Here is a 144,179-nt window from a genome sequence, read left to right on the forward strand (position 1 = left end):
CCATCGCTGTACTTGGCAGTTTGCTGAAGGCCTAGAGATTTACCAGTAAATCTTTGCAATGCAGCCTATAAATCCACCATACAAAATGTTGTTGCCCTTTATTGCTAAATGTCAGTTTCTGATGTTTCTTACTTTCATATTGCTAAGATCTTAATTAACAGTAACGGTCAGAATTCACCAAGTTTCTAAACAACTGTCATAGCACGCACAGTCATTTTGTGCTCATCTCAGCCCATCCCAAATGTGTTCTGCCTTAATGTGCATAATTGCCTGGGATCACTTTGCACATTTTAGGTCTGCATTTGCTTTGTTAACATTTATTTTAAATACTGCATCAGAACAGGAAAAACATGTGCTGTGGTTTCCAGTAAGTGGTCAGAAAAAGTCATTTTAGGAGGATGCCCCCTCCCCATTCTCTGCCCTTTATGTTCCCCTTAAAAACAAAACAACACACACCAGTATTAACACAAGCAGTTAGTGGGGGTGGGAAATAAAATATTTTAGAAATAAAGGTGGGAAATAAAATATTTTAGGTTTGATAGTATAGTGATGAAAATGTTATCTATTACACTTAAAATTTTTATTCTTATTATAATCATGTTTCAATTTGCATCACCACAGGGTGTTGATAGGATGCTTGGAGAGGAGGGACTTCGCACTGTGTGCTTGTTCCTTGCCATTCTGTTGCGGCGGTGGTGGTGGTGGTGGTGAAACCCACTTTACAGCAGGATATGTTTCCACAGTGCTTAAAAAAAGGCAGTAGTTAAAACACACACCCTGAACCCAACCATATTAGAAAATTTTGACTAGACTCCAATATTCCATTTTTGACAAGGTAGTAGAACACATGGTGTCTTAGCTCCAGGTCCTTCTGGATAAGGTACTTTATCTTGAACCATTTCCATCTGGATGTAGGCCTGGTCATGGGGCAGAGACAGCTTTGAAACCTATGGTGAGGACAGGAGAAATGTGATTCTGTTAGTTCTGCTGGGCAGTACCAAAAAGATCTACATGAAACTGCTGGGGGTTTGGACTGAGGAGTCACCAGAATGCTGATGACACCCAGCTGTACCTCTCTTTTATATCTAATCCAGGTGAGGTAGTCCTTAACCCTTGTCTGACTGGTGTGATGGGCTGGATGAGGGCCAATAAATTGAGGCTTAACCCAGACAAGATGGAGGTCTTGTTGGTAGGTGGTTCAGCTTTCTGGGTAAGTGATCTGTTCTGGATGGGGTTGCACTCCCTCTAAAGGACAGGGTGCATAGTTTGGGAGTGCTCTTCGACCCAGAGCTGTCCTTGGAGCTTCAGGTGGCTGTGGTGGCAAGAAGTGCTTTCCTTCAGCTTTGGCTGATTTACCAACTGCGCCCTTACCCAGATGAGCAGAGCCTAGCGATGGTGACCCATGCTCTGGTAACCTCCTGGTTGGACTATTGTAATGTGCTTTACATGGGGCTGCCCTTGAAGATGGCCCAAATACTTCAGTTGGTTCAAAATAGAGCAGCCAAGATGTTAACAGGGACCAGCAGATACGCACATATAACGTTGGTCCTTTACCATCTACACTGGCTACCAATGGAAGTCTGGGACCAGTTTAAGGTATTGGTGATGACCTATAAAACCCTAAACAATTTAGGACCTGGATATCTGAAGAAGCGTTTCCTTCCCTATGTGCCTGCCCTCCGTTTAAGGTCGGGGTTGGAGGACCTTCTTCGAGAGCCCTCTTTGAAGGAGATTAGGAGAGTGGCTGCCTGGAGAAGGGCCTTCTCTGTGGTGGTGCCCTGGAGGCTCCCAAGAGTGGTGTGCCTGGTGCTGACACTTTATTCTTTTCGGCTCCAGGCCAAAACCTTTTTATTTTCCCAACATTTTAAGGTTTAATTGCTATTTTAATTGGGGTTTTATGGAGGATGTGATGCTGTGCTTTCTACTGTAGGACCACCCTGAGACTTTCTGTAATAGGATGGGATAGAAAAGCGTTAAATAAATAAAGCGTTCAATGGCAATACTTGGCTTCCAGAACAGTTTACAAAAAAGCAACAGTTTATAGTATCATCATTAAAAACACAATCATGAGGCCATAGTAAAATAAATCTATAAATCTATCAACTGTGAACCTACCCACCTCTTATTCTTGCTCCACCCCATATTAATGGTGGCTGCATGATCGCAACTCTGCTTAACACAACAATAAAATTAAGTAGTTAAATGAATTCAAATAATTAAATAAACAGAACAGAAATAAATACGTAATAAAATGCCTAAAGCACAAGAATAGAACTTTCATCTTAAAAGTTCTTAGTGGCAGGAACTAAGCATTAGAAGAGCCATTTCAGTCTTTCAGAATGGGACAAAACCTGAACAAAAGCCAGGAAAAAATCAACAGTAATCGGGAAAGCAGGTAGGGCCGAGGAAAGAGTGTAGCACTCTGTGCAATCCCAGGAGCCCAGCTGGATTCCCTGGAGGGCCAGACTGGGCACCTGGGGCTCTGCATCCATGGCCTAGCTAATGCATGTTCCATAGAACATGTGAAGGGAATGCTCACATGCACTTTCTCTACTCATTTTAATTAGCATTCTCTTACAAGGAACTGTAAGAGGCACTGTTCAGGTTTTTCCTTGTTCATCTATGCTCCAGAATGTTGGGGACTTGCAGCTGCTAAGGGCCCATATTTAGGCAATATCCAACTTGGAACCAATACCATGTATAAGCTAAAGCCATAGGCCAGGCTTGGCCAAAAATAGTATTTATATAATAAAATGACAAGCATGTTACACTACTACTAGGGCAAACGACAGCTCTCGCGCCCTCCCCCACGCCTCTCTCATATATACTTTTCTGTCTCTAAAATCCCTTTCCCTATCTTTGCATCTAACTTACTGTTTCTATTCTGTTTCTGTCTGGGAAGACACACAAAAGGGAAACTACAACTGAATCACTCAGTTACTCACAGAAGAAGAGTGACTCAAATGGTATCCAGAGTCCTGAGAAAACAAGGCATAGCTGGGTGGGAAGAACATTTGAAAACAGTTTTAGTAGTAATGCTCAGGCACACAGTACATGCTCTGATGAGCTCCCCTCTTTCAGTAGTTCACTTAATTGTGCTTCTCTTCCAGATAGTTTCAAAATTGGCCTTTCTTTTGTATGCCTACACATTTCTTTTACATTCATTTAAAAAAAATCAGTTTTGTTGGGCTGTTTGGAGCTCATACCTATCACCATGGTGTTATTAGCATCCCATTTTAAAATGGGGATAGCAACTTTGGGCCATCCAGATATTCTAAACTACTCTCTAAATAGCTCTTGCCATCATGGCCTAATGGTAAGGGATGATGGGAACTGCCACCCTCCAAATATTTTCTGTCCAGGTTGCCAACCCCTGCTCTAACCCGACTGAGCTACAAATGATGCAGTCTTATGACTGGACGGAGTGTAGCCAGCTATGAGGCAGCTGGAAACACATTCAGAAAGCCGAGTTGGGATTCCAGCCTCAGAGCACCCTCCTTCTGCCCTCAGAGACAAAGTCATTGTTTCTGTACAGGCTAGAGCTCTGAGGTTGGAAGACCGACCAGGTTTCTGGATGTTCTGACGGATAGAGCAGAGATGAGTGAGGCTTTGCAGCAATCTCAGCAATCTTTGCTGGCCCCTCAGTCCCTTCTTGAACATGAGGCAGAAGATTTAGACAGCTGAAAGCAACCACCTAAGGCTTTTGCTGCACAGGAGGAGTGCAAAGGTCACTTTCGCCTCCATGTTCCCTGCACCTTTCATTGAATGTCTGTAGTTCTCCTAGTCTGGTTACAAGCAGCAACACTGGAATACACCAAAAATAAACTTAGGCCTGTCGTCCCCCTCACATGGGCCCTCATTCTACCACTCCTGCTGGACACCTTCTATAGCTAAAGCTACTACTGGATATACACAGGGTCATGCTGCTTGTGTGCCACATGAAGCTTTATCACCCAGTGTAAGCTAAAGTTCTCGGCAGGGAAAGGGAAGGCATTAGAAGAAGCAGAAAAGAAGCAGAAGAAGAAGCAAAAGAGCAACAACTCCAAACACATTAAACCAGCTAGTAAGCATTTTCTTTAACCTAACACAAGAAGTGTTTCCCTTCTAAGGGAAACTAAGATATGACAAATGAAAACCATCTGACAGTTTAAGTCTTAAGCAGAGTTTGTGGGAGTAAACCTGACCAAAAAAAATATTGCTGGTTCTGTTGTTGTTTTTATTGTGTTCTTACTGTTTGCATTTTATTGCTCTTAATATCATGATGTTTTTTCTGTATTTTATTGGTGTTACACTGGCTTGGGAGGGCTTCTGCCCGGAAAGGAGCCAAGAAATATTTTAAGACAAACACATCCTGTCAAACTGCTTGAGTTAACTTGTCACATATTAACTCTGATCAAAATAAGTTATTCCTTATCCTATCTACCTAAAAAATAAACAAATATCCTCAAATCAACCTCTCCCATAATGCCATTTTTTTCACAATAATCTGTTTAGCCATTTTATACGTTTAAGGTATAGCATCAACTGTCTTGTCCTACTGATCACATTATAATGGTGTATGTGATTTGCCTTGCCCGTGATAGGGCAGACCTATAAACACATGGCTTTACTCTTTCCTTTTTCTTATTTGTAAAGGAATAGACTGGAGAAAGACACTGTGTTCAAATGCTTCCATTAATTAAAAGAGACAAGTGAAAATAAGTATCTCAAGGTACTTGTTAAAGAGTGAGATTTTACAAATAGCTAGGGGCAAAGAGTTCCAGAGATTAGGTGCTGCCAAAGAAAACGAATGGAACATCAGATTTAATTTTCAGTGAGAACTAAGTGCTCTAGAAGGGGTGTACAGAGAAGGAAGATATTCGCTAGAGCAGAGCCAGGCAGAAGTTAGATCTCCATATGTTCTGGGCCAACTCATAACATTTCTGACTATTCAATATCCTGACAGACACTTCTGGAAGTTAAAGTCCAAAATACCTTCTGCCTACTACTACTCTACAACAACATATAAAAGCAAAAGGTAAAATTTTAAAATGCATACAATAAGAGAGGGAACCAAATGTGAAAATAGAAATGGACATGAAGCACAATTCTATGCCCATTATGCATTTAGAAATAAAGCCATATGTGTTCAAGGACACTTAAAAGTCTATGTGCACAAGACTGCAGCTGAACATCTACATGGAAGATGAGACTACTACACAGTGGATTTTTTTTTTCAATTTCACATAAGACATGCTTTTGCCTCTTACCCAGTGCAAGCTATTATCTCTAGTGACACCCTGTGGTAGTGATTTTTGTCCACAGGCACAATATACTAATATCCCTTGATATATAACATAGTGTTGGATGGTGGTAGTTGTTTCAAAAAAGACCATCAATCTGCAGAGAGTTCTGCAGTGTAAATTAGCCCCCCCCCAAAAGGCAGGGAGGTGGGGAGTCCTCTGCTCCAGGAAGTTTGCAAGGTTACATTTACAGAGTAAATGTCAACAGCAAACATTTTAGAAGTACATAGCAAAAATGGGTCAATATATCTGAATACTCAGAAATAGGTTCCACTGAGTTCAGAATGGCTTAACTCCCATGTAAACATGCAAAGAACCACTTTTCCTGATGGGCTGCAGTCCTGGGTGGGTTCATGTGACATGACAGACTGCACTGGTTTTCGAATCTTTGTCTATCACATTGTTCTAACCCCATTGTGGTATTTCAGTGTGGTATTTTAGTTTTTAGTAACCAAAACAGAAGGATCTGTTCCATATGGTTACTCAGTATCACAATATTGTGTTGTGTCACTTGACCCCAGAAAATACAGATCATTGTGGTGCCAAGGCCAAAACTAGACAGCTGCTTTACAAGAGTGGCACATTGCCACCCTTACGAAGCAGCTAGCCAGAGAACACCACTGACAGCTGTTTTGTGCATTGTTCAGAGGCATCCTTGTTTTACCCATCCCTAGACCAAAAGATCTTCTTTCCAGTAGGCACAGGTGATTCGCTGGCCAGGCCCGGGCAAGGAGAAGCACTGCACAGCTGATTTCCCCACTGCTGTCCTGGATAAGTCAGATGGAAGTTCCTCATGTGTGGATAAGCAGGAGGGATAAACATCAGCTGGGCAGTGGTGCCAGCTGGTGGAAGGGCTTCTTAGTTGATTCCTTTGCTCATTCCCCTTTTTTGGTTCTGCCTGCAAGAGGTGTCCCCAACTCAGTGCTCTCCTGAGCACCTTTCCTGCAAGTAGCAGCGATTAAGGGGCAGGCGCCTTCTCACCCCCACTTTTCAATGAGGCATCACCAGCCTAGCATCCACCCAAGCACCTCTCTGGCAAGTGGGAACAAGAATGAGTGGTGGTGGTAGAATCAGCTGACGTCGGCACAGCACCCAGCTGAGCCTAGTTGCCCAGTTGCTGTTTGCTCCTTCTCCTCCTGCCTCCCTCAGGTCCTTTCACCACTGCTGACCAGCTGCGGGGCAGAAATTTGCACGCCATGGCAGCACTGTGGGGTTGCTTGCTGTGCCATGTGAACGCAGCCATCAGGTTTTTAGCACGTACCTAAAATGGTTGCTGAGTTCAATTGGTGCCAATGGTTACCTGAAATAGATTTGAATGTTAAGAAATGACACAACCATAGAATATTTTGCACTTCCAAGTGGCTCCAGATTATAGATGTAATTTCTTAACATAATTAAGTGTAAACTCCTTGCATCAATACCACCGGTTATCTAAATAATTTGTGTAATTGCCAACCCAAAGTATCTATGGGTTGAATGCTCCTTAATCAAATCTGTACTCTATACTCTAAATTATCTCTACTGTGTTAAAATAAAGTACATCTCAAGTACAACTGCCACCTATTTTAAAAAGGTATGTCTTTGTAACTGTTGGAAAGTTAGGCATCTGATATGCATGCTTCCCCACTGATGTCAGTGATTGATCATGCACTGTATTCAGACTGCAGTTTAATTTTCTTCCCATAAAGTGGAAAAAGAATTGTAGGAATGAGAAAATATCATAGGACAAAAGGCATGTTATCATCAGGACAGAGGCTGGGTCCTGTGCCAGGTAACGTACCTGTCACATTTATTTTCATTCAGAACTCCACTGCAATCTATGTTTTAGCAAATGTTCCTACAACAAAATCAAGGCCATTACCATCTTTTTTATTTAGAACAAAAAATAAGACTGAAAAATGTTCAGTATTTAACAGATTGTACGACTTTCTAAAATGCAGAACAATTCTGCTGTACCATTTTGAGGCATCTGATCCATACACACTAAATATAAATGTAGTTCTTTTTACCATTTTGGTCATGGCTTGCATTATGTAATTATGTGTGTTGCTTTTGCATGAATAGAAATTAAACTAAGTTAGCTAAGATCAATGCAAAATGGAAGTCTATTGGAAGTGCGACGTATTATTTTTTAAACTCTTAGGAGAGTTTTGCCAGGCAAATTGTGGTTAAATGATAGTTCTTAGTGGGTGCGACTTCTGGGAGTTATTCGATAGTCATAAATGACTGTCCACACTATTAAAAGGCTTCACTCACCCAGCTAAATTAAGAGAATGCCTTTCTTAGCTGAAAAAAGGCGAACATTGCTTTGCTTTAGAGGCAGGGGTTGGCTTGTGGCCCTTGAAATGCTTTGATCTTGCACTGGCTCGTTGGCTATACTGTGTACTAGGACCCAGGGGAGTTACAGGCCCAAATATTTGGATGGCCACACACTGCCCACCTCTGGTATAGGTTTTCTTTTGAAATTGGTTTAAAATCTTTTTACCAATCTTGGCACTGCTTCTGTCAAGGTGTTTTGCAACCCTCCATTCCATGATTATTGCTATACAGGTATCTAAAGGTGTTGATTCCTTCCTCTAAATCAAGCCAGTTTTGACAAAATAGGATACAGACAGTACAATTACACTTCCTTTTAATTCTCTAGTTACTTTAGGAAACAGCATTTTATTGAACTTTAACATGTTTATATTTCTGAGACAACCCACTAATTTTTTTTTACTTGCAGAAAAAATATCCCATGGCAAACCACTGGAAAATCCATTTGCACCTGAATAAACATAACAGCAGCTTTATTTCAATTTATGGAGAAATCAATGGAAACACTAGTGGGCTACATTTAGAACTACTGAAACCCTAAATACATGTTTCTGTTCATCCAGTGATACTGCCAAAATATGCTACCAAGTTTTCCTTTTGTGTTCTCCATACACCTATCCAGTGTCTCCTTTACTATGTTAAGTTATATAATTAAAGATGAAAGTTAAGTTCCACCTAATTCCTGCAAAGGATAGAGTTTGCACAGCAGGGATGGCTGGCTAGTCATGTTGTGCACCAAACAGCAACGCTATGCATAGTTCAATTCTGCATTATGCAAGGGATCTTGAGCTCCACTTACAGCATTCTACATGGATTATAAATAAAGAGGCAAAGGAGTCAAGTTGGTACCCGTGTCAGTTGCTACATTTCTCAAGTCAGAAAAAGACTAAAACTAAGCTAATTAAACAGTGTGCATGATTTATTGAATCTCATGTGAACATTAACAGTCAAACATAAATATTTAATAAGTTACATTCCTGAATGAGTTTCACTGAAATGATAGTCAGGCTTCTGATATTACTATTCTGTACATTGTAAACTTCTTTAAAAAAGATTTGTGTCTGCAAACACCTGATGCAGTCAGCTCCTGAGTTTTCTATATATTTAAATGATATCTTTAGCTGATCCTAAGTTCAAAAATACACAAATTATGCCAGTTGAAATCACACTGTGACACTTACTTTTTAAGATGCCAACTGTTGATGGTAAGAGTTCCGGCCAGAGTGCATCTAACAGTTCATGTAGCCAATTTCAGAAGCAAAGTATCACATAAGTGTTAAGCCAACCAAACATCAGTAATGGGGCTACTGAAAGGTCCATCCACCATTTATTGTTTTATAGAACCTAGCCCAGCACACTGTCCTCAACCAAGATCAAGATGAAAGGTTACAACTCAAAGAAGCACTCAGTTGTACTTAAGAGAACCTGTCCACCAACACACACACTTTTAGTTGTAACTGCAACATTATTTTGCTCATACTGTGATTCTGTTTGAAATCCATGGGAGTTCAAAGCAAGCAGGGGGGCTAGCACTATGTTAAATGTGTACAATTGTACAGAAGTTCAAGAGTGAACATGTCAGTCCTATGGGGGACACCTGGGTAAAAATAAATGGAGAAACATTATGGTTGGGGTATTAGAGGCTGCTACACCAAGATGCTGATGTGGTTGATACTTTCCTGGAACAAATTACAGATTTCTATGGAAGCAAGAAGTGATCATTTCTATACTCTCTGGGAACCCTTGGAGAATGAGTAAGTCACAGGACTGGAGATAAAGAAGTAGTCTAATGCTGGGGGGAAAGAACATCCAAAAAGTCGGAGCTTAGTAACCTCAATTTCACCTGGAAAAACATTATTAAGGAGTCAATTTGTAAACACCTAGATAATGCAGTTAATAGCAGAAACCAGAATGGATTTCTAAGATAAATCTTGCCAGGTTAATTTGATTTACTTCTCTCATCAGGTTACTTAGTGGACTGTAGGAATGTTGCACATGTACTTATCTTAAATTAAGCAAAAAACTTTAAGTTCCATCTGACTGTGATAATTCCATCAGATGGAGTCATACCTGTTTGGAAAACCATAACGAACTCATCACGTTTAGTTCCACTGTATTCCACATTTCATTTCCTATATTATGTCCTATAGGAGCTGCATTTCAAGAAGGATTTAGACAAGCAGGAATAAAGTAAATAGGAGAGCACCAAAGAGCATGTTCTATGAATAAATGGTCAAGAGACTGGTCACATGAAGATTTTTGAGGGGGACATGAAGGTTCTCAACATGCTGAAATACTGTCTTATACGATGTGCAAGAGGGTAGATTGCAGTTGCACACTATAGAAACTTAAAATGGCAATGATGGGAATAATTTACCTCCCTCAATGAAGTCCTAAAGCAGAAGCTGGGCAGCTATTAGAAACACTCTAGCTATGGATTTTACACACTGAGAAGGGGATGGCCTACAAGACTATCTCCAAACATGAGTTTAGGTGTGTGGAAGACTGCAGATCATTTTGTTTGACACACATATCCTGAAGATCATTTTTCAGCATGCTTGAAGGGGATGAAGAATCTTTTAATCCAATTTGTAGGTGAACATTTTTATATAACTACTTCTACTATATTTTTAAGTATGTTTTGTATTTTGTAAAAAGTTAAAGTTAGGAAATGGGACATACATTTTTTACATGCATCTACTAGCTACCAGGTATATTTAGGAGTGGATTAAATTTACAGTCAATGCACAAAATTACCACATGCATAATGCCAAAATCTAAATTGAATGGTGAATTAAAATCTTAACCCAAGCACCGTTTGTCATCTAAGATGTGAGGTGAATCTTTAACTTAAAAATATCCACACCATAAATATATTCTAAAGTGGCTTAAATGCTTTAGCAAGGCCTAGAAGCATTTTGCTTAGCCATTTCTATTCACGAGCAAACTTAAGACACACAAGTATCTCTGAACTTTGAAACACAATTGTGTAAGAAAGCTAATAGCTTAGCCGTCATGCCATTTTAAAAAATTGTATTCATGTACAGATAGAAGTCCTAACTACATTGACTTGGAGAAAAGTTCCCATTGAAATCAACATAGATTATGTCCAAGTAAGTACATTTAGGATTTGGCTGCAGCAATGTTATCAAAATTATCCTGAAAATATTATATTTTTATTGCTCTTCATGGTCTCCTATATTTACTCTAGCAGTAGTAGATTATTTGATCTGGCTCTTTCATCTTTTTTACCAAGGAGTTAGATAATTTCCATAATTCTACATATATTTCCATTACCAAATCAGAGTATCTGCAATAGATATTAATCCTACTGTCCTAGTCATAAAAAAAAAATATCTTTGCAGATCTGCAACCTAGACACAAGAGACTGATACCTAGTTCAGAGTTAAAATGGTATCAATGCTAGCTACTGCTGCTAGCTTTCATGCTTTCAGTGTGAAAACCTTAAGCTTTTCACAGGAATCTTTAGTGTGAAAAGTAAAAATCTTTTGTGAGCATAGACACGATACAGGGGATCTGCTTTTTTCCATGGAAGCCTGGCTGGTTCGAATATGAACTGAATTCTGCAACCTTGCGATTCACACGTGTGAGGATCTGCATAAGTTCAAGTTTTTTAGCATGTTGTTTCAGCATTATGCAAAGTGACTGTATAAACCAAGATCCATCTGATGAGTTTCTCCAAGAATAATAGCCTATAAAAGAAAAAGAAATGCATCACACGTTTTTTAAAATCATATTATAAAAGTCAATGCTTTGCTCTCTGAAAGTATTCAGAAATTAACAAACCAAGTGTTAAATGAAGGTTTTAAAACAGGATATTAATGTAGTTAATAATGAACAGCCAAAGGATTATTCCGAGCACTCAGTAAAAACCTCCAAAACTCAGTCTGAGCTTAGAGTATTCCCCCTTCCACTTGCAGCTGGCACAGAAAAAAACCATGCCAGCTGCTTTGCTGCAGTTGCAAAGATGGCCTTAAAGAAAGGGTTGAATGGACTTTCTGGGGAACAGGGACTGGAAGAATTAGTCCTGCTATTAATGGAAGCATTCGGGCAGCATCTCAGCCTCCTTTCCTCCTGCTCTGAGGAACAACATCTAAGACATTGAAATTAGTCCTTAAGTGTTTTGCAGGATGGAAGGGGCATGAAGACAACCTTTACTCCTTTATTCCCTCCAGCTTGCATGGGATGCTGTAATCCTTTATGTTAGGAGTGTTCTGGCCATCCAGAATAGACTGCACCCTTAATCACCCTCTGCCCTCCATAACTAGTACAGAGCGCCAGTGTGATACAGTGGCAAAGAGTGCAGGACTGGGACTCAGATAATTTGGGTTCTAGTCCCCACTCAGCCATGGACTTCACTGGGTAATTTTAGACCAGTCATAGACTTTCAGCCCAAACTAGCTCACAGGGCTATTGTTGTGAGGAGAATTATGTAAGTCACCTTGAGTTTTTTGGAAAGAAAAAAAAGTAAGGTAAAAAAAAAAACCACCAACCAAATGAACTAAAGAAGCATGATCTGAAATGAAGTTTTCATTCAATACTCAAAGGTCCTTAATTAACCTCATTCTGCCTTCATTTGATCTGTCCTTAGGTCTATTATAATCTACTCAGTGATGTCCAGATTTGGGTCAAGTTGTAGTTGAATACTACTTGTATATTGATCTGGAGTAATTAGAAGTAGAATTTTTCCATGCAGTAAGTTCCATGCAGTAATAAGCCCATATATGTGGATAATCTATTAGTAACATTTTCGTACTTCTATTAAAGCCATTTTAAAAGAACTTGTCTGAACAATTTAGTTCTTGGGACAACCCTGACTTATTTTTAAAAAAGACAAATTGTAGGCTTATGCTTTACATCTGTTTAGAAAACAAGAATTTAAGAAATTGCTTTACAGAAAAAAGGGGGGAAATCCAAATTATTAAGGACCTCTGTTGGCTAGGACATACAGTGCTAAGTTAAAAAATCTATGGGCTGGATATAGATAATGTCATGACTAGCTTGAGTACTCTTTGATGGGTCTATTCTAAGAATGTTAAGCACAGATCCAATACTGTGTATTTTGACACCTTCATTCATCTTACCAGGGGCAGCAGAATTTATCTTACCAGGAGCCGTAGAATAAGCATACAAGAAATCTGCTTCTACAGGTATTTTCTGACACATGTTTTCATCTGGGCTGCTGTCTGTTTCAATACCAGAGTCAAGTTCTGTTCCTCTGCAAGCCTACACAAAGTTAACAGAAAAGTAAATAGTAACTATAAATATTATCATTAATCTCTGCTCACTCATGACAACAACTGTATACAAATAAATACACAGGAAATAAAAAGCCATTTTAATTTGTTATATGTTTATAGCAATGGGAAGTTTATGGCAACTTGAAAGCTTTGACATGGTTTTAGTTTCAACTGGAACCTTGCAGTTTTGCGACACCCAGAAGTTGCTCTGGGTCAGATCTAAAGTTCACTGCACAAAACACACTCTGTTGGAAAGGTGGTCACAGATAAAAGTACATCTTAAATTCCATTTTACCACTGGAAACAATAATGAGGAATTTGTTTTGTAAATTGTTTATTGCTTGGTATTTGGTCCTTTTACATTAATGACAATCCTGGCTAATAATTCAGAAAAATTTCAGGTATGCAAGTTTTTTTCTAATTAGCACAAAGACAAATATTTGCACCATTACTTAAATATTTATATAACTACACAAGAATGATTCTGCTAGCTCCTGGTAGAAATGTCAGAAGACAATGATGCATAATTATTTCTCCAAGTCTTTACCTATATACTCCAGAAGAGTTCTGCCTTGTCACCACTTTCCCATTCCATGTATTTATGAAATAACTGGATGAGATCATTCAACTCATCAAGAGGAGAGAAGGGGCAGCCAGTAAAGACCACTGCACTTTCTTTGCATATTATAATAAAATGACTATAATCACATGCTGGGGAAATGAGCATGACTTGGAGTATCATGTAATATTTACCAATAAAATAAACATTACATCAATTATTTTAATAAGGAATAGAAGACATAGCTATGCTCAGAGCTGTTAAAAAAAATTGTCCCCATGGCTCCACATTTTTCAGACAATTACATCTCAGTCTTATTGTGTACTTTTTAGAAACTAGTTTGGTGAAGACCAGGTAGTAATATATTAACACTTTGCTTTAAATATTTTATTCATAATTCCAAAAGAAAGTATTTCATAATCCAAACTTGAATTTTTCAGGAAAACAAAAAAGGTCAGGGGGACAGAATACCTTGCCTCTCTCACTTACACCCCCCCTCCAATCTCTCCAGGCCTTTACATCTGTGCATGGATCAAGTTCAAAGAGATTCTTAGCAGATGCCCCATAATTGTGATCTCTTCTGTTGGAGGTCTACTTTGTGCAATTACCTGAATAAAAAAGAGCTTCGGCTTTCCTGCCAAGGTCTTGCATCTGTCTCCTCTGAAGATACTTGTTAACATTTTCAGTTCTAGAGGACCATCTGTACCATAGATCAGTCCATCCTCTCCATGGCTTAACAAGACGCAAGCAAAACTGCTTCTCTTGCTGTGGTCATCCCTGGCGACTATAGGAGAAAATGAAGAATACTGAAGTGTTCGGAAGTTCTGGATATTCATTTGACATTTCTTCTCGGACAGTGCATGGTAACAACTTTCTTCAAAACAGCCAGGCCAAGCATTATTTTTGCTTTTAAAATGATGTGGGCAACTTGTGACCCCTTAAAGTTTAAGGGGTCCATACAGGCTTAAACTGTTTAGGCCTAAAACTCCCATGATTCTTCAATATTGGCTACATAAGCCAGGAGGTATGGGAGTTGTAGGCCAAAGTTGCCTGGCCATACTCTACAATGAGGGTTTTAAATGTAAGGTAAATATAATTATTTTGAAGAACCATTAAGCCAAGTTTTCAGTAATTATTTTTTTAAATAAGGGCTTGTACTAAAATTGTCATTAGGAGTTTAGAGAATATAAAACACAAATTAATAAATTTAAGCTGTACAATTCACAGCTTAAGGATTGTTAAGGAACAATTCACATCAATCTTTGACCTCAGTAAGGATCCTGGATGAGCAGGCCAGTTTACTGATATAATCATGGTTCTATTTGTGGGTCTTACATTTAATGCTACTTCTCCCAGAGAACCTCACTGCCTCAAAGTCTTAAAGTGCTTTTAGAAATAACCTAAGAACTTATGCAACACCCTGTGTGCCCCATATTATAAAGGGCAAACACTAAATGAAACATTTGGAAGTAATTTTACTTCCAGATTTTCCCAGTATTTTTGTGATAGTTTCTGCATTAAAGAAAGTGAAATTCGACTTTCTGTGGCTGGGCCAAGGAACAAAAGCTGCAAATGGTGCAGAATTCATCTTCTGGTTTTCTGCTGGGAACAGTTTAAAGAAATCATGAGAACTGCACTGGCTGCCAATACACTTCCAGTTGGGAGTTCAAACCTTGCTAATGATATCTAATTCCTCTCTCTTTGTACTTTTGCCCAAATATTAAGATCTGCTGAATGGGCTTTCCGTTCTGTCCTACCATTGGAAGCTTTGTATTATGGAGAGATGCGAGAGAAGAGGGCCTTCTTGACTGGGTCACCCAGCTGTGGCGCACTCTCTGCTTGAGGCCTGGCTGGTGCTCATATTAGCCACATTTTGGCACCATGCTAAGACCTGGCTATTTACTCAGACTTTTGGCTGTTATTGACTGAAGTTTGTTTTTGCTTTGTTGCTTGGGTTTTAATGATTTTATACTGGATTTTGCATTTCACACTGTATTGTTTGTATGACTATATCCCATCCTAAGATCTATGTACTGATACAGAGTGGGTTAGAAATATTGTTATAATTGAATCTAACAAAACTTGCCAAATTTCCCCAAACATCAGGCTATTCTTGAAATACTAATCAAGAACAACTCTTGATGCAATGCTGTACATTCCCTTGGATAGGCAAAGGGTAGTGTCAGCAGTTATAGCAACCCAACTATTTAAATACTCAAACTGATATTTACTGAAACAACTACTATTAAAACAGATCTCAGAAGACTTAGGTGAAAGGAGAAACATGTAGAGACCTGACTTTTATAAAAGCCAGGATAACAGAGTAGGACTCAAAGTAATGTGAGATATTCTATCATGAATTTTAATTCTACAATTAAATGTTTTCTAAATGGAAGAAACATATCTTGCCATCTTTCCTAATCATAAAAGAATACTATCATTTTTTAATTTAGGCTCTGGGAAAGATGTCCAATCTTAAATTATTTTATTAACTAACTTAATCATAGTATCCAATGCACATCAATGCAAATCAATAACGAAAAAGAGAGAGCGAGGGAGAGAACTTGCAATACAAATACATTGAATCATATAAATCAAACAATCCAATCTAAAAATACTGAGACTGCCTTAGTAAAGAAAAATCCTCCCAAGCTAGTGATGGAGATCTGCATGTAGAAACAGACTTGTACATCTCAGCTGAATTCCGTATTTGCAATTCTGTGTTACACAAGGTAAAAGCCTTCATATCTTGTGGTTAGTTACATGGTGGTTAGTTACAAACACATGGTGAGTTTTTAATCCTCCTATTTTGGCAAATGGTGCACTAGACCAAATGATCTGTAACAGTTTTGTGGTTGTGAGCTGCCCAGAGGAGCTGTGGCAGCATACAAATGTTTCTAAATAAATAATTTTCAAGTCTGTGGGTAAATGGATTTTCTTTAAAGTGCCATGGGTGTAAGCAGTCATGGATGCCAGGAGCTCCACCCCTTCCACACACACACAGAGTAAACCCTCCAGTGCAAACAACTGAGACAGTTTCTTCATGGTTATGCAGCACAGCAGAGGCCGTAGGGTCAAAAACAACTGGGGATTGGAGAGAAATCCATTTCTTGCTGAGGACCCTGTTACCCCAGGGGTTTTCAGTGAAAAGTGGGCTTTGGAAGGCAGCTAGCCCCTTAAAAATAAACGGAAAAATGGGATGGAGAAAATCAGCAGGAGAAACTTAGTGCATGACAGACACTTCAGCATAGCCTCATAGGTGCAGTGATACCTGCTGGTGCTCCACCAGTGATACCAGCTCCAGAAATGGATTCTGCATTCCCAACAAGTGACTGACATTGTCAAAGCATACCATCAGTTTGGTAGACGTACATGCTTTCACAGCCCCATTTGCAGCAGTATTCATATAGGCTGATGCGATACATAAAGATCTTTAGATAGGGACTTTACAACATTTCTGCTATGCTAAGTATTCTATGAGTAATTTAATGTCCATAATTTCCAATTTCCTAAAAACAGTGAACACAAAACCTCAGTATTTAACTCATTACGTTTTACAATGCAGCACAACTGGTAAAGCAATGATCAAGTCGCTACTCACCATTTTGCATAACATCAATAATCTGTTTACATGAAAGATCGTTATAAGGCTTGACAGTATATCCCAAGGTCCTGAAAGTGTCTATGATGCGTGCAGCATCTGCATCTGTGCCAGATCGATGTGCCATCCCTTTGGATTTAAAAAGAAAAAGTCTGTCTTGACTACATTTTGAAAACTATGTCACAAGGAAATTTTGCTCAGAGTTATGCTAATACAGAAATGTTAGTTGTACAGTTGATGTAATACACAGTTGATGCCAGTCTTTGTTCTCATATATATAAGATACAGGAACATATATCTAATATATGTGAGAACATCTTTATGATACAGGAATGCATATCTTGGAAAAACATAGCAAGAACTGAAGGACTGGATGCCTTATAGTATACCTTACACCTTTAAAGAGAATGCATGATTATATTGCAGCCAATTCAAAGAAATTATTTTGTAAATTTTGAATGCAAAAAAGCATGATAACTATAGCCTGTCTAGAAAAGGATAACTGAAAAAGCTTACAAAAGAGGAAAGTAATCAGTATTGTGGAATTTTAAGTACCATATAATGCATATGCTAATTTGATAATATTGAAGTGAAAAGTGTTGTTTTCCTGACTGCAAATCTGAAGCCATCCTTTTCTCATGCCTTTTTTTAAACAACTAAAAATGCTTATGAAAATATTTTCCTTTACACCAAGGGTAATGATCAGAATAATTCCTGTCCTGGGGCTGAATAAGCATGGCCAGAAATTATACCATTCATTAAAGTCTGCCATAGCGTCAACTCCACAAATTAGAGCAGCAAAATAAGTTACACTGCTAACATACAATGTAATTGCTGGTGATAGTGTTCTAACTCCTGTCTTTGACTATACCAGGGTGAATAAGTAGTATTAAATGATTCATCTTTATGGTACTTATAACGATCAGTCAAAGAACAATTACAGCTCCCTTTGAATGATCTGAATGACTCATTACCTTTAATGCTGCTGCAGACATAACTGTTTCCTGAGGCTAAACCGGGATGTTGAAATCCTGTCGCAAGCCATTCCCATACTTCTGGCCATGCTTACTATGGTATGGAGCTGCCAGCAGAGACCAACTGCATGTGTACCTTTTACTCACCGTCAATATGCATGGAACCAGAAGGAACCATCATAGTAAGAAACCAATGTTGCATTCGCTGTTTGGCAGACAGAAGTATTCATGAATGGATTGTAGAAAATGCATATACAATGTACTACATTGAAAGGATAGGTTAGTGGCTGAGGTTACAAAGGAAACAGAGCTGGAAATGAGGCTGCAGAGGAAGCAGTCTCAGGCAGAGTTCTGTGTTGGCAATGGAAGTTAAGCCATTCATGGATGCCTTTTCTCACCAAACTGACAGCACATGCTTCTTTAAACAAGGCAAGATACAACTTTATAAGTCAACAGCAGTTAACTGGATGCTTCAGGCATAACATGTTTATTAAGAATATCATCAAAGCTATGCAGATTTAGGTATGAACAAACCTACTGATCTAAGTGAACTTAGGCCATCTAACTTTGCAAAGGTCTAAGCTGTAAATATACATCACTTTCCCAGAACTCTGTTCAAAACTTCCGCAACTGACAGTTTGATGTTCTTATGTTATAAATTTTTATGTTTTAAACTTAATGAAGGGAAGCTTTAACAAAAAGAATAAAGCACAAGAGAAAGATTATCTTTACCAGTAGCTGGATGGAAGTTTTTATTGTTCACCAAAACACAAACCCCCCTTTCTGGAAAGTCCATTCTGTAACTCTCATCTGCCTGTATCACAGAATCCACAGATTTGCTAACAGGTATGTTCTTCCTGTAAAGAACCGGGCAATGTAAAGATTAAACAAGATGTTCAACTTGAAAGAGAAAACTATATTTTCTTACTTTATATTTATGAGGCTTAATACAAGTTCTTTTTAATGTTAACATCAAATGAGAAATAGCTAGCAAAAAAACTGATTAAGCAGCTCCTTCAATGCACAGTATCTTCTGCTAAATGCATCAAATTTTAGTAACTGTCTCATATTTATATTATTTTCAAGGGCAGGTGTGAGGACATGATAGATCTGATGAAAAAATAACCACTAATCTCATTGAGTACCTGAAAAAATAACAAATTCACATGATGTAATTTCCCCATAGTCCCCTATACAACAGAATAGTATTCAAGATGCTTTGTAAAAAGTAAATATGATAGACCCATATGAAAATGAATAATCATGGATAACATTAAAAGGCTTTTTTCAAACAAGAAATGTAACTGGTATAAGGAATGCAAAACCTACATCGACTAGAACATACAACCAACAACCACCTTTTATGTAGCCCTAACATAAGAAGAGCCATGTTGGATCTTTGGAAAACCCCCTAGTTGGACATGAGTGTCACAGCATCCTTCCAGTCACGCTCCCCAGCAACTCATTCACCTAGGCATACTGCGGACATAGATATGTGGAACATATCAAACCTGAGGAGCTCTGTTATTTGTAATCTCATTTGTAAATTGCCAAAGGACCTTGAAAAGTACCCAATAAGCATTTTTCAAGTGCTTTATAAAGGAGGAACTAATATCCATTAAATTGGGATTCTACAGCAAAATTAGAAATGTTTTAACTTGAGTCATTCACCTCTTACCTCTACAGAACTATGAGGAAATCTGAACCAAGTGGTCTACAACAGGCAGGTGACATCTCTCAAAACAAATGCCTTATAAGAGGACTAGGAGGGTACATCCTCAGTTGATAAGGTGACATCTGTGCACTCTCACTGGAGCAAAATTGTTTATCTTCAGAAAAGTTAGGACCGCTTGTGGTCCTAACACCACAACATGCTGAAGTTAGCTATGGAATATTTGTGAGTACTCTAATGGCTTTACTGCATTTTATCAAATTATTCTAACAAATCTACCACCATGTGCAGGGAGACAGAATATAGCTTTAACAAATAAATAAAAATATATATGAAGATTAACTACCTTTCATATTTATTTACATGATTATAAATTAGTAGTCTCCACATTTTCTCCACCTTAATTTTTGCATTAAATGAAATGTACTCCTCATCACAGTTTGCTTGTCTATTTCACTGTAGGATAATGAAGATTCTACAGTGTACCAAGGAGAAGTGGCCACCCCTGCTACATGCTTGCTCAGCCACCCTTATTTTATACCAGGCCCATGGGAGGGAGTGAGGGTATTGTGAAGTGGACACTCCCCATATGTTCAGGAGGCTCACTGAGGGCTCTGTGACTCCTATACTGGCTAGAGAAATACAAACAAAAATAACAAGTCATTAACTATAAAAAGCATCACTTACCCTTCAGAAGTAGACAGGGTTTTTGCATCAGGCACAGTTTGTGGCGATTTCGGAATATGCTTTGTATCTGCCATAGTTATTTCTTTTGGTAAAGAAAATTGAAGGTGTTGTTTCTGAGAGTGCTTTCTGCAAAGTTGAACTGCATGGACAAAACATTTTTGATTGATAAGCAATGTCAGGATCTTTGTCAGAGGCTGACTAAGATAACTGACTATGGGTTACAAAAGCAACAAACAAACAAACACTTTTAAATTATTTTGCAGACATAGTCTTCCAAGTATCAAATGAATGGTTTAAAATAGGCACTGACCCCAGTCCGCTCAGACAAGAGAGTATCTTCCTATCATGCATCATCTTAATCTTTATTAGAGACTGCCTTGAAAAACTGACCAAAAAGTGATATAAAAAACTTTTATTTAGCAACTAAATAGATATTCTAAAGGAGTATAACTTTATGCTTCAATTGAAATATCGAAGGCAAGAATATTTTGTAAACCCCAGAAGAAAACATACAAAGATAGCTTGTATATAGCCTTATTAGATTTCACCATTTTAGTGACTCATTTCAAGACACTCCTAAGAAAATAAAATTCCAAGAATTCTCTATCTTCAGAACACTAGCTGCTTGGACAGTTTTAAAATGAAATATAGAAAAAACAACCTTGCTTTAAAATAACTATACTTCAAAGTTGGCCACATGTGTTTCAAGAACAAAGGCACATGAAAAGATCTATACATAAGCAGACATCCATATGTGCAGTCAGACACATGCTCTGTCAACAATTATTTAATTCTGTTCCACAGCACTGATGCTAACATAGAGAAGCATCAAAGCTCTGGGGAGGACAATGCTGTTACCAGCCAACTTTACTCAAGTATTAAAGCATTACTTCATCTTGGTTAGCTAATGCACTGATGTCATATTCTGTCAAGCAGAATATACATTTCCCCAGGGAGGATGATCTCATTCTATGAAGGATGAAAAAAAAGCTTTCTAGGAACAGACATAAATATTGCTAGAGGGGATTTGCAGGGGATGCTCACTTTGAAAGATTCTCAATGTCACAGAAAGTTAGGAGGCTTCACCAAAAAGTTAACACCAAGACAGTTGATATGACTCATAGGAAGGTGCAGGCCTTTTTATCACCTAGGGCAATATACTGGGCTGACTATGGATTCTTTTCCATGGAATGAGCCATGGCATGTCCTGGGTGACATTTTGAACATGCAACCCCTGACTGGGATGATACTGTTTTATGAGAACCCAGCCACTGTGGATTCTCTGCAGGTTAAACCTTGCATAACCTGTGATGTTGATTTTCTAGAAAAGGTAGAAATTGATTTTTTTCTGGTTATTTGACTCTTTTTTTTACTTCCCAACATACCTTCTCACTCAACAAACACATATAATATCTCTTATTAAGAAATAGAACTAAAAATGTAATCAATGTCAATTCTGTATGCAGTATATAAAATATAACAAGTTTTCCTAATAATCTCAACTGAAATATTTGCTTAGAGGGAATCTAAATTAACCATGCAATATAGCTTAAATAATAAAATCAAACACTTTCAAAGCTTTATGAAGAAATGATTTTATTGGAATATTTGTAAAAATGTAAAGACAATAGCATATATTTCCTTATGTTCTTTGTTTATATTTAACAAAACATGACTGCACCTGAAAGAACACAGCAAAACTTAGTATCTTTTGTGTTTTTTAAAATGGTCAATATCTAATTCTAAGTGTCAACTAGATGAAATGTGCAAGATGTACTACGGGAGATTGCAGCTGAACTCTAACCCCAGATCATACTGCTCCCCAGGAGAAAAGCAACTAGGAAGAGCAATTATGAGAAAGGGGTTAGGCATCCCTTTGCCTATATTGGCTGACATTTGTGCTGCCAAGTTTAATTCAGTCTTTAAAAGCATGGAGACTACATAGGCTTTCTCCAGTTTGAATGCAAGATCTACCATTGGTAGCAAGGGCTGTAGCTCAATGATAGAGCATTTGCTTTCTTTGCATAAGGTCTCAGGATGAATCCCTGGCACCTCCAGGGAAAGCTAGGAGAGGTTCTTGCCTAAAAATTCCCGGAGTGCCACTGCCAATCTATAATACTGAACTAGTGGGCCCGATGATTTGACTCAATAGAAGATAACTAATGAATGAGAACTGTTGAATTCTGTTATAACAGAAGGATTAAAGAAAACTTCACAGGCTAGTATAGAAACACAGATAATTGAAATAAGAAGCAAAAATGTCTACCCTATTGTTTTGCATATCAAGACACTTTCTCTTTGCTATACAAGGGCAAACCACATACTTTTATTTTCACTTTGGACATGTATAAAGCATTAATGACACAAGGGTGCAAGCACTCAGGTGTCTATTAACTATGACAAAGCAGGCCTGGAAACAGGCACAGATTGCTTTTGAGGTTAGAAAGTAAACCTCTTCTGAACTCTACCCAGCTCATACATTTTGCAAACATATACTTGCATTGTTGTACCCAATGTCTTTTTTCAGTTCCACCACTCTGTATCAGCAATATTAAAAGTAGTTAGATATCATGTTTCCTTTGATAATGGACAAATTCATTCTCAAAGTCTTCAGTTTTTCAGCAGAGCACTGTAAATGTGAGAATGATACAGAGCTGAAACCAATGTCTTGTCCCACCAGCAGAAGGGAACAGCTGACAGAACAAATCCCGCTCACTGCAGCCCCTGGAACATTGGGAGGCCAGAAGTGTTTCTGTGAAACCAGCAAAATGTCTTTCGTCTCAGGATGTAGCTTCATCTATTAAGATGGCAATCCTAAGCAAGTTTAGACAGAAAAAAAAGTACCTAACATGCCCAAGCCAGGAGTGCATCCTTAGCCGCCTTTACATGTTTTGGTAGACACAAAGACAACTAGATTCTGTCACTCTTGCAAAATGCTACTAAGTGTTATTTCCTCCAGAAGCTTGCACAGTAATGGGTATCTAATGGGTATCTGCAATGTATGTTTTTTAAACCACTACCTCACCAATAACTTCCTGTATCCAGTTACAGCAAGATCTTGAATGTTTTGTTAAGCAGAAAGACAGTACAGGATAACAGTTAAGAGTGCAACCAGGCGATCTTGTTCTAGTCCCCGCTCAGCCATGGAGCCAACTGGCTGACATTGGGCCAGTCACAGACTTTCAGCCCAACCTACCTTACAGGATTGTTGTAGAGGGAATAAGACTGAGCAGAAAGAGAATTGTGTAAGCTGCTTTGAGTTCCTTAAAAAAGAAAAAAAAAGTTGGGATATAGATCTAATAAATAAAATAAGCAGAAAAGAAAACTAAGCAATAGACAAAGTGAAAGGAAAACCTGCTCACGCCACCACCAACTCACTTTCTTTTTGACAAAGGGAGCTCGCTCTGTGATGCTGAATGTAGCTAGTACATTTGTTCCTCACCGGGAAAAGAGTAATTTGTTCCTAACTAAGGCTCACTTTTTTTTTTGTTAACAGCCCAGGTACTGCTGTACAGCCGCCAGGAAGTCTTTTTTCCTCTCGCCTTCCCCTTCCCGAGCTCGACTGGGGCGTGTGGTTGTCAGATGCGCCCAAGCAGAATTACTTCAGAACAATAACAACTATGGCGCCCAGCGACAGCCGGGGGGCAGCGGAGCGAGAGAAAGCGAGCGGGGACAGGGGCCATCCAGGAGCGCCTCCCGCACCCCCGCGCCGCCGTCCAAGCCTGCGCTGGCGACACGCGCGGTGCTCGGAGGAACCTGTTGCCGCCAGCGCGGCTGCTCCCGCACGGCTCTTTCGAAGCGGGGCGCCACGCGGCGCTGGGAAGGAGGGCGACTGCTGCAGACTTGCCCCGCGCAGACACACCCAAAATGGAAGGAGCGCCCAGCATCCGCCCGGTGGGAAACTCCGGGCGCTGCTCAGGCGGGCAAGCCCCCGCCTCCGGAGACTCACTGACCTCTCGCGTCTTGCTCCGCGGCTGCCGTCGGAAGCGTCCCTCACCCTCGACCCGGCCGCGCACGGGGGCTCGCTCCTTCCTCCCTTCCACACGCCTTTCCTCTGTTCCGTCTCCGTTTCGGCTCCGCCCCCGGGAGGGGAAGGGAGCAAAGGCTGCCGCTGCTGTGGCAACGGCGACGGCCCCAGCAACAAGACGGGCGCTTCCTCCAATGAGATGCGCGGGAAAGCGCGGGCCGTGCGCCTTCTCCCCGCTTTCTTCCTGCTGAGAAGGGTTGCTACGGTGGGACCGCCGTTCGCACGCTTAGTCTTCAGAGGTACGTGGCTGTCCACTGCTGGGTTGCAGTTGCTAGCCTGTCCTTAACATTACATCCCTCCTGGACCGTCCTGAGACTTTTGATAATGAGGACGGTATGGAAAAGCTTTAGATAAACAAATATATACATAACTATTATATTAAGCGTGCCTGTGCGGATGCTTTAAGGCCAGGCTTCTTTGTTTTCAGATTGGAACGGTATTTGGGGATGCCATGCTGCAGAGAAAACGTTCTATTTTGAAGTAACTTTTTAAAAGTGTTTTCCAGTTTCTAAAATGACAAGATACTGTCATTGTAATGCAAATACCTTACAACTTTTAAACTGGACTGATATAAACAGATAAAAAATCCGCTTAGACAGTCCTTGGACTAATTTAATGTAGAATATAAATTGAATCAATGAATGTGTAAATAAATAGACAAAGATTTCAGAGAAAGGTTTAAAGTTAAGGTTGTGAGGTGGGTATGATGGCCATTAGATCCCACTTTCACTCAAAAGGGCTCCTATATTTGCTCAGTAATTCTGACAAACGTTGGAGGATGTGAGTAGGAATCCAAGGGCTAAATAAATACTTGAGATTCTAAGAAGGAAGGCAAGTTTACCAACTGCTTAACTCAGGATTCAATTTAGCCTTCCCCTACCTGGTGGCTTTTAAATGTTGGGCTATAACTGCCAGCATTCCTCAACGTTGTCCATGCTAACTGGGACTGATAAGGGCTCATCCCAGAAATCCCAGGGGCATTAGGCTGGGGTTGCAGCCCCGCAGGAGTTGATATAACACACCTTTCCCTTCTCTTCCATGTACCACCTGTTGGTACTTCTCCCACTCTTAGTGGTGCACTTGTGCAATATGGAGGAAGCTGGTAAAGTGCACATCTTTAGTCATATAGAATATCCAAAACTTGCTGTGTTAACATTAACTACACAGTCTGCCATGTTGTTTGTGTGCAAGCACAGTCCAAAAGCAACAGTTCAATCTTATGCTTGCTTACTAGGACCTACTCCTAGATAAGTGCATAGGATTGCAGAGTTAAGCATGTGAACCCATCTTTCCTGTATAAGTTATATAGACATGGATTCAGCAATAATTTTAAGAGCCAATTGCTTTTTCTGACATTAGTGTATATTTATGAATAAGTGTGATAAGCACTTCCTGGTGCATTCCAACAAGGCTTTAGCAGCATCCAATATTTATTTCATCCTTCTTCACTATACATCTTTTAGAATTCTGTAACATGTGCTGCATTCATTTGAATGTAAGTTGGTATGTTGTTATTTCTACTTTGTTAAAGAACATCATTGATGAATATCCTTGATGAATTGATTTTTAAGAAAGATCTTGGACTGCGCAGAAATGGATAGATTGACTTTATCATTGAAGGAGAAAGAAGACACTGACTTGTATCAAACTTGGGATTTTTTTTATAATTGGCTGGAGAAACGGGACTTGGCGTAAATTTAGAGATGTTTTCAAGTTATTATAACTCACTTAAATATGACTATGGAGTGTTAAAAAGTATGTAGTAGGGGGTTGACCCAGTAAATCCGATGTATGTAATGATTAATGTTTTTAGTATTAGTTTAAAAAATGTAAAAAAAAAAATAGAATTCTGTAACATGTGCTGCATTCATTTGAATATAAGTTGGTATGCTGTTATTTCTACTTTGTTAAAGAACATCATTGATGAATATCCTTGATACTGTGTTTGAAGAAAAGGCAATTTTAATATTTCCTCATTTATTCATGTGACATATGAGAACAACAGATCGTCCATCTGTATCTCATTTCTGTTTTTATGGTCTTAGTCATGATGCACTATTATTAATTTGAAAAAAGTACAGTCTGTGCAGGGAATTTTTATTGATAACAATGAAACAGATTGTTTCTAGCTGTGCCATATTAATACAGCTGTTTATATTTTTTACAGATATTTTCCTCTTTGTAGAAATCTAAAAATTAAACAATAGTGATTACATCTCTGAGAGAAAGCTACCATGAGCACCAGTAAGTCCCTTATTCCAAGTCCTAAAAATGTTTACAATAAACGTGTTGATGCCACACATGGTAAATTACTGTAAATCAAATAATCCTTTTGCAGTTCACATAACTGGTTGGATCCAGGGTTCTATCAACAGAGTTCTGCTCACAGAATGGGGCATTCTTGGGTTTCTGCTCCCCTTCCCCTGTGGCCCTTATAATTCTCTTCCAGGTTGGAGGACTTTCTGGCACAGCATGTGAGGTGGCATGGGACATTGGGTTTATCAAAGAAAGTAAGCATTGTCTCCATGGTCATGTTTACAGGCGCTTTGCATTCTCAGATACCGGAGAAATATGTAGATTGAGAACCAATGTACTGACCAGTGGAATATAAATGCTTGCAATGATATACTTGCAACTACATCATTATGATGGCCAAAGCTGCATTTAGTGCTTCAAACTTTAGAACTGATTTGCTGTTCTCTGAAGGGTTAACAGCTTGATATTTCAGCGAATATCAATATTTCACCAAATGGTGTTAAGAGTGATACACCAAATACAGCACAATCATTTACTGTTCGTACATATGAACAGCAGCAAGGAAAGTTTTGAATCTCTGTTAATGTGTGGTTTAAAGTGGAGAAACTGATTTATATACATGTTCCATTCAGAAGGTGGTTGATTTTTGTAATCTTAATCAGTAGTCAAGCATAAAATGTATTGTAGGATGTGACCATAAAGTGTATGTTGTCTGTTAAATGTACTGCTCAGGCTAGACATATCCGATGCATGTTCAGCAATCTGGTTAGTTTGTGAAATACCTATCTGCATGCATCTTAACTGTCTGCTGTGATACTGGCTAAGTGTCAGCATCTAAATAAACAATATCCTGCCTGATTGTTGGTGCCAGCTGATCTTGGAAGTCTTTGGGTTTGTATTTCTATGTCCCATGCATCTGTTTTTAAGAGTTGGACCACCCAATAAGCTAATGTCTTAACTCCCATCTAGCAGTCAAGAAGACAACTCCTCCCACAAGTCCTGGGCTACATTGGGTAATATATTACTGTACGTTAACATGAACTTCCCTTCATGTTAAGGTTTAAGTTTCATTTTGATTACTTTAGAACAAAGAAAAAGAACATGGGAAGAAAAAATGAAAGATGTCAAAGAACTAGCATCTAGTTATAAAAGAAGACCTCTTTGTCCACATTACAGACCACAGCTGTCCAAACCATGGCAGCCATCTTCAGTTTGGAAGCTATTTCCTCGGCTAACTCAAGCAATTCACTTTGCCAAGACTTGTAAAGAGGTATGATAGTAAATTATTAGGAATATTTCTTTGCCAATAAGATCCCTTTCTAATTTATATGTTGTTGTGTTTTGATTATTTTCATATTTATTACTATTTTATTAATATCTGTGAGATGCTTTACTATTAAAAATAACCAAAGCATTGTTCAATTAAGATAAACAATAGAAACAGTTTATCAGGAAAGCCAGTTACCAACCTCAGAAAGTTTTCTGAATTGCCCACATCTTAACAATATGGAGAATTGATAAAGATATAATAGTGTTAAAACCCACCCAGGGCAAGAAATTTGAGAAGGCAGTGTAACTATTGAGAAGGTCTGATTCCAAGTTCCTATCAGTCTCACCATGTGCAGTGGGTAAAACACCCTTGCCTATCCAAGCTTCTCATCAGATGTTGCTTGCGACCATGCCACCTTTGGTAAAAGGTAGAATGTAGCCAACAAGGCTATTCGGAAGCCATCCAAATTAGTGGCCATGACCACTTCTCACGGCAGAAAATTTCATAATATAACTATGCATTGTGTGAAGAAATACTTTTATCTTTCCTAAATCTCCTACCAATCAGTTCACGGGATGATCCTGGGTTCTAGAATTATGGGAAAGTGAGGAAATTATTTCTTCTCTCTTTCAATAATGAAAGGAGGAAAACAGGAGTAAAAGTGAGCAAAAGAGGGACTATTAACACTTAGTAAATCAATATTCTTAAGGATATTGCATTTGAGCAGAAATTGTAAAAAAATGCTGCTTTTGATTTTACAATCCAAGGAAGGCGATATGTGGCACGATTTAAGTTCCAGTTACAGAAAATGCTTCCCCAAGGAACTGTGCTCTTTCTGTGTACTTCTGTTATATTATGAACAAACCAAAGAAGTACCAAGGGACTAACCTCGATCTTGCTTTAAATACTTGCACTGAATATCCATTAGTTGGAGTCGCATTAGAATTCTGTCTACCCTTTCTTGTACAGCCCTCTTTTCTGTGATAAAGCAAAGAAAAAGTTATAAAATGAACCAGTTTTCTTAGAAGGCATAATGTTGTGGAACTTAATATTGTTAAGAAATTTCTATATTGACTGCACCTTGTTTATTTAAAACTTTTGTCTGCCGTCCCCCATCTAAGGCATCTTGGGATGGCTCACAATCAATACATTAAAACAATCAATAAAATCACATACATAAACCAGATAGCACTTGGTCTGCCAGAATGTTTCCCAAATCAGTTGCAGAATCCATAACATCAGTTTTATCAGCAAAGCCATCTGAAACAGGTGACATGTTATTGTCAAGTTCATACAGATGCATCTCTTCCATGTTCAGCCAGTTAAATCTGTTTGACATTGGTATTGCAAACTCACTGAAGCTTGAACAGTTGGAGGAAAAAAATCATTAATTTTAAGTAGCTTGGAACCAGGAGGCTGAAACAAAGTTGAGGGGCTTCTGGTTTGCTTTCTGATACCCATTATATGACATTGTAGGCTCCTAAGTTCCTGACACCTCTGTGCATTACGATTGCATGCCTTCCCATCAATCACTTCCCTTCTTTCTTCATGCTGCCCCAGAATACTGCCAATATCCTTCTTACTACACTCAATCTTCTTGTCACACTCCCTTTTTAAATATTTTGTTTGAAAATTTATCTTTTTAGTCCCATCTTTATCTTCCTTTCAGAATGATTACAGCAACTGTGCTTATGTGCTGAGAAATCAAACAGATCACACTGAATTCAAGCAGATAACTCACTGAAACCTACTCTTCAAGTTTTAAAAAAGACCACATTTAAGGCCTTTTACTGCTGTAATTATGCTTGTCTCATTTAAAAAAAAATCTCAGTGAATGAAATTTCACTCTTCCAAAAAAAAAAATGACTTCCAGAAGCAAGCAAAGCAGGGCAGAAAACTTTAACAATTTAAAACAGATTAAAACAATGTTGTTTATTGTTGATACCAAAATGGTGTGAACATTGTTAGTAACTGTCTTCCTGATAATATTCTTATTATTTTAACTAAATTTTAAAACGAAAACTAAACCTTCTCCCTCAAATTGCCCTAGTCAAAAGTGCAATAGGCAGATTAGTAAAGTAAAGGTAAAGGTTTCCCCTTGACTCTAGGGGGCGGTGCTCATCTCCATTTCCTAGCTGAGAGAGCCAGCATTTGTCCACAAACAGTCTTGTGGTCATGTGGCCGGCATGACTAAACACTGAAGTGCATGGAACACTGTTACCTGCCCACCGAAGTGGTACCTTTTTATCTACTTGCATTTGCATGCTTTCGAACTGCAAGGTTGGCAGGAGCTGGGATGGAGCAATGGGAACTCATCCCATTGTGCAGATTCGAACCTGCGACCTTTTGATCAACCAGCCCAGCAACACAGCAGATTAAACCACTGGCAGATTAGAAATTGTTAAATACTTTGATAAAATGCCAAAACAAATATTAATATGAAGCTTCTTGGTGTCTTCCTTTCACTCTCAGCTTCCAGTCTCATTTAATAAGAATAAATGAGACCATCACATCATTTAGGTGTATTCACATTTGGTTTAATACACATATTACTTTTGTTTCACATTGTATTTTTATTAAACATATAGGTAGTAATTAATGCAACTTGCATTTATAATACAGTATACTTACACAATTATTATTTTTGCTTTTCCCCTTTCACCTTATTTATTTGTTTACAAAGCTTGTGTTCTTGCTTCTTTTTGTTTAAAAAGTAACATCAAACCACAGAGTGCTTCTTTGTTTGTGTGACATTTCAGCACTCTAAATTATCTTTCCTGCCTGACCTACATCCATATATTATAATAATGGTGAGGTACCTTTCACTGATTTTCTGTGAAAATATCTGACGGATTCTGAATAATTTGACAGGCTTTATTCTGAATTCATGTTGCTTTGCAAAACAACTGTCATCTGTTTGCCTTTGTAAATAGAGGAATAAATTGCTAAAATAGATCACATGTAGTTTCTTTAGTATGCCTTGGATGAAATGGAGTGGAAGATCCTTGCAGTGGCAGGTCATCATTCTGCGACAAATGCCTGACCTAACTCCTTGCTTTTTACACAGACAGTCATTATTGGCGCTATCCCTTCGCCACACTTGGTATTCTTGTGTATGCTACCATTAGAGTGCAGGAGGAACACATTAGAAGTCAGTTGTACAATTGACAAGCTTTGGGCTCACCGGTTTGTTGAATGGGAGAAGTTGAACTAATGCTTAAAATTCTTACTGTTTTAAAAGGAAGTTCATGTATTTGCTCTGGAAAAGCATCCTGAAAAGAAACAAAGGATTTATCTTGTGACAACATATATAGAGCTTTGGTTTTATTACAGGTAAGTATCTGAAAGGCACAAGAGTATACACATAATGATGGATATTCGTATATAGATACAGCTATACATTCGTATATAGATCTGTAAGCTACATGCTTACTTAAAATCAAGTCCCATTGTTTTCTGTGTGATTTAACCTTAAGTAAGTGTGGGTAGAATTGTAACCTTTATGATTTACATGTTTTTTGGTTTTTCTCCAGTGCAATGAATCATTATCACTTTCATAATTCAACTTTTTATTAGACTCAGATTCATTCTAGCTGCTAGAACGGGTATGCACAAACTCTGATCTTCTGAACTGTGAGGAAAAGGCCACTCTTAGGCTGGAATGCTGAATGCAGTTCAGATCATGGCAGTGAGAGGAAGCCAGGGTTGCTGCTTTACTGGCACTGATGCTGGGTCACCAGGGGAATTGAAGAAGCATTTACTGCTTCCCTCACTGACGCTAAAGTAGCTTATGTGTCTGTGTGTTTACAGCCTTTGGCCTCTCTAGTCAATTCTGTGTGCAGCTTTTGAGCATGAAAAGGTTGTGGACTCCCAGTGTTGGAGCACCACCTTTTTGTGAATGCTGCAGTGATGCTCCCTGTGTGTGGCATTCAGTGCAGAAGCTGGTACTTTGGAAAGTCTCTGCTTTGTCTTGACTTCCCCAAATATTTTTGTTTGCTTGTTTTAAGAAGAAGCTCATGTAGCAAATTGTTAGTGTTTTAATCTATCAATCAATGTAATTATTATGCTTGAAATTCAAACACTAGAATGACAAATTTATCACAATTATATAGATTCAGGGATTCAACAGATAAATATTTATTTATTTATTTAGAACTTTTATATGCCATCACCACATGCCTCAGCATCTCAAGACAGCTTACAAATGTAGAATTAAAAATAATAAAACAATAACAAATTCAATAAGAGTATATAAAAACAAAAAAGTGACTGTAAACGATAAAATTATTTTTTAAAATAGCCTTTAAATAAAAAGGTTTTAACCCGGCGCCGAAAAGAATATAGACTCAGCGCCAGGCGCACCTGTCCAGGGAGCACATTCCATAATCTGGGCATCACCACAGAGAAGGCCCTGTTCCCAGTAGTTGTTCCTTTTATCTCCTTTAAAGAGGGCTCCCAGAGCAAAGCCTCTCCTGCAGATCATAAGGGGTGTGAGGGCATGTAAGGGAAGAGGCACTCCTTCAGGTATCCTGGTCCCAAGCTGTTCAGGGCTTTATAGGTTAAAACCAGCACCTTGAATTGGGCCCGGACTTCAACTGGGAAGCAGTGGAGCTGATAGAGGACTGGTGTTATGTGAGAGTAACTCATTATTGAATTGAGCATTTTACCCAAATAGTTTATATCTCTGTATAGCAGTGTTGATTTCTCAGGATTAAAATTGAACTGGAAAATTTTCTGGAATGCACATGAAATGTGTCAGTTTGCATTGGAAAGTAGTCAGATCCCTTAGGGTTGCCTTTCCCAAACTGGTGTCCTTGAGTTGTTTTTGACTATATTTGTCAGAATTCTTGACTGTTGGCCATGCTAGCTAAGGCTGGTCAAGAGTTCATATCGAAAACATCTGGACAGCAGTGGGATGGGGTTGAATGTCCCAGAGAGTGATGCAATTGATCATGTTTATTTTACTTTTATTTAAGTAAATAACGAAGCTCACAAAAATTCTGTGGTATTTTCTCGTCCCCATACATGAGTATTTGAATTGAATTGCTCGAGGGGGAAAATAGAATCATGCTTAGTGTGATTTATTTGCAGTATTGGCAAAAGTTTAAAGGCAATAACATGTAGTTCCTAGGCAGTGTGATCCAGTATGGTTGCCTATAAACCTCTGAATTTGGAGGGTTATGGGCGTTTCAGTAGAGAGTGGAAGGCACATGGAGATTACCTCTGCTTTTCTGCTGCCCTGCAAAGAACTTAGACAGCTAATTTTGGCTGCCTAAGTTCTTTGTCTTAGCCCACAAAAAGGAGAAGCTGAGAATCTAGATATGCAGAATTATGGTAGAGCCTCATTCTTCCCCTTCTCCCCATCCTGTTATTCACAGACTTCTAGCTCTGAGGTTAGGCTTGTGACCTCAGTGGTACAGGTTCTTTCTGCGTTGGCTGTTGGGGCACTCCAAGGCCAGAGAGTGCTTCTTAGGTCAGAGCTAGGTTTCTGATTTCTCCTATGACTGGCTAGATTCTGTCATTGCTCTAATTTAGGGGAGGGGGGAAATCAAAGGTATTAAAAATGGTTGACACACCGTAACTGTTAGCAATCCAAAGAATGGAACATGATATACTGGCAATTACTCTTGTTTTAAGAGTTGGACTCTTACTGAGTTTGTTGGGCCACTTTCACTGTTAGCACTTAAAAGTTTCATTCCACACTGAGGAATATTTCATTAACAATATGTCTCTCTTATACTAGCTAAGGATAATCACATTAAAATCTTAATTGAACTTTGAAATGTTCAAGTTTGCCTAATATACATATTTTCAGTTGGCTTCCACTCATTTTTACTAATAAACTTATGGAATAGAAAATCATATCACACTGTCTGTCCTGTGTGGAAAATAGTTCAGCAATGTTAGTAAAATCAAACTCATTTTCAGGCATTTTTTCAGAAGAATCCATAACCAAATAAACTTAATGCTTGGGGATTTATCAGGGTGATAACTTGGCAGTGATCAGGTAGGTTTGAGCACTTGCAGTTTCTGTGTTTCTTTCTGAGAAGTGCATCCATGAAACCAAAACTCTATTTTAAAGCAGCACTTTTGGAACCTGACACAGAAGTTTTTCATGAAGGAAGTGCACCCTGCGTTCTTTAAACAGTCTATAGACAAATATCAAAACATCTTCTTGAACTAGGATGATTTAAAGATGGTGATTTAAAGATCACCATCAAGATTTTATTGTGGCACGGCATTCTGAAAAGGAAACCAAGAAAAAAATGTGAGTGCATGTCATGATATTCTGGTATATGCACTGGTACTGTATTAGTGAAGTTTTTAATGCAAGTTTGCTAAGCAAAAGTAGGAATATTTATTTTAATTGAGGAATTATAATTTCAATAATTGCTATGATATTTTTCTTCATCTAGCAAACATTATAAAACAAGTCTGATGCATTGCTACGAAGTTATTCCAGAAACAGCTGTTTGCAAACTCTATTTTGATTTGGAATTCTACATTCCAACAAATCCAGAAGCAGATGGGAAGCAGATGGTGACAGACTTAATAGAGGTAATGAAAAACAACAGCAACAGGAAAGTAGATTTAGGTTTAACATTAAGGAGAATGTCCTAACTTTAATAGCAATTAAGCAATGCATTCTGTTTCCAAGAAAGTCTGTAGAATCTCTTTCTTGGGAGTTTTTTTAAAAAAAGCTACACAAGGAATCTACTATTTTAAGTCTAGGGCCCTAAGTTTGCAGGGTATTGAGCAAGATCTCCTTTTGCCTTTTCAGTTTATTCAACTGGGATGCAGTATTGTGTGGAGGATATATAATTCAAGCAGTGTTTTGACTTTGTATTAGATACTTGAAATATTCAAGTACCAAATTCTAGTGTTGCATGTGGTGGGTTATTTTGTTTTTAAACAAAAGTGGTGGTCTATTGTGTATTACCAGGACTTTTTAACTTCCCCATCTTCATTTCCTATATCCTTTTGTACCCTGTGCAAACCTACTCTCAAAGCTGAGGCTCAAAAGCAGGATTCCTTGAATCCCAAGGTGCTGTTGCATGAAGGCTATACTGGTGGTATCTCCTTTGCCTTATGCATGTGTCAATAATATGTCAGACACCATTGAAATGCTGGGTGGAGCCTATACTGTGTTACTTGTCTGGCTTTTCAGCCTTTCTTAGCTTTATACACTTAAACATTATAATTAATGAATACGTTAAATGTACTAATATGTAACTATGTATCAACTGTGAAAGTAATGTCATTGTGCCTTTCTCAGTTTGTTTGTAAGAAGTTAGATGAATACTATGAAGTAAAATGTTCAGCTGAAGATATTTTGAATTTGGACTCCAGCACTGAAGAAAAATTTAGCTCCCACTTAATATTTCAGCTCCACAATGCTGCATTTAAGAATAATATTGAATTAGGTAAGCAAAATATATTGCAAATGTATACAGAAATGTAATTTTACTCTTTAAGATCATGACTAGTATATTTATTTGTAATCATTCTATGTTCTGATACTTTTTATCACTCATAGCAGATTGAAGACATTGAAAGATAGCAGAGAAAGGGACATAGGCTAGCAAGAGTAAAAAGAGGAGGTCTGCAGTGGTGCTCTGGTTCTCTTGGCTGGCAGGTTCTGTGTTAAGATGTCTTTGAACCCTTTATGTTTGATACTGTGCTGTACTACTGCCTTGGGAGTATGAAAAGGTGCCACCTGGATGTTCCTAGTAGAATGAGTTTTATGAAGGAATTTGTACTGTGCATATTTTCAGTTTTGTTCACTTTTCTAGAGTCAATATTTCTCATTGTGTAGGGAATGCCTTCCTATTTCTTAGATTTGAAACATTCTGTAGCAGAATCACCAGAAGTTCTTTTTAAAATGTTCCTAATTTTCAGACTGTGAATCTATTTTTCCTTTCTTGTTTCTTTAAGGTAACTTTTTAAAAATCATTTTCCAACCTGCTATTCTTTTAACTAAGAATGAAGATGTGGTGGTTCAAGAAAAACAGGTGGCATCTGTTTCTCAATGTTACAGAGCTACCACAGATGATGGAAATCAGATGATGGCAAAAGATGAATCTCAAAGCTGGCAAGTGAATGCACACAAAGAAGTGGGAAAGGAGACCTCACATTCCAAGAAAAATTCTGATATTTCATTTTTAATAGTAAATGGGAAACAGAGAGGAAAGCAACTGTTTGTGGATCTTGGTAAATATAGATGCATTTCATGCACAACTTTGTTCATACTGTTCTCAAATATGTGTAGAAGTTTAATTCCAATTTTTCATCTAGTTTTTTCACTTTATTATATGAAATTGCCCTGTGTGGAACCAGTAAATCATTTGCTAGGTACTGTCTGACTGCCAGTAGCATGAGGAAGCCTGTAGCAGTCCAAAGTCTCTTGCAGAGGTCCAAGGTTTCATGAGGAAGCCTGTGGTGCTTACTAGCATTTTTGTTCCAAACTCTATGTGCACCTCCATGTACAGAAATGTTATGGATAACTATGTTTATATTGTAAGTTTATTTTGTGCATGTTTGTTGCAAATTGGTATGGAGATGAAGGCTCATTCCCTGTGAATTTATTTACTGTTACAACACATTTTTTTTTAAAAAACTGCGCTTCTTGCAGCTCTTAGCCTCTTGCTCCTAGAAGTTCTCTCCAGGCTTCTCTCAGCCACTTTTGAGACTTTTAAAAGTTCCTCACTCTTTTTCTTCAGTCCATCTAGGACTCTCTGACTGATCTTTTAACCAGTGCTGAACCTGTCCCTTCCCTCTAGCTAGAACCTGCAGGCAATCAACTGAATTTTACTGGAATTGCTGCACCTTTATTGTTTTCAAACAATTAATATAAATAAAATGGCTACAAACTGACTGATTGTAACCTGATCAGTAGTATGCCGCTGTTGTTCCATGTTGTCATATTATCTCATTCTGACTTATAGTAATCCTATGGATGAAAGCCCTCCAAAATATTCTGTCTGTACCAACCCTACTCAGCTCTTATAAACTTAAGGCAGGGACTTCCTTTATGGAATTGAGCCCCCTCATATTTACTTTTGCCCTTCTCCTAGCACAGGCCACATCTTGCCTGATGAAACTAATGAGTTCAGCAACAGTTTGTGGAATGCCATGTGCAACACTTTATGGAATGACTTGCAGAACAGATTATGAAACACTGCAGTGCTTTGTGAAACTTGTTCAAGGACTAAAACAAGGTTTCTGCAAGATTGGTACTTGTGAAATAACTCAGACTAAAATTTGAATTCTGAAATTTTGCTGAATTGATGTTTCTGTCAGACGGGTTACATTCTTCTCAGTCAAGGCCTACTCGCTTCTTTTATAAATACACAAGGGAAAAAAAATCCCTCTTCCATGAGCACCCAATATGCAGCTTTGTCATATGAGCATGGATCTTTAGGTCCTGTGGATAGGATGTTAAAACAAAATGAAGCAATACTGCTTCACTATTTGATATATTGAATATGTGTGCTTATTCTGGTTTACATCTATTTTTATAGAATTATTTATAGAGAGCTATAAATCAGGACAGTTTAAGCCTGCTTTGGCAGACTGAGACCAGTGGCCTTTAAACACACTTAATTGTTGATGTATAGCCCTCGGTTCCAAAATCCATAGACAATTGTAAATATAGCCAATACCTCTTTCTTACTGTAGGAGTTTATTCAAAGAACAGAAACTTCCGGTTATACAAGTCATCCAAAGCCGGAAACTGTGTCATTTTAGATATTGCTGAAGATAACAAGTTTGTTCCTAAACCTGCAAAGAATTCTTGCATAGAAGAACAGTATTTTTTTTCCTCTTTGATCTGTAATGTAAGGTAACTAAGTTACACTTCATTGGAATTCAGAATTATTTTCCTAATTCTTCTTAATGTTACTGAATTGTGTTCATTGTTCAACCTGCAACAGCAGTGAATGATACATGCTTGGCTATCACCTTGTCACTGTTTGGAATCCTGGGAGATTTAAGGGAAATTTGCCCAGTAAAGTGTTAAATTGCTAAAAGTGTGCATTTCTGGTAGCTTGCCAGACCTCCCTTTATCTGCCACCACTGGTGCACTGTTGAGAGTTTTCCCTCTTAGCAAGGGAATCCCTTATCAGGGATTCCTGAGATAAAGAAGGCTTCTCCTCACTGGTGCTCAGAAGAGGATCCTCAGACTTGTAGATTTTGCGCATGTGCAGCCCCCTAGTACTGCTTGATGTGGCTCTCAGCCAGAAACTGTGGTCATTCCCCTTGGTTGTCCTTACCTAAGGAATGGGTTATTTCCAGATCTCTCTCTGAAGCTAGAAAGATGGCTGGGTGGCAAGACAATGATTTCTCCTTGCTCTGCCTCTTCTCTTGCAATCTTTTGCTTTGAATACACACATGAATAAACGTGTGTTTATTGTATCAGTGATTTATGCATTTGCTTCTCAAATCACTTAGGGGAAACTATGCAAGTTGAATTAATAGATTATTTTAATGTATGTCTGTACTGCATGACCACAGAATACAAAAGGGAACAGAGGCAAAATATGTTTGTGGCTTGTTAGTTTGAGATTTTGTTCTTCAATCCTTTGTTTCTTCTGTTTTTCATCAGATTTTCAGACGGTTTCAAAATTTTGACTTGTGAGAACCCAAAAGAGGAAAGAGAAAAATCTAGGCATGTCGATGGCAACATTTTAAATTGCTATTTAGGTAATTCTGTTAAATCTTATTTAAATTTCATTGATTTAAATCAATAGAAATTGATATAAATAATGCTATGGCAAAATTCAAAATACCCCAGTTGACTGTGAATCTTACCACATCCAAATATTTCTGTGAAAATTCTATCTCTTAAATACAAACTTGAAAAAATACATATTCAAGAAACTTTATTAGTGTGCTGTAACTTATCTGTCAATTTAACATTTTGGAAGCTTGTGATAATTAACCATGATGCACATAAGAGGAATTTATTAATTTGAGTAAGTTTAATGTTTATTAATTTGAACGAGAGATATGATAAGCTAGTTAGATTTGACTTTTTCCTGTGCAGACTTAAGAAGGCCCAGAAGTCAGTTTTCTTTGAAGAATGCATATAACTACTTATGGTGTGATGTGCCTGGAACCTGTTCACAATAGGATAAACTCAGACAAGCTAGAACGATTTTGGTAGAATAAAAAGACTCTTCTTGTATCAATACAATGAGGCCCTAGCTAGATTTTTGAAAGTATTCATGTCCTTTCTGATTGTGTAGATGCTATAGAAGAATAAGTTCAAAATCTTTTGTACCTTTTATAGACCCCATAGGAGGATATGAATGGTCACCTTATCCAGAAATTGATAACTTCGTTCTCTCTTTAGTTAATAAAGATAACATCTGTGGAGGTAAGGACTTTTTTTGGTATCCAGCAGAAACAGGTGATTTTTCAAAGTATTGAAGTCATTTTGAAAACTCTTATTTTGCAGGGATAAGACGATGGAATTACTTTTCTCTTGAACAGCTTCTTGTATATGATATCTCCAACTATCGCTGGTGTGAAAATATTGGCAGAGCTCACAAAAGTAACAATATATTGTATGTAAACTTTCATGTCACTCTTAAAATAGTTTGAGGGGTTTGTAAATTTTAATTGAGTATTTTTTTGGATTCAAGTCATTACAATATATTATAACGTATTATAATGTAATGCAAGAATTTCACAAAAATGACAAGGTGAGAATTTATGTAACATTAAGAATTTTCCTTTGCAATGAATCCAAGCAAGATATACCAGCATCTAGTGAATGAGAACATTCTAACTGAGAGCAGTCCTTTCTATTTTTATATACAGATTTCCAAGTGTGACAGTAAATTGTATATGTGCTTTGTGCATTTTTCAAATTCTAAAGAGCCATGTACACATTAAAATTTTGTGCTGTCCTGTGCTGTGCACTAGTGAACTGCAGTGTGCTGCACCTGTCTACTCAACATAAACTAGACTGAGTTCAATTAATTGTACTCCTAGTTAAGAGTGTATAGGGGTATAAGCAGAATTAATCCCCCGTTCCTAGTGAAATCTGGATTCTTGATTTAAAATAACTGAATTATCTAATTATTCATGCATGCCAGTCAATAAATTATTGGAACTTTGGGCAGTATCCAGAATGGTACTTATGCCTTTGCCAATATCATGTTGATTCTTTTATGAAAATGGTGCCCACTGTTTGCAGGATGGAGATCTAATGCTTCTGCAGGCAACCAGAAATGAAGAGAAACTCCTTTCTGGAACGGGGCAAGTCAGTGGAGCTCACATAATGGTTCTCTGCTGACTTTCTGATCTAGAAATGAATGCTTCTCTAGGAACCATTACATTGCCATTGCACAAGCAAAGCATCCCGCTTGAGCAGAGGTATCAGCAGGACTACTGTATGCACAATAGCATAAGCATCATATTAAATATTGCCCTTTAAGCATGCCTAACTTGGTGCAGTACTTCAGTCATGTGTAATCATGACTGAAGACTTTTTTATTGACTGCTTTTCATTTTCAATTTTTAAAAACATTTCCTGTTGAATTTAACCAGTTCTTATAAGGTATTTGTAAGGTACTTCCACCTTGGAATCAAAGGAATTTGCCCACAGTAGGAAACTCTGCACTCTGATATGTTCACTGAGAGAGCTGATCAGCTGATCATTTGAACTAATAGTACAGATCATGATCTGCTTACATATTACATGGACTTTCTGCCTACCTTGTAACACTGTATTTCATGTGTAGTCAGGAAGTCTGTATGTAACTCTCTTGACAGAGTAGGCTAAAGATCATTGGACTTTCATTTTACACATATGGATAGTTCAAGTCAGTGTATTATACAATTGGTAACAAACTAGAAATGTTTAGCATTAATAATTTGGAGTAGAGCTAGAAACCATAGCAGTTAAGAGTGTTTCCACTGAGTGCCAAACTGAATCTAACATCTCTCTATTTGAAGGATTGTAGTAGATTTGAAAAATGAGCATTGGTATCAAAAATGCCATGACCCTATTTGCAGAGCAGAAAACTTCAAGTCAGAATGTAAGTACTTGTGTATAACCTAAAATATTAGTTACAGATTTTAAATATTATAACTAACATACTGACTTGTATATGTGATATAGGTTATCCGTTACCAGCTGAAGTATGCCTCCCATTCCTTTTTGAAGAGGTATGTTTTTCTCACTAAATAAGAAAGTTAGAAAATGATGAAAAGTGAGGAAGCTTAAGATAAAATTGTGACTGTATTTCTAAGCCTACTTTAAATATAACTAAGATTTCCTAGGCCTTTAATATTGCACTAGACTTTGCACCAACTCACACTTTTGTATTTTGCATGAATATGCATAAAACTGAAAATGGAGACACAGTCAAAGGGGAGTTCATGCAACATGACAACCCACCCTGGGAATAAATGATGCAGTGTGGGTTGTTTACCCTGTTTGTGCTCCCCCACATTCCTCAGTCCTTCAGCCACTCTCTTACTGTTCCTACTGACACAACCATCTTGTATATCCTGTCCCCACTTTACTCCCAAGACCATCCAAAATGAGTGGGCTGTAGATATTTCCCTTGGTAATCCTTTGGCTTTAATGTGTCAAACTGGCATTTCTCAGTGTCTTTCACCTTTGGAAAATTTCTTGTTTTTCCAACTAGATGGAGACATTCAAGGGTTTTATAGGTCTCCTTCTCTGGACAGTTAGTGTGTTTCCTGTATGACTGTCAAAAGCATGTCAAGGTGGCAGGGTGGGATGCAGTGAATGGTGCTGCGTTTGAGGAAAGCCCCCCTCCCCCCGCAATTCCATCTTCTCAAGCTTAATTCAATGTCTGGGCAATTTGGACATCCTGACTTAAAGGTTCATTTTGCAGTGCTGAGGATACCACATCTGAATCACTTTTCCTATCTCTGCAACCCACTTAAGCAACTTGCATATGGTTCGTCTGCTTTTAACACCAACATTGGCAGCTGCTCTGTGTATAACAATACTCTTGCAGTTTATGTATTGAATTTACATCAAAAGTGGTGCTCAAGATGTGTTACAGAGAAGCAGCAACCACCTCTCAGTCATGAGAGTGCAAAATTCCAAGTTAAAGAACATGCCACTGTCGCAGCAGATGAAGCAAGCCCATAGGAGCTGGTGTATGTGTGTGAGTACAGTCACTTGATCTGATCTGTGTCAACTAAAAAGTATTCTGTTACAGAAATTATTGGATAATGTTCAAATTTCACCTGCAGATATCTGTGACAGCTCATTCACCCATACACATAATATAACCAGTGAATGATGGACATGCATATGTGAGCTACTTTTGTACTTTTAGTTTACTGAAAGACCCTAACTGATTAGAAAGTGTCCTCTTGAGACTTCGTGACCTGCTGAAACATTCAGTAGCCATTGCATATTCTTTATTTGATAGGTTGCAGAGGGATTATAGCTTTCATGCATGTCATCAAGCCCCAACGCAATAGGGCTTTTCCTAACTACTACATATGAATGACCTATGGGGTATAAGCTTATTTATAATACAAGGTTATTTAACATTCAGACGCTTCTGAAATTCAAATTGTAACAGGATAGGACAAAGAGTGGCTTATGTTATTAACTAGGAAATCCCAGCATGATCTCTCCAAACGTGTTAATGTTTGCTTTAAAGGATGAAGAATGTGTCTATATAATGGATGACAATGGGAACATTGAAGAAAAATCAGCAACCCATTCTGATCATACAAGCTTCTCAACTGTCACATATTTAACTCCAGTACAAGAAAGCAGAGAGACAAATGCTGAGAAAACTTTGAGCATCAAATGGGAGGAAGAGGAGGCTGGCATTTATTTTTTCAAAACTTCTGAAGATGTAGAACTAGCTGAAGCTGTTGATACTTTCCAGCTGCAGAAGAACTGGATTGATGAAATACCTGATGAGATCTTAGTAGATGCTTTAATAAAACATGAAATTAAAGAAATCAAAGAGTAACTATATGCAGTAAATTAGACTTAGCTGAATTAAACCAAATTAGTCATGGATCCTGTTGGTGGTAGTTAGATAAGCTAGTCCAACAGTATTTTCTTGAGAGCTCCCTGTAATATTAGTTATTCACTACAAGCAACCAACCTCTTACTATGGTGGATAAAGATTGATGAGACAGCTTGTAGAAGTATTCACAGATTGCAGCAGTGATTTCTATGCCCAAAAGTACGGGTTTCATTAAATATCAAGATACCCATTATGGAAACGGGATTGTTTTTAATTTGGAAGAAGCTTAGCACAATGAGGGATTCAAATGAATAAATTACCACAGTGTAGAAGACATACTTAATGAATTCTGTTCAGAGAACTACATGTATTTTTAAAATGGAAGAAATAGTTCCAATACTGCAGTAATCCAGTAGTATTTATAGCCATGGTTCAAGTCTTATTCAAAAAACCTATGTTTACTGTTTTGCATAAAATGTAGGATTGCAGAATTAAGCAGTGTCTTCATTTTAGCTTTTTTAAAAACTTTGTCATAATTAGCATCAGAATTAAAACATAATTGATGTAGATCCAGTTTGCACAATTGTAGAGTAACTAATTAGCCATTGTGGCTTGTTAGACACTCTGACCATTCCAGGAGTATTAGCATAATTACTTGTAGCAGCGCTGCTTGCAATTCTGTTACTGTTTATTATTATTACTGTTACTCTACTTGGCATATGCTTGGGGGGCAATAGCTATTACGGTTCATTTTGCCTGCAGTGAGTGCTCAAACGGAACCCTAATCCTAATATAGCAAATAAATTACTACTACTATAATGTTCAGAGGCTATTTCTTTCTTTTGCATCCATTTCATAACAAGGAAGAGACTAGAAAGTCAGTATTGTGGGAAAGCCATAAATGCCACTTTTTCCTGTGCACCAAAGTAAAGTAACTGAGCAAATGCATTCTGAGATTCCGTGACTTACTATTCCTTTGCCTCAAACCTTGTGCTATTTGACAAAGCAGTCATTGGTCTTTATGCCAGTTTAGTAGAGCAAGACTAAAATCAACAAAGTTATGCTACAGTATCGTAACAGAGGCAAATCTCAATGAAAACCACTTAATACTTGGGTTTCCTGCTTCAATTATTACTATATGTCAATACATTTAAAGGGTGGCAGTGTAAAACATGTTTATTTTATATTACTAGCTTTTCTTCTGCAGATCCAAAGACTGTTGTATTTTTGCACTGATATTTCTGAAGTGACCTTCTGCTCCTAAAATTCTTCGTGATTCCACCAGAAGAGCAGGAAGGCTGGAAACACCATACTGCATAAAAGAAGACAACAAGGGCAATTTTACTGTGAAAAGTCATTGATGTTATCCCTAGTTTTCTCACCAGGTCTGTCCCTTTCTATTATCATTTCAAACATCATTGTTACTTAAAGAAATGTTGCACAAATGAGATGAAATGGCAGAAGAATTTTTTAAATGGCCCACAATATGTATCATCATTAGTGTGCATAGGTTCATATGGCATGACAACTCATGTTGGTTTGTGTTGTCTGTAGCTGGTGCTCTGTGTGTGTGTGTGTGTGAAGGAGGGAGGGAACAAGCCATGCCAAGAGTCCATGGCTTGTGTGTGTCCACACTGTACTGTCATGTCATCTGAACACAGGAGACTGATTTTATTGTGGATTGTTTCAATTGGCTACAGATCCATTGGCAAGAGTGGCAAAGAGCCACAGTTGCTGAAGTGACACTTATGCATAACCCCAGGCTGGCATATATGCCATGGCCTTTTCCTCCTTCCTTCCAGCTCTATATCCCAGAGGACGCTGCAGCAAAATCTACCTTGTTTCTTCCTCCCCAGTCCATAATCCTTTCTATTCCCCAACTTTTAATTTTTTGGTACCTCAAAAATGAGCAGTTAGGGTCAAAAAGTTTTTGGATTTGTCTTTTGCCAGGTACATATTTATGGCTGGATGGTCATGTTGTATGCCAAAGGGGAGTAAGATAGTGCAGGAAGTAACATACAGGGGAAATGATGAGGCAGAGTTGCCTATAGGTTAATTTGTCCCCTGGGACTGGGGGAGAAAAACCGTTTAAGATAGGAGGGACCAGGTTGAACAATTCAGAAGCATCAAAATGGCAGGGAGGGGCCAGGCAAAGTGAATGGAGGCAAAATTGGAGCAGATTTCAGGACAGGAAAGTAAAAGGAAGTGACATTTGCAGACCTGCAGTAACATTCCATTTACTTTTTAGCCATTATATCTGCATAATTTTCCTTTCCATTTAGTTACTGGTCCAAAAATTGCACAAATATTGACTAGTTTTTTTTTAACTTAATGTTGGACCCAATTCCAGCAGTAATTAGCCTTTGCTCACAGGAACCCTTTCACTCTGTTACATGCAGACAATCTTAAGGATTAAAAACAACCAAAACTGCCAGGGAGCTCCGATAGCCAAAGCAGCAAGTGTTCCATTCAATAAGCTGGGCAGCAACACTTGCATATTTGAGGCAGCAAAATATTTTTAATAAAATTTGGAGAATAAAAAGGGATAGTCGTGGCAGCAGTGAGAGTAAGACAAGTTAGATTTTGCTGCAGAATCCCTTGGGATATGTGCCAGAGCCAGATGGCAGAAGAAAAAGGAAGAATAAGCCATGGCAAGGCTTATTGTTTGTTGGGAATACTATGAATTGTTCCACAAACGACCCATCATGACTTAGTTGCAAGGTGTTGGAGTGTAATCTGCCCAGTCTCTGTCCCCATTAAAGGTTTTCACAAGTGCACAATATACAGGGTCTCCCACAAAAATTGACATCATTTCGTAGTCTAATAACATAGCCAATTCTCGCTCAAATGATCTCAAATTTTAACAAAATGGGTAAAAACTAATGTTAGTTATGCAATGTTATGCAATACATGCTACAGCATGTTCGGCAGGAGGTGGACTACCAACTTGACATGTGTTGTGTCACAGGTGGTGCGCATATTGAACATTTGTGAAACTTTGTGAAATTGGTTATAAAATCTACATCCCTTTGAATTTCTTGTTGGAATTTTGATAAATAAATCTGTTATTGTTCAAATGAAGCTTATTTAATTTTGTTTGCCTAGGAAATGGAGTTACTCAGATATTCATATTTCAAATAATGTCAATTTTTTTGGGACACCTTGTATAACCACACCCACTCCAAATGGGCAGTTGTATGATAAGGCCATACCATAGATGGTCCCTTTGACGGCCCTTTTAGGTGGAAAAGCAGAACATACATTTTGGTTGAAATGTATAAAATATTGTCTCAGAGGTGGTCTCCTGTAATATTCATGATATCTATTGCAGATAGTCAGCATGACAGCTATTTTTAGGGGTGTAAAGGTCTTAAGCCTCGCATACATAGTGTAGCAGAACCACCCTGCTCTGGAGGCAGTACATACAAGACACCTATTGCTTGTGCTGCGGATAAGGCTAGGTTAGGGCTCCCCATGTTAATTTTCCCAGGGACTACTGAAGGAAAATTTTAGCTGAGTTTGAATGTTAACATTGTTTCAACTCTAAAAATAAATGTAAAATAAAGTGTATTGAAACATTAAAATGTACATACTTCTATTTTTTGTGATTTTTCCTTTCTGTCACTACCATATTTTTGTTGAAGTTCTTTTAAATCGGTGACTAATTGAACTGCATTCTCAAGAGCAGATATTTTTCCTTTTAGTTCTTCATATTCTTTCTCCAGTTTCTTCAGCTGTGGTTCAGTTCTACAAAACAAGAGGGTTACCATTATGTTTTGATAAAGGTTTTTTTTTGTGGGGTGGGGGAGTCACAAGTGCTGTGTAGTGGTTCTATAGAAGATTGCTTAAAGCTGTGTTCTAGTTTGCATAATCACATGATAGTTAATAAACCACCATGCTTAGTTTATGTGATTTGAATTTTTGTTCATCATCCAGACAGCTTTAGCTACTGGACATTACAGGGGTGTAAAAAATAATGATCAAACTATGCAAAGCACTAGAGGAAAGGCAGGAAACGTTTTTATTTATTCCCCCTGTACAGACAGCTGAAAAAATGTTTGGATTAGACATTTTAAACTCCTTCAGCTAGACACTATGTGCCCTTAAGTTGCTTATGAGGTTCCCTGAATCCCGCTTCACTGCCAGGGGAACTTTTCCTCAAACTCTAGAAACAGCTGCCATAGGATCTATGAGTATAAGAAAGTAAGTCTGGAGTCTGAGAAGAAACACATTTATGTGGGAATGAAGTTTCTCATGACAGCATGAGCAGTGAGGGAATGTATGGGCCTCAGCAAGCTGGTGGTAGCCTTATCTAGCTCACAAAAGGAGGGTTAGATATTTTTGCCTACACAAAATTGGGGGTGGCCAATTATCTGAGCTCCTGTCAAGGTGAGTGGAGTGGAATTTGAAGAAATCTCTTGAAGTGAATGTCAGGATGCAATAAAATATATCGCAACTGATTATAATGATCCATAAAGATGAACATACCACATGGCATAAGAAGATACTTGAGTAATACAGGAAGTTTCCTCCAACTGAGATTTAATTAAACCTAAAACTTATTCCCAGGTTGTTTTATTTAGCATGTTACCAATTAAAGCTTACCTTATCAGTTCTTCCTTAACTTCTATTAAACGTTGCCTTTTCTTATTTGTTGCTCTGATCATCTGCAATGCCAGTAAAAGTGTAGTTTAAAACAAAAACAAAATCTCATTGTCTTACTAGTTGTACTCCTAAACCTGCTGCACTCTAAACAATAAAATGGACAGACTTAATATTACACTTTTTAATAGATTTTCCACTTCTATCAAAGCTTATAGTCATATGAGGAAGCAAGAAATATTTGGAACTCCAAAATTGTTAATGCTGTAGTCTGGGAAGACGCTCCATTGAATTCAGTGTGGCTTCCTTCTGAATTGACATGCACAGGATGGCACTTTAAAATAGTTTTCCTGCATCATATTCATGTTCAGCTGCAGGTAAACTTTTTTTTACTGTGGTTATCTTCTAGTTATCCTAACAAAGCTGGAATTTATCTGGGTAACAATATTTGGTACAATCCAATGTGGCTACTCATAACCTTGCAAACTAAGAAAAGGCAACCATTAGAGGGTGGGAGGAGGGTGGGGGCATGGGTTACTTCCTTACTTCTCGCACCCTGTAAAAAAACAAAGATGATTCTTGGCTATTTATGTCTTCTACCCCAGCTTGTGAGAAGGAGGGGCTGAGGCACTACCAGGATACATCATATCCTGGCAGAGGCTTATTCCTTCCCTCCCCTGGAACACCCCCTCCCAAGGCCAGATCTGAAGTCACACTTGTGATCTGCGGTCAAGACCAGCACAGAAAGAACCATGTTAGCTTTGTTGGCATGGGGAAGGGGCTTTGAGGGCAGGGAGAGGGGACTTCACAATCAGAATCCCAAGTCCAACCTTAAAATGCATTTCTAAGACCAGAACTGGGACTTTGATCTATCCCATGGCTGTCTAAATAGTGCATAGTAACTACAGCCATTATGCATTTATTTATATTTGTATCCCACCTTTACAAATAAACTAAAAGTAGACATAAAATATTAACTCTTCATTACTTTAAAAGTAATGAAGCTGCAAACTCAGAGCATAAATAAAACCCCAATATTCATTAAATATATTTTTTAAAAAAATCAAAATTCTTCCTAATAAGGCAAGGTCACACTTTGGCAGAAAACCATTAGGTAAGACCAGGTGGATCTTTTTGTGTAGGCAATTCTACAGTGTTTGGGTACAGACACCAAAAAAGTCCCTTCTCTCATCTCAGTGAACTATAATTTTAGGAAATGGAAGATGATCTCTGCTGATCTCTGTTGGATAGGTTCATTTTGGAAAAGGTAATCCTTCAATTACCAAGACTAAACTGTAAAAAGCAGTGGGCAACTTGTGGCTCCCCAGATTTGATCTATAATTCTCAACAACTCCAAAATGTTTACCTTTGTGTTCTTCAGTTTTGTCTTTTTTAATTCCTCAGCATTTGTAGCCTAATAATAATAATACACAAATTAGTCATATTGTAGAATCTCTTGATTTCATACAACAATTAAAAAAAGAATACAGTTTTTAAATGTCACTGTGAGGGCCAGCATTGACATAATTCACATTTTTATGGTTGTCAAGGTCCCAAGAAAAGGCTAGTCAACTATAGTTAAGCTTACACTTCTTTTAAAGTTATTTTTTCCAGGTGAATGGCTTCCCCTTTCTAGGCGTTTCTTTCACAACTGTGGGATCAATTTCACTAAGTGGAATACTGGAGATAGCTGCCTGTAATGAGCAGGAGAGGCAGCCCATAATAAGCTGCCCACCCATAATAAAGACATCCGATACTACAATACTGCAACTCTTTCCTTGACTCACAACCCAGCATCTCCTCCTACTGGGACCTTTCCAAGGTTGCAGCTGCACTAACTGGCACCTGGCCAAGTAGAATGCAGCCCTGGTGAGTCTATATACAGGTGTGTAGCCTTGGAGTCTCAAGCTGAGATCTCAAATGCTTACACACTATCTAGACTCCTCAGTCCATCACTGAGATTCAAATAGGTAAGTAGGGTGGTGAATCAGCATACATTTACATAATTTGTGGAAAGTTACTCAGTTTTTATCATTCTCTCCCTATTTCAGGGAAGGAATAAATCTTAAAATGTAGTATTTATTTCCTGTCAAGAATCTAAAAGTATCAATGCTCATGAAATCCTCAGGAAATAGGATTCAGTTTCATTTACTGAAAAGCTTCATATAGCATCTTTCAGCAATGCTCCCAGAGCAGTTTTTCATTAACTTGTCAACTGAGGATAAACAAGTGTCCTCACAAAACGTTCAATCGTTACACAGATGTATCTTTCATGTATAACTATTATTTTAATTTTGTAGTAACCAATCTAAAGTTTTCTGTAAACCTCAGGACTTCCCAAGTCTGCCAAGGCCTGCATCTTGTGTGTGGATAGGGACTGGCATTCAGAGAACAGAGAGTGCAATTAGTATATACTTGTACTTAACAGTATTGGTGAGTTGATTTCTGAACCCAGTATAAAAGCTATCAATAGCTTTCCTACAGATCTTTGGTTGTACTCCATGTCTGAAAAAAGGAAGAATATATACACATTGAACAAATCTCTCTGCTTAAACAAGTGTGATTTTCATTAGAAGATAAAAATTCTAGGTACTAGAATTCTAAATCCTTTGGATGGACAAAAATACCAGATAGTGTTTCCAACAATTTAAATTTCTTCTGAAAAAATATATCAATAGTTGTAACTTCTAATGGTGAAAAGTAGTGTCATTCAACTATCATTTAAAGCATGTATTATTGCTGTTAATCAGCTGAATTCCTACTATAAGCCTATTATCACACAGCTGTTTGAAATGGTAATTTACTTAGTTCTGTTCTCATACCAAGTTAGATTTAAATGTAATGCCTTCCTTCAGCTTCGACTGATTAATCAGCTGCGCCCCTACCTGGAGTACGACTGCCTGGCGACGGTGACACACGCGCTGGTGACTTCCCGCCTAGACTTCTGTAACGCGCTTTACGTGGGGCTTCCCCTGAAGACAGTCCGAACACTTCAATTGGTGCAAAACAGAGCTGCCAGGTTGCTGACGGGGATGGGGCGTTATGCTCACATGACTCCAGTCCTCCGTCAGCTTCACTGGCTTCCCATTGAAGTCCGGGCCCAATTCAAGGTGTTGGTGATGACCTATAAAGCCCTAAACGGCTTGAGTCCTGGCTACCTGAACGAGCGCTTACATCCGTATATGCCTGACCGCCCTTTGAGATCTGCGGGAGAGTCCCTTCTCCGGGAACCCTCCATGAAAGAAATTAGGAGAGTAAGTACCCGGAGGAGGGCTTTCTCTGCGGTGGCGCCCAACCTATGGAATTCACTCCCCAGAGAGGTCCGCCTGGCACTGTCGTTGCTGGTTTTTCGGCGCCAGGTAAAGACCTTTTTATTTAAACATCATTTCAATTGTTAAAACATATGATCTGGCCAGGGCAACTTCTTCTTCCTTCTCTTTCTCCTCCTATATTTTTATTTTATACTGATAATTTTAATTTTATATTTGTAAATCAATGTATTTTTTGTATTTTTGTATTTAATGGTAATTTATTATGTACTATTGTATTTCAATGTATTTTATCATGTTGTAAGCCGCCCCGAGGTTTCGGCAAGGGGCGGCATAGAAATGTAATAATAATAATAATAATAATAATAATAATAATAATAATAATAATAATAAATGTGGGGTTTAGGAGATAATTTTTAGCTAAACACTGTTGGTTATCTTTTCATATAATGTCTTCCTGCTGGCTTTAAATAACATACCAGATACCATGTAATAGTCTACAAAAGTTAGCTATTTGTAAACCTTTACAAACACTTTCTTGTGCTGATGTAGTAAAATATCTAAACACAGCTGCAATGAGAGATAAAAAGCAATAATAAATTACATCTTAGGTTGTCTATCACAACACAGTTTTCAGCTTACTTGTATTTTGCTGTTATTTTCTCAAACTCATCCAGAATAACATCCAGTTCTGTGACATGGCTGGCAACTTTTTTCCGCCCTTTAGGGTCCCAAACTTTTATCAAATTTGGATCATCATCTGAATCTAAATAAAATTGCAAATAGTGTTTGAAGCAGACTTTGGTATTACAGTTTCCATCCCTTCCACCTCCCAAGATGTCTAAAAATTATTCCCAGTTATAAACAAGGAGTTTTAAAAGATAAACGGCATATATTACAGCATATCATTTTTATGTGCTGTGAAGCTGAAAAAGTATCATCTGTCATCATATAGTGCTCACTCTTCTAGCTTTATCATCACAGAGATTAAGTGCTAAGAAAAGTTCAGCATCAACCTCAAAAGAAGTAATACATGGTCTTTTCCTTACCTAGGTAGTCTGTCTCCATCTCTGGTGAAGATCCCATCTGCTTCACAAAGGCTTTAGCTCTCTTTCTAGGCAACTGTTAGGATAGGAGGCAGACATATTTAAATATATGGAAATTGGAATTTTAATCACATTTGGCAGGAACTAATCTGCACCATTTAAAGCTGGCTCTCTAATAATATTGTTATTACACTATTTATTATTATTACACTGTACTTATTTGCCACATTCGTACAGGAAGTACCAAGAATACCATGTCAGAGGCACTATCTGCTTATTTGCAACAGCACCCCACAAACTTGAATGCATCTGTTCCACCAGTGAAAAGTACAATGAAAATAACTAAATTAGGGTTTGTTCTCTTTTCTTGACTCCACATGTCTGAGTAGTCTAATGAATAAAACAGACATTTTCCCCAAAACCAACCAACCAACCAACCAGGTAAGTGGCTGAGTCCTTCATTTGCAAAGTACATCTGGGGCATACTGATCATTTCTAACCTTATCAGTATGCAAATACTTCATAAGATCTATGACTCTATCCAATATAGTGCTTTCTAGAAAGTTTATCCTTTATGACAATGCAGATGATGGTTTACCACACTAGGTGTACATTCTGTTGATTTCTAAATGTTAATAATCAAGAGATTTTTCTTACATTAAAGAGAAAGGGAATGCAATGCAATCCCTTTATTTTACATGCATCCTTACATGCAAGTAGCACTGCATCCTTTCAGCAAGTACAAATAGGTAAACCACAAAATATAAGTATGTTATATGGACAATAAATACACTTGTACTACATAAATTCACATGATGAGCAGTCCTGTTACATTTCTGTACAATGTTACAGAAACCTCAAATTTATGGCCATTTATGTTTACAGTAACCACAATTGGACCTGTTCAAACTTCAACCCCTCTCCCCATAAAAAGGGGAAATATTCATAAAATAATAAGTACCATATTTTCTTTCACAGGTTCCTCTTCAGAATCTTCTAATTCCATTCTTGATTTCAAGGCAGGCTGATTTTTGCTAGGAAAATTCCAAATAATACAATGTATGTTGGAATGCAGTTTTCAACATTAAAATATAAATAACTCTTTACCTTTCCCAAGGCTCTATTTGCTAAGGAATTTCAATACTGTCACGAAAGAGTTGTGTGCCATTGCCAGGAAGGTGTTCAGACAAACAAGGAGTTGGCATTACAATACAGTAATGACCAACTGAACATATGAACCAAAGGGTGAGTGCACATGTACGGCAAAAAAGGAAAATGTGGATGAGAAATGCAAATGACTGCATGACTAAAGCTGCAATTTCATGCACACTTCAGTGAGACTTATTTCTGAGTTTATTGGCATAAGACTGCTCTGTAATGGTTAAAGGAACATACACTGCACGGATACAGTTTCCACTAATAGGCACTGAAGCTTGATTTAGTTGTACAGCTTACAAAAACTGAATAAATGCATCTCCTGGCAAAACTGGCCAAAACTACTGTGAGTATTGCAAGACCCAAACATTCACTCTTAATAACTCAGGGAAAGTACAAAAATCTAAACCAAAATTATTAAATATTTTAACCCTTTAGCTATATAAAGGTTTGGTTGCACTGAATTATCCTGTAATTTAAGAATATTCCTGCAGTCATTCTCTAAGATTGATTTTGCTATTCCTCAAGTAAGAGACATCTCAAAGAAATTATGTTGGATTGCAGAGATATGTGTAGAAAACAGAGGAGGATGGGCATCATTACTCACTTATCTGCATTCTTCGCTTGTGCTTTGGCAATAAATGTTTTCCAAATACTATTGTCAGAAAGTGACACTTATTTGCATAAAGGAGTACCAGAGTATTAAGATGTAGTTCTATACTGTCATTAAATGGATGACCTGGATTAGCATGGCTAGCATATTATATAACTAGCTAAAGTTGTGTGAGTGAATGCAGTGTTCATGAGTGAGTGGAGAATGATTACACAGAAAGTATTTGAAAGATAAATATGTCCTCAAATCTATTTCAGAGATACCTTTCCAGTGTATTTTTTTTTGCTGGCTCTGATTCACATGAATGACTGGTTGTCCCATCAGGCTCTGAACATGGATCTTTGTCCACTTCCTCTTCCTCATAAGAAGACACAGCAGTGCTATGTAAAGGATGATCTAAACAAAGCAGAAAAATCTAGTAACAATGACCAGTACTATTTTGTTTGCAATACTGCTGTTACTGCTTTCCCACAGCTAAGAGTAAAAAAAAAAAAAAAAAAAGTAACCACAGGAGAAGTCTGGATATTTCACCAGTACTGTTTCTTCCAAATAATCCTTTAATTTCCCTTTCTCACAAGTGCTTACGTCAAAAAAAAGGGTTCAGTTTTTAAAACCTATCCGCCAAATTTGAGCATTTTTGAGGGGGCAATGAAATACGCATGCATAAGCGCTCGTGAAAAGGGATGGAATGCAGTTTTCCCCTTTCTGGAGTACCTAGACGCTTGAGGAAAAGATGAAGGGCACCAAGAGCTGTGAGGGCAGTACTTAAGACTAGGGGATCACACTGTTAAGTGGGAGATGTACTCTCTATCCTCTCCCAGGTAAAAACCTGTTTAAAGTTTTACTATTCAATTGACAGCTGTCAAGGTTATGCTAATTAACCTATATGCAGCCTTGCTTTGTCAATATCCATGGATATTACCTATTGCATTTGAATTTCAGATGCTTGCCAGGACACTGGCCAAGCAAGATTCTAGATTTCAGGAAAATCTAAGCACACAACTGTGCAAGTCTGGATTTTTTTAAATTTTTTTAAAAATACTTCTATAGCTCCTATTGTGCACATTTCTGCTACCTAAATTGGTTTATTTCTTTTTAAAAGAGCAACCATCACTGCTGCTGGTACAGGGTTCCAGAAAAACAACAAACAGCAAATGAAAACAGGGTTAAGAGGAGAGCAGAGAGAAAATGAGCTAAAACGCTTAGTCACAATTCTAGGGACTAACACCCATTGACAACCCTAGTAAGCACTATATCCAATCAAATTCAAAGATGTGAGTGTCACCACTAACCAAACAAATCATCAGGCTCCTCTGATTGCCCAGTTTCAGGAATTTTCAAAATATAGGATACATCCGGCTCCTGCAAGAGAAGCAATTTAGCATGAAGGTGAAAGTCGACTTTGTTCTAAAGAGTGAGGGGAAGTAAAGTAAAATCCAATGGCAGAGATATATACCAGTATAAAATACAAAAAAACTGAAATACTGGTTTAGAATAAGGAAAATGCAGCAAAAACCCGTATGTGTGATGCACAGAGACAATGATGAAGGAATTACTTTAATAAAACACACCTCATAATTTAAAAATCTGCATGAGGCAAATAAAGGGAATATATAATTAAGAGTATGCATTCATGGGTGTACACATGTATGCAGGCAGGCTTACTCCACCATGGAAGGCTCTGGCTGCAAAAGGGGCACTATCTAGAAAATGATCTTTCTACATACAATATGCACAGTGGGAATTAATGTATCCATGTGATATGACATTTACAATTTAACTATAGAAGTCCTTAGCAACTGACTATAAACATGAAAAGAGGGCCCAAAGAACACAGTCCAAGAAGAAATAGGACAAAACATTACTAAGCAAGAATTGCATGAGATGGTGCTGAAATACTAAATATGACTGGAGTCTCTGAACATGCCAAACTGGAATTCATCTATTCTTCCTCTAAACTTAGTACATGGATTTGCTGAAATCACTACACTGAGAGTAAATAAACTGGGGTAGTCAACAGAGAAGTGAGCAGGCAAGAACAATCAAGCACAATTATAGCTCCAATACTGTTGATTTAAAAATTTTGAAAAATGTTTTAGTCCAATGACCCAGAATGATGCGCTTCTTTCATCATCAAAACCCTGCCCAAAACTGACCAGAAAAAATTTGGGATTCACTTCCACCAAAGACTGGCCATAGCCCTTTGCTCAAGTTCTCAAGTTCAAATCACCCACTATGATCTGTTGCAGATGGAGCCTTGTGGGAAATTGAGCGGTATTGCATGGCATCCTTTGGAAAAAAATTATTATAGTGTAGATTTATGTACCATTGCATTACACTTGTAACCAATAAAATTCGACCTATATTTTTTCTTTTTTTGTTCTTTGGATTTCTGCTCCCAAGTCCTTGATATGTTTAACACCAGAAAATCAATATACTTACCAGTGTTATTGCTTACATATTTGAATGTGCATGTGTGTGCTTACAAATATGTAATAGGCTTGAATCGCACGTGAACACAACTGCAAAGAAATAAAATTATCTGCACTGACAACCAATTCTTCCGGGGGGTGGGACGGGGGCCGGACACTTCTGGCTCTGTGCTAGGAGTGTGTCACCTAAATATCTGTGTCAGTGTCAATATAGGTGTCACTGTCACCTAACTCCCAGTGTCAACTCAGATATAGATTGGTTCAAGGCTCTGTATTACATATGACTGATAAATACCTCATTTGCTTCTTGAAAAAGAAAAGAAATGTGCCACTTACTCGAAGGTTCTTTCTGGAATCTCCTCTTGCTTTTCTCTTTGGCATCACCTTAACACTGAAATAGGTAAAAGTGGGACATTACCTGACAGTGATAACCCTTCTTTTTAGATTCATGTACCTTAGAGCAGGAACAGTAACAGATCTTTATTACAGTGGTACACCTTCATCTAAGGAACACTGTCTTATAAAGAGCAGCATACCAGAGGTCCTTAAAATTCCTAGGCATTTCATGCATTGAATGAACTGAACAATGTTTCTGCAAGCTTATGCCAGAATAAAATCTTCAAGGTAGAACAAAATTTGGGGGTTTTTTTGCTGCAACACGCTCACACAGCTACTTCTCTGTAAAACGTCCTAAACAGTCTTTCATTCAAGTACTTAGCAAGCAAAGTATATTGTGCTTTCAGAACATCCCTGGGGACATCAGTGGGTAAGTGCAAAACTGCTATTTCTAACTGCACAAACTGTTAAATAATATGCTTAGAGAGCTGTTTGGGCTAATGATGCAGAATATAAGTTTAATAATAAATACTAATAAAATCCCCATACTCACATACACAGGCCTTCATTGTGTTGGTGTTGTATAGAGATACATGAGTATCTTTTAGCTGTATACAATCTAGAGTGTGATTGTGTTGATATTTGAAATGTCATCATAGTAATATTTAGAAACTTACCTCTATTCTTTCCTAGGATTCTATGTCCCTCCTATCCTTTGATCTACATTCCATGTCATTAGAGAAGGAATGACACACATATAGTGGGCATAACCTGCATAGCAGTAATCATCCTGTCCCTTACATCCAGCTTGTCACAAGAAAAATACAGACAGCAATTATACCTGTGAGTCTAGCATACTACATGAAGCTGTAGACCAGCTATTTATCAATGACTTCAGAAAAAAAGAAGCCCAATGTTAGCAATAAACAACAAGTTATTAAATGTTCAGTTTTTAAACTAAGTGCCACAGTTCAAGTATATCCATGAATACTGGTCGAGAGCACATTTTCCTAATCTTAGATATATGGAAATCAAATACTAGTTTACGAAGGAATCAGCTGAGAGGCTACACACCAATAGCCTTACCTCCCCTCTTGAAACCCCTGCTGCTGACTTCTGCTGCTTCTGCTGTGGAAAATATCTTTAGCAACAGAGGAGCAGAAAAAGAAAAACCAAACTTTTCAGCAGCTTTTGATACCAACAACCACTGGGCAGAGTAATATTCCCTAACCATCACCCTCTGGAGCCTGAGCGGAACCACTGTTCCACTCAGCAGTACCCTTCATTTCCAACTCAGATGGTCACTCCAGAAGAATATCGTGCTTGATGGTACCCACTGAAGGACCATGTCATCTGACAAGGGACCTTGTCATCGTGACAAAGGGACCTTTTCAAAGCTCTCTACCTTCAGATCACTATCCTCATGCCCAGCTGAAAAACAAAAACAAATCTGGAGTGTGCACAGCTACATGTTATGGGCTGATAATATGTAGGGGTGGTCCCTTGATTACCATGGAGTCCATGAAATCCTGACCTGCCCCAGATAGGACATCCTCAGCATGCATGTTAACATCTCTCAGGATTAGCAGCCTTGGGGAATCTCAACATCACAGCTGAGACAAAAGGTAGGGAGACTGTTGAGCTGCAGAGTAGACAGTACACCAACAGAATCCCTTACTGGTTCACCTAGCTCAGCACAAACGGGGCTGCAATTTTCACATAAAATCTGGCCTTCGACTTCAGTTTAAATATACTAGAAAATACCCTGCTGAACCACACCACTCTTTGTGGGGAGTGATACAGGACAACTTCTAGAACTGAAAAGGGGAGGAGGGTCAAAGAAAAGGAGGCTGACCATCTTTATTGTGCTTTCACAGGGTTTGCTGCCTTTAAGAGAACTCCAGCTTCATGATTTGGAAAATCCAAAGGGTGTGCAGCAAGAAATTTTATGCCTTCCAAATTACAGGTGAGAATAGTCTCTGGGGTGCTTTACTACTGGCTTAGGGATGTCAGAGAAATCTGCAAGGGACTCAGATGAGATTAGATATCTAGGAACTTGACCTGCAGAAGCCACAGCATAGCTGCTCCTGAATCTTGCATTTTCCATGGATTTGTGGGTTGATTGCTTTACTTTCCATCCTTTCACACAAATATAGTCATAGGGAGCAGAGAAAAACAGTGCTGACCCAAAATACAATTTTCTGCCTTGAGCTAAAAGCAAGAAAATATGCATTTGGGGGAGATGTGCACATTTTTGGACGTGCAATTGTGCAAGTCCAAAATTGCATGAATAAATTGACTGGAGGATGGAACAAGAAGCACCTGAAGATCTGCAACACAAACCAACCAACCAACCAGCCAGGTGGAATGGATTTAGCAAAGTCTGTACGTCTCCACTCTGGGCTGGATCAGAGATGCCTCACTATCTAGCCCATGTGCCTGGATAAGGGGAGCTCCCCAGCCTCTTCCATGCCGGCCCTTCCTCTGACACCACAGCAAAAGGCTGCAGCATGAGGAGATAAAAAGCCCAGTGCATAAAGGCTGTTTTCACATGAATCCCGCCTGTAACATCCAGTAAACGCTGGCCCATTTCAAGCTTGGGCGCGTTGGCGGACCGAACGCCCTCTGAGGGCTCAGGACAAGAGCCTCTGGAGGTTTTCCTCTTTCTCTTTACTTTCCGTTGCTCCACCCACCTCTCGCTCTGCTCTCAAGTCCCCTGCCCCCCCTCCATCTGACTTCATTTTTATGCCACCAATAGCCAAAGATGGGTCGCAAAGCTCCAGAATGCAACATACTATAACACGTATCACATGCATGTGTGCACCGCGAACAGGTGTCATCGGGGCAACGCTCGCACTTAGCAACCGTTGCCAAGCCACGCCAACGTTCCACAGCTCTTCCGCCTTCTCTCCCCCCCCCCCCCCACTTCAGCGTTCGGCCCTCCCCGCCCCCGTTCGGCACAACTCCCCTTCCGGCTCTTTTCCACTAATGCAGATACTCACCCGTTGCCCTAATCCCGACAGGGGCAACAATTTCGGTCCGTCAGGGCAGGAGGAGCAAACAGGAAAAAAAGGAAAAGAAAACGCGCACAAGCTCACCGACGCGTTCCCAAACTGCTCCTTCCCGCCGTCATAACTCAAACCAGCGCGCCGGAGCCGTCCCACTTGATATACGAAACCGGTGGGAGGAGGAAAGAACGTAATGGCTGGATTCAACTCAGCTTGCTTAGGACCTCTCTGTGTTACACTAATTTTCCTTCTGTGTGATTCCTCATGATCTTGACCGGTCGGCAAGGAGGAAAAAATGGATAAAGATAGTAATTCCCCCTTTTGTGTCGCCTCCCTTCCCTTTCTGTCTCGGCAGATGGTTTAGTCTTAGATAGAGTTTTGGGAAGTTAGTTGCATTAACTTGTTAGAGGAGCAGCACCATCTAGTGGCAGGAGGCCAAACTATACTGATAGAGTCATAGAGCGGCATTGTTTATTCCATAACTAGTATTGATTTTTTTTCTACCGTGCGACACCGAAATGAGGATTAAGTAGGTAGTATCTAGTTTCTGCTGGTTAGTTGCCCGTTAGATGCAAATGTATGCAAATAATCAAAAATTGATTCATCTTCAAAATATATCTGCTATTTATATGTAGTATATTAAATATTATTACAATATTTTTCTTCTTAAAACAAGAGATGGAAACACATAGTAAATATTTTAAATATACCATGCCTTTATTAATTTATTTCAGAAATCTATAACTTGTCTTTTCATTGATAAAAACCCTCATGCTGGCCTACAAAGCAAGAAGGTTTAATCAATGATGTATGAAAAAAGGAGAATTAAGGAAGTTTATTAAAATGCTGTTGATGATTTATAATTGATTTAAAGTTATTGAAAAATTTGTTGATATAGAGAATTATAGTTATTCTTTTTTCAAGCTTCAATGGATTATTGATCCTCAAAAAGCTAGAAATTTTTAGTCTCTTTGGAAATTTGCCGATTATGGATGTATTGATATTGCTTTAAAATCCCTTGGCAATTTCTTCATGTCTTTTCTTATACCCTTTTTCTTTCTGCATCTCATTTAAGAAAACAATAAAATATTAGATTAAAACAAAGAAAAAGTAGAATTATACAATGTAACAATACTTTAAGTACTAGCTTTAAAATATTTATCCAGAAGTAAATCCCACTAAAATCCTCCTTAATGTATTTATTACTTTAAAAAAAGAATGACATAGCTAGCCACAATACACAAAATTAAAGATATACAAAGACAGTGACAACTTCAGCCTGACATCTGAACAACAAGCAACTGCACTTTTAGCTTTCTTATGAAATAATTCCAAAGCTACAACTTCAGAAAAGACCATCTTCAGTGACCACCTCTCTGGAAATAGAAGAAATTGGTGATGAGCTGAGGTTATCTCAATAGGCAGAGATGAATGAGGAAGAAGAGTAAGAATCTGTATGTCGAATTGGACCAGAGAAAAATCCAGACAAAGTAATAAATGTTCTTTCAGTTATATTTTGTAACTCACACCAAGAGTCATTCTGACTAAGGGTGGGATAGAAATTTAATAAATATGTATTGGTGAGATATTATTACTACTATAGCTTAAGTTGACCATCTGAATCTTGCCACTATTTTGAAACAGAGTAATCCAATTCTGGATATTGCTCAAGTATGATTAACTGTGGCCAGACCATCTCTTTCCAGAAGGGGGCGAACTTAGTTTACCAGCTTTTGGTTCATGGTTCTTTTAGCTACTACTCAAGATTTCATAAAAACAGCTGGATGTAGAAGAACCATGTAAGTTGCAAACCTGCTATCTGCAGAGGAGTGCAATCCCATCCAGCTACTGACACTGGTCTGATCAGCCGTCTGTCCAAAGTACTTTATTTATCAATTTATTACTTTCCATTACTGATTCCAGAATAAAGGTCAGATAAGTAGCATTAGTTGTCATCTCCATGTAGATGACACAATCCTACCTCCAGATGAATTGGGAAAAGAGTGGTTCTAATAACTTTCCATACTTTTTTCAGTACCTAAATTATCCAAAAGAGAAACTTGCCATTACTTCAAATTTTACCTGATTTCTCCGCTCTTGTTTCATGTAATAATTTTTGTGATCTTCAACAAGCTCACCCGCACTTCAGAGGTTTCATTTGGAAAAATCACTCCACTCATCATCCCCGGAAAGATTGTAATCCAGCAAAAATGCATTCCATCAATTTAAGCATTTTAATGAATGGATTCAGGATAGGAAAGGAGTAGAAATAAAGCACTGAAGGAACCCTCAAGGCAAATGGAGATGAAGAAAAACTATGGTAACCTGTGGCCCACAGGAAACATTAGAAGACTGTAGGACTTTTGGAATCCCAGCTCTGAAATCAGAAAACAGCTCTCCCTTCAGGGCTAGAACTCTGTTCCCTGAGCACCTCTCATCCCCTGCAGCCAGCTCAGAAAATCACCCAGCTGCTTCTCCAAAGTTGCTTTTGCAATCTTGGAGAAAGGTGTTTAGGGGGAATTCCAGTGGAGAGAAGGGAAGGGAAAGGGAGGAGATGGGTACCCGAAGATTCAAGATATCGTGGCAACACTTCAGCCTCCTTCCCGCACACTGCAACACATTGCAGTTATACAGCCAGCACTTCAGGGCTGGAAGAGCATAGAGGAAACCTCTTTCCACCCTTCGTAAGATACTTGTAATCTTCATGTTTGGAGGGTATAGATATCCTCATAGGATCATGCCCTTACTCCATTTTTGTCAGGTTCAATGTAGGCACATGGATGACAATGCGTAACCAATGGGAGTAATTTGACAGCAAAACCTACATGTATTTGGGCAATACAGGACTTTTCTGCCAACACTGTAGCACATCTATAGAAATATTACTGCCACAGACTTCCAGGCCTGAACTATGTTGGATAAACTTGAGTTAGGAGCAAGGACCTACCATCCTACAGTAGCCAGTGTGAGATATCAATAAATGGTGAATAATGAATACTGGAATTCTTGCAGTAAAAAGGTCAGGCATAAGACATTTACCCTTAAAGAGATTAGACAGCATGGCCTAATTTGGAGTATACAGTATGAAACATGGTGCTTCCTGCACTCAACCCAGACAGGTGATCCAGAAAGATACCATGTCAAGAGCACTGGAAAAAGCAGAACCAGCAAGGATGCATTCCTGTCTTTTCAAGAGCTTATAGGAAACTAAGGCAACCTGCTCAGGTACCTGACCTCCAAAAAGTGGATTAGATGCAGCCCAGCCTAATAGTGAAGCAAAGCAGGGATATTTCTTCAAAGCAGTCTCATCTTCAAGGTGGCAAGGACTATCTCTTGCTCCAAGTAAGTATTTGCCCCTTCCTGGATGGAATCAGTCATTCCCCCTCTAGTTAATGTTATCAACCATACTAGGCAAATATACATTATGCTGGTGGCAGGCCACACTTCTAGTAAACTGTCTGTAGCTCCACTACTGAGAGTCATCCAAATGAAAGTGATCAGGTGGCAGTAAAAAACACTCAGAATCTGCAGTGGATCCAACATGGAGTCCAAGTCAGAGCAGTTGTGAATGATTTAATCCAGAAAGGACCTAGTAGAAGTGTCAGCAAAAAACCAAGGTTTTTACTTGCTCTATTCCTTTCTTACTCTGCAGAGCTCTGACAGACAAACTTGCTGCATAGATGCAAGGCTGTAAAAAGATGTGCTTTGTGGGGACATGCTCCCCTATGTTCCATTAATAGAATGCACTCTGAACCAGTAGAGGTTTCTACAAACAGCAAAGGGAAGGATGTGATCTACATTTGCCATTTCTCCTGCAGCCCCCTGTGGTGCCTCCATGTCACTGCATAGGGCTGGGGGATTTTGGACATTGTGGTTCAACCGATCTGGTGGACACCAGGTTGGTAAAGGCTACCAGGAGGTACATCCAGCTGCTGAAGCAGATGAGAAGGGGGCAATAGAGAGCTGGGGGGGGGAGTCCCCTTTCCCTTTTTACAGAACCTACCCTAGATTCAAGAGCCTTCCACAAATATTTGACATATTTGGATGTTGCTCTCTACAAGAGGCTCCCAGAATGGTTTACCAGTTAAACAAGAGAGTGCCTGCCTGCAACATTTCTGCCGCTTGCTAAAATTGGCATGTTAAATTTTTAACAATGACACAGGCCCACTCCAGCCATTCGTGGGGTCACCAGTCTCCTCCCCAACATTGTGCACTAAAACCAAAAACTACTGCTAAAAATATTCACCCTAAAGGCTATATACATGCAGCAAGCTTGAGGCCTTCTCCCAATGGCCTGCTCCATTTATGTGTATGTCCAAGCTGTATGTGTAACACCCCGTATGTTCTCAGTGTTTATTTATTATGTAAGATTATTTCTATGCTATTCAATTAGATGAACTCTCAGAATGGTTAACAGAATATATGCCAACTTTAGAAACCCAATTGCTTTTATGATGTTCATATTACTGATGTGGTGGCATCACAGCCTTTCTACTCAAGTCTTTTATTGTGTACTTGTGATTCCTCAGTGACAGCAACTTGATATGATTTTCATAACATTCTCCTCCTCCAGAGCCTCTCCCATTCTTCCCAACAGTTTCCTGTGGCTTAAAAAAAGATCAAGGAAAGTCCAGTCTTATATGTGAATAGGGGCATGAAACCCTCTATTTGCACAATTCTGCTACATTCTGCACCACGTAGTGGATGTATAAGAAGGCAGAGAAAGAAAATCCTCCAAAGAATCCAGAAGCAGAAACTTCAGTCTTGTGTAGAAAAGCTCTTTAAATGATTTGCATGAGGCCAAAGTGAGATATGTGAACCCAGGGCTGGCTGACATGCAGGTCTGGGTTACAAGCCACAGCAATATTTAAGATGTTACAACAAGGAAGGGCTATATGTTGATGAATGTGGCCAAGCTAGGTTCAAGGGTAGTGGAAGAAATGTTATCGTGGGGAGAAATCGAGAACTTGGCATAGGTTTGTATCATAACCCACATCAACTGCCTGCTGTTGCAAGGACACCAATTTATACCATCCCACTCAGATGGCTGTCCAGTTTCCTTTTGAATGTCTCTAGTGTGGGAGAGCCCACGATCTCTCTAGGCAATTGGTTCCACTGTTGTATTGCTCTGACAGTGAGGAAGTTTTTCCTGATATCTAGCCTGAATCTGGGTTATTGCAACTTGATAATACATGTCCTACACCCTGGTATCAGCAAGAAGAGATCTTGACCTTCCTCTTTGTGATAGCCTTTGAAGTACTTATAGAAGGGTATCATGGCTTTCCTTAGTCTTCTCAAGACTGAACATGCCCAGTTCTTTCAGCCAGTACTCACAGGGCAGTGTTTCCAAACCCTGGATCATTTCTGTTGCCCTCTTCTGGACCCTTCCTATTTTTTCTGCATATTTCTTACATCTTGGTGTCCAGAATTGGACATAGTATTCCAGATGAGGTCTGACTAGTGCGGAGTATAGAGGAACAACTACTTCTTGTGATTTGGAAGTAATACTTCTATTAATGCATCCCAAAACAGCATTTGTCCTTTTTGCAGCTGCATCACATTGTTGACTCATATTTAGCTTGCTGTCCAAAATAACTCCAAGGTCTTTTTCAGTTCTGTTGAGCCACGTATTCACTATCTTGTATTGATGCATTTGGTTTCTTTTTCCTAGGTGGAGGTCTTGGCACTTGCCCCCACTGAATCTCATTCTGTTGCTTTCAGCCCAGCATTCAACTTTATCAAGATCACCCTGGATTTTCATTCTGCCTTCTAGGGTGTTTGCTATTCCGCCCAGTTTTGTCTCATCTGCAAACTGGATTATCTTTCCTTGTATTTCCTCATTTAAATCATTAAGCTGTTGAAGAGCATTGGTCCCAGTGTCACTTATCAAAACCCTACTAATAGAAGGCTGGGAAATTTTATTTTGCCAACATGTAAGAACTACTCCTGCCTAACAAAAGAAAACAAAATCCAGCAGGGCTGTCTAAACTGGAGATCACCTGTTTCTTGCATTAGCCTCCTGTATGAGTTGGACACACAGTAATAATTAAAGGCCTCAAAAATGAGGTAAGAATATTTGATTTCTTGTGAAATACATTTGCAAACTGATGCTTAAGACACAGTGGTTCATTTCTTTTACAGGATGAGTGAACAATACTGTAAGAAGCATTTCAAGTTCATTTTACAAAAGGTTTACTCAAATTAAATGCAGAAATATTTATTTTGGTTTCCTTCATTGGTTTTTGGAAATTTTGGTTATAAAATATAGAAATAGCCAACACTAAGCAAACATTTCAACTCCAATGTAACAAGTGACTTAATACTCTGGGAGTATTGGCTTGGATACTGGTGTGCAATTATGGTACACATGTATGAAATTATGCAACTGGGTAGTGCATTACAATCACACAATCTTTAGTGCAAACTTTGTTGTGCTTGTTTACATATATTTAACAGGAATTAATGACTGCTATATGGAAAAAACCTCAAGCATGAGTTACAAGGCATCTTAATTCCACCTCCCCCCGACCCCCAAGAAATACAGCCATAGATACGTGGTAACTCAAGTCTCCTTCCCCACCCACAATGAAAGATATCCATATTAAAACTACATCCCAATTCCCTGCCTCTTTTGTACACCTAACCAACTTTTTCACTCTTTGATCCTATCAATTTCATACAGGATACTTACTTTTATTTCCTCAATAGTCTGTGTTCAGTGGAAAAGAAGCAGCAGTTAACTTTGTACAGAGACCAGTAAGTTAAGCGATCAATGGTTACGTCTGCACTGCTATGGCAATCTAGTGGCTAGCAATAAATGAGCATGACCATTAGCCCCAGTACTGGAATTCTATCAACACCCATGTGCACTCTACAACATGATGCTACTATGGTCCAACCATCTGTGGATCTCATGAAGCTGCCACCTTGCATTGCATGGCTAGTTCCATCTAAGCTCCAAGACACCCTCAACTACTTCTAAAGATACAATATCTGATCACCCATCATGTGGTTGGCTGCATTCACATCCAGAAATTAAATAAAACTTCCAAATAGCAAGGAACCAAGACAGCTAAGATTCCACCTAGGTCCTAGACCCAACAAAAATGAAGGACACTCTGTTATCAGCATTCCTGTTATGATGCATTAAAAACCTCTACATACCATACCTTTTAAAATTCACTGGCTGTACAATATACTAAAAACAATAAAATGTGCTAGCAACACATCCCTTTACATGCCTTGGAGAGAGAGTCACATTTTTGGCTGAGGAAGTCTTAAATAACTTACAAATCACACAGATACCATTTACAGTTTAAGGCGCATTGAGGAAGTTGTATGTCGCTATTAAAAATGGTCTGCAACACAAGTGGACTGTAAGGCAGTGTTCCATTTTCCTTCCTTTTTCCTATGTCAAGTACCAATTTGAACACAAGTTAATGATTGCACTGTTTTCATCCCTATGTTTGGTGTAGTCAGTTTATAGATATGACGGTCAATAGCAAATGCCATTCTCTCCAGCAGTTTTTTCCTCAGTTACATATGGATATTAGCATAGAGTTCTTCTATCTGGGGCTTGAAGTGTTTGCGTAGGTCAGATCTCTTTGCCTTTAATGTTGGTGTTAGCAGGCCATTCTCGACCGAGAACATTTCAGAGTGAAGGGCAATACCTTTGACCTGGAAAAATGAACGTTAGTTTAGGATAGTACATTGCCACTTTAGAAGAACAGAGAAAGTGCTGTGCACAGTTTATCCCGTATGGTTCCTCTTAAAGATGCTTGGTAATTTACAGTGTAGTCCAATGTGTCTGCCATAACTTTGAACCCAACGGATTATGGGCATCTGACTGAGGAAGGAGAATGGAGGTGAAGGTTGCCTCTGTACTCCTCCTGCCCTCCAAAAGACTTGGATGGCTGATTTCAGCTTTCTAATTCTTCTCTTCTGGAGGAAAAGGAGGACAGGCTGAGTTGCCACAAGGATACTACATATTATGAAGTCCTTCTCCTCCCCTCAGATTGGTCACAAACCTTTGGCTCCAAGGTCCATCTTCTGACCTTGGAGCTGCAGCCAGTGCAGTTTCCATGACACTGGAATGCACACAGAGAGAGAGTATTTCACAATATCTGAGGCCCAACTCCAACCATAGAGATTCCCAATTCCAACCAAGGTTGGAGCTGGGATTCTAATCTTTCCTATGGCCATCCAGATTTTGACTAGCGCTATAGGATTGCATAAAATATATTTGCATGTTACTAACCTTGGATCTGAGATAAGTACAGTTTCACAAAGCCTACAAATCATTGTTACAAGGAAAAAGCCATCTTTTCCACTCATTATTACAGTAACACGGGAGCAAAATAAAACAAGCTTTCCTAAAGACAGCCTCACAGATTAATTTTTCCTAAAAATAAAGCTTTTATTGATAAATCCATGATTAAAGGTTGCAACCTTGAGTGTCATGTTACACAGATTAAGCAGATTAAGTGGAAATTGTTGTACAAAGCTAGTTGCAGGCACATTTCAGAGATCGTCTTACCTGTTCAAAGGACTTCAAGCCAAAGTCTTTTCCAACTTTCAACATGTCTTCCAGAATATATTTTTTGAGATCCTATCAAGATTGATAAAATAGTGTTACAGAACAATACGGACAGAAGGTATTTTTGAACTATTTTGGCACTATGTAGCAGTATTTATTAGAGTTCTTTATATGCTGCCCTTTAATGAAGCTCAGGGCAGGTTATGTAGAAACAGAATACTAGAGTCTTACACATTGGGGCAGTATGCATACCATGGAAGCAAATCATAGCTTTAATAACCCACAATATGCTGGAATGCTCATTAAAATTAAGTGCTAGGTTGCTTAGCCACTAGACAACTCAATCATCCAGGTTTTCATGTCATGCTCTCAACCTCTGATAGAGCCATCTAGAGGTTGTTTTCAGCATCTCAAAGTTGCTCACAGACACTGTGCATCCCTGCACATCACAATGTGTAAACCAGGTCATTTAGAAGTTGGACAGAGGGGAGAACCACAGCTCCTGACCTCACCCAGCTGGGTAGATGTGCAGTCCAGCAAGGCCAGAAAGGCAAGGCCGGAAGCTGCAAGAAGACTTCTCTCTGTGTTAACCTGTCCATGATTTAAGATTTTAGGATTAGTACCTCAGGTACACTCTGTGAACAAGAGGAGACCTTTCTAGCTTGTGGTGCTCCTTTCTGTAGTACCATACCCATAAAGGTGAAACTGGCAAAATTGTTTTGATGTCAGCTGAAAGTACAAGCCATGACCTAGGCAGGTTGTAGGCGGCTCTACCACAGCAGAGGCATTCAAGATGCACTGAGGCAGAGGGTCTAAGCTGGAGTCCTGCACTGAGTAGGAGGTTAGATCTGATGGTCCTCTGGCCCCTCTCAACTCTACTATTCTATAGTTCTTTGAAAATAATCTAATTCACCCAGAGTATTTTGATCAGCTGATGTTATCTGTCATCAACTTCTTGGTCTTATAATAACATGAATTCAGTTTTTGTTGCTGTAGTTCATTTTATTATACATTACATTTTTAATAGTAATGAATAGCTGAGGTTGTCTGGCCAGTACACAAAACAGAAGTTACAACCTCAAAATATACAAGTGTAATGCAATAAAATATAATAAACCCAGCTACCAACCCGGAATAAAACTAAAGTGAAACCAGATGCTTGGGAAATGAATGGAACCAAAACTATTTTGTTAAACACAAAAACGTTTAAAAACCTGGAAGGAAAAGGTGTTTTCAGCTGGTGCTTCAACTGAAAAGGCTTTCTCCTTACTAGCCAAACTTACCTGTTTGTATACCAGCACCTCAACAGGTTTTAACATGTTTTAATAAATTAGCTAATCCCTAATGCATTAGCCCTATTGTACTGACCCAGAGCAGGGAACCTCTTTTAGCTCAAAACCCAAATTCCATTTTTGGAAAATATCTTAGAAGCCACATTCCAAATATAGGCAAAATCAAAAACAGTGGAAATGGAGCAAGAGGGATGGGCATAAAAATACCAGCATGTTGTAGCTCAAAGCAGGAGCTGTAGTTATTGCTTGTAACTAAACCTTCAGAGAGACAGGTTAAGCTTTTTAAATGGGGGCAAAACTCACAAAATGCTGTGGAATCACTGAACAAGCCATGACTGGAGAGAAAACAGGTGGGGCCAGAAAATGGGGACATGGCATCTGCAGAACACCAGGAGACTGTATGGGCAGGGCAAGCCCAAGACATGTGCTGCCTGAGGTAAACAACAAGATGGCATTCACTCCTATTCCATGTACAAAACCAACAGGGCAAATGAATCTCTTCAACACTGATGATGAGCCCTTATCCTGATGTACACCTGTAGAGAGTGGCCTAATTTTGGGAACAGACAACATGCCACATGGCACACAGGTCTCCCCTATCACCTTGCTTCCACTTCAAGAATCCGCCACCAGAGGCACTGTTTCACTCTGACCAATGAGGAGGCTGGCCCAGTGGACTGGAATTCTAGGAGGCTCTTTATCCCAGCATCCCCTAAAAGGCATAGGAGTGTAGAAAAAGAGGCCTGTAGGATAAGACCTACTTTGTCTTTGCATAGTTCTTCATAAGAGCCGCTCAGTCCTTTTCTCTTAGCCCAGCTGGATAAAACCTCTGGATCTGGTACCACAATTGCTATTAGGAAAGCCTATAATCAAGCAAAGAAGCAGATTTTAGCTGAATCAATCATTTTACAATCAAGAGTCCACTTGAGAAAGTCTCATTGCAAGTTAGAAAAGCAGGTAAACATTTAATCAAACTAAGGATGCAAGACTAAGGATGCAAGTATATGCATATTTAGAAAGAAAAATGTCCTACAACTCCCAGCATTCAGTAGGGATTGGATTGTGCCTGCAGGTCTTCATTTTAAGGACTCAACATTTATGGAGGAGCACTTCCCAGCATGGCTTGGACACTCAAGGCATTGCTATGTGCATGGCTAACTTACTACCGGCCTCTCTTGGTTGGTAGCCTAGCATACACACACAGTTTGTTATTTAACATATTCAGCTATATTCAGACAATAATAAATGAGTCTGGAAAAAAGAAGATTCATACTAAAGATGTTTCTGTTTAAGTAGATCTCCATTTAGTTGATGGAATTAATAATAAATACCTACCTGCAAGCTTTCACCATGGACAAATATCTGGGCAACAGGTTCACTCCTCATATATATATTTTCTATTTTTTCTGGTGCTATATATTCTCCCTGTGCAAGTTTGAATATGTGTTTTTTCCGGTCAATTATCTTCAGGGTTCCATTCTGTAACATTAGACAAAATTCAATCTATTTCAATTCATAAGAAGCACCTTCTTTTTTACAGCATATGCCACTGACTAGAACTCATTGCAGGCTCAAGATGGGAAATGAAGCCTAACATCATCCATTTACAAGTATTGTTCACTAGCAATGACTTTGCCTGAAGAATATTGACAGATGGCAACTCCACAAGTTTATATGATAAGTACAGGGAAGCTACACTTAAAAACAAAGACATGGGAGAGGGACCTCATATTAGGAACTGGTTGGAGGATGGTTTTAATAGGTGATGTGACACTTTCAGGTTGTACCTGGAATTCTTTGCTAAGACTGCTAGAATTAACAAGGAATAGCTGGTGCTACATTTTTGAAAATGCAATTTTGAGTAACAGCTGAATGTTATATTTTCAGAAATGTCATTTCTTCCAACATTAAGACGGCCACTATTCAGTCTCTCACCTTACATTTTCTGTAACATCTTGCCTGAAGACATCCAAAAATTTCCAAAACCTGCACATTTGTTGTGACCTTCAAACCGCTCTAATAAATGTATTACCCTAATAGGAACTGCAGGACTTGGGTATGCAAAAGATGTGTCCTCGTATTTCTGAAGTCAAGCATCTGCTGCCAAACAACACACAATATTCAGGTTTGCCTACCGGTAACCATTTCCCGACATCTCCAGTGTGTACCCAGCCGTCTTTGTCAAGAACTTCTGCAGTCTTTTCAGGATCCTTCAAATAACCTTTGAACACATTTGGCCCCTTTACGCAAACCTGAAATACATGTTATACGTGCTGTGTGAAAATCTGTAGGACAGTTTTCTATTAAGTGTTCCCACTTTAAAAGGGGGGGGGGGTGCAGGAGAGAGTGTAAAGGTCATTCACTGTAGTTAGTGCGTCAATCTGATGGAAATGTTTCTCTTGAATCCATTCCTTTCTAGTGTTATGAGAGGGAGTCCAGGTGCTTCTATTTGACAAGCTACTTGAATCAGATCACAATACAGGGTATTTAAACAAAGCATATTTTTTCCTAATATGTTTCTGTAGGATACATAATGTATTCTTTTCAGAGAGTAGAAGAATGTCCCCAGATACACACCTTGGGTACAGGTTAAGGCAGAGATTCCTGGCATGTCACCATTTCTTGAATTTAGAGTAGTACTTACCTCACCCTCTCCTTTGGCAGCAAAGTAATTCATTTCTTCTACATCAACAAGCTTTATGAGATTGCAAGGCATGGGGGCACCGACGTGACCTATTCATTTGAGCAAACAGTACTTGTAAGCAGGGTAAGGGTACTCAACTGCCAAGCCCACTCCATTTACAATCTTAAGTTTATAAAAGGCAGAAAAGGTACCTTTCAGACTACGTTCTTCATTGTGTTTTAATAGCATTTACTAGTCCCAAGTTTTAAAAATTGACTTTTTAATGTTTAAAGTACTTTGACCCCTTAATGCTGTATGAACAAATTGAGGACAATTTTAAGCTGTTCTAGTTTTATCTCTACTCCAAGAATCCACTCACGCAAACAGGATCTGCAATGTTCTATATGGACATATGAGTTGGGTAGTACAGTCGAACCTCAACTTTGAACCTCGCAGGTTTAACTTTTGCAGGTGGGATTATTTGTGAGTTTGCCATTAAAAATTATGTGGATTTTTTTTTGGGGGGGGGAGCCTACTGCAGCAAATCATCGTCACCCTAGAGAGAGAAGCAGCAAAAGGGGAGAGAAGGGGGGCCTCCAAAACGTGCCTTCTTGCCTTGCCAATCTGGAGAGGGAAATCTCTCTGGCACGTCCTTGGTGCACTGGTGAGTGGAGGGTGGGGAGTAAGAGCATAAGAATGTAAGAAATGAAGTCGAGGAGTCCTGCTGGATCAAACCAATGTCTGAGAGGGAAGAAGGGAGACGCAATCCAGTGCATATATGGTGAGCAAGATTACTTCCCTTTTGCCATGATCCTGTGCCCCTAACCCCCAAGAATGTGGAGGGATGACTGTATACTGGAGTCTACTTTTCAACATTGGCTACACTTTTTGTAGGTAATGCAACTGTGAGAATTGCTATATTAATTATTCCCACATATTACAATATGTGCACTTTGGTGTTTAGCCTTTGAAGATGGATCAAAATTTGTTCTGAACAACTGGAGTCTTACTGCTGTTCTATGCTCTAGAAAGGTTTCTACAGAAATACCTGGGGAAAAGTTGTATGCTGTAAAACAAACAAATTTATACTTTTTTCTCTAAGTAAGAAAATAGCAAAAGAAATCCTGTTAAGAATATATGACACTAAATAGCAAACTCTGACAGTTAATAGGTTGTTCTTTCATTTTTGCCATTCAATTTCCAATTAGGAGTAAAAGAGCTAATTCAAATCAAGGAGGGTTGCTCCAGTAGTCCTTCAAGCAAGTAAGCTGGCTGCCAGAGAAGCTAGAGAGCAGGTCCTCCACCTCCCTTTAAAGATATTGATATACCACAAATGATTAGTGGAAGACATGTGTGGGCAAATAATAAATACTTTATGAGGCTACCATAGTGATTTCCCACTGTGGGACCCCAGAAGTGGGACCCTAGTATGGCCAATGTCAAGCCTAAATGGGAGCTGTAGAACAAAAACAGCTGGAAGCCAAGACTGGGGATTACTGGGCTAACATGAGGCCATGCTGTAAGGTTTACTCCTTTCTTGTTGAACATGCTGTCAAGTTGTTTCTGACTTATGGCGGCCCTATGAATGAACGCCTTCCAAAATGTTCCATCCTTGGCAGCCACCTCAGCTCTTGAAAACTCAAAGACATACTCCTAGTCCATTATGACATTTCCTATTAATTGCTTCATATATTTATACACTTATAATTCTGTTGGACTTTGTTCTTGACTGGGCATGCTTAAAATGTTGTACAAATATCAGTTACAGACATCTTACCAGCAGTCCAGTCCCCAGGTACTGTCAGCGAACAGCCAGCTGTGCATTCTGTCTGTCCATAGCCTTCATAAAACTGATAAGCAGAAAACACAAGTCAGTCATTAGAACCTTCCACCCAAGTCCCCATAACGCTGCTAGAAATTTGTTGTTTCTATGACATAGAAACAAAACTGAAGGCAATCTACAGGACTATCCTGTATAAAATATAGCAATTACTGCTTCTACCCTTGACAAGCCCAAGTAGGTTGAAGTGATGGAATGGTCCATCACTATACCATGTGCTGTTTCCATAAAAAATGACACACTACCAAAAACTAGCCTTTTGGATGGCGTGGCATCTTAATACTGTATATAATACTACAATGGATCCCACCCTGAAATGAATGCATGCACCGTGAGAATTCTTGAAGTATAACAGTTCAAATAGCAAAGCAGCCATTTTTCCTATGGAATTTTTTTTTCTGTGGAATGATCTTTGGCATGTGTTTGTTTGTACTTCTATTGCAAAGAAGTTGGAGGACCTTAAAGTGGTACTTAAGTCTGAATATCCAAGAACTACTTCTCAGGACATGCCTTCCCCTCACTCAGATAATCATACATGGAATGCTTAGTTAAAGGTGAAATTCAGTTTTTTACACTTATCACCTAAGACTATGAATGAAGTATGACATTTACATTCTTAATGTAAATAGTGACAGAGGAACTTTACAAGAGAACATAATATACCAGAAAATCTAGTTAGACTCAAACGCACCTGACAACCCAGAGCTGCTCTTAAGAAGGTCAGTACGTTTGCAGAAACAGGAGCTGCTCCTGTAATCATTAGCCTGACTTTTCCTCCCAGATTTGCCTGAAAAACAAAACACACACACACAATATTTCCATTTAAGTAACAAGAGCAAGGAAAAAGCTGTGATGGTGGCATTTGAGTCATTATGTGGAAACACAGTCAATCCTGCAAGTCACATGGATTATTTCCAAGTATGTGCAGCTAAATATTAATAATTTGACAATTTCTTTGAACTGCATTCATCCTAGCACTCTGATCATACAGTTGTTGTCACGTGAATTTAATATCTGGAACTGCCCCAGGTCACAGTAATAGAATTTAATGACCAGTTCATCCCAAAACTAGGATGAACCTCAATCAGAGCAATGAATGTATAATCTGATCCATTTTGGACAAGGGGAGATGGACACAGTAATGGGGACTAGTGGCATGAATCCATCCATTTGAAATAGATGCTACAGCTATTTGTGAAGGGAATCCCACTTAATATTGCATTATTCCACCGATTCATATAACAACAGTTATGTGCATAACAGGACTTCCATTGTAGTTGAACATCAGAATAAAATAAACTAAACAATGCATTACTAGAACATCCCTTAAAATATTCAATTATCTCTATGCAAGTAGACGTTGAACTGACAAGCTACTTTTAGAGGAACTGCATGCACATATGTAGGTTAAGAGTGATGGAATTTACAGCTCTCACTACAAAAACTATCTAGAATGAGATGCCATCTATGTTGCAAAACCATTGTATAAAAATCTACACAAAGAAAGATCTCCCCCCCCCTTAATTACTTACCCACACAAATTTCTCCCTCACTTCAGCTGCCACATGCAAGCTGTACAGAACAGTTTCTGCGCAGCTGCTTGTGACATCTTGGTTTGGAATGGAATTGGTATCCTGCAAGGATGTTTCATGTAACTTCTATGGGGAAGCCACAACATAGAAGCAGTACTCAAAGTAGTTTTGGCAGGAATTGACAAGACGTGTTCAGAATTCCCTGGGACATGGGATTACCTTAAAAAATAGCAACTTTATACAATGAAAAGCAGGTTGCTTACCTATAACTGATGTTCTTCGAGTGGCCATCTGTGCATTCACACATATGGGTGCTGCGCCTGCGCAGTGCCTAGGCCGGAAAGATTGAAAGCTAACGGTTTTGGCGGGAAAACTCCGCTCCCCTGCCCCCTCAGTAGTATATATAGAGCGGAGTGTCCACCATTTTCTCCAGTTTTTGGAGATTGAATGTTCGCATCCCCTTCCAGTACTGATGTCATAAAAATATGAGTTACTGATGCAGTATTATACGGTACTGATGACGAAACCACTCACCGACACCGAGCAGGGCCGGTGGGTGGGTTGTGTGAATGCACAGATGGCCACTTGAAGAACATCAGTTACAGGTAAGCGACCTGCTTTTCTTCGTCGTGGCCTCTGTGTATCACACATATGGGTGAATAGCAAGCTTACCAGAAATGGTGGTAGGCGGTGTCGCTATTGAAGAATGGCAGAAAGAACAGCCCTCCCGAAGGAACAGTCTCTTCTGGCACGCACGTCAAGGCGGTAGTGCTTCGCGAAAGTACAAGGCGTAGCCCAAGTTGCTGCCTTACAGACATCCTGGACCGGGACACCCGCAGCAAACGCAGAAGAAGCCGACACCGCTCTAGTGGAATGGCTCCTTGGAACAACAGGTAAGTCCATCTTTGAAAGTTGGTACGCCAACAAAATGGTTTGAACAATCCATTTCGACAGCCTCTGAGACAAAACAGGTGATCCTTGGTCCCGCTCAGAATATTTTACAAAAAGCCTATTGAAGTGTCGAAGAGATTCCATGCGCGATCTATAAAAGGCTAAGCATCGTCGAACATCCAAGGTATGCAAGGACCTCTCGATTGGGTTTGACGGCGACAGAAAGAAAGCAGGTAGCACAATTTCTTGGTTCAGGTGAAACGGTATGGCAACTTTAGGAAAAAAGTTGGATCCATCCTCAGGACCACCTTTTCCTTATGGAAGTTTAAGTAAGGTGGATCAATTCGAAGAGCACAAAGCTCACTGGCTCTATGAGCTGAAGTAACAGCAACAAGGAAGGCCGTTTTCCATGAAACAAGAAGCATATCGACAGTGGCTAAGGGCTTGAACGGTGGTTTTGTAAGCGCCTGAAGGACAACCGAGAGGCTCCATGTCAGCATAACCGGCCGAATAGACGGATGGAGATTCTGCAGTCCTTTAAGAAATTTCTAAATAAGCGGTTGCGAAAACACCGACAATCCTTGTACTGTACCTCGATAATGTGACACTGCAGCTGCATAAACCTTAACTGAGGATGGTTTCCGTCCCGAGCGATGCTGGTGCAGCAGAAACTGAAGAATATTCTCAACCGACGCTGTAACTGGGTTAAATGAGCTAGATTCCGCAAAGGATGAAAAGCGGCACCACTTTGCTGTGTAGGACTTTCGAGTTGATGGCCTTAGTGCAGACTCGAGAATCCTTAAAACGTCTGGATCGAGGGAGCTGACAACATTCCCATCAGTACCGAGTAAGTGAGGGGGTCAGACCGGTCATGAGTTGAGGTACTGAGTGATCTAGTAGATCTCTGTCCTGAAACAGTCTCTTGGATCAATGACTCCTCCATGCATTGAGGCTCAATGACAACAAGTTCGGGTGACGGACAGCGCCGTTTTGCTGGGTTAGTAGATCTTGTGTGGTCGGAAGACGAAGGAAATTGCCGTCCGAGATCCGAAGGAGAGTAGAGAACCATGCTTGACGGGGCCACCAAGGTGCTATGAGTATACCTGTGGCGTCGTCGTGCACAATCTTCGAGATGACTTTGGTCGGTAGAGGAATAGGTGGGAATGCGTAAAACCTGAGATTTGTCCATGGGATCATAAGGGCATTATCATCGATCCCGGTCCTATTCCTGCCCTGGAGCAGAATCTTTTGCACACCTTGTTTCTGTGGGTAGCAAATAGGTCTACGTCCGAATGTCCCCACTGTTGGAACAATTGAATGCAGACGTGGTGATACACTTCCCATTCGTGGGTGATAGACATGTGTCTGTTCAGGGTGTCTGCCTCTTTGTTGTCGGTCCCGGACAGATGGACCGCCAAAAGGGTTACACCTCTCGGGATACACCACTCCCAAATGTCCATGGATAAGCGGGCTAGAGCAGTGGACCTGGTTCCGCCCTGTTTGTTGATATAGAATACCGCCACTATGCTGTCGGATGTGATTTTATTTATTTATTTAGAAAATTTCTATGCCGCCCCATTCGCCGAACGAATACCGCCACTATGCTGTCGGATGTGATTTTTATTTATTTATTTATTTATTTATTTATAAAATTTCTATGCCACCCCATTCGCTGAAGCCTCAGGGCAGCTTACAAATAAATCAATTAAAATACTATAAATTAACAATATAAAACAAGTTAACAATATAAAATAAGTCGCCCTGGCCAAAGAATAAAATAAATAAATACCATTAACAGTTAAAATGACGTTTGAATAAAAAGGTCTTCGCCTGGCGCCGAAAAACAAATAACGACGGCGCCAGGCGGACCTCTCTGGGGAGCGCATTCCATAGATTGGGTACCACCGCAGAGAAAGCCCTCCACCGAGTACTTACCCTCCTAATTTCCTTCATGGAGGGTTCCCGGAGAAGGGCCTCTCCCGCTGATCTCAGGGCGCGGGCGGGCATATATGGACGTAAGTGCTCCTTCAGGTAACCAGGACCCAAGCCATTTAGGGCTTTATAGGTCATCACCAAGACCTTGAATTGGGCCCGGACTTCAATGGGAAGCCAGTGAAGCTGACGGAGGACTGGAGTCATGTGAACATAATGCCCAGTCCCCGTCAGCAGCCTGGCAGCTCTATTTTGAACCAATTGAAGTATTCGAACCGTCTTCAAGGGTAGCCCCACATAGCGTGCGTTACAGAAGTCAAGGCAGGAAGTCACCAACGCGTGTGTCACTGTCACCAGGCAGTCGTACTCCAGGGAGGGGCACAGCTGATGGATCAGCCAAAGCTGAAAGAAAGTGCTCCTCGCCACCACTGTTACCTGAGCTTCCAGTGAAAGCTCTGGGTCGAGGAGCACTCCCAAGCTGTGGACCTTGTCCCTAAGAGGGAGTGCAACCCCATTCAGGACTAGGTTCAATTCACCCTCACCGAAGCCCGATCTGCCAACCAACAGGACCTCTGTCTTGTCTGGATTGAGCTTCAGTTTATTGGCCCTCATCCAGCCCATTACCTCGGCCAGGCACCGGTTCAGCACAGCCACTGCCTCACCTGGATTGGTGAAAAATGAGAGGTAGAGCTGGGTATCATCAGCGTACTGATAATTCCGCAGCCCACACCTCCTGACGACCTCTCCCAGCGGTTTCATGTAGATGTTAAACAGCAAAGGGGACAAAATGGACCCCTGCGGAACTCCATGGCATAGCTGCCATGGCGCAGAGCCATAGTCCCCCAGCACCACCTTCTGGAAATGGTCATTGAGATAGGAGTGGAACCACTGCAAAGCAGTGCCTCTGACCCCCAATCCCGCTAGCCTATCCAGAAGGATACCATGGCCGATGGTATCGAAAGCCGCTTATAGGTCCAGAAGAACCAACAGGGACGCACTCCCCCTGTCCTTCTCCCTGCACAGGTCATCGTACAGGGCGACCAAGGCAGATTCAGTACCGTACCCGGGTCTGAAGCCGGACTGAAATGGGTCCAGATAATCAGTTTCATCCAAGAGTGCTTGGAGTTGTCCCGCCACCACCCACTCCAACACCTTGCCCAGAAACGGGATGTTGGCCACTGGTCAACAATTAGTGGCCATCTCTGGATCCAGTGACGCTTTGTTCAGGACCGGTCGGATTACCGCCTCCTTTAAAGGGGCAGGTACCCGACCCTCCCTCAGAGAAGCGTTAACCACTTCCAAGATCCAGGTCCCAATCCCGTGCTTGGCGTTATTTATTAACCAAGATGGGCAAGGGTCCAATAGGCAAGTGGTGGGACGTACTTGTCCAAGCACCTTGTCCACATCATCAGGCCGCAATAACTGAAATTATTGAGCACCAGTCTTGTCAGCCGGAAACTCCCCCAGGGCCTTCAGGAATCCATCCAGATCCATCCGGCTCCAGGGGTGGACCCACACAATCGGGTCCACACCCTTACAGAGGGAGAGGCTGCTCTCGAGCACAAACCTCACCAGGAAGTGATCTGACCATGACAGGGGTGTCAAGACATAAATTCCTCACTCTCAGACCACCCTCTTCCTGCCCCGTCGAGAAAACCAGGTCCAGAGTGTGTCCACGTTCATGGGTTGGGCCGGTGACATGTTGAGACAGCCCCATGGCCGTCATGGAGGCCATGAGGTCCTGAGCCGCCCCGGTCAGACCAGTCTCGGCCAGTCTCGGCATGGAGATTGAAGTCCCCCAGGATCAACATCCTGGGGGGTCCTCAACACCAGGTCCAAGACGATCTTCGTCAGCTCAGGCAGGGCGACTGTTGGGCAGAAGGGTGCACGGTACACCAACAGAATCCCCAGTCTGTCTTGGTCGCCCAACACCAAGTAGAGGCACTCCAGCCCTGGCCTTGAAGGGACCGGAAGTCCTGTTTGGTCCTGTAAACCAAAGCGACCCCCCTCCCCTCCCCTTACTTGGTAGCGAAGAACTACTTCGAAGGACCGGAGTGCCTTGAAAATCGCTAGTAGCTCGAGGTAATTTATGTGGCTCAACGATTGTTGGCGGTTCCATATGCCCTGGGATCGAAGCCCTGCGCATACCGCACCCTACCCGACCAGCGAAGCATCAGTGTATAGAGTCATCGTTGGGTGAGGGGTGATGAAGGGGGTCCCATGTTTAAATTGGCCGGGGATATCCACCAAGTCAATGTTCGTAAAACAGCGTGGGGCATATGAAGTAGTTTGCTGGGTGAATCTCTTTGTGGATGAAAGTTCTTGTTGAACCAGAGTTGAAGAGGACGGAACTTCAACCTGGCATGTGGGACAATGGCGACTGTGGCGGCCATGTGACCCAAAAGTCCTTGTATTGAGAGTGCTGTCACTACGCGGCTTTGTCGAATCCAAGGGATGCAGACGCAGAGGCTGTCTTGATGAGCTTGAAGGAGGAACGCCCTCGCTACCGTGGAATCGAGACGAGCTCCAATGAAGTCTATCACCTGTGTAGGGACAAGGGATGATTTTTCACTGTTAATGCAAAGTCCAAGATTGTCCAACAGTATGCAAGCAGCCTGAACAGCTGACAGTAGGGTTTCACGGGTCTGTGACACTATAAGCCAGTCATCCAGGTAAGGGTAGACTTGGATGCCCTGAAGTCGAAGGTGAGCACAGACTGGTGCCATACATTTCGTGAAGACCCTCAGAGCTGTGGCCCAGCCAAACGGAAAGACATTAAACTCATAAATGTCAGTTCCGACGGTGAAACACAGAAGACGCCTATGACTTGGATGAATCAAAATATGGAAATAGGCATCTTTTAAGTCAAGGGAGGCGAACCAATCCTCTCTCCTCAGCAGCGGAAGGATATTTTGAAGGGTAGTCATCCGAAATTTCTTTGGTTTGATCAACTTGTTGATATTCCGGAGGTCCAAGATCAGATGAAGACCACCGTCCTGCTTCGGGACCGTAAATATCTGGAATAGAATCTGTGAAGCCTTTCGGAGCTGGAAATCTGTCAAATCGCCCCCTTACAAAGCAGTTGTTGCACTTCGTTCACTAGCACTGGGGAGCGTGGTGTAAATCGAACTGGGCTCGATGGAGGAACGGTATCGAATTCTATTCTGTATCCAAGCTGAATGATCGACAGGACCCACCGAGCAGATGTAACGGACTCCCAAATGGGGAGTCAGCCTTGCAGCCGTTCCCCAAAAGGGAGGGGGAAGGGTGGGTATGGAGGTGGAGGAGAGGTTCGCCCAACGCATCAGTGTTGATGCTTCTCGGTATCAAAACGTCGACGGTTTTGTGGGAAACGCTGATGAGGTTGTTGCCTTCTGCGTTGTGGCCTTTGTTGGTACTGTCGCTACGGTGGCTGGTAGCGGTAGGACAGACGTGACCATGACCACTTACGTTTGTGTTGTCCGGGCAGTTCCATACCTATAGCCGTCATCCGGGATTCATGGATGGACTTTAGTTTGTGATCGGTGCAGGAGCGAAAAAGCCCGGAGCCGTCAAAGGGCATTTCTTCTATTCACCACTTCATTTCGTCAGGGAAGTTGCAGTTTCGCAACCAGGCTTGCCTTCTCAGTGAGACAACACCCACAAGAGATCTCGAGTCCGTATCCACATGGTGGCATGCTGTGGATAGTTGTTGAATGGTGACTTGCACCCCCTCTTTAATGAAGGTTCTGGCAAGATCCCGTTGTTGTTCAGGTAGGGGAGCGACGATATTATTCAGCCTCTACATAATAAAGAATTGATACCTGGCCAGGGTGGCTTCATAGTTGGACATGTGAAGCCCGAGTCCTGCAGCCGCATAGACTCTGCGCACCAGGGTATCAATCTTGCGACCCTCTTTGTCTCTGGGGGCAGTATGGCCTCTTGCTTCCCTGCCCTGGGATGATTCGACCACCACAGAGTTTGGCTTAGGCTGGTGAAGTAAAAAAGGAATGTCGCTCTCTCGGACCCGATACATGGACTCGTATCTCCTCACTGTAGGCTGAGTTTGGGAAGGCAAGTCCCAAGGTTGCGTCATCGCCTGCCGCAGAGTCGTAATAAGCAGCAAGACGATTGCTGGCGATTGTTCTCCCCTGACAATGTCATAGAACTTGTCGGTGCTTGGATCTGGCTGATGTTGCACCTCGATCTCAAGCGACCAAACAAGTTTTGACATAAGCTCCCCGAAAGATATGTGGGGCTCTTCAGGCGATGATGGGCCTTGAGACGTGATCAGGCCATCCGGAGAGGTAGAGTAAGCATCCGAGTCGGAGTTGGGCCCGAGGTGGTATGGCTCCGACGAGGAAGTCCCTGGTGAAGTGGGATGTTCGGGTTTGACCTGCCAGGAGGTAGATGGCATATCCTCATGTGCAGAAGGCAAGGAGCGATCCCGTGGGTGAGGATGAAATCCGAAAGAATGGTAGTCCTCCCAACCCGACTGGTAGTTGTAATAGGGCTGGAACCATCCTTCTTCCTGCCTCTTGTCCATTCGGGACCGAGGTGGTGGTGATGGAGATCAGTCTCTAGCTCTCGCCGTAGGCATAGGAGTCAGGGAACGAGCCCTCGGAGGAGAGTCCTGAATCTCCCCATCGGATATCGACTCACAGTGCGGCTCCTCGGGTGGTTGGATAGGTAGGCCCTGTTGTGGTAGGCCCAGGTTGCATTGGGGACCCTGGAGGGGTAACCTGCATCGCCACTTGAAGCATCGGTACCGATGGCGTTGGTACCGAAGCTGCTGCCGGGATCGATGGTGCTGTCGAACCCGAATCCCGGTGCCTCTTCTTATGAGGTGGTTGGGCGCCTTATCTTTCTTTGCCTTCTTATGGGCCAAAGACTGATCCGATCCCCCATGCTTCCTCTTTTCCCGTTGTTTATGTGGGGGAGAAAGAAGTTGCTGAGCTCCGGAAGGGGAATTTCCATCATCCGATGGGTGCAGCTGAGGCACAGGCAGCGTGGGCGAAGGGCGTTGCCCGGACATGCCCGAGGCAGAGTCTGGGCATTGAACTGACGCGGACGAGGCTGTGGTCTTGCGTTTAGCAGATGGAGCATGCACTGGCCCAGACTTTACTGCAGGCTGATCTGATTGCATCAGCACTTGATCCCATAGGAGCTTCCACAGTCGGTTCTCCCTATTTTTTCGCACTTGCTTAGTAAAAGCAAGGCAATAGCGGCATTTATCAGTCCTGTGCCTCTCATCGAGGCAAAGGAGGCACAAGTCATGCGGGTCCGCCAGACACAATTTGGACCCACATTCCGCACATTTGCGGAAGGCCGCTCGCTGCGCCATTGCAGAAACAGAAGAAACAGAATATAGGAAAGAGGGAAAAGCAATATATTTTTGATTTTTTTTTAAATAGGAACAAAGAAAAGCGAAAAAGGAGATATAAACTGCAACGAGGGAAGAATAACTTGGAATAAGAGCAAAAAAGGCAAACGGTAAGTAACGAACAATACTGAGTCGAGCGAGAGACGAACAGGCACGAGGCACAGCGGTCGCAAAAGACTGGAGAAAATGGCAGACACTCCGCTCTGTATATATACTACCAAGCGGGGAGGGGAGCGGAGTTTTCCTGCCAAAACCGTTAGCTTTCAATCTTTCCGGCCTAGGCACTGCGCAGGCCCAGCACCCATATGTGTGATGCACAGAGGCCACGATGAAGAACCAGTCAAATTTAAGGAAGAACCCCAGATCTGCCAACCTGACACTAGGTGGCCATGCTTTGCAAGACACTGGATCATGCATTTGCAAATTTGTGTCACCAAACAAAAGCGTTGAAGGTTCGTATGTGGCAATTATATGACCAACTTGTCACACAAAGAAGTTTCTGCCCTACTAAGGAGCACTGATTCCATGTGACAGATAAGGTACTGTGCGCATAAAATGACACAATCACCATATGGGCTGAAGTCACTATATGAAGGGTCCTGAAGTTTATCTGCTACTTCAGACAGCTGCATATTTGAATTGTTCCCCACCTCAAGAACTTCCTGCCTCTGAAAAGCTAGCAAGCATTGATCCTCCCTGATGGACATCTTCAATATGCAATCTGCAGCAAGACAGTTTGGAACAAAACATGGCACGTTATGTGTTCTGAACTCTTTGGGAGAAGGCTGTAGCTCAGTGTTGGAGCACATTCAGCCTAAAGCAATTCCAAGTTGACTAAGGTTGATACACTGAAAAGCTGCTGCCAGCCAGTGCAAACAATATTGAGCTAGATGGAAAAACAGTCTGCCTATTAATAAAGCACATCCAACATTCTTAACTGCATTTTCCATCATCATAATCTTAGTCTGGGGCATACTTGAGAGTTAAGCTACTTCTCTGCTCTCTGCAGAGAAGACACTATTTTCAATAGCAAACTGATCATCTCTTTGAGCAAGGATCCAGCAATTTAAAAAGATGAAACAGTTACCTGTATTTTAGTTACCTGTATTTTACGGAAAATCATTTTGTCCCACAGGCTATTATTTCTAATTATACCACTTCTAAGTTCTGCCTCTTTTCTTTTGGAAGCAAAATCCAATATCCATCGCTTAAATGAAGTATTTGCTTGACCAAAGATCTAAGAAGAAAGCACAATTTTGTTATCTTACAGCACAAGCTGTATGGATCCTTTGCTGGGTTAGGCACAACTATTACTGAGCAAGTCCTTGAAAGATCATACTTGTTATGTCTATGATGTTAGCTACACACAGATCCATCAGGGAGCAAAACAGCTCTTTTTAAGTTTTAATGTATTCAGTTCAGTTGCACATGGACTTACTTTGTCAAACATTCGATTCAGCAGGCGTGGCACAACTGGGAATATTGTAGGCTGCAAAGTTTTCAAGTCATCCATGAGAAGCCTGATATCTCCCTGGAAAAATCCTATCCGAGCTCCATGACAGAGAATGACAGACTGTAAAACAAGATAAAAAAGAGCATTAAAAGCAAAGCAAAGTGGATAAGACAACTATATTTCCCTATCTTAAAAATAAAGGAACATTCTGTGTATAGTTTAGCTGCCCAGGAAGGTATGTATGTATGTTTGTTTATTTTATACCCTGCCTTTTTTGTTTTTTTAAGAACTCAAAGAAGTTTACATCATTCTCTGTCTCCTCCTCTCAATCTTATCCTCACAACAACAACCCTGTGAGGTAGGTTGGGCTGAGAGTCTGTGACTGGCCCAAAGTCACCCAGTTGGCTCCATGGCCAAGTGGGGACTAGAAGCCAGATTGCCCGAGTCCCAGTCCCACACTCTCAACCACTACACCACACTAGGAATATTCTCTATGTAACACAGATATAGCTACAGACACTCAGACAGCACCAGCTATACTGGTTTATGCAAATTCTTAAAGTGCATAATTCATGACTTGACAATTTATACAACAACAATGGCTTTTCATTTCTATACTGCTCAAAAACTGCTCTCTGGGCAGCATTCAGAAATTATAACCCCCCCCCCCCAAAAAAAAACCCCCACCATAATGAAAACATACTTGAAAATCATCAACACAGAACATTTTACAAATAAAACAGTGAAAACAAAATTTTTTAAAATTACATTAAAATTGTCCTAATAAAAACAGCTGATGTCAACAGTCTCAGATAGAGTTAATCAGATGGAGGAAACTCTTAACCAGGCACTAAAAGGATGCCAATATTGGCACCAGGAGGTCTTCAGGTAGGAGAACATTCCATAATGGGAGTGAGGAACGACTAAGAAAGCCCTTTCCCTTTTTTTCTTTCAGGAGGGAAGACTGTAAGTTTTAACACTCAGGTATTCTGAACCAGGGTCACACTGAAGAATGTTTAACTTCCTTTCTCAATTTTCCTGTATGAGCTGCAACAAGAACAAGCCAGCTAGTCAGCCATATTATACTTACAAGAATCAAAACAAAGTAGAGCAGCAAGAGGTTGCTAGTGTTTGAAACTAAATGCATACCAAAGGAAAAAAATTCTGTTTACTTTTCTACTTGTCTGCATATTCTTCCATCTTCTATTAAAAGCAAGAACTTTTATGCTTTTAAAAATGCCATCTTGTCACTATCTTTCTCACAGATTCAAATGTACTTTCTTTTTTGAGACTATGTCCAGCCACTATTTGTGAGGCCAATCTTTCAATGTACTGCAGTAGTTAGTACCAGAATTTATGCTTTTAGTAAAACCTGTGTGTAAATAAATTTGTCCATGCACTTTGCACTGTATGTTTAACTGACTGGGTTTGCATGACATGGCAACTCATTGCTGGTTACAAGCCATGTTGGCATGTCATGTGAACCTGGACTGTTTCCCACACAGTGACTTGTTTCTGGGTAAGGAGTTCCCCTGACAACCTATGGCTTGTTGCAAAAGTTGTTGAGCCCGTAACTGGTTGTTGTATCATCCAAACCTAGGCAACAAGCTCCATAATGGGTCCAGGAAAGCAGTTAGTGAGAACCGCATTGCCATTCTGGCTGAATTCACCTGAGTCACTGCCAGTGCCAGGCACACTACTAATGCCCAAGCAGCACAGTGGAGTGAGTGCCACTAGTTCAGGTCCCCTCATTGTAAATGCATACCTGTTTGGCTCACTGTGGCTTCACTACCCCTTTCTTCTCCCTCCCCACCAGAGAGCACAATCTCTGAGTTGCCAGTGACAGCCCCTTCAAAGTGCCCAAGTGGTACATTGGAGGGGCACCACTGGCTCACGATTTACTTTTCTTCATTCTTTGTGCTGTGTGTGTGTGTGTTCTTGTTGAAAACTTCTGGTGAGTTCTATCAAAAAACCCATTTTAAAAGGAATCCTGATCTTTGACAGCTGTTAAAGTTCCATGCTCCTATACAAGGGGTGGCTTGCACTTTGGCAGTTTCTCAAGTGCCTAGAGTCTCAGGAAAGAATGGAAAAGATGCAGGACACTGAGAAGAATCATATCCAACTAAAAACAGTAGAGGATCCCACTGAAAAGGCAGTGATCTTTTGCCCACTCTCTTCTATGGGCAAATGTCACTTGCAGTTTTGCTCTTCCATGGTAACTTGCCTTTCAACAGCTGTCATTAGAGTACAAAGTCACAAATAAGACTCTGAATCAATGTGCACAGGGGTTCCTGTTACACTTTGTCAGGAAACACTTGCCAGGACACATGGGTGAAGGTGCCCATTTCAGATCCCCAAAAGTGGGCAAGGACACACTTGCATAAATTCAAATTTAATTTTAAAAAATACAGACCTATTTATGTATGTTTGGATCACAAAAATACAAAAAAGTGGTGACTCAATGACAGCTCCTCCAATGTGCTTTTTCGTTTAGGCACTGTGAAGGGCCTGTTACTGGCTTTCAGTTTGGAGAATGAAAAATGTAATCTCTAGGAAAAAAGGTGAGGGGAAGGGAAAAAGCCATGAGAATCAAAAAAGGACTTGCAATCATGATGGGTGGAGAAGATAAGGCAACTTTAGCTGGGATACCAGCTGAAGGCCCAAATGAAAGGGAGGGGACAACCCACAGTAAGCCTGGTCATTTGTTGGGTGCACCATGGATTGCTCCATGATCATCACCTCCTGCATAGTTTATTCACAGAGTGGATTGTTAGAACATGCCACTCCTATATCCCTCAGAGCTTATTTGCATGGCTTAATACAGCGCTGTTGGGATCAGCACAATCAACTGTAAGAAACTCTGACAAAGAATGCTATGACACTGTAAAACTTTACCATAAGGGTCTAACCCTATGCAGCCATGAACTTCGTCACTTTGGAATGTATACTGTAAACATAATAAGAGATGAACTAATTTCAGATAAAAGCCAGAAAGTAACTGTTCCAGATTAATATGATTATTTTTAATGGAGTTCATCTAATTTGTTAAAAGTGACTTAACTTTGTAGAAAATATCCTTTCATTTCCTGAACTAAAAAGGCTTTAAATTTAAAACATTTTAAATAGAGCATGAAGTTGCATGTTTTAGTGATTAGCACTGTACTATGTTACTTCCGCATAAATTAATAATAAAGAATGTTTGCTAGAAATCTTCATTATATTTATTATAGTTATATCCCTTCTTTTTTCCTGCAAGGAACACAAGGCAACTTGCATGATCTTCCTCCTCCTCTCGATTTTATCCTCAAAACATCCTTGTGAGGTAGGTTAATCTGGGTATCAGTGACTGGCGCAAAGTCATCCAGTGAGCTTCATGCCCAAGTGGGAACTCGAACCCAGATATCCCAAGCCCCAGTCCAGCACTCTAACCACACATATGCAGATTAGACAGTGGAGGAAAATGGGTTTATCCCTAATTTCAGAATGTAAATCAGCCTTTCCCAACTTCGGTTTCCAGATACTGCTGGGCTATTGCTAGATTAAGCTTTTCCTTAGGCCAACAGTCTATGGAGGTTTACTTACTTGCTGCAGGTAGCCTTACAGGTATTACTGACCCTCCTGTGATGCAAAGAGACTTACCTGAACTATTCGTTCAAACATATGTGCAAGAGGCAAATAGGAAATGTGCGTGTCCATGGTATTCACTACATAGCCAGTCTGCAAAAGAGGAGACTATTTAATAGTTACATAAAAATGCAAAGGCCTACCTCTACAATTCTTTCAAACATATGGGCCAGGGGCAAGAAGGAGATTAAAGTATCTTCTGTACTAGGAAAAACTGCTTTCTGTCAGCAGAAGCACCAGCAAAAGAAAGGAAAAGAAACAGAAACAGTTGTTAGGCAAATTTTAAGTTTCAAGTAGTTATGATTGGTATAGTGCAGGAACCAGTAGTTATAGCTTTCAGTGCTAAGGCAACCCTAAATAAATAAAAAAAAACCATGGAAAATCTTTAGTACAATTAAACCATGATTTTTAGAAATATTTGAAAAATATTTATATTTCAAAGAGTGAAATATTAATGAAGGGTGTCTTCATTAATTTTTTCAGTTGTCGAAGCTGTGATGCTACTTGTCACCGAAGTATTCTCCACTTTATTCCACATGCAGTTAAAGTTGTCATTTTTATGCCAAAAAACTCACCACCAGAATCAGCTCACATGACCACCAAAAGAATGAAAGATGCATCAGGATAGCCTGCATACCAGTTTCTAACCCATGGAAAAGTTATGTGAACAAGAGCTTTAGATAGCCAACCTGTACCAACTCTTAAAGCTGAGCTGATGCTGCTGGGCTTTGTGAGAAGGCAATAATTTGCTCCTTTGGACTAGGTAGTAGATTTCATCAACCACTATACTCCAAAACACTGGATACATTACTTACATGTTTGTGGTATGGGCAGATTACACATAGTTGAATATGGGTCATTAAAAGGAATCATTAACAGTGATCATGGAAACTTGTGTGTTATATAACAGCAGTAATTTATGGACTTCCACAATTACTTTTCTTCTGCAATTGCACAACATTCCAGTAGCCTTTGATATTTCCCCAAGTAGTAGGTACCAATGCATAGGAATACTATTAAGTTCAACAGCAAAGGCAAAGTGCTGTTCTATGGAACTTCTGCACTTCTCATATTTTAGAAATAAAGCAACAGTTGCTTAGATCCCAACCCTCTTTTGTTGTTAGATTGAATGTCACACTGCTCTTAGAGTACAAAGCAGATATTGCTGAATCCCTCATGTGGGCCTTCAGCTAGGATCTTTAGAACCCCATCTTTTAAATATTCAGCCTTTTATAGCTGATCAACATTCTCAGGTCTACACTTGGGTTACTAGGAATAACTGGATAGACCTGGCTTTAGAGTTGCACAATTGCACTGGTAAAACTTCTTACCACCCCAAAAGTTAATAGGAGCATTAGAAATAAGCCAGTGAAACAGACACAAAGTCATTCCTAGGCCTCAGTCAGTGCAGGGCAGATTGACCCATTAGGATATTTTCTAATTATGAAATCCAGAGATGCTTCTGCAATGCCCATAATGTGCTTTAAGAGTTTTTAAAACTAGCTTTCTACTGCCAAATCATTCAGAATCTTAGAACTCATCTGCTCAAGGAGAGCAGTTTCCAAGTAGAGAGGCAACAGAGAATATATTTTAGAATTAACATGTGGTAGTAAACCAAGTGCTAGAATAATTACAATCCTAGGAAGAAACTGGTGGAATATAAGTTAATACATAGGCTGTGAGTCAGGTAGTGTCTGTCCAAATTTCATATTTGTCCTGCATTCTGCGTAGCCTTAGGTAAGCTGCTCAGAGGACTTCTTCACTTCCCATTGCTCAAACCAGCCTGCTTATATTATTGTAATAATCCTTGCAATGTTCTTTTAAAGTCTAGAACATTCCGTCCTATGGAAATACTATGCTTAAGAAATTTAGCAGACACACCTAGTTCATGTGATTTGGTTCACCCTGCAATTAAATTTAAGAGACACTCCAGGCCAGGGCGTTGTTATGAACCATAACAGAAGGGAAATTAATCTATGATATATTAATCTGGCCTACTCTGATTTAATGGTGAGAGAAAAATCACTTAAAATTTTAAACTGCTGGCAGTGTTATTAAAATTGAAGATTGCAGATTTCATACAATTGACGTAGATATTGGTGCGCATAATATTTTAGTATTCTCTTTTGAAAAAGTAGAAATACAAATAGCATTTGTCTGGATCTGTCAGACAGGTTACACCAGGTTTCTGAATTCCGAGAGCATTACATTATGAAATGTTTGAGTGCTTTCATTTGAACTAAGCAATGCGCCAAAGATTTAAAGCTTTTAAATCAGCAAACATTACCTCTGTAGCTTTCACAAATGCTGACATATTGCTCACTATATTCTGGTGAGTAAGCATTGCTCCTTTGGGGTTTCCTGGAGAGAAAAAGGTGTTAAAACTATGTGACAGAAAAGACCTATAGATATCCACTTTCTTGGTGGGTTCCGCAGAATTCTTGTACATAGATAGTCTCTTATTTTCATCAACAGGTTAAGATGGGACATCCAGAAGACAGAATGTGAAGGCTGGAAAAATTCCCTGAACAATAACATTTTTTTCCTTTCTCAAAGTTCTTTATGAAGTTGGACTCTTAACAGTTTAGTAAAGGATTTGCTTAATAGTACTAGCACATCTTTTCTATATTCAACTGCAATCTTGGTATCTCAAAATTCAAGTACACATTTAAAAGTCAAACACAGCAGTATCTGCAGTTTAATTTAGGGTGGGTTAACAGAAGTATATTCACTGCCACTTTAAATGTTTTCTAGTATGTCATTTTCAAATGACACCACCACCCACCCACCACCACCCCCACAAGCAAGATTTTGTTCCTATCCTACAAGATTTAGTTCTAACACAAGCATACCTGTAGTTCCACTGGTGAAACAGATTATGGCTAGGTCTTCTGGTTTTGGACACTAAGGATGAGAAATCCGTTACTAGTATTATAGCTTTTAAATGGATCACATACAGTTTGTAAGATTAAGGATATTAAGCTAGAGGTCTTATATAGTCAAAACTACATGATACTTACTACAGGTTTATGTTTGTGGGCTCTTCCCAATGCCTTTAAAGAAAAGAGAGAGAGCAGGTTGGACAGGAAGCTGAAGTTTTTTCTTTGTGATTTCCTGATCATTATGAGCTGTACTAAATATTTCTTTTCATTAACTCATTTCCAATCAAAACTAATGCTATCTGGAACAGAAAGTCTCCTATTCATTCAGTTTGGCTGTATTGCTTACAACAGCTTAAACAGATTTTTAAAAGAAAAAAAAAGCATTTATGAAACTCATTAGCAAAATATACCAAATTTTTGAAGCTAGATGAGAATTATGATCTATACTCAACAAAAATAGTCTACGGATTTTGACCTTAGTCTTGGAGATGCTTGTCCTATGATTCCCTGGTTCAGTAAACAGAGAAATGATTAAAGTTTGTTTGCACCTCACCATTGGTGCTCCTTTAATGTAACACCCCTTTCTGAAGGCATAAAGATGGAAAAAAGGAAATATAGCTTGGGCTGCAGAAACAAAACTTCAGGGACAAGCTCTACCTTGGAAATTAATAAAAAGTAAATCAACCTGATTATTGGGAGGCAATAATTATAGGCTAAAAGGTTTCCTAACAAGCCTTTACAAAACAAGCCTTTTCTCAAGAATCTTTCCAGTGCTGTTACTTCTCTAACAGTCACAACTTCCTTTGGCTCTATCCTATTACAACTATACTTTTTGATAAACAAATTGATAAGGAAAAACCCCATAGCTGCCTCTACTTCTGTCTGTGGCAACAGTCATGCTGAATTAACACGAAAGGGAAGAGAAATTCAGAAAGCAAAATCCAAGTCTCAAGCCTGCTGTTCTTCCAATGAAATGTGTGTCACCCAAAAGAGAATTAGGCAAGCTATTTGATAATCAGTAATCTAAGGGTGACCTGCTCTGGGACTTGGTGAAGTGCCCAGAGAACTGTGTTTCCTGAGTGGTATAGAAATGAAATACGATAGGACCATGAAATAAAGTTGCTTCCAGATTGAAAGGGGAGGAGTTGGACTCATATGCAGAGTAAGCCAGATGAAATGGATTAATTTCAGTATGTTTAGTTTTGATAAGGCTCATGCTGGATTTTACCCCAACACTGCCAATAGAAAGCATTTGAAAGTTAGCCTGTCTTTTCTTCCTTAACAGATCATTTTTGGTAAGAAAAAAATATGGAAGAAATGGTGGACGGAAAATGATGTTTGCCCATAAAATTCCTCAAATCCAACTACAACCATTTTGGCATCAGCACTACATGAGTTAGGCTCCCAAAAATGGGATATCATTTCATGCTGTGCTATGCAGATTAGGAATCAGTTTGAAAGTCTAAAACATTATATTTGAAACATTATAAAGTATGAATTTATGTATCTGGTCTTTGTTACAATAATATTTTATGAATTAGAACTACACCGATTTATTTTAACAATTACTATGTGCAAATCTTTCAGAATTGATATAACAACCTTTGGACTAGCCATATTCGGTTGTGCATCTTTAGAATCATTAGGGTGTTGTGAAATATTGGCCGCAATGTGTAAACTGGCCAGAAGTTCCAGTCTTTATTGTGTAAAGTCCAAGCTCTATTCTGTACTCCATTGGTCAAAGATCAGCATTTTGTAACTGGCTGAACGTTATTTCTTTCTTGCATTCAGTAAGGCGATTGGCTGTTTCATTAAAACTGGAGGCAGATCTAACCTAACCTGCTTACCTCAATTTCTTTCATACTGATGATATCCACTCCACATTTCTTTCCACGGGTCACAAGCTCATTGTCAAAGGGATCCATGATCACAATTGTTTTGAGGACTGGCATTTCTCCCTTCTCAATGCTATCCAGCAGAAGTTTAGCTTTTTCAGGCTTATCACAAAAAACCAGTGCCAGCTCACCTAAATTGGAAATAAAGAATGCAAAAATGTGAGTAATTAAAACTTTTGAGTAATTAGAATCAGCTTGTCTTTTCATGAAGTCTGATCTATTTCTGCAGGAAGGATTATGAAACCATAGCTTAGAGAAACTTCATGTTGTGCATTTGGCTTAAGTTACATTGCTACCGAGCTTTTTTGTAGGTGTCTACATGGAGAAATTGCTGCTTCTCCCAAGCCATTCTAACTGAGAGAATACCAGAATCTCTGGACTCATTTCCTAGTATAGGGAGTCCTAGTGTCCTAGTGTCCACCCAAGGTAAGGTGCTAGAAATTACAATTCTTGTCCTTGATCTTCTGTTGCTACAGTAGCTTTAAACAGAATTCTACAAATAATTTACAATTGCCAAGTTAGTTGTATTCAGTGATGTTAGGTCCTATTAGAGGATTTTCAGTAATAATAATAATATTGCAATGAATGCATTTAGTTGTTAAGGAATGCATGAAATACCTTTATTTACAATATAAGTGATAGCTTCTGTTCCAAGAGTGTCATAGAGTGGTACAGTCACCATAGAATAAGTGTAGCATCCTTGTTCAATGATAACCCACTGCAAGGGAAGCAAAATTAATATAGTGCTTACTTGCAAGTATGGCACTACTGCCAGTTTGTCTAGTTTCGGCATTTTTACATTAGTATTAAAACACTGACTCAGGTTTGGAAGTGTCATTGTTACAAAGCAAGCTATTGCTATCAATCAAAACATCGCTCCTTCCCGCACATCTGTAGCTTGTAGATATCACAGGAACCTACACTACTTTGAAAAACAATGTTTGCATGTCCAAGAAACATGGTCCTAATCAGGTTTCCTAGACACCTAATTATTCATTAAGGTTTGTCTGCAGAAAACAAATGGTACTTCATCTGGAAGAAAACTGCTTAACACACTTTTTTAATACCTCAGAAGTACAGACTGCAAATAAATGTGGCTTTGCCACTTTACTCTCAGGAGTGACAAGTCTTCTGCACTATATAAAAGAGTGTGCACTGAATATATAAGAATGAAGTCCGATTGGCTCATCTATTATGCCACAACCAAGCTATATAAGTTTACCCCATAATATTAGTTTGAGACCAGAGTTACTACCAGTACCATGATCTGAGGCAAGGTACATGGCAATCTAGGCACAATAAAATCTAGGTTCTGAACATGGGCATGGAAGCAATTAGAGCGGCAGCTGAAGTACAACAGTCAAACGTTGTGCTCCTGGCAGCTTGTGTCACTGTCATTCAAGTGGAAGGTCACAATCCAGTCTTGAAATATATTGTTTATCTTGTCCCAGGAGCAGAAGGCCTCTGTCAGTACATGTCACACAACTCTTCTGAATGCATGCACACTTCAGCGGCATTTGGATTTCTTACCATCAGAACATCATGCAATCAAATCCTAACTGCAACAGATTATTCTATGTGCTCTGAGGACAAGAAGGGGAAAAGAAAACTAGATAGCACTATCATTGCAGAAAACAGTGAAGAGAAATAGGAAGAGGGGACTGTGGCAAATAAATGCTCACATAGACATAGATCAGCTCCTGCACAGAAAGGGGAGCTGTGGAGAGGCCACTAGCTTGCCTAGGTGTGCAGGGCATGTATTGCTAGAGGTCAAATTTCATATACTAGTATTTCTGCTGGAGGAAATATTCTGTAATCTTAGCTGCAACCTTTGTTGTTTGTGGTTTGTTATTATGTCTTAAAGGATAATCTTTTTTCATTTTTCACAGATCAAGTTTTCACTTATGGGAAAAAAGTGGTTTTCCAGCAGTATACAAAAATTTGTTGAAGTTCAGCTAATAACAAGCAGAAGAAGCCTAGGGCTAATAATTAAGTATTGTGCAAGTGGACAGGTATATTCTGGGGAGAACATACTGTGAGCAAGTCTTTCCCTTTCTCTTTTCTTCTCTAGCAGATTCAGACAAGACCAAGCATAGCCTTTATTAGAACTTAGCATGTTACAAAACAGCATACATCAGAGTAATCTTCTCCTTGACATATAGGAGAAGCATCTTCCCATGTGAAGAGCTGAATCTAAATGAAACATCCCCTCCTTCTTTCTCTTTCAGAAATATACTGACTCCATCCTCAGGGTGTCTCTAGCTGCTTGAGGGCTAGACAACAGGAACATCAGACACTTCTTAATTCATCTGCTTGCTTCGCCTGTGATCTCTTAGTCAAAGAACTCTGCCCCAATTCTCCCCACCCCATTCTGAAATGTTTCAGAATGCTTGTCTATGCTGGGCTGGTTCTCACCCCCATCTAAATATCTTCACTCTATAAGCTTGAAACTGCTAAGTTAGAGTGCTGCACTGGGACTTGTAATATCTAGGTTCTAGCCTCCACTTAGCCATAAAGCTTACTCAGTGACTTTGGGACAGTCAGTGACTCACAGCTTAACCCACCTCACAGGGCTGTTGTGATGACAAATTAGAGAGTAGAAGAACCGTGTTACCTTCTCAGGTTCCTTACAAGAGCAGAGAAGGTGGGTTTATCAATGTAATAAAATGTAATATTTATGTGACAGTCTGATTATAGATTTCAAAGATAAAAAGAGCCTCATCTTCTATCATGGAAGGCAAACAATTTATGAAAATGGTGATTTGATAATGATGGAATACCTAAAAGCCTGCACAAATGTTAGAACTTAATGTTTGTGCAGTGCAATCTAAGAAGAGGCAAAATGCCTTAGGAAAGAAAGGAAACGCCAGCATCAGATACTTGACTCAAGAGCACTTTGGCTAAACCCCAAATCAGCTCATGACACATCTCCCATTTTGGTACAAAGTTAATCCCACAGCACACAGAAGAGAGTTAATTAAAACACCAGTAAACCTGATACTTAGATTCAAGCAGCCACCATGCCTTTGCTGGTAAGTTTTAAGTAAGACAGCCATCTAGTACAATCTCTAGCTAGATGGTCAGTGTTAAGTAGCAGATACAATCAGGACAAGAAGGAACAACAACTCTGGGCCATTTGAGCATGTAAGCTAAGCCATGTACTTCATGGGAATACAAGGGCCCTTCAGGTGTCACTAACCAAACCAACCAGGAGGGCAGGGTTTGAACAACTAGGGTAGACCTTTGATACCCCAAGCCCATCCATGAAGTTGCACCAAGGGAACATGTTATTGCAGTGCAAAGCTGAATAAGATTACTTAGTTTAAGGATCCTTTCTTACCTCAGGCCTGTTCTGCGAAAAGATTCCTATGTACTGATCAGGAGATGGTTTGAAACCTCTGTTGAGAAGTGCTGAACCAACGCATTCTGCTTTTTCCGCAGTCTGGAGAGAAAATGGTGATATCTATTAACATTCACTTACCAAGGCTATGCTATTTTTATCCACTTAGGCTTTAAACTTAGTTTTATCTCATTCATCCTCTTCAAGAACTACCAGTCACTTAATGCATTATATATCCCATTCTATGTATGTTTAGACAGAAAAAAGGGCCTACAACTTTCAGCATACTGCTGGCTGGGGCTTGCTAGGCATTGCAGGTCTTTTACACAATCTAAATATGAATAGGATTGTACCTTAACACAGATAAGGTGATAGACAATATTTAAAAAACACAGTAGGCTGTTTCATTTGAGCAGAACTTGATCCCATTTTAAAGGCCTAATGTCTATTCAAGAAAGATGATGCACACACAACTGAACTTAAATCAGTGCTGAAATTTTACCTCATGGACACATTCTATGTCTTATTAATCTGATAGTTTTTCTAAAGCCTTATGAGATCAAGAGAATAAAACAGGATTTTTAAATTCAAAACACGCATGGTAGACTTATTTCTACCATGGTAGATATGAAGAGATACATTTTGTAGCCAGAAAGAATTAGCCTTTTATAGCCTCTGCATATAAAAAAGTCAAATTCACAAAGCTACACACAGATTTTTCACAAGATTTGCTTGAAAGCAAGTAGATTTGTAGTTGCAATCTGTGCTGCAAAGCTTCTGTTAATGGATTGATTTTGAGTGGGAGGAACAACTTCCATTCCACATTGGGAGCCACTGTCAAATAAGGCAGGACCAAAATTACCATATTGCAGTTACTACTTTTTCTGCCAGTAACTAAAGTCTATGGGGAGGCTTTTCAATCTTTTCTAATTGGGCCGGGAATGGGATCCTGTCTAAAATCAGGGAAGCCACAGATGTCTGGTCACTGGGGAAAGGGACATAAGTGGTATGAGAAACCCCTGAGACTCTAGAAGATTAAGGTTTGGCTTCTATTCCTGAGGTTTTCCACCCCAACTCCAAGCACAACTTTACTTGTGAGAATTAAGGGAGAAGAATTAAGCTGCATCAGCAGTGGTCACACATACAATACGGCATAACCACCATTTGGATCCTTGCCAGAGTTAAAGGATCTCCAACTCTGACAATTCATTTGTATTAGATATAACTTGTGCAAAAGGTTCTGCATTTAGACTATTTCTACAAAAGTTAACTCATTCATTTCATGCTCAATTTGAAGAAAAAAATCCCATCCCTACTTGCAGGCACCTGCATCCTCTGAAAATTTCTCTCCTTAGCCCACCTTGCCCTCCAGAAAGGCTTTTCAGAGGTCTTGGTAGGGAAACAAGGGGAAAGGAAACAAAAAGGACCTTATCTTAGGATCCAAGTCAGCATCCTTTGTACAAGACATCCTGAAGTTGCTTACCAGAATTTGGACTCTTAGATTTGTGTACAGCACAGAAGCCTGACTATTGTAGATACTAAACAGCAAATTGAAATCCAAATACCTCACTTTAAACTATATATCCTGCAACTGCACTTATCAAAATTCTATAATCCAACTGTTTTTGTAGCAAAAGAAACTTTGGTGACAATTCTATACCTATTTACCAGAAAATGAGCCTAACTGAACTCAATGCGATTTGCTCCTAGCTAAGCATATACAGAATTGTGCAGTTAAAAATCAATGTAAGCATCCTTACATCACACACCCCTCTCATCATGTCACCACACACAGAACTGTGTCTATTTACCTCCTTGTAAGAGATCCATTCATATGGCTGATTTGGTTTCCTTATGCCCAAACAGGGGCCATTATCTATGAAGATATAGAAAATTAAAAGGTTAAATAATTTTAGCAAGCCTACGCCCCTGCTCTGTTCCCAAGGAGAGATTCAGTTTATTTCCAACACAGGTTACAGGTATAGACTTTTAGATACTAACTCCAAAACTGAAAGTACATGTGCAAGTTTCCATTCCTCAAAAGAGTTGATACTGCAAACTCCTTGATACTGGAAGAGTCTGGAAGAGCCCGAATTAGTGCCTGGGAGACCACTCACTTTGATTTTCCACTATACACAGGTTTTTACATCCCACATACCATGTGGTACTACTTCATGAAAGCCATAAACTATCATTTCTTTCAGGTGGCAGGCTCTGCCTCACAATTCTTTCCCAAATTATCAGTACTCACTTGATACATGTAGTCCCCTCTGGAAGATATCATAAACTGTTCTCACATCGTCATAATAGAATGTCAGTGGCTCATCAGTATCAAGTAGCGATGACCTTCGGGCATACTCGTCACCCTGCATAATGAAAAGTGTAAGTTAAAACATTTCCCCAAAGCTTTCTGTGCCACTCTTTATGAAAGCAGACAGCAATACACAATAACTAGAATACTGCAACAGCTTATCACATTTTGATGCATGTCAATCAAAGAAATACACCTATGGATAAAAACTGGACAAAGAAATAAAACTTCAGTTAAAAGCTGGATATCAGTTCCTATTTAAGGATGAAATCCTGTGCATGTTTAGACAGAAACAAGTCATTTCTGTTTACATGCAAAGGATTGTGTTCTGAAAGTCCTCTTCTGCCTCATTTTATTTCTAGTCCAGTGCTAAAGAATATGGACAGTCCCTGTTAAATCCCAGCTAAAATGCATGCAGATCAAAAACATATTTGCCAATACCTTCATCCAGTTGCAGAGAACTTTGGATATATGCATATGCCAGCTGCAGAATTGGTAGTTCAGTTCCTGCTAACTTGTTTGAATAAGGGAAAAATTGTACTTATAATGTATATTACTTTCTGTATGCTATGCAATTAATTTGTCAATGCAAATTACTAATTTCTCATTGCCATTAAAAGCAGTTGGTATAGAACAAAGTTAGATTCATGTTGCAATGACTGTGTGTTACTGCTTGGTTCCAAGTTACCATTTTTGGAAACTGCCATGGCTAAAGCAATGATGTACGGCAACTTAATCTAGAATAGGGTTGCAGAACTTGCAATCCACATGCAGCCCACCAAGCAGTTCAGTTTGCTCTTCCAAGACCCCAGTGCTGGCACAGTGGCTCCTGCACTTACCACCAATGTACCGCCAGATCACTGCTTCCAATGGTTCTTTGACCATGATTGTGGTTGCTAGGGTAATCCCAAAGCTGTGTGTTTGGGGTGGGGGGACATAACTGCAATCTTCCAGTTTAAGACCTGTAACCAAATACACTAACCATTGTACAGAGGTGTGGAATCTCTCCTCATCATTGTTATGACTTGTTTTGCTGCCCTGGCAGCAGTGCTTAAGTTTTTTTTAGAGTAAGTGAGGGAAACTGTCTTAGGACTTGTTCTTAGATGTTCTTGAACATTAGTACCTATACTAGAGAAGAGCTATGTGCTACTATTGTTCAGAAGGAAATTATCTAGAAGTAACTTCTGGGTGTCTTTATAAACTGTTCACTCCAGAAAGGCCTTTTTCGGTTAAGGCTAGTCCAACTGCTTTCAAAATAGTCACTGTACACAGTTTTATATTTAAGTATTGATATAAATATTACTTAGTGCTGTTTACTTTCAGGCTTAATTGAAAGAATCAGTCAGTCAACACTCTCCATATAACAATGAATGAACTGTAAGGACTACAAAAACCTAAATTGAAAAGGGTGACAATTGCAGAATGTAAAGCATACCCTCCACTACAGAATACAATAAATGGAAATGTTATACTGGTATCCCTCACTACTCTACAGTTTAAGTCCCGAGTTTTAAGTAACAAGTACTATTATTCAGGTAATAAATTTCTGTGTCTCACACACAAAGTTAAACAAGGCATAGTGCACAATGAAGGAGGATTTTATCAACTCTCCTTTGCTATATTCTCCTTTATCCTTTTATTAAGGGCAATGTCAAATATTACAGCAACAGCAGCAAACTTGCATTTGGCAAAGAACGTATATATTTTTAGAGCATCAAAAGTGGTTGTGGCTCCTTAAAACAGGTCTATGTTTACCACAGAAGTGTGGGACACTCACACTTTATGCTGCATTTCTTATGCAACTGTAATTAAATGTGGCATATAGAGATGCTTATCTTATCTTCAAGTCAATATCTTAAGTCTGCATATCTTATCTTCATGATATGATCAGTTCGGTAATTAAAGTTCATTTTATTTCCGCTGCTCTTTAGTCAGAAACTTCGATCCTTACAAGTAGACTGAAAGCTAGCTATGGATGGGCTATCTTAGAGGCACTGACTTAGCACAAATGTCACAGCTAATGAATAAACTAACAAGTTAATACTTGGGATTCACATTTTTCAGTGTGTAATATGTTTCATATAGATCCTGCAAGATGCAGGTCAACAATGTTGCTCCTAAGGAAAATTGGGAATGAGGAGCACTTGCCCAAGACTCCTTAGCTAATTCACAGCAAATAACAGATTTGAACTGGGAAATTCCCAGCTCATGCTCTTGGATAGTATACCAGCCTTCATTTTGCTAGTGGAATTTTGCAGGTTATGTAACAGCATGAATATTACTGGCAATTGAAGAGAGGAAGGAAACATTCTTTACTGGCAATTGGTAGAGAGAGAGAGAGAGAGAGAGGCATAGTGCCAGCAATTGCACAGCTATTAGTCTGGGGCTTCACTGAAAGAGATGGCAGCAGGGTAGTGGTAGTGCCAGCAATTCTCATGTAAGCCCCTCTGTTGCAGGCACATTTCTGGAGAGAAAAGACTTTGGATGCAAGCCTATGTTAGAAGAAAGTCACTGGGCTGCTGGCTGGACACAGTTTTGCTTAATTCATCAAGAACACACCAACCCAGTCAGCAGCACAGATTGCCAGTCACCCATTTCACAAACCTACTGACAACCAGATGTTTCGCAACAGTTCTTAAGTTATGGAAAGAATGTCATCAAGCAGTAGCTGTTTTGAAAGAATGCCATAGTGACTGCTACAGTGACTCAGTTGTAAAGCCAGGGTAATAAAGGAAGGAAAGAAGGTTGATCTTGGATGCTAGTAATCCTGAACACAGTGTCTGGGGAAATACAAACTAGGTTTTACAGGAATAAAAACTTCCTTTTTCCCCCCTTCGCGCTGAAGAGGCTGACCAGGGGACAGTATTTTCATAAGCACAGTAAGTGCATAACAGAAGAATTTTCAGAAGGAGTGGATTCTCACCCTGTAGAGAGAATTTGATTTCCTATGTTCTAATTCATATATGTCCTGAACATTCATGACAATTATGCATATAAACTAGGTAGAAAGCAAGTACTAGTTTGCAGCTGTAGCCTGTATACAATCTATGTCCATAAACCAACACCTTTGATCTGGCAGCCTGTGTACTTTTTACTCAGAATTATATCCAGTAAACACATCCCTGTCCTTTCCAGCCTGATTGTGAGGGGGGAAAGGATGATGGGTACTTGCAGCTTATACAGTCGATATCAAATAGTGCATAAGAAGAGAGAAACAGAACTCACTCCCCAGCTCAAGAGGAAGGAAGCTTCCACTATACTCTGGAGACTACATCAGCATATAAAAGACAGCCCTTACTCTTCCCCAACACTTGGCATGTTCAAACTTTAAACTGCAGAGAACCTTGATACTAAGAATGTGCCCCAGGAAGCAGCCAACACCGGAGCTTCTGCCTTCCTTACTGCTACAATTTTTTTGTAGCAGTTCACTTGGTTCACTGTAAACCAGCCTTCTCCAACATGGAGCCCTCTAGGAGTTTTCTGGGAATCCAGGAATTCCCAACATTCCTGAAAGGGGTTTTAACACTTAAAAGTCAGTCAAAAATAAATCCTGACCATTGTCTATGTTAGCTAGGGTTAATGGGAACTGAAGTTTAAACTATCTGGAGGACATCAGGTATGAGAAAACTGATCTAGACTTGACAGAAGAGTACTTTAATAGCTGCAGGTTTTGGTAACAGAAAAAGAAACAAGTCCATTCATTTATTTAATTTCTATACAACCCCAATAGCCAAAACTCTCTAGCCAGTTCATGGATGTCTCCTTTGTCTTCCTGATGAGCTTCTGGTACCCTTGAGGGCATGGAAGTTCAGCACATAAACAAGAAAGAGTCTGTGGAAATGAGCTATTAACACATGTAGGCAGAAACAAGTGTATGAAGTGAAATATTTAATTTTAGTTTCTGGTAGACAAGACTCACTAAGGAAATGGGAGAGAATGCTGTCCTATGGAGACAATGGAGCCAGTCAGTCTCGTTTGGCACTGTTGTTGCAATTTTATAAATCAAATAATAAATAAATATGGATCTCAAAGAGACAGAAAAAGTGATAGGAAGGCTCTCTGAAATGGAGACTAGGCTACTGTGCCATTAACAGATGTTTAAAGAGATAAGCTCAACTATAAAACACCTATCTCTATACTTGTCTCTGAAGTTCAGGCCCTCTAACATAGGGTCATGGCAAGTGCAAGTTTGGCTAAAGCCAGTCAAACTTTGTGGGCCCCTTCAGACAAATGTGAAGTTAATCATTTTCTGTTTTGTCCTCTGCACAGATAACCCAACCCTAAGCAAGTTCAGTCATTTGAAAATACCAGGAAGCTTCCAAAAGAGGCTCCATGAGAGCAGAGAAAAAAATCCTTTTCTTTTTGGTTAGTAGAGTTTCTCACCATTGCATAAGGAAGTAACTTTTATATGAATATGGGAACGTATAATGCACAAGTCTGTAAACAAATACTTGTTGACTTATCAAATTTAGAACTTCACACTGCATTTCCCCCAATCTCAGATCAGGGCCAGGGTACCAGCTCTTGCTCTGAAACATCCCATTTTCTCTAAATTAGCTGTTTATTAGCTCTAGGGATAGCAAGATAACTCTCACTTCAACGCCTGATTTATTTATCCACCTACAAATTTAATCTTATGGGCCTTAACAATATTACTACCAATATTTTGCTTATTTGGGCAAGAAGATCAGGTTTCAAATAAGATGCCTCTTCAAACAAAAACGTGAGCTAGGCAGATGTACTATTAATGGAGCGAACAACAAAATATTGTAGCAAAAGCATTACATTAAAGCAAGTATGCTTTTCAGATGCATGGTACTTTGCATGATACCGGTACTTTGTGAGCCGCCCCGAGGCTTCGGCGAATGGGGCGGCATAGAAGTTCCCTAAATAAATAAATAAAATAATACACAGTATATTTGAATAGGCAGTAGTAAGCAACCTTTTGGGCTCGTGGACACATTTGGCAATTTAGAAACTGCCACAGGCACTACCACAAAATGACTATCTTGTGGCATGGCTAGCCACAAAGGACAACTCTGCTCAACCAATCCTTTACAAGGTGGAGGTGAACAGGTGAATGAGACACAACACCCTAAACAGCTCCTTTGGATCCACAATTATCAGCACATTCTTCTTTTGCCTGGGGGTTGCAAACATTGCAGAGCAAAACAACAGTCTGCAGCTGACTATCATCTTCATTCGCCAAGAATGTACCCGAGTGTCACCACGTAGCCCAGAGGCATTCATGGGAAATTAAGCTGGGAGACTCTCAGTTTGCTTGGATGTCATCCCAGCTGCTAGGAGGAAAATGTGTTAATGTGGCAGGGATAGGGCATCTTGGTAGACACCAAACAAGGCACCCACAGGCACGCTGAGGCAGAAGGGTACCATGCTGCCAAGGTCTGACCCACGGTCTAGTAACATCTCAGTTACAGCACTGGGCAATGACGCATCATACAATGGGGAATTTTAGTTTTGTAAGACAGCTTTGTCCATGTATACAAAGAACACAAGTATTTTTTTAAAAAAGTACTTAAGTCTATACCTAATTTAAAGATGTATTTAAACCTATGCCACAGGTAAGCAAGTCGTCATTACTTCCAAGATATATAACATGAATTTCAGGCACACATTTGTGTAGTTATCCCTGATCCAGCAAAAGTGATGTATGTGTAGAAGCAGCTGGTGAAGAAATGGAACACTGATCTAGAGCCAATTAAATGACTGGATGCATCTTACAATTAATGGGTATGTACAGTCCCATCCTACTGTTCCTGTTTGATTCACTGAACTTTAAAGCTCACAGTATTACAGTCAATGGCTCTGCCTTAGATGGCGAGCAGGAGAGCAGATTGATTCTGCTCAGCAGTATGGAACAGACACATGCTAAATTGGACCAAGGGTTGATCTAATCCAGCATTCTGTTCCCACAATGGCCAATCAGCTGCTCAAGGGAAACCTACAAGACGCACAGGAGCCTAACACCCTCCCTCCCCTGTGTTCCTCAGCAACTGTTATATATAATGCATATAGTACATGAGTTGTCCTGAAATGCAATGAGAGAGATAATACAATGTTTGGTGTGACTAGGCAGGGATTCAGACTTACTACACTTGCAGGGTAGGGCTAATTACCAGCTCCTTAACAATTATCTGAATCAAGTTAAGCTTCACAGAAAAAGGTTTCTAAACTACATAGTTACACAAAATGTTATGGAGTCTATAGACAACCCTTTCAGTCAGAAAGCAAGGAATGCCTCAAACTACCATTTACACCAACAATTACCTTTTCTGTCATGATTAGCTTCCCTAGCCCCACTGCTGTCCCTTCCCTTTTTACACCCCAAGATCTTGCCAAAACAATCTACTATAATTAGATAAAAATGAGATAATACACTGCAGTATTGTCTGAATGCACAGCTGCATGTGTGTGTTGAAAGGATAGAAGGAATTTGTTTGGCATGAAAGATATGATCTTGGCACTCCACAATCAGCTTCAAAGCAATATCTTAATCCAGTTAACTGTGTTAAAGTTTAATAATTTAGAAAACCCAGTCCATTTCATGAAGCCTAGCCTTTTTTCGAGACTGCTATAGTGGGCAACTATAGAGAAGACAGAACAGGAATAAGACCCAATGCTTGCTTACCTCTACTTCCACAGACTGCATTGCTAAGTCACATGGTGGTTTCAGAGCTTTAGGTCTTGTGGCATACCAGTAAGTTGTGAGTGCTGCAAAAGCACCAAATCCCATCAGGGTATTGGTTGGGAGAGTGCGCACGTACTGCCTTACATCATCGAGTTCTGGCATTCGCAGATGCCTAAACAATTCATGAGCTTGCATTGTGATCTCCTACCCTTGTTCTTCACACTGCAATCTGTGGACAGAAGAGGAAAATTGTGTGCCAAACTTGGTATGAAAGAACCCATTTTCTTCCAGTACGGAAATGCACATCTTCCAATCTTATATCACTGTATCAAGCTAGAAAGACTGACTCTTTCCCTCCCACAGATTACAGGAAATATTTTAGATGTGTTTTTCATTTACCTTTTTGGGGATTTCTGCCAGGTGCCACACCTTATATGGGCCAGACTTTGAAAAATATGTTCTATATATTTTTGTGCCTTTAGATAGTGTGGTCTCAGTCGCAGAGAATCAGCAGAAGTTCCTTTTCCTTTTCTCCCACAAAATACAAGACCACATTTTATAAAAGGCTCCAATGTAGTGCTATGTTTTATGTAGATTCCAGTGCTTTTAGATCAGTTCGAATAGGTATCCCCTTCCCATGCAATCAAACCTAATAAGTGTATTTCTAAACACCAGAGAACAAAGTGGAAAGGAACAGAATGAGGTTACTCTCCCACTAGTCCTTTTAAGTTTCTGAGAGACATAAGCCTGGTAAAAGAAAAGGTTTGGTCAGGTTTTGTATAAAATCCTTCTGCGTCTGCTCAGCTGATGCTTCTCCCTACAGCCAAGGTCTCTCAGGACATAAGTCACATGTGTATCCTCATAGTTTCTGCCCACTAGGCCAAAGGTAACTAGCAGACACAGTCCATACTTAGCCTTGCGAGGAGGAGGGCCAATGGAAACACAGTCTGAAGTCACACCACTGCACAGAGGCTGGCAGACATGGAAACAAACAATGTTGGCCTCAGACTCACAACCGCAGTGACATTCATGAATGCCTATCATCAGCTCATTTCTATCAGCTGACAAAAAAGCTTTTCAAAGAGAAAAAAGAAGGTTTCAATGTGAAGTTTGCAGAGGCTTTAGGTGTTGTCGAACAAGATTTTCGAGATGTCAACAGTTTTACTATCCCAGTAGTGAGGGGGTGGAGATGCTCCAGATACAAGAGTGGAAAAGACAGTGCTCATCTGTTTCAGTTTAGATGATTAGGAAGTGAATTCTTTTGCTGCAGCTTAAGCTCAGGAAGACTGATTCTACTTGTGTTAAACCCTTTTCTGGCTGCAATATCCTAGACAGCTCTATAACGACAGGTTACAATATAAGATATCCAAAATGACAATAACTCATGCAGGGCAGGAATTTCAATAGGGCCTGAAGACCTGTGGGCTAGGGATGGGAAAAATTTCATTCAGTACTTATTTATTACAAACTTACCTAATTTCTCACTTTCAAATCACTATGCAAACTGAAACTCGGTTATTCTTCGAAAACTGCAGTAATTTGCAATGAAGTTCCCTGATCAAAAAATGTACATGAAGTGTGTATTTTAGGAGAAATATCATTCAATAATGCATTGTATCATGAAACCTGCTTGAAAAAAATGTGCATTCCAGGCAAATATGTATACATTAGGAGAAATGTTCACAGCTAATGAGTTATCGTTTTAAAAAGTTTTGTTACACTCATGATATACAGTGCAACAATATACATTTTATATTGCTATCAGTCACATCACCTTATCCAAAGGCTCTTAGCTACTCAGTCAAAAAGAGCTACAAAAACACTACGCATACAGGGTGGGCCAATAGGTATACAATACTGATTGGGTTGTGCAGGACTTCACACAGTGAATGAAATGAACAAGTTCATCTTGCAAGCATTTATTGACATTGCTGCTAACTGGAATTTGTGTCACAATATTGGGAACAGGTTCCAGGAATGTTGCAATGTTGATGGAGGGCATTTCAAGTGCCTCAGAAACTAAACATGACCCTATCAGACCTGTGTACCTACCTTTGGCCCACTCTGTATATATATCTGACACAGAGTGATCAATGCCCCTTCAACAGCATCTAAAGGACCACAGGTATTTTCAGAGTCTCAACTTTGATCTTACAGTTGTAGCACCCTCCTCCCTGCACAGCTTGTGTTGAAGAAATGTCTTGTTTCTTCAAGGCAGCAAAAGTGACTTCACAGAAGTGGGTTAGTGGACATCAGAGGGGTGGAGTGGGAAGGAGACCTTTGTCTTTCTGCTCCCTACACTCTTCACAGGATGCCATAATCCTCCAAATTCAGAGGGCTACAGGCATCTCCATACAATTGTGCCCCTATAAGTTAGGATTGTGCTAAACTAAATAGCAACCAAATAACAATACAAAGCACTACTTGCCTTTATACCAATAATTTTCACAGTTTCTTTATACCAATAAAGAACATTTATTAATTTTATACCATAATTATTTTCCAATAATCAAATGGTTTGTTCTCAATAATTTTAGGATTCTTACGTCTACCTTCTCTTAATCTAACTACCTCACTAATTTACAATAATTCTGTTATTTGCCAAATTTTAGCAAAGTATTCTTTATATATAATTGACTATATATTATTCCAGTGCTTGGCAATAATCATTTTTGTTACCATTACAAAAATAAGTATCATTGATTGATGAATTTGGTGCACTTCAGACTGAAGCATCGTTTTAGGGCTCAAGGACAAGATTTTATACAAATCTTTAAAAAATCAGTGGTTAGGATGAACTGATTTTAAAATGGGAAAAATGAGGAACTGACAATAGCCAGCAATGATAAATTTATTTGTCCCTACTCAGGACACAACAAAAAAACTGCTTCACACTTCAATATACAATTGCATTTTCTACTTTCCTTTGTGTAGTGACTGTAGTCATGCTTTGTTTTGCATTTGTGCAATCCCCAACCCATGTCAGCATAACAACCCATGTCAGAATAACATATGGACCTTAGAGCTGAAACTGAATGCACCCTCATATGGACTTATCTGTTGTTTCCAAATTTGTTAAATTTGCTCAGCTTTTTGACATTCTAGTTAAAAGATCCTTGAAAAACCCATTCAGAGTTAACTGTTACCCTACTAGTTGTACTTGGCAACTCCAACATGCCTGAAATCCATTCCAAGAGGTCTGTTATCTCTGAATTTATGTATGCTCCCTCTCTTCTAGATTGGTATCTCTTCCTCCATTAATTTGTCTAAGTCCTCTTTAAAGCCTTCTAAATTGGCAGCTTTCACCACATCCTATGACAGCAAATGCCATAGTTTTAATTATGCACTGTGTAAAGAACTATGTCCTTTTCTCTGTCCTGTATTTCCCACTAGTAAACTTCATGAGATGACCATGGGTTCTAGTACTATGAGAGAGGGAAAGAGAGAGGGAAAATTCCTTCGTGACTATTCTTTAATGGATTTCTTCATAGAATGCTTGCAACAGCAGTATTCTGTTGGATTTGGCAAATTAATCAAGGTAAAAGGCAAAATGAGGACCTGTTTAACTGAACTCCAAGTTGACCATTTACAACTTCTAGTTAGAGATAGCCTTGTGCTGCCCTAAGTGAATAGTCAACATCAGTATTTTTTATACACACACATTTGTTTTATAGCAAAAAGAAAAGAATTATAGATGAAGTCTAGGGAAATTTTATTTATTTATGGTTTTATATCCTGTTTTTACCAAAGGAGAAAAAAAGCTCTCAGAACTGTGTACCATAAAGCCATATAAAAACAGTAGATCATTTCAATAAATAACTCTGATATCAACAGGAAATTACACAATATACTTCTAAGGGTGTTGAGGAGTATTGGATCATATTGTCAGACCCAATAACCTCAATAACCTTATCTAGGCAGTAAACTCTTGCATGTTTGACAGGATTAACATCACACTTATCTGTTATTAGCTACCCAATCAACAATTAATTTTGTCATTACTTACAGACTGAGATGTTTAGCTTTAGAAGTTTGTTCAATTAGAGAGCTCTGCCTTGAGGTTTCTGTCCTTGTGTCTTATACTACAAGTTAAATAAATGCCACGCTTCAAGCCAGGAAAAAGCTTCCTGACACATGCATCAGTAAAATACTGAATCAGCCAAGATGCGGTCTTTCCAGCTGAACTTAGCTTTATGGCAGCCAGCCAAGCTGGCTCAATGTAGCCATTCCAAGCTCCTCCTCCTCCCTCACCAAGTACAATAATCTATTTACAGAAGGCAGAATGCTGTCTTATTGTCTGCCAATAGGCAGACATCGTTCGAGGGCAACTGTCAACTTCTTCATTATAACGCTAGAGCCCAAGAACCAATAGCAGTTCTCCCTCTAGCTCTGCTGTTTAATTGAGAGGGTGAAAAAAATCTACAATGAATTGTTTAATTAGACGCAGTCCTTCATTATAAAAGTTCTACCCCATAAGGACTGCTATGCTCTAGAAACTGCACTAGTTACCCATTCCAGGTTTAATCTTACTCCACACTGTCTTTGGGGGTCAACAGTGCTTATGAGTTCCACCACTAAAACTAATCTAAAAATAATTTTAAATGAAAATGAACATAGGTCTACCATTGCAGAAGGAAACTTTTGCATAAATTTTATTTTTCCCCTTGAAGCTCTTTACCCTATACAGATTACTTATGTAGCTACCACATTTGAAAAGCCTGTTACAAGCTGTATTTTACACATTAGTCTAGGGTTTTTAAAATCTTATTTTAAAAGTTTGTTTTCCATTACCCCTGAAGAATTCAAACTGCAAAATAGCAACATAACATTCCAATACTCTGGCAGAAGTCCATTTTGCTTAATAGCACAACTGGGAAGTAAAAGATGAAAGCTATCAGAAACATTATTTTGACAACATAGATGAATCAGTCAGTGGCACAGTATTTAAGCTAACACTTGCACAAGGAGAACTGCCAAGCATTCGGTTCCTCAGTTTAGTAAGCTAGCAGAGCAGAAGCAGTAGTGATTAGGTCTACACAAGCATCCTGTATCAACCATATAGCTCATATGAGGAGCTTTGCTGCTACAGACAAATTTAAATGACAGATCTTCTTGCATTTATGCTTAGGCCAATAAAGTTTAAGTAGGATTGACATGCCAGTCAATTAACCACAGTTCAATATTGCCATGTATAGGTGGTGACTTAATTTTTAAATTACATTATGGTGTTGCATCTTAGCAACAGCAAGTGAGCGAGACTGCTTGGTACTCTACACCTGAACAAACAGAGCAAGAACTACCCTCACAGCAAGGCCAAGGTTCTCTTTCATTCAGACACTTCCATAAAGTAGCACAAGCAGTCAGGGACAGAGGCTACTGCCTATGAAATCTTCTTGCTTGCTGGAGGAACCACTGGGTGACCCCTCCATGTGATCTGGCTGTCTATTCTATCAAGTTCCAAAGAGGGACTGAAGTAAACCCCTAAAAAACAGAACAGTAGACACTGAAATAACTGAAAGTATCAATGGGCACAACACATGGCAAACTCTTCTAACATAAACCTTTGGTTATGGAGAGTTGTAAAAAGCCAAAAGTAATTCTCAAAATGTCTTTACTAACCTAAGAAAGTTATGGTTTTAAATATATTCACCCATATTTCACTAGTCAAAAGGCAAACACTACTAAGAAATCTCAATGAAATCCTGTTCAGACTGGATCACTGATGTTTTTGTACCCTTGTACCTAAATATCTACAAAAATTATCTGTTTGCAAGCTCTCTCAGCTAACTTCCATGAATATTGACATTTGCATTACTACTGCTAATTATTCAAGTATTTCCAACTGCTAATCAATATGAATCAACTTGGGGCCATTACATTGTAGAAGCTGTGCATTCTGAAGAAACATCAAGACTTTTGAACAAGGGATCATTCTGAAAACATCTTGGATCTTTTAATTCTCTGTAATCCCTTTCAACACTTGTACTGGAAAAAGGAGCTTGTCAAAGAATAGCGTTTCAAAAATCATCCCTTAGGTTACAAAGAGGGTTTATTTGGAAATAGCAATGCTCCAATTTTTAATTAACTTTGCTATGATTAGGCATGGCTGCATGTCATACTAACTCACCCTGGTAATAAATCATGGTGGACTGGTCGTATTGCAGATATCTCACAGTGAGCCTGGCAGACAATGGGTTGTTGACCCCTCTCACTTCTGTGGATATAGCAGCAGGCACTGCAAGAGGACTGAATTGTCTCCCCATTTCCAGCCATGATTGCAAGCCATTTTGAACTTGCCTTGTTTTCTTCCCCTCTAAAGTTTAAAGTCTCTATACTAGAATAGTTCCCCGCCCCAAAAAACCAATTTTTTTAACCCTTTGTAAATCTTGCTTTAAAAATGTAGCATTAACTTTGACAGATGTCAAAGTTAAATAGTCCTGAAAATCGGGTCACTCATATTTTTTCCTGTTCTTAACGTAGCAGGATCTTGGGAGCAAGTGCAAAAGTGAGGGCACCCTTGGGACATGAAGATCTTGCCATACAGAGAGTGAACAAGCTGCTAGTCCCTAAGATGATCCATACTTTTGTTTACATTTGGCAGTTCACCTTTTGATCACTGTCAGATGTTTTAGAAAAGGGGAAAACTGAACTTACCTGCAGCCTCTGAGAAGCAATATCCACAGTGGATACCTGATGGACTTCGCCAGGAGGCACTCCACTGCACACCTGAAGCTTCCCAATTCTTAACCTGCACAACTGTGAATGTCTGCAGTTGCACAACTGTGGATAAAAAAAAAATTGAAAAATTGCTGGACACAAAAAATAATTAGAATGTTGGACAGCTATAACCAGTTCCTCAAAGGGACCACTGCGGCACTTCTAGGGGACTGTCCAATCCTTCAAAAAGAGGGCTACAAAGTTGATTTGACAACCTTCTTTCACCATCTCCTTGCAATACACACAAAAAGTTTGGAGTACAAAAATAGCCACAATGAAACCACTGTGGAGAAGTTGGACTGGGTTCACAGGCCTCAATAACTCATCATGGGTATGGGTGCTTTGTGAGCCAAGTCATTGTGCTAACACTTGATTGTCTCCATGGACTTCCTTTTTAGTTCAATACTGAGTTATCTTATAGTTAAGCAGCATACCTATTGCAGGGTCAATCTTCACTACAAGTGTTCACCTTCTTGCAAGTTTCATCTATTTTTGCAGTTAAAACAAAATTGAGCGCACTCTAGACTTCACATCAAGGACAATGCACTGACCTTCATTTCTTCCAGTTTCGTGACTTAGATCCAACCTAACATGTGTTTCTTCATACTTTAAAATTATTTTAACAGTCATAAGTTTAATGTGTTGTACCTTAACAAGGGGTTTAAGTGTTTGAGCAAACAGCACAATCAGTCACTAGCTACTTACAGCTTCAGAATTCAAGGTAATTAAGCAACAAATTGCTTTCTCTCAAGCTGGCTTCTTACCTGCACCTCATTAGAGGCAAGCAAACATGACTTTCCAAGTATTAATGTCAAAACCTTGAAAAATTGGTACTTTGGAAGAAACTTCATGGCAACGATAATGGCATTAATTGTAGCTGAACTGCCTGTCCAAATAATACTCCATTTTTACAATATTCTACAAGCTGTTTATACATAGATTAACTGGCCACTAACTTCCAGCTAGCATTCTTACATGCCAGTTTCTAAATTCAGATAATTTATCCAGGGGCCCATTTATTCAAGCCAATCCCATTCATATATATATATTTAGTATGTTTCTATCAAACAGAAATGCTACAAGTTTTCACTTTATAGCAACAAATAAGCAGAATAATAAGACTTTTCACCCAGCAAGGGAAATTCCAGGCCAAGCACCTGATCCCCACAAGTTCTAGCACCCCATGACTAATATCAATATTAGTTTTAATACATTCCACTAATCTTACCATCCTGAAAAATAGTGCCTTTTTGTTACATCTACATTTTTACCATGTACATGACAGCTACTTTTTCTAAGTGAGAAAAACCCAAACATTGCAAATTTCCATCACAGGGAAGTTTCTCAAGTTGTCTGATCATGCTAGCTGCCCTTATCTACTTGTACAATATCAGTTGGGGGGGGGGGTGAAGCTCAGAACTGCTGTACTGTACACAGTATTCTAAAAATAGTCACACTGCAGACACATATAAAGCATTAGGATTTGGACAGTTTAATTGCTTTCTTAATGAATTTCCACAATTCCTATTGTGAAATTTTCCTTTTGCACAGCAGTTACATATTGGGCCTTCATCCAGCTAGCTACTCCAACTCCATGCTCTCTCAGTCACCACCAGCAAAGGCACTATCAAAGCATAGATGAAGCTGGAATTTTTTACTCCAATATGCATTACTTATACGGAACCGGATTTACTATTTGAATGCTCATCTTCTCCAGCAAATTTTTGGAGCTCTTGGTTATCCTTTCTCTTTTTTAACCCTGGCAATACATTATTACTGTCAGCAAACCTGACCACCTTGCTGCTCCCTCTTTCTCCAGTTCATTTATGAATGAGCTAAAGAGCATCATTCTTAATAAGGGGACCTCACTGTTTATATTCTTCCAGCACAAAACTGTCAAACTACTCTCTTCTTCCTGATGAGGCTCTAATCCATCAAGCTACCTTATTCACAGAATTTTATGGGGATGGTCCAGATGTTATCTTCTGGTCATAACTCTCCACTGTTTTTCTGCCACTGTGCCTGACTTTTTCCTTACTGAAGAAAATCCATGGAGAATAATGTCTGAATTGCTGCACATTGCCTTCTAACTGGCCATGAGCTTTCCATCTGGAAGCACCCTTGCTCTTTAACCAGTGGTCAGTTCTCCTTTTAACCTGCACCATTACAGAACTGGACCATCAGTCAAAAATGACACATGTTCAGCATGAAAACTCTAACCCAGTCCAGACACCTATTAATCAACAGGATTCAATTGTCTTCAATTAGCATGTCCTCAATGCAAAGATCTCTCAACAGGCTGACAGAAACTGAAGAACATTTCCTATTTTGATAGCTGTAGAAGAAGCAATAGAATTAACTATTTGTCAGCACATTAGCAATAGGTACAGAAAACCTAGGGCTGCCCCAGGGTAGAGGATGGTTCCTGAAGTAATGCCATGTTCAGGCACAAAAAGGATTTCATCTCCTCCTGAAGTGCCCTTCAGCTAAGCAGCAATTACCCTACAGCACAGGAGAAGGAATCCTGCAGGCAGAGTCCCACCTCCAAACAACCGTGTCATTATGAGCTGTCCCAAACACTCCTGTCCTCACTAGAAAGCAGGGGGAAGTCCCCTGTGATAACCAGCCTTCCCAAGGGAAGCAATTCCTGACAGCGCAAGATACCAGCAGCGTGGGCTGCACTTTTGACTCAAGCCTTTGCCCCTTTTACGGGCCCAAGAGCAGTCTACCTAGATTGACAAGGTAGAGAATTGACAAGTGTCGTGGAAACAAAGAAAAATGGATTAGCCATACACTCCCTGCCTTGAAACCAAATGCCTCAGCACGCAGCAAATGTGCACGCCTGGGTGCTGTAACCAGCTCCCGACGCCTCCGAAACCCTGTCCAGCCTTTCCCAACCCAGGGCCCTCCAGCTGTGTTGGGATTCCAACTCCCACAATCCACCGGCGAGCTGCAGCGCAGCACATCTGGGAGACACTACGTTGGGGAAGGCAATCCCAAACAACCTGCCTCCGCCCTTGCAGCGCTCCCTTTCTTCCACGGGATCAGAGCGCCACGATGCAAAAGCGCCATGAATAAAGATTTATGATAATTATAATTTTAAAAATAGCGGCGATGCTAATCAGAAGAATGTAAAAAGGCTCTCCTCGACGCAGCTCCACCCAGCCCAGCCCAGCCCCCGACCTGGAGACCACTGCAGCGCTTGAAAGGCTGGAGGAGGCACGCAGGAGGCACCTCTCGAAGCGGCCTACGGCGAGGGGAGGCCGCTGCTCCAGTGCTTCGCCTTCCTGACGTGCGGCTCCTTCTTCCTCACGACCCCGCTTCCCCGCCCTCTTTTCCGGCTGCAGCCACATTAAAGGCGGCGGTCACGCTGGGCTACTGGGGTGTCGCGCCGCGGAGCGAGAGGAAGCGACAGCGCCCGGAAAAGGAGCGAGCAGCCCCCGCGGCGCCGGTGGGAAGCCGCACCCCCCATTCTGCCTTGCGGAATGACAGGCAGCCCCGCTCAGGCTGACTCACCCACCTGCTTTCGCCTTCGTTCTTGTTCCTCGTTACGCTCCCCTCTGCGGGGCTGCAAGCTCGCTGCCAACAATAACACAAGCACAGCGCTCTGCAGCTGCAGCGGCCGCCCCGTCCTATTTAAGCTTCCCCAAAAAAGAAAAAGCAACCCGAAAAAAAAAAAAAAACACGCCGCCGCACCAGCACCAGCCACAGAGCGCGAGTGGAACAGCAGAGCGCGTCGCGTCAGGCCCGCCTTGCCTGTGAAGTGCAAAGCCATCCACGGGCGCTAGGACCTGCGGGAGCCTGGCCAACCAACCCGGCAGCCAATAGGAGAGCGGGAAGGGGGGAAAAAAAAACACGGGAACGCAATGCCAAGGGCAGTCAGTCGCACAACGCCGCGGTCTAGAGCGAGCGCGGAGAGTTTCGACTTGGCCTGGAACCCTAATTACGCAGGAGCGAGCGGCGGCACATGTGCTGTGTATGCGTAGGCACTGCCCTCTGCGCATTCGCGGTGGGGGGCTCAACTGTGTTGCTTGGCCCTGTGAGCTCCCTGGAATGGATCCAGGCTTTAATTAATGGGACCTACTCCAAGTATAACTTAGGTCCCATTAATTCCAAGGATCTACTCGGGGTATGATTACTTGAGGCCAAGTCCCATTGATTTAAAGAAATCTAGGTATGATAGGCTCTAAATGCAATGCAAGGTCGACATGTTTCCCCTCTGCATGTTCTGTGTGGTTTCTGTGTATATCTAAATCTATAGAGATATATCTGTCAACTGAGGATAATGCTTTGTGTGCTCCAGCACACAAACCTTATGCCATAATGCAGTCATAAGACTGTCCTTTTTCCCCTTTCCTTTTGTAATTTGAAACAGAGTGCCCTAACTCCCCCGTCTGAAATATGCTTTAGTGCACCACATGCTCTGCGGAATGAGGCCTAAAAAACAGGTTCTGATAAAAACCCTAGCTAATAACTCCTAACGGTAGAAGTTCCCAACCTGCCCCTGCTTGTATATGGAACCACGGGCATGATAAACTTGACTGTATATATGTGGTGACCCAGAAGTGGAAGATAAGGCCCACTATATACTGCGATGCAGGTTGTATACCAGCTGCAGGGATCACTATCTACTCGATTTCTTGGCCATATAAGAAACCCAGCAGCGGAGGGCAAGCTGAACTTTTTCTTGCAAGGATCTAATATACTTGTGACTTCTTTGCAGTTAATGCAGACAGTTTAAGGAAAAAGAGAAAGGGAAAATGCCTGTTTAAATGGACTATTAACAGTAGAATGTAAGAGTTTTCCCTTAAACTCAACAGAGAGTTTTAGTGGGCTTACAAAACCTATTTTATTAAAAGTTGTCTATTTTATTTTTTAAAGATTCTTGCTATGATTACCTCAATTTTAGACTTTAACACGCTACTATTTTATCAGGGTTTATGTAGCTACTGTCTATTTTTAATGCATGTTTGTATTAGAAATGGTTTGAAGACTTAATAAAAAAATGTTGACCTTTTTTCAAATCAAAGGGAGCATGTGCCTATGCAATATGTCCTGTGCATGACTACTAAGCAATGAACTGAATGGAACTTATTCCCAGGTACAGGATTGCAACCCAAGAAACCATATCCTAGCAAACAGCATTAGTCCAAAATACAGCCCAATCAGATAATCTGTACACAAGGAAAAAACAGTTTTCTATGAAGAATGCAAGCCATAGGCATATTTGTATTTGAATTCAGAGGATCCTGATCTGGTTTAGGGCCCCTACATCTACTATATAACAACTAGAATAATAATCTATATTTACCTGCTATATGGATTTAAAGTAGTATCTGCTTAGCCTGTAGTCGCACTGTTTTTGACAGAATTTAGGTCTGCAACTTCCAATAAATATAACTGAAATACAATCGGGTACAAGTGAGAATAAGTTGAATGATATGAACAAAACAGATGGGTGATGGCAGGTCAGGCAAACTGAGCAGTCAGAGTAATGTGGCAGCAAAAATAAAGTGTACAGCTGATGAATATTTGGGAACTTTTAAAACAGCTTGCACCTGACACTGTGCAATGAAATGCACTTGCTCTTTTATACATACAAGCATTACACAATTACATCCTTATATGCCCAGCCGCCCCCTGAGATCGGCGGGAGAGGCCCTTCTCCGGGAGCCCTCCGTGGAAGAAGTTAGGAGGGTGGTCACTCGGAGGAGGGCTTTCTCAGCGGTGGCGCCCAAACTATGGAATGCGCTCCCCAGAGAGGTCCGCCTGGCGCCGTCGTTATTTGTTTTTTGGCGCCAGGCGAAGACCTTTTTATTTAAGCAGTATTTTAAATGTTAATATTATTGAATTTTATTTGGCCAGGGCGGCTTGTTTTATATTGTATGTTTTATATTATATATTTGTATTTTATTGTATATATTTTAAAATGTTATTTTAATTTTTTGTTGTAAGCCGCCCCGAGGCTTTGGCGAATGGGGCGGCATAAAAATGTTTTAATAAATAAATAAATAATAAATATCTTATGAGAGCATTTTTAGTGCTCAAAATGCAATTTTAGAATTCTGTGTTTAAACAACTATATTTAAAATCTAGTTAGTGACTGTAGTTGTGAGATGTAAGTGTTTGTGGTTACAAGTTTTGTAAGATTTTGTAATAATCACAACCCTGCTGTGTTCTGCCCAAAATCCCTTCGTCATTGCTACTCATGCTTTAGTGAACTGATTTCATAATTTCCAGCTGTCATAATTTTTTACTGTTGCTAACTATCCAGACTATTTTTCAGTAAACGAACCAAACACTAGGGATTCTAATATCAAAATAATATTGTTGAGAGCTCATTTTCAATAGCAAGTCTTAAGCCGTCTTGAGACCTGTTGATATAGATAGGATAAACTTATTTTAAATAAATAAGTACATCCATTGTTAGTAACAGTGTTAAAAATATTACAGTTATAAAAATAATACAGTTTCACAACAGACAGATTATATTACAATTCCATAGTTTTACATAATTAAATTGTACAATATCACTAAATGGCTACAGCACAAGATGGGAGAACATAGAGAACATATATCTGTTCAGAACAAAATCCAAACTATACTTGTGCATCTAGATTGAATAGAACTTCAGATATCAGTGTCCATCTGATATTGACAATCCTGCCACAATACCTATGAGGCTACTCAGCTATGCCTGAACCACTGAATCAAATGGAGAAGTAGAAACTGAAAATAAGGAACTGAGAAGCTTATCAGAGCCTTTTTAGATATTTTTGTCCTAAATGAGACCTTCAGATTCTCTGCAGGGATATAAAATAGGAGACAGAGGGAGTAAAAGAGTGAAAGATTTATCAGTGAAATATCATTTGGAAAGTTACATGAGATCAATTTCTTTATTTCTTTTTAGCCGTGAAATAAATGCACAACCCAAAAACACATGTAAACCAAATTTGATTTTATATTTTTCTCCATGGTACAGGAAAGCAAAAGAACAGGTGAAATAATTCATGACCTAGTGGGTAGATTTCACAACAAGATTTGGATGGATTTCACATTAGGTCCAGAACAATATATAAATACCTGCATGTCAATACATATTTGTTCTCTGGTTTGTGTTGTTTGATTTTGTAATTTTCTTCTTAAAGCCTTACAGTGCAAGGACAAATAGTCCTTCTTTGCATTGAAATGAATCCATTTGGTAGTATTGTTTTACAAAAACAGACCAATTTATTCTTATTTACATTTCCCAGAATCTTTTTACAGGAAAATCAGAGAAGCGATCTCCATTGCTTGCTGGTTCTTGGCACTTGAATGTAAAAAGTAGCTTATCCACACAGTTTTGTAAAGTGGAACCCAGCTGCATGTTTTCCTTCACACAATCCCCCCACAAACTCTGCCTGGGCTGAGAGACTGAATATGGTGGGGTGTGGGGTGGACTTGTTAATTTCATTTTTTTCATAAAAGCTGCAATGTGAAATTGGCTAGGATGGGCCTTTTCCCAGTTCAGACAGATGTGCACTGTAGCTCTGTGGAACAGAGTAGGTATACTATCTTGAAGGTGCGGACGTGTTTGTGATCAAGTCCACCACCCAACTAGGAACACTCACATGGAATCCAAAGTAAACACATTATACTCAGTGGAACTTAAGTCTAAGGCACTGTGCCCCTTTAATATATAAATATAAGAGGGATCATCTTTACTTCTTGCAGTTTCATATTGCTGTATGGGCAATCAGAGTTCTTACTGCAGCAAAAAGTGCCTCGTCCTGCCTAATCTTGGAAGCTAAGCGGGATCAGGCCTAGTGAGTATTTGGATGGATGACCTGAGTCCTGCACAGAGCAAGAGGTTGAACCTAATGGCCTTCCTAGGCACCTTCCGACTGTATGATTCTATCAGTTGAGGCAACTAACAGAGCATCACATGGGGCAGCCTTCCTGGATGTTTGGCATCTCAGCTGCTACTGAATCCAGCTAATATGGCCAATGGTAAAGAATGCTGGGAGTTGCAGTCCAAAACATCTGGGCAGCACTAGGAAATACAGGAAGTTACTCTTTATTGAAACAGCATTTGTGAAACCAGAAATTGCCTAATTTGTGAATATTGCTTGCACATTGCTTGAAGTGAGTTAAATAGCCCGTTTTGCATCATATTACCAGGGCTCAAAAACATGAGGTCAGCAATCCAGTTGCAGCCTCCACTCTGGCTACTTGTAGCTCCTTTGTTCGTGGCTCGTTCCCAGTATGGTGAAACCATATCATAGTCCACATAGACCTGTGGGAGACTCTCCCATCATGTTCTACATTCCTTCCCCTCTCCCTGGATTCAGAGACACCAATCTTTGCCATCTGTTGCAACCATCCAGCTATGCTACAAACAAAACCTGCCAGTGGTAAAGCTGCCCTCAGAGGCAATCCACACATTACATGTTCAGGCTTAGACAGATGCTTTTCAATATAAATTTAAATCAAAGTAACACATGGTAGGAATCAGATGGACACAAATTTAGAAAACATGCAACCTTCAGGACTAAGGACATTTTTCTGTTAAGTATACATACATTTAGGTGCAAGCCTGGCTTTGTTGTCATGTGCTGCATGGAAACGCCATAACAGAAGTGCGAGGAGAGTTAAAGCCTTATAAACATTGAATTAAAGAGGCCTTGAAGGCTAATTAGTCCAGCCTTCTACTGTTGCAGGAAACCTACTTCTACATCCATGATAGATGGCCAGCTTTGGGTGTTGTTGCCAAGTTTAGTGGGGTTCTGTGGGATAAAAATGTGAAGCAGGACACATAAGCAGCATAAGAACAGACTAAAGGAAGAGAATACGAACTAGAAATGGGGTGAAGATCAATGGGGATGGGAATGCCGAGAAAGGAAAATATGCAGTGCAGAGGAAGCTAGCACTATGGGTGGAAAGATAGTAAGGACAAAGATTAACAGAGATAATAGAATCAGCATAGCAGAGTCAGAAGGGGCTAAGAAGGCCAAGTCCAACCCCCTGCATGGGCAGGTTGCCAGTTACACCATCCCACTCAGATAACTGTCTAATTGCTTCTTAAATGTCTCTAATGGAAGAGCACACAACCTCTCTTGGCAACTGGTTCCACTGTTGTATTGCTCTTACTGTTCGGAAATTCTTCCTTGAGTCTAGCCTGCACCTGGTGTGCTGTAGTTTAAGTTCATTGTTCCATGTCCTACAATATGGGATGAGTGAGAATAGGTCTTTTCCTTCTTTGTGACAGCCTTTGAGGTGCATGTACAGTGCTATCATGTCACCTCATAGTCTTCTTTTCTCAAGGCTGAACAGGCTCAGTTCTTTCAGCCTCTCATCGTAAGACTTATTTTCCAGGCCCTGTATCATCTTTCTTGCCCTCCTATGAACCCTCTCCAGATTATCAGCATCCTTTTTAAAGCTGGGTGCCCAAAACTGAATGCTGTATTCAGTGCAAGGAGAGCACTAGAGGCTGTGCAAGTGGGATGACCAAATACAAAACAGCATTCTTTTTAATAGAAAGCAAACACTGGGTTATAGCCAATTGTTTTCTTTTATTACATTTACAATATTAGTCCTACTTAGGCTAGAACCATTCACACAAATGGGACCTTAGTTAAATTAACATTGCATTCAACCCACAAGCACTGGGTTAAAAGTAGTGCAACTCCCTTGACGTAAAAATGCACAAGTGGCCTGTGGAGTGATTTCAGTTTACCCCCCTCATATGAAGCAGTATGGACCTGATAGGCTGATGTCTGCATTCACCCTGGCTTGGGTTTCATTGAATGCTGTGACAGCCTAGGACTTCTTGCCTACATCTAATGAATGACATTCTGCTGTTTGTTCCTCTGCATCTGGATTTGTGATGGTCTCCTCTTTGGGTATGGAGGGAAAAAAGCCACCAAACCATCTTTTTGTTACTTAGGCACACACACTTGGGTCTTCCACATCACATCTAGCTTGCTGTGTTCTACCCTTTGATCCTGTTTGCTGCTTTAGCTGCATTCTCATTAATAAGTAGGCTTTGTGTTTCAAAAATTACAAAGATATTCCCTCTCCTTTCCCTTAGGACTACATTCAGGGTTCAGTTCACCTGGATAATTACAGCACGCCTTGAATAAACTTCAATCTGCCTGCCAAACCAAACACGGAAACAGTTTCTGAAATTCAGATTACAAAGAGTTCAGAAAAGGCAATGCCAAAAACAAAACAAATATTCTGGGCACAATCTAGTGTTTGTACTTTCAAAAGAGGAAAAATAAACAATTCACTCTCAGAAAGTTCCTCTTTTCAAAATTTCACTTAAGGTGCAATCCTTTGCAAGTTAGAAGAAAAAAGTCACTTAGCTGGGGCATTGTAGGCCTTTTTTCTGTCTAAATTTGCAGAGGATTGTACCCTTAATGTGTAACAACATTTATAACCAACAGGATTTACTTCTAAGTATGCATAAGCCTAAACATTAAAACGATGTTGTTGGTATTGTTGATATTTGAACTTTTTAAACATACATATTCCACCTTTCCTCCCAGGTGTTTGAGGCAGTGTATATGTTGGTTTTTTTCCAGTGCAAGTCTGGCAAATCTGCAGGACTTCAACTTGGTATATAGCCATGGAACTTTGGGCTGTCCTCCATAATAGCTCATAATCTGTCCCTGATATAGAGGCATCCCCTCTCATTATTTGTGGATCAGCTATAGGTCGATGACTGTGGTCACTGAAGGACTCATGAGAGTATGCAGCTATTGACCATGACAGTGATGGTTAACACATGGAAGTTTAATTGTATTGCACGGATTGGAAAGTGTCTGTGTATGACAGTAAATGGACTGGTGGTCTGCCTTGCAGGCATTTTTCCTCCCATTTGTCTGTTGTGAACCAAAATAGGTTTTGGGGGCAAAAGGAGATTGAACCCCTGGTCTTTAAGGTCGCTCACAGACTGGCATTTGCAGAGTTTTTGCTGGGTGTGCCACAAGGGTTGATGAATGGGCATCCTCTATTGTCCTCTTGTGTGCCATGATATAGGAAATGTGCTGAGGTTTTGCCCGCCTTTCTGAGTGCATTGGCTCTCCCTGTGTTTGTGTAGCATCTGGCTGTGGTCTCCAGCCCTGTCCCCTGTCAGCAAGGACTGGTGGCACTTCCAGGGCTGCTAAATGGCCTTTCTGCCATTTCTACACCCTTTTCGTATGTTCTGCCAGTTGTTGTCTACCACCCATGACTGTGCACACATTGGATAAGGTAACCATATCTCCCTCCACATCATAATGTGAATGTTTTGTTAATGAATTAATTAGGTAACAATCCTATACCACTTATCTGGGAATAGGCCCTACTAAATTTAGTGGGTCTTAGTACTGAGTAGATAAACATAGGACAGGACTTTGTTAATTAATTTACCAGGCATGCCTTTTTTGCTATACCATGCTAAATACTAGAGATTTGAATATTATTACTTTAGTAGCTACATGCTATTTTATGAATTGATTTAGAAGCAGAAGTGGGCAGCCACCAGGTTTGCTGGGTCTACTTTTTTACTAGAATCCTAAGACTGGTGCAAAAAAAGAGAAAAGCATCTAGAATTAAATTAATGTCTGAAAACATTAAGACTTTCTGTAACTCAGATCTTGTATCATGTGCTGGACAAAACACACAGGTTCCTGGGTAAGCTGAGTGCAGAAGTAGAAAGAAGCACATCATTCTTCATATTGGCAAAATTGGAGATGGATTTTAAGTGGTATATTAACATTTTCAGAAAAGAGGGAGGGGGAGCTATTCTTTGTTGCAGAATTCTAGGCAACTCTGCATTTACTAGAGTAAGCTGTGGGATTTTCTTCGAAAGTAAAGACACACATACTTATATTGGGTGATGTGGGGAACAGCAGACAAGTTGTGTGATAAGAAAGTGATCAGATGGAATAAATAGAACAGTTTCAATTTCTTGCCAAATACTGACTTACCCTAAAATTTAGAAGTTGCTTTTCCATTTATGTTTCCTTCAGGTGGCATACAAGAAAATACACTGCAAATACAATACAAATTCTACAAAATAAAAATAGGCAACCCTTAAATAATGCCCTAAAAGACAGAACAGTATTACAAACAAAAGCAAAATCAACAACAAAGCCAGCAGCCTACACAAAAAAGGACCATCTGCCTTCTTTGCATTTTCCAATTTTGCCACTTTCAATCCCATGGCTATGTCCAGTGGATTCAGGATCATTTTACAGCATATAACTCTTAGGCTACAAAATGAAGTAGCACAGCATAGCAGATAAAGCAGTTGCAAAGGCCTGTTTGCAGGTTGTAGCCCTTGTCCCACATTCGAAGCCAAAGTTATGTTCTATATTTAATGGACTAATCTGCAAGGTGGAACACCATCCTAAAAGCACTCCTGTTGGCAAAGCCCCATCTCAATGTCCTTGCTAAAGGAAACTGGAAGGAGACAGTGGAACTGAATGTTTGGCACACCAGGTTCCCACATCTCAAATAGGCATAGTGCAAGGATTAAGCTGTGCACTGTTGCATCTCTCTGAAGAAGAAGCAGTGTGCTAGCTCTAACCTGCTTGCTGCAGGTTACTAAAGCAACAGGTCTGATGTAAGCCCTAAGGTTATGGAACAATTGATTCATATTTATCCTACACTCCATGTGACTTGGGAAATCTGTAGGATGAATTGCAGCTCTGCTGAGTGATCAAATAAAGAAATACCACAAAGATTACCATATGATACAGCTGGAAGTGAGGTTTTTTTATAAAAACATAAAGACCTGCTGGAATAATCTGAGAATATATGAAAATACATGCTACATCAGAAAAATGGTCCATATAGGGCCCTGGGAAATGGATTTGTATCTGGTCCCCATTGACCCAAGCCTAGCAATGTGGCAGATGTCCAGTATGCCCCTTAAAAGCAGATTAGGGCATATGTGCTTTTAAGAAACATTTACTATGGCATGTGCTTACATGGATATAATTATAAAACTATGGCATTTCATTCTGTCATTTATATTTTATTTTTAAACTGATAAGATAACAGCAAGAACAAATGGAATGATATCATGTCCAGATTTCTTGTTGTTTGTCTAGCTTCTACTTACCAAGCAACATTTTTCAGTTCATATGTACATCAGCTCAAGTTACACAGTAAAAATACAATTTAAGAAGCTGTTAGTATGATAAATCTTTAACCAAGATTTTGTGCATACTTTGATTAGAAAGTAGTTAGCACAGATTATCATCATGCTTTTTGCCTCCCATGAACTCAATTCAATGTTTCACTGCATTTTCACCATCAGCAAGAGTTCTCTGCATCATGGCTGACACATCAACAGTCTACATAAATGAAGCTTTCTGTGTCTAATGAAAGAGAAACAACCCTCATTTAATCTGGCACTAATCCCATTTGTGTAGTAGTTGTCTAAAACAATTGGAAGTTCCTTCTGATTTCACAATCATTATCCATGGCCATCTGAATCATCAAAATAGGCTAGATATTTTCCTAGCATAGCTATTCAAAAGCATATCTTCCTAAAAGTAAGTGAAGGTAAAGGTACACTAGTAACAAAGTAAGGGCAGGATAATAAAATAGCAGTGATTCATTTTGATTATTCAGTGGTAACAAGTGAAAGGCTCAGATTTGCACCTTGAGAAACTTCTGTTCAGGAGATCAGCTAGCTAATCATCCCCATTTCCCAGCTTTTCATATTTAATGACTGCAACTGCCCCTGTCAAAAAATCTGGATTAATCCTTTTCAAAAAAGGAAAAGAAAGGAAAGAGAAACCTGAGTCTTAACAGCCGTCAAAACTCTGTGTTCCCATAAATTGGGAAGCTCACACTTTTCCACTTTCTTGGGAAAGAACATAAAAATGGAAAACATGGAGAAGAGTTAGGTCTAAACAAAAAAACCTAGGGGATCTTAGCAGGAAGGGGGTGATATACACACCACCTCCTATTGCTACTGAAGATTCCCTCTGGCTTTATTCCTCACTTGATAGTTCAAGTGTTAAATAAGAAGCAAAGTAACAAATTAACCTTTGTGAACCTACTTGTGGCTTGGCTGTGTCAATGCCCATGGGTAGTTCTTCATGTACTTTGATAGAAGATATTGTCCAGAACACTAATGAGCCAAGGCTGTGCATACAATTGTGGTAGTCGGCAGGGCACACCTGCACAACTCTGAAAATCCAACAAGAAGTGTACAGATCTTCAGGACAAATGACTTAAAAATCGGTAGTAAACCAGTGGCAGCAATTCCAGTGTGCCACTTTGAAGGGGCTGTCACTTAGGAAATCACAAAAACCAGGACAAAAAAAGGGGGGAGCCATGGTAACTGCAAAAGGGGTCACATTTGCGTGGGGAAAGGAGGCAAGATGGGTTGTGCTACAGAATCTCTTGGGAGTGGGACCCACAGGAGGACCAAGGGAGAAGGAGTGGGGACAAAGTATGATAGTCCAGTAATCTGTTAGGCATACAATTGGTTGTTTGACAAGAAACAAGTGCGTCATTGATCATTGGCAGAATGGATTGTCGTGTCATGAGAACACACTGATGTCTTGTTGAAAGGGATGGGAAGAGAGCTTCCCATTGCCAACTAAAATGACCTTGAACTTAAAGGAGCTACAATAAAAGTCCTGAACAGGATTATTACACAAAATCATCCACGGATTTTTAAAAATACAAAATAGACCTTTGGAATTATCCTTCATTGCTTCACCAAAGCTAGAGTCTAAAACTGCCAAATCGCTGGGGTAGGCTGAGAACTTCGGCGACTCTTTCAAACCTTTTTCTTTCCCTGAATTCCTGTGTTGCAGGACCATATGTGCACACAGATCTATTTTTGAAACCTCGGTCATGCATCGGCATTCCATGCTCATTACAGAGGAGGTTACTTGAAGGGTTAGTGAACTTGGTTCTATCAGTAAGACCATCCACTGAACTCACTTGAGTGTTTCAGTATTATTCATTTCCTCCCATCGTGGGACCATAAACAAAACATCAGTGAACATGTATTGCATGACTATTGCTAGTCTGGGATGCATAATAAATCTGGCGGTTCACTGTGGAAATAATAATTTGCCTTTCTTGAGTTACTAAACTGCATGTTGTGTTCTACCCGGACTGAAAAAGCAACTGCTTTATGGGGGGCGGGGGGGTCTCCACAAGTCCAATGCAGCAAATGCACAACAGGGCTGACAAGCTTTGTTGCCTGGGAAAATAAGCTAGCACACTGTAAAGCGTTGTGCAGATTAAAAATGCTAGATAAATACTGAGACTGCGACAATTAAAAGACTGTGGGTGGTAACTACGCAATCACAGCAAAAGTATGATAAACTACTCTAGAGAGTATTCACATGACCTTCTTGTTTTCTTAAAAGTGCGTGGCAGCCACGTACCATAGTCTGATGTAAACTAGTGGTGAGCCACTTTGCAGGGCTTAGGAGCCGTTTTTAAAACATCCTGGACTCTTCCTCAATGGACTGCCCTCCAGAGGGCACCTGGCAAAAAAACTGTTGAGTTTGTCACCAAATTTCTCCAACAAGCCATTGCAGGACATTTAACAGATCAAATTTAGCTTGGTCTGAAGCTAAATTGGGCCAGTTCAGTGCCCCACAGCAGCTATGGAGCACCAAAACAAACTACATTTGATCCTTTAGCACTTGGTAGCCCTAAAAGAGCCTTCAAAAAAACCAAACAAAACACAAAACCATAAATCATGTGTTGGGCATCCCTGATCCAAAGTTTTATAAGCAAAGGAGCAAAACTCTAGCCATGCATTGCTTGGGGGTGATTTGTTACTGGACTGCCAGGTTCTGCCACTACTTACCACTTTACGGGGAAGGCGGATTCAGCACTGCCAGTCCTGAGCAATACTGCATGATAATAGAGTCCTTACCAGCAGGGGATGCAGAGGCACCACAGTAGCTGTGTTGGCATCAGGCCAACTCTTCTTGGCATGAGTTCTTGCATGGATGGCCCTGCTCAGTGTGGGAGAAGGTATTAAAGTCAGGGAGCCCCACTGGACAGTTTTATCAGTTCAGGTGCCATGTGTCTACACAGTGCTGAGGTTACAGTTCCTTTGCTTCCACTGCCATCTCACATCATCTTTCGCCTCTGAAAGCTTGGTCACTTTTCCTAGGCAGCAGCACACAGGACTTGGACTTCATGGTCTTCCAACAAACTGCTGTTGCTGCTTGAACCTAAAGTGTTAGCTATGATGACTGGCTTCTAGTCTGGCAAAAGTGATGGCCTCTAGGTAAAGTTGAGTCTTGCCACTGCTCAGTTAAATCACTTCCAGAAAGAAAGGCAATAACTGGGTTCACATGACATACCAAGCGACCACTGAGTGTAATTGTGGTTTGTTTGTCAACCACAATAAGACACAACGATCTGTTCTAGGATTTGTCTCTGTCATGATTGTTTGTCATGGTTGTCTGAACCAGAGAGAAAGGTTTCACTGCTGATGTTTCACAAATCCTACAGAATCACATGACAAGAGCGGCAGACGAAGCAGCCCTTCCAGTCATCTGATTTCTATTCCTGATGCCTGCCTAGCAACACAGGCTTTGCCATTCACCTTGCTTTGACAGGCTTCCTTCTCTGATAAGGAGTAGTACTTGAGTAGTTATAAGGCATATAATTTAGTTGAGTAGTTACGGAACAGGAAAAACTGGAAAGTGATTGAATCCCTGTGCTTTAGATATTGTCTTCAGCATCAAGTACAGAAGAGCAGAGCTGTGAGGCAATGACGCAATGAAGCAATTGCAGCAGCATTTCAATTATTTAATAAAGAAATCCTTTAATTGTAGCGTGCCTTTTACCAAAACCTACCTCTAGTCCTTTCTTTTTTCAAAATAATGTATACTCTTTCTTCTCCCCCCCCCCCCCGCTTTCTCTCTCAGAGCAAATTGCAATTAAAGAACCTGAGTTGCAGGAAGTTAGGAAATCTTTGTGGGAGGGAAGGTATGGAGAAGGTCTCTTTCAAATTTCGAACACAGGTGAAAGGTAGGCCAGGTGGGACAACTGCTAGGGATGCAGGGATGTGAGGTGTGGGGGAAGCAGTAAGAGAAGTGTGGTACTAAATGCAGCAGGGCTAGTGTAGGGAGAGCTTTAAACCCAGAGGGGCAGTGGGCAGTGAGCTTTTAACAACCTACACCTGTCTCCTAACCAAGACGGGAGTAGCAGTGGGAGGAACAGGGGTGAGCAGGAGAGTCACTGGTGCTGGGCAGCATGGAGAACAGACAATGGGAGGTAAGCCTCGAAAGCCACTACTTGGACTAGGGGGATCTGGCGGTGAGAGGAAAGGTGTAGATATATTCATAGCCATCGCCTATATGGTAGAGCAGGTGGAAACCAAGGCAAATGGGAGAACACAAAAGGTGTTTGTGATGGGCAGTGTGTTGGGTGCTTGGGACTGAGTTTGGAGAAAGTCAAAGCACAGTTCATTCTGGCTAAACAGAGGCAGTTGCTCCAGAGAAGTGGCCTGGGAGATCACCCATGGCACAGGCTTGTGCTTGAGGTTCAGAGCCCACCTCTAGTTTGCATTGGGTTTCCGGACAACTGGCTTGTCTTTTAGGCTCTACAGTGTGACTTTCGGTAAAATTGGTGTTTTGTGATTGGTCACCACAGCAGCCATGGTGCAACTGGGCACCAAGGGCAGCCATATTAAGATGGTAAACATTAAACTTTCTCAATGGGACTTAATACCATAAGACTTAATTAGCTTCCCATTGCCTCAGTGGATTTTATCTTTAGCCTCATTGTTGCCATCATCATTTACATTTCATTTATTGCAGCCTTTTGTCCTCTTGCAATGAACTCAAAACAGCTTACAAAGTTTTGCTATTCTTCATTTTATCCTCATAACAACCCTGCAAGGTGGACTAGGCTAAGACTCTGTTACCGGCCCAAAGTCACCAAGTAAGCTTCATGACTGCGTGGGAACTAGAACCCAGGTATCCCAAGTCCCAGTCCAACACTAAACTGTTATACCACAATGGTTCTCAGTCAATGGTCCTTTTGATTGTCGATAACACAAAATGAATTTAAACGATTCTTTGAGGCAGTATATTGTGCTCTGCCTATATAGCATAAGACTTCATGGACACAGATTTACCCTTGGTAAAATCTGATTAAGAAAAATATTTGCCATAGATCAGAGAGCTGCTGTACTATAGAGGCTACAAGCTCTGCATCTAGAATTTCCTGGTTCAGTTTTTTTATTTATTGCATTTCTATACAACCCAAAGCTCTCTGGGAAATTCACAAGAATTAAAATCATATAATGCAACATGAAAATGCAATATATTACATTTGAAACCACAGTATAAAATAAATCCAAAATTTAGCTGCAGTACAAATATTTAAAATACTGTAACAGTTTTTCAGAACAACAGAAATTGATAAACTAAAATACCTGAGAAAATACAAAAGTCTTCACTTGGCACCAAAAAGCCCACAGCATAGATGCCAGGGAAGGTCCCTCTAAGGATCTCATTCTGCCATCACTTCAGCCTTTACTTGTCTTAGTAAGTCCTTAGACATGTCATTTTCTCCGGGCTTCAGCTCTTTCTCCCTGATATATCTATATCTATGATCAGAGAAAATACCTCCCACATTACAGATGGTTCGTACAGATGTGGTTACTGTACCATCCTGAACTGGTCTGAATGCTAGAAAGCAGGAGGACCAAAGCAAATGATATAATCAGGATCTCTTGCAGAGAGAAGTTGTCAGAAAACATTCTTCCTGATCATCTGCTGGTTCACTGCTCAGAGCTTAGTTTTGCTGTTCTCCCAAGTAGACGCCATCTCCCAAGTAGTTATCTGCTTTTGAGTAGGCCTCTAGTCATAGAGCAGGATGCATAAACTTAGGATTGGGTCCCATGGGGGTCCAAATGCAGCTGTTTGCAGGGGGTTTGCAGAAGGCCTCATTCCCTGTCCTTCTAGAATTGATGGTATGGGAGTTTCTTGACTTTTGTTCAGTTACACACACACACACACACACACACACACACACAGAGAGAGAGAGAGAGAGAGAGAGAGAGTGGGGGGGGGGGGGGGGGGGGGGGGGGAGAGTGAGAGAGAGATTATAAAAGGTTGAAATGCATCTCTTAAGTTTGTATTACTGGCTGCCAGAACTGTAAGCTAAATTTTATTGGCATTTTTTTTGTTATTTGGGGTCTGCCTACCTTGCCCTTGACCCCACCCACCATGGGAGTGCAGCGCCCAAGTGCTTCTCAGAATGGAATTCAGTCCTCATGCGGAAGGAGGCTCTGCACCTGTGTGACACACTCCTCTGGCCACCAGACTGACTTTTCGGCAGTGCATCTGCATTCCCCATTCAGTCAACTGCTCCTTTTGCTTTGCAGATAAAGGAGGAGATGGGGACTGAGGCAGAGCCCAGGATAGAATCGAGGGATTTATTGGACTCAGATGTAGACAAGCGAACAGCAAGTTCTTCCAGGTCTTTGGAGGTAGTGGAATTTTCAGAATCTTCCAGTCATCTTCCTTTGAACAGGTGTCTGCAGAGTCTGGGTTGCTGGAATAACCTTTGGGTTTGCAAACATGAAACTGGAGCCTTTGCATTGTTAATTCTGAAACTGAGAGGACGAAGCAATTCTTCTGTAATCTGTATCTTCTGTAATTATTGCAAGAACTTCTATGGTGGTGCAACTGTGAAATTTATGGTAGATGACATAAGTTTGTTTTGCAACTATATTTCATTTCACTACTCTTGGTCAGATGTCAATGAGGAAGCCCATCATGTGTTCACAGCCATTCACCTTACTCATTAATGCCAGTCAATCCAGATACATTTTGCCTACTTTGCAGTATTTCTCCCCATTGGCATCTTTTTTTTACAGCAGTAAATACTGTAATTTTAAAAGTCCCCATTGAAATGGAATCACTGAACTTATTGCAGCACATGAACATATTTCAGCACAGTTGTCACAAGTGGCGTGAAGGAGTGGGTAATGCCATTGCCGGCAGTAGGGCAGAAAATTCTCTTTGTGCAGTTTCCACTTCCACTATTCAGGAGCTGGCGTTTGCCATTCCAGGTTCTTCTGTGCATCTACTGGAGTTTGCCATTCTAATAAAAAAAGGAAGAAGGAATTTTGGTTTCTTTATGTGTTATGTATTTATAACAATTTTATACCATTTCACATCTAAGCAAATTCTGGAGTGATGAACAACAAAAAGATAAAAACAAGTAAAGAGAACAAAACACTATGTTAAAACAGAAACTAAAAACTGTCTGGTCAGTCAAGGAAGGATTCATGAAATAAAGATGTTTCCAGGTGGCAACAAAAACAATGCAATGTTGCTGCCTGCCTGACCTCCACAAGCGGAGAGCTCCAGAGAAATGGAACTGCTACACAGAAGACACTTCTCTAGGTGGACTTCGGTTGTGCCATAGGCCCATATGGAACCACCAGGAGTATGCCATCTGATGACCTGAGTGATGGGGCAAGATGTAAGGGAGAAGGCACTCTCTCAGGCATCCTGGTCCCAAGTCATTAAAGGACTGTATACATTAGAACTAGAACCTTATGCCTGGCTGAGTAGCAAACAAGAAGCCAGTGTATTTCCTTCAGCAAGGGAGTCACATTCTGAAAAGGGGCAGCTCCTATGAACAGCCAAGCTCCTGAATTCTGCACTAGCTCCCACTTCCTGAACAGTGGAAGTGTTAAGGGAAGCCCCACAGAAGACCACATCTACAATAATCCAGTCTTGAGGTTACTAGTTCAAAATTTGTGAGATTATGTGCTCAAATGCACCTGTGCACCAAAAAACACCCAGAAGGGATTGGGTTAGGGAAGCCTGCTACACTGGAAATATGGTAGCATCAGATCTTATTTTTTCATGTTTTGTTTTCACTCAAAACAATAGTTTAAACAGTTTTTATAATAACTTTTATATGGTGGGGCAGCAAAACAAGAAAAAAGAAGCAAGCTTCAAAATGGTACTGATTAAATATTTGGATGGTAGGATCAGTTCTTGTATCCTGAAACCTGCCAGCATTCTAACTTTTTAAAAACTTCTAATTCTTTTTTCACTATCATTTGATGCTTTCCCCCTCATTGTTATTTGGTGCTGTTTCCCCTTTTCCCTTCTTCAAGCTTTCACATTCCCTCAGATTGGTCCTATGTTCAACTTATACAATAGTTTTTGAGGTGAAAGAACATGTGGTGACGTCTACTCTTTATGGCTTGCTGAACACATAGCAAGTTACTATATTAGGGTTATTTTTTCTATTTCTATTATTTTTCAAGATATAATTTTATAACATGTAGGCCATTTCACAAGCTCTCACATTTATTGAGAACAAAAAGATAACCGTAATGTATGGCATCAAAAATGGCTCTGTGTGAATCTGTCTATTATTTATTTCAGGCCTTTCCATACTGCTTTTCAAGCAAACCAAGCAGTCTGAATTTAGAATAAAGCAAACAACTGGTACAGCATGGGGCTTAAAGTGTTGGCCTAAGACTTGGTTGGGAGATCCAGATTCTAGTTCCTACTTGGTGACTTTGGAGCAGTCACTGACTTTCAACCTAAGTTACCTCACAAGGTTGTTGTTGTGAGGATAAGAAAATGGAATGGAGGAAAACTGTGTGAATCAGTGTGAGTTTCTCATAAGAGGAAAAAAGCTGGGATATAAATGCAATAATAAATTAAATACAAAATCAGACTTCTTCGGGCAAAATGGTGCCCAGTTAGCCTTTTGTGGGCAATTGGGACGAGTGGTTACCTCAGCTGGAATATTGGGAACTGGACGGTTCTCTCTCTCTTCTCCACAGGGCAAGATGGTTTTTGAAGAACCCTGTGAGGCAGCTGGGGGAAGGAGGGGCTGGCTGAAAGCTGTAAGTTTATCGCTGATTGAGTCACTTCCATCAATATATGAAATCAGAGCAAAGGTTAACTTAGAATGGAGAGCAAGAGACAACCTTTGTGCCAGTATTTCACCACCATCCAACTGTGACCGATATCTTGGAAGTGGACATTAGCATGCATGACAAAAATCACATTAGGTTTCTGACATATTAAGAAACTGTTGTGCTAGAACTTCTAATTAGATGCTGACAACTTAGGTTCATTTGAGGTCAAGTTTTTAAGCCCACTAAGGTATCCAGTAAAAACAAGCCAGACTCTTGTGGCACATTAAAGACAATCACATGTATTCTGGCTTTTGTGGACGCTGCCGACTTCCTCAGAAGTAAATCCACAAAGGCTTATGTTCAAATAAGCTTGCTAATCCATAAGGTGATGCAAGATTCTTTGTTGTTTTAGCTGCAACAGACTAAAATGGCTATCCTTCTGGATAAAGTTTCAATTAATTTTACATAATATATTTAATATCAGCATGCCTAGTTTAATTTCTTAAAACTTTATAAAATGAAACTTATCTCAACAAATTTATCCTTCTATTATCTAATTTATTTTGTATGGTCTCTTTTTTAGACCTTTAGCTAACCAATGAAGTTCTGCAAAATATACTGATCTCCTTAACTAATGTGATGATGTGTTGACTTCACTCTTGCATGGATGACCTCTTCATTACGAGAATCTACTGATGCATTTTATATTTACAAAGCAAAAGGACAGGGAACACCTGTCTGTAGTCTGTACCCTGATGCCCCCTTCTATGTATTTCTGCTGCTCAAGAGAGGCAGGTGGCCACTGGAGAACTTCTTTCCACTTCTGGAACCCATCTCTGGAACTCTTTTCACAAAGAGATTCACTTGACAGGTACACATTACTTTCTTTGCAGCACAAGACAATAACATTTCTATTCTCCCATGCTTCTAAAAACAATTTCTTCCAAAGAATGTTTAGTTTTTTAATGTTCTTTTCACTACTGATGCATGTGTACCTGCATGCTTTTATCCCCCTTTCCCTTTTAATTTTATTTCTAAGCTATCCTGGGAATTAATGTTGAAAGTCTTTATATAACCCTAATAAAACAATTAAATGAAATAAACCTGTCTATCCTTAATTTTTAAAAATGTAAAACACGGCTATTGCTATCCTCTGCAAGCTGATATATATTCATATACTTGGTCAGAGTGGAAGTGGACACAGTGCAGGATAGTCTGGTAGTTCAATTCCTGCAAGCTAGCTGGAAAGGAGAATGTGACTATCTATAAAGTGATTTTCTCTGTTCCCACCACTGAGAGCCAACCTTGCAAAACAAATGGGGAACGTATAGGGTTTGTAGAACACAATATAGGTTTTTCTTATGTTTTAGCTCAATCTTATTTTGCCCCATCAAGTATTGCCTAAAGACAAAGGGTTACCACAGCACAACTTGCACTGCTTTATTTGGAGTGATTTATTTTCAGAAAGAAAATTACATAGCAGATAAATATCAGAGTAGATGCTATATCCACATATTTCTGGTGAAAATTAGGTTGAATAACTGGTTTATCTAGCTTCTTAAAAATGATAGGTGCAATGTTTGACTTGAGAATGAGTGATCTGTGCATGTCAGCAGGAAATTAATAGAAATCAAATGGAAATGTGGACTCATTAGTTCTATTTCAAGATGATATGGAAGCTAGAAAAGTCACTTGCATGTGAGTCCATTAGTTTTAACTCCTCTTCATAACTATTCACCTACAGTTGCCCTCCATTTACTAATCTGTAAACTGTGTCCACCAGGGAAAAAAATCACACCTACTATTGACTTACATTCTTTTTCCCAAGTTTCATAAGAGAAATTGAAGGGCAAACTAGAAATCAGATCTCCCCATCTCATTTTCAAAGCATGAAAAAACTGGGGGGGGGGGGCGCCTAGATTAGATAATGGAGGGATATGCATGTCCATGAGGTGTTAATACTTTTCCACATGCCATTTCTCCAATCAAAATCCAAGCTTCTAATAGTGTCACTAGGTAAGAAGACAGAAAAGGCATAATATGGTGTCTGTCCTTTCCCATTAACTAGCTATATGTCCTCTTTTACATAGTACAATCCTCTGTTTGAAGAATTGTCAAGGAATTCTCCTCTGTTTGAACATGTCCTCAGTTGGAAGGGCTGTCATGTTCAATTTTAGTTTACAAGCAAAGAGCCACAAGAACTGTTGTCCATCAACAATTAACACCTGGATAGGAGGCACACAGGTCACTTGATCATGGTCCTCCTAACCATGGTAAAATGCACTGTATTTCTATCTGAAGTCCATTCATTAAATTTATTTCTAAATTTGCATTTATACATATGAATTAGCATTTGAAAAGTTTATGTAATTCATTGTCTTTTGTCCTGTTTTGTTGATGAATTTCTTCTTCTTCTTTTCAATCTTTTCAAATTTATTTGTGAATTTCTTCTTTTTTGGTGATTGGCCACCCTATTTCTGTTGCTCACCCCTAGTGGTACTGTTAGTAGTTTTGATACATAGAAGGTATTTCAATTTGGAAAACAACATAGGGATAAATGGTTAAAATCCTACCTCTCCTAGCACTGCAGGCCTAATCCAGTTATTACCAGCTACACTAATTGTCCTACTTGCCCTACTTTCAGTACTTATTTTGATAGAGTCCTGTCCTGATTAGAGCTAGCCAGAAAATGTTGACTAAGAGCATGTTTGTACATCTATAGCTTGCCTTTCTTCTTCTTGCAAACAGCTCAAGGTAACTTATAAGCTTCTCTCCATTTCATCATCACAACCACGATCCTGTGCAGTAAGTTAGACAGAGAGCCTAAGAATGGCCCAGAGTCATCCACTGGCCCTGAATCACAGTTTGATACCATTAACCACGGCTCCTCACTAATATATTAAACAGGCTTGAGACCACTTTAACTGTTTTGGTTTTCTCTAAAGAACTCTAGGATTAAGTTGAGGATTAAGTTGAGGATTACTTGTAAAGAAATTTTGGGCCAGCTTTCCCAGTGTGGTGACTTCCATGTGAGGTGGATTACAACTTCTATCTTGTAGGACTATTGGCCTTACTAGCAAATCCTAATGGGAGTTATAGTCCAGAACATCTGAAAGGCATCAGTTTGGGAAGGCTGTCTTATACCCTGTCACAGAATGACCATCCCCAAAGTCCCTTGGATGGGAGCCCATGTTAATTAAACTTAGGAGTGCTTCCAGACAAATCCTTTGCCTACCCCAAGCACTGCTAGTCAGAAGGCATTGTACAGGTCTTCCATCACTTTTTTCTTAAAGGATTTTCTGCAGTAAAAAGAAAGAAAACACAGGAGGTGTACAAGTGGTGTGGACCCCCCATAAAATTCCATGAATGAGGCAGGGCAATGTCACAATAAAAACTTCCTCTGGAAGCATCATCATTTGAAATGATGTATACATTAGATATTTGCATCATCTATGTGCATAATATTTTATTAAGAATGGGTCTCTAAAAAGCAACATAGATATAGCGCCGGCAGAAGAGGCACCGCGCACACCCCACCTGCGTGCGCGGCAGCGGCAGAGGCAGCAAACGCCGCACCCCGGACTCCACCACCTGCCCTGACTGCCGCCACACCCGGCACCTGTGAGAGGCGTGGCCGGGCGCGGCGAACGTCGGAGGGAGGAAGCCCCGCGCCCTGAAAGCGCCGGCGGTGCCCGGGGGAAGGGCGTCGGCCGAAGGGGGTCGGCCAAAGGGCGGGTCCGCCGCCCTTTGGGCACCGAGCGGGGGGCTGGGCTGGCCAGGGGGCTTTGTTTGTCTGCGCGATTTTTAACCTTTCTGCTACGCTGCGTGTTAGTGTAAGTTTTTAATTGTTTTTATAATTTTAAGTTGTTTTATGGAGTCGTCCCTGGCCATACCGCCGCTTGTGTTTCCTGGGGAGCATGCGGGCGCTGCCATTGGCGTGGTTTTGGGCAATGGACGTAACAGCGGAGGGGGCTTAACATGTCCGCATAGAAGAAGGAGGGACAGATGGCTGACACCTGTCCCTACTTCTGGTTTTGCCCCCAACCAGAGGGTACCAGGGAGTCTTGTCAGCCGCCCCTCGGGCTTGACAGTGCTGCTGCTTAATGCCAGGTCGGTCAATAACAAATCTTCCCTCATCCATGACTTGATTCTGGATGAGGGGGCCGACCTGGCTTGCATCACAGATACCTGGGCGGGAGAAGGGGATGTGGCCCTTTCCCAAGTGTGCCCGCCCGGGTATCTGGTTCAGCACTGCTCATGCCCAGAGGGGAGGGGAGGGGGGGTCGCTTTGGTTTACCGAGCTTCCATCGCTCTCACCGGACTTCCTGTCCCTTCGGGACCAGGGCTGGAGTGCCTCTACTTGGTGTTGGGCGACCGAGACAGATTGGGGATTCTGTTGGTGTACCGTGCACCCTTCTGCCCAACAGTCTCCCTACCTGAGCTGACGGAGATCGTCTCGGACCTGGTGTTGAGGACCCCCAGGATGTTGGTCCTGGGGGACTTCAATCTCCATGCCGAGACTGATCTCTCCGGGGCGGCTCAGGACTACATGGCCTCCATGACGGCCATGGGGCTGTCTCAACATGTCACCGGCCCGACCCATGAACGTGGACACACTCTGGACCTGGTTTTCTCGACGGGGCAGGAGGAGGGTGGTCTGAGGGTGAGGAATTTATGCTTGACTCCCCTGTCATGGTCAGATCACTTTCTGGTGAGGTTTGTGCTCGAGAGCGACCTCTCCCTCTGTAAGGGTGCGGACCCGATTGTGTGGGTCCGCCCCCGGAGCCGGATGGATCCGGAAGGATTCCTGAAGGCCCTGGGGGAGTTTCTGGCTGACAAGTCGGGTGCTCCTGTCGAGGCTCTGGTCGAACTATGGAATGGGGAGATGACCAGGGCTATTGACACGATCGCTCCTAAGCGTCCTCTCCCACCAGGCAGAGCCCGCTCTTCCCCTTGGTACACTCCTGAATTGAGGGCGATGAAGCAGGTTGGGAGACGGCTAGAGCGTAGGTGGAGGAAATCACGAGATGAATCTGACCGAACACACTTGAGAGCCCACTATCGGGCCTATGCTGTGGCGGTGAGGGCGGCGAAAAAGAGTTTTTTTTCCGCTTCCATTGCCTCCTCACAATGCCGTCCAGCGGAGCTTTTTCGAGTGGTGCATGGCCTGGTTAACCCAGGTCGGAAAGAAGACCTGGTTACACCCTCAAAGGCCCGCTGTGACGACTTTGCCAGGCATTTCAGGGAGAAAATCGCTCAGATTCGTCACGAGCTGGATTCCACTATTGATTCAGAGGTTTCTGGGGAGACGCCAATGCTGCCGTCCGGTCCAGAATTATTGGATGAATTTCAGTTGTTGCGGCCCGATGATGTGGACAAGGTGCTTGGACAAGTACGTCCCACCACTTGCCTATTGGACCCTTGCCCGTCTTGGTTAATAAAGAATTCCAAGCACGGGATTGGGATCTGGATCTTGGAAGTGGTTAACGCTTCTCTGAGGGAGGGTCGGGTGCCTGCCCCTTTAAAGGAGGCGGTAGTCCGACAGGTCCTGAAGAAGGCGTCACTGGATCCAGAGATGGCCACTAACTATAGACCTGTGGCCAACATCCCGTTTCTGGGCAAGGTGTTAGAGCGAGTGGTGGCGGGACAACTCCAAGCACTCTTGGATGAAACTGATTATCTGGACCCATTTCAGTCCTGCTTCAGACCCGGGTACGGTACTGAATCTGCCTTGGTCGCCCTGTACGATGACCTGTGCAGGGAGGAGGACAGGGGGAGTGTGTCCCTGTTGGTTCTCCTGGACCTCTCAGCGGCTTTCGATACCATCGACCATGGTATCCTTCTGGATAGGCTTGCGGGATTGGGGGTCGGAGGCACTGCTTTGCAGTGGTTCCGCTCCTATCTCAACGGCCGGTTCCAGAAGGTGGTGCTGGGGGACTATGGCTCTGCGCCATGGCAGTTATGCCATGGAGTACCGCAGGGGTCCATTTTGTCCCCTTTGCTGTTTAACATCTACATGAAACTGCTGGGAGAGGTCATCAGGAGGTGTGGGCTGCGGAATCATCAGTACGCTGATGATACCCAGCTCTACCTCTCGTTTTCCACCAATCCAGGTGAGGCAGTGGCTGTACTGAACTGGTGCCTGGCCGAGGTAATGGGCTGGATGAGGGCCAATAAACTGAAGCTCAATCCAGACAAGACGGAGGTCCTGTTGGTTGGCGGATCGGGCTTCGGAGAGGGTGAAGTGACCCTTGCCCTGAACGGGGTTGCACTCCCTCCTAGGGACAAGGTCCACAGCTTGGGAGTGCTCCTCGACCCGGAGCTCTCACTGGAAGCTCAGGTAACAGCAGTGGCGAGGAGCGCTTTCCTCCAGCTTCGGCTGATTCATCAGCTGCGCCCCTACCTGGAGAACGACTGCCTGGCGACAGTGACACATGCACTGGTGACTTCCCGTCTTGACTTCTGTAACGCGCTCTACGTGGGGCTACCCTTGAAGACGGTCCGGATACTTCAGTTGGTTCAAAATAGAGCTGCCAGGCTGCTGACGGGGACTGGGCGTTATGGTCACATGACTCCAGTTCTCCGTCAGCTTCACTGGCTTCCCATTGAAGTCTGGGCCCAATTCAAGGTGTTGGTAATGACCTATAAAGCCCTAAACGGCTTGGGTCCTGGTTACCTGAAGGAGCGCTTACGTCCATATATGCCCAGCCGCCCCTTGAGATCAGCGGGAGAGGCCCTTCTCCGGGAACCCTCCGGGAAGGAAATTAGGAGGGTGGCTACTCGGAGGAGGGCTTTCTCTGCGGTGGCGCCCAACTTATGGAACACGCTCCCCAGAGAGGTCCGCCTGGCGCCGTCGTTACTTGCTTTTCGGTGCCAGGCGAAAACCTTTTTATTTAAGCGGTATTTTAACTGTTAGTATTAACTGATTTTATCTGGCCAGGGCGGCTTATTTTATATTGTATTTTTTGTATTTTTAATGTTTATATTAATTTATTGTTGTAAGCCGCCCCGAGGCTTCGGCGAATGGGGCGGCATAAAAATGTTTTAATAAATAAATAAATAAAAAATAAAAAAAAATAAAATGTTCCATGTACGTCTAGACACCTTGCAAAGACTGAAGTCCCAGCACCATGGTACATCTCCCCTAGCCAAACAAAGAAGTGTAAGCTTCTTATTTTGATAATGTAATATAAAACAACTCTGTGCTGAGTCACTTATACATTAAGCATTTCCCAAATTTGACTTTCTTTTCTGCATATAAGTGGTCTGTGGTTACAAATTGTGTCAGTGTTCTCAGTAAGAATACTGACATAATGTCAACATGACTCAAACAAGTTCACATTGGGTCAGGGTTAGATATCACAGGTCCTGTTGTCATAGGAAAATTCAAAAGTATACGCAGTTTTGATGCAATATACAGTGCTTAATGTTTCAGATGTATCACACTCCAGTCCTTGTGTACTTCCTGAAGCTTTCTGCTGGTCATAAACATTTCCAGACAGGCATGAAATCTGATTACTTATTTTGCAGAATCTTTAATGTAACAATAAATTATTTTTCCTGCTGCTTACAACCAGCAGAGGCTTGGCTGTCGTAGCTCCTTGGTCTTACCAGAAGCCATTGAAAAGCTGTGTTTCTGTGAGTGAGTGAGTGTGAGTGTGAGTGTGTGTGTGTGTGTGTGTGGAGGGTGACTAAAGCGACTGCTATTCCAAAATATCACAAAATTATAACTCCTGGAGCTTCCTGGAGGAAGCAAGCTATAAACATGAGCTACAGAATGAAGACAAGTGTAAAACAGTCAAGCAGCCAATCTGGTACTCTCCAGATGTTTTGGACTAAAATGTCAAGCAGTCCTGACCATTGGTCACACTGGCTGGGACTGATGGGAACGGATGCCCAAAATATCCAGAGGGCACAAGCTTGGGAATGTCTCAGTAAGTTACACAGCAGACACAAGCCTTCTGGTCTAAAGTGTGAGCTCAGAGTTTCCACAAATTATCCTTTTCTTAATATAATTAACTAGTACCATGCATAAAGGAATCTCTATAAATTATATATATAGAAATGGCAGATAAATTGCTTAAAATTGGTTGAAGTTACCAATATAGCTATTTCCTATTTGAAGCCACAATGGCTTTTAGCACATACAGTGCTGAGTAGGTAAGCAGCAGAGTGGGAGTGAGTGTCTATCCGTCACTGCAGACTTTTCGAATAGATCCATCGCTGAATTCCGAGGAAGAAGTGGAGGACCTAGAGGGGAGAGGTCTTTGACATTTCTAGATTGCCTAGTGCAGTTTCTCAGCAGCAAGTGAGAATCAGCCAGCTTTGGAAGGGACAGAAGGGCTTTCATGCAGGGGGTGGGGGGGAGCATATGCGAGACCCAGTTCTTGACCTAGTAAGGCAGTGTCAGGAAAAACAAGCTGTTTAGCTGGAGGGGCTGCACTGTTTGCACCCTCCTGCCTCAAGCAGTAAGAGCCACCCTGGCTGTGGAGTCAGAAGCTTCACTGAAAGGGAGGGACAGAAGGGAAGTTGCCAATTTGGATTCAGCTCTTTGCAAGGGCAGGTGTTTCTCCCTCAACTTTGGTAGAAGGCTGTATAGAGTTCATTACAGCTGCATTTCAATAAATGAACCGTATTTCAAGGGATTGCCTTGAGATTGAACCTGTAAGAAAAGAGGGAAGAGACAAGCCAAGTCATTTCATTTCTATTTTAAGCTACTTTTATGGGTAGAACTTTCTTAAAGCAGCATACAAGATCAGAACAATATTATAAAGATACAATGCAGTTCAATCAATGCCAAATGTGGGTAGTTTCATTGTGACTCTGCCCACATATAAACTGAAATACTGTGTCCCCCATCTTGGAGTCTCAAAGGCTATGGCTGAAGGTGAAAACGGGCATGAACAAACAATTGCTCTGTTGATCACACAGAAGGTAAGGTTCTTAGGCAGGGCCAGCCTAGAGGCATCATGCTACTAGCCAATGAAAGGAATTGGTGTTGCGCAGCCTTTTCCTTCAGAGAGTTGAGCTCATGTAGTCTAGAGGAGCTTAGTAAACTAGGTTCTGGTCCCAACTGCTAACATTTCTGGCTCAACCCCTGTTGAACCTGCAGTGCTTTAATAATCGTGCATGTTTGAATGGACTCAGTACCAGAGTATAATTTAGCCCCAGTTTCACTTTAGCCTCAATGTTCAATTTTTAGAGTTCCAACTAATTACAAAAATGTTAATGAATAGTGTGAATATAAAGGCAGAACCTATGCAAGTGTATGGAAAGAAGGCCTACATCTCCCAACAGGTCCCAATCATTTGTAAGCCTTTTTTCAGTCAAAATTTGCATAGGATTGTACCCTTAGTTTATCAGTTAATTAATCTAGCAAATAAATTTACATAGGGGTGAAAACAATATTTCTGAAGTAAGAATTTTTCTTTCTTTCTTTTTAGATGTTGCACATGCATGTTGGAGCAAGCATCCCTCCTATGTATGAGTGAAGGAAGAATGTCTCTTTTAGGATAATGGTTGATATTTGCAATTTTTATTCCACACACACACACACACACACACTGCTTAATTCATCAGTGGCACCTTTTAGCTGATTAAACTAATAGATTAATCAGTTCCACTTAATTTTATCAGGACTTTTTACTCTAGGGAAAAGTTACAATATAGTTATATCTGAAGGCATGCATTGATGGCAAGTTGATAAACTACTGAATGTGCAATCGTATGCAAGGTTAGATAGCAAAAAGGCCTGCACGTTCCAGTATGCCCCAGGCAGCTATGGTGGAAACTGTAGTCCTGTTTGCTGTTTAACTCTGTATAAGACCGTGCTTTAAGACAGTCATCTCCCACCCGGTGCTCTACAGGTAATTTTGGATTACAAGTCCCATCATTCCTGACCATTAACCATGCTTGAAAGCTGCCACTGGCTTCCTTCTGAATTTATGATTACCCAGAATAGACTTTTCCAGCCTGACATCCTTCAGATGTCTTGGTCTACAACTCATATCAACCCCAGAGATCCATTCTTAACCAATGTTTAAAAATGCTGGGAGTTGTAACTCAAAACATCTGGAGAG

General features: G+C 40.4%; 4 protein-coding genes across 17 annotated transcripts; 1 reads left to right on the top strand and 3 right to left on the bottom strand.

Annotated features, from left to right (window-relative positions):
- Window positions 1-8,494: 8,494 nt before the first annotated feature.
- On the bottom strand, window positions 8,495-24,424 carry CASP3 (caspase 3). Of its 6 annotated transcripts, none has more exons than XM_044449844.1 (7): window positions 24,306-24,424; window positions 20,353-20,491; window positions 18,726-18,850; window positions 17,020-17,148; window positions 14,027-14,202; window positions 12,728-12,845; window positions 8,495-11,311 (listed from the first exon to the last, which is right to left on the bottom strand). In XM_044449844.1, exons 2-7 carry the CDS (start codon window positions 20,424-20,426, stop codon window positions 11,085-11,087), a joined length of 849 nt encoding a protein of 282 aa, XP_044305779.1. In that variant the 5' UTR covers window positions 20,427-20,491; window positions 24,306-24,424; the 3' UTR covers window positions 8,495-11,084. The 6 variants fall into 6 exon arrangements, with proteins under 6 accessions (XP_044305779.1, XP_044305783.1, XP_044305782.1 ...); XM_044449848.1 differs by having other exon boundaries at window positions 20,353-20,434; window positions 24,302-24,408; XM_044449847.1 differs by having other exon boundaries at window positions 20,353-20,434; window positions 24,306-24,407.
- An 81-nt stretch (window positions 24,425-24,505) lies between these two features.
- PRIMPOL (primase and DNA directed polymerase) lies at window positions 24,506-44,075 on the top strand. The gene is made up of 14 exons (XM_044449915.1): window positions 24,506-24,618; window positions 26,547-26,623; window positions 27,721-27,905; window positions 31,147-31,238; window positions 34,322-34,463; window positions 35,182-35,329; window positions 35,841-36,116; window positions 37,584-37,746; window positions 38,509-38,594; window positions 39,187-39,282; window positions 39,364-39,472; window positions 40,869-40,951; window positions 41,035-41,081; window positions 42,566-44,075. Exons 2-14 carry the CDS (start codon window positions 26,614-26,616, stop codon window positions 42,884-42,886), a joined length of 1,758 nt encoding a protein of 585 aa, XP_044305850.1. The 5' UTR covers window positions 24,506-24,618; window positions 26,547-26,613; the 3' UTR covers window positions 42,887-44,075.
- CENPU (centromere protein U) lies at window positions 42,787-63,327 on the bottom strand. 3 transcript variants are annotated; one of them, XM_044449917.1, is made up of 13 exons: window positions 62,582-63,327; window positions 56,340-56,394; window positions 54,864-54,933; window positions 53,835-53,967; window positions 52,765-52,837; window positions 51,807-51,879; window positions 51,400-51,523; window positions 49,915-49,993; window positions 48,855-48,902; window positions 47,492-47,553; window positions 46,480-46,633; window positions 44,077-44,198; window positions 42,787-42,848 (listed from the first exon to the last, which is right to left on the bottom strand). In XM_044449917.1, the coding sequence occupies exons 2-13, from the start codon at window positions 56,382-56,384 to the stop codon at window positions 42,839-42,841; spliced, it is 993 nt and encodes a 330-aa protein (XP_044305852.1). In that variant the 5' UTR covers window positions 56,385-56,394; window positions 62,582-63,327; the 3' UTR covers window positions 42,787-42,838. The 3 variants fall into 3 exon arrangements, with proteins under 3 accessions (XP_044305852.1, XP_044305851.1, XP_044305853.1); XM_044449916.1 differs by lacking the exon at window positions 62,582-63,327 and adding an exon at window positions 59,342-59,424; XM_044449918.1 differs by lacking the exon at window positions 62,582-63,327 and having other exon boundaries at window positions 56,340-56,651.
- Window positions 63,328-65,548: 2,221 nt separating this feature from the next.
- ACSL1 (acyl-CoA synthetase long chain family member 1) lies at window positions 65,549-115,937 on the bottom strand. 7 transcript variants are annotated; one of them, XM_044449823.1, is made up of 23 exons: window positions 115,747-115,937; window positions 112,164-112,289; window positions 106,983-107,063; window positions 105,510-105,738; window positions 98,801-98,915; window positions 98,361-98,425; window positions 96,550-96,651; window positions 93,828-93,927; window positions 93,162-93,340; window positions 91,453-91,485; window positions 91,285-91,336; window positions 90,720-90,793; window positions 88,448-88,525; window positions 84,794-84,928; window positions 84,458-84,592; window positions 74,330-74,425; window positions 73,576-73,648; window positions 71,820-71,908; window positions 71,311-71,427; window positions 70,511-70,654; window positions 69,937-70,038; window positions 67,884-67,955; window positions 65,549-67,024 (listed from the first exon to the last, which is right to left on the bottom strand). In XM_044449823.1, the coding sequence occupies exons 4-23, from the start codon at window positions 105,702-105,704 to the stop codon at window positions 66,884-66,886; spliced, it is 2,097 nt and encodes a 698-aa protein (XP_044305758.1). In that variant the 5' UTR covers window positions 105,705-105,738; window positions 106,983-107,063; window positions 112,164-112,289; window positions 115,747-115,937; the 3' UTR covers window positions 65,549-66,883. The 7 variants fall into 7 exon arrangements, with proteins under 7 accessions (XP_044305758.1, XP_044305756.1, XP_044305759.1 ...); XM_044449821.1 differs by lacking the exon at window positions 88,448-88,525 and adding an exon at window positions 88,576-88,653; XM_044449824.1 differs by lacking the exons at window positions 88,448-88,525; window positions 115,747-115,937 and adding exons at window positions 88,576-88,653; window positions 115,410-115,558.
- Window positions 115,938-144,179: the final 28,242 nt, after the last annotated feature.

The sequence above is a fragment of the Varanus komodoensis genome, unplaced genomic scaffold (assembly GCF_004798865.1).
Source record: "Varanus komodoensis strain SLA01 unplaced genomic scaffold, ASM479886v1 scaffold61, whole genome shotgun sequence".
Lineage (NCBI taxonomy): Eukaryota > Metazoa > Chordata > Lepidosauria > Squamata > Varanidae > Varanus > Varanus komodoensis.

Coding starts and splice junctions, on each gene's coding strand:
- CASP3 (XM_044449844.1), bottom strand. CDS start 20,426: ATGGCAGATACAAAGCATATTCCGAAATCGCCACAAACTGTGCCTGAT. Junction 17,149..18,725: donor AAACTTCCATCCAGCTACTG/GTAAAGATAATC, acceptor TTAAATCCAAAG/GGATGGCACATCGATCTGGC. Junction 11,312..12,727: donor TGCTTATTCTACGGCTCCTG/GTAAGATAAATT, acceptor TTTCTTTTATAG/GCTATTATTCTTGGAGAAAC.
- PRIMPOL (XM_044449915.1), top strand. Junction 39,283..39,363: donor TAAAGATAACATCTGTGGAG/GTAAGGACTTTT, acceptor CTTATTTTGCAG/GGATAAGACGATGGAATTAC. Junction 40,952..41,034: donor AGAAAACTTCAAGTCAGAAT/GTAAGTACTTGT, acceptor TATGTGATATAG/GTTATCCGTTACCAGCTGAA.
- CENPU (XM_044449917.1), bottom strand. CDS start 56,384: ATGCCAAAGAGAAAAGCAAGAGGAGATTCCAGAAAGAACCTTCGA. Junction 52,838..53,834: donor AAAAAAAATACACTGGAAAG/GTATCTCTGAAA, acceptor GAATTTTCCTAG/CAAAAATCAGCCTGCCTTGA. Junction 46,634..47,491: donor GTTAAGGAAGAACTGATAAG/GTAAGCTTTAAT, acceptor CTTGTTTTGTAG/AACTGAACCACAGCTGAAGA.
- ACSL1 (XM_044449828.1), bottom strand. CDS start 105,704: ATGCAAGCTCATGAATTGTTTAGGCATCTGCGAATGCCAGAACTCGAT. Junction 88,654..90,719: donor CATTTGTGAAAGCTACAGAG/GTAATGTTTGCT, acceptor TTCTGCTGACAG/AAAGCAGTTTTTCCTAGTAC. Junction 73,649..74,329: donor GAGCAGCTCTGGGTTGTCAG/GTGCGTTTGAGT, acceptor TCTGCTTATCAG/TTTTATGAAGGCTATGGACA.